Raw genomic sequence first — 144,179 nt, 5'->3', positions numbered from 1 at the left:
ATAGGTCGGCTGAAAAATAGATGGTTCTCACCGGAGAAGATTCAAGGTCGCTGGACATCATTCAAGGTAAAGGACATCATTCAAGGTCTAGGGATTTGAATTTCAAATTGATTTGGGGCTTTTTGAGGTATTAGGATTCTAGAGTGTTGATCTATGTGCGATGATGATTCTCGTACTTTGGCTGATTGTTTGGATATTGGATTCGCTGTGGTTTTTCTCTCGCTTCTGACCTCTGTTTGTCTAATTTTTGTAACTTGGAATACCATATTTTTGGCCGTGCTTTTAGGTTTGAGATTGAGATTGAATTATGATATTAAGTAATTCTATTGTGTACTTTGGCTGATGTCGCATACCATTCCGCACCTAATATGTTAATTTGTAGTAGTGTATATATTAAGTAGGCAATTATGGTCTTTTTCTTAGTATGTTGAGTTGTTTTATTGGTGTTAAATTCTGACCAAGATAATGTACCAAGATTGCATTTTTTTAAAGTGAAGGATTGTGCTTCTCTTCATTTCAGGTAAACAAGTAGTGGTTTATTCCATGGGGCTCAAAAATTTGGTAAATATTTCAGATCTCTTTGTTTGCCATAAATAGGTGTGCGATTACTGATTCTAGGGGCTTCGAATCGATACCGATATACGCAATTTGAGCATCTACATACATTAACTAACATGGTCGGTATAGAGAAGTGAATAAAAAATTCTGACGTATTTGACCATTTATGTATATTGGCTTTGTAGTTCTTTTTCATTTCTCTTTTTTAAGTATAGCTGAATCTTATAATTCCAAGGAAATAAAATGGAAAGCTAAATCGCTGATTTCGCGTAAGAAATCTGGATAGTCGAGCAACTGCAGTGATGGCTAGCATTCATGGTAGCATATTTACATATAATCATCACATGACTGATTTTGGATTAGAGTAGATATAAGTATTTACCTATCAACTCAGTTTCTAAACGGCCGCAGATATAAGGGTCTCATTTTCTCAGAGTAGATATAAGTATTAGCCTTGTCCAATTAAGTTGTAGGCAATATTTTCTCCAATAATAAAAGATTAAGGAAGTTGATTGCTAGTGCAGATTCACATCAAGTCATTGGGATGCCAGCTTTATCACCTACAATGGTAAGGAAACGATGCCTAGATACCATAATGGACATTTTGAGCTTTATTTTCTTTTGATTTAAATAAGCAAACGGGCTGCGAAACCTTGGCGTGTGGAGGCATAGTGAGTTACGCAGCGACAACACTGACTCGGCATTACAGGCTGGGGTTCTCACTGGAAAGTCTTGTCGATGGGCTGCTGATGAGCAACAAGGATAATGTGTGGGTGGAAGATGGTAAATGCTATCTTCTCCTTGTGTTTGAGGCAAAGGCTTTGGCACTGTCCGATTATTAGAAAAGACAGGTAAATGAAACTGTTATACTGTGTATAACTGATACAAATTAAAGTCATGATGATCAAACTTTATAAAATATGCAGATATCTCCATGAGCACATCACATATTTTGAGAGAAACGGAAAACTGGAAGCACTTGAAGCAATGAATGATAAGCTTCGTAAGCGCTTCAAGAATCCAAAGTTGTCCAATAGCAACTGCGCCAAAGTTTGCAAGCACGCCTCGATCGCTTAGTGTCGGGCTCTTGTGATCAGCCTTGGACAGATCGCTCGGGTCTCTTGAAGTAGTAAACAAGAACTTTGTTATCATTATATGATCTATTTCTTGTAATGATTTTGTAGTTTCATAGGTTTAAGTATAATTTTCATTGTAATTCATGACTTGGTATTTTTTTATGGCATTGGTTTAAGATTTGGGTATAAGATTGTATTTAATATTTTTTATTTGCTATATTAAATTATAAATAATTAAAATCGGTGGGATATTATATGTTGTTTTGTTGTATTTTTAATTTATAGACTCAATTAATTATAACTACTCTTTAAAGCTGTAGTGTTTATAGACTCTCTACTTGAACAACTACAGCTAAACAATGTAGTCTTCAACAAAAAAGACAGGAGTTATAGGCAAAGAGATAAGACTCTAGTGCAATAGATGACACAAAAACGCCGTAGTCTGTCTAATTAAATCAATTAAGACTACTTGTTAAAACTGTAGTGTTTTTTTCTTATGTAATTGAGTTATATATAACTACATCATAACGCTGTAGTATTTATAGATGAGACTAGTAAGACTACATCTATAAAATGTAGTTATATATTTTAACTACAGTCTTATAAAACAGATACACTACGGCCAAAAACTGGAGTCATAATCAAAGAGATAAGACTCCAGTGCAATAGATGACAGTCAGTAAACTGTAGTCGACTTAAAATGACTATGGCGTAGTTAAAGGCCAAATTTCTGGTAGTGAACCTCAGCCCGTCAGAGTCGATGGTGAGGCCGGAGACTCTTCGTCTAGGGCTGAGGCTACTGACCTTCGTGGTCTTCTTCCTCCTTTTCCTCAGGTATCAGTGACAGTTCTCCCTCACCCTGTTCCTTCCTTTGTTTCTAACCGAGAAAGCATGCATGTGGATGTTTCCTCTGAGCCTATCGGTTCTGAGAGGGAAACCATGAGCCCCACAGTAGAGGCCATGGTGACTCTAAGAAACTCTGGAGAAGGAAATGTCAAGAACACCTCCGTGGACAACCCTAGTTCTCCCAGATTCGCTGATAAATCTGATCCCCCTAATCCTCAAGCTCAGGAGACTGATGAAGTGGACAATCTCACTCTGGCTGAGATGACCAGAGAACTTAAGGGTCAAGGTTCTAGGTCGGATGAGGATGTTCTAGGAGAGAACCGCGGAGAGTTGATCTCCCGTGAAGACTTTGACCGAATCATGGATGAGGGTCTTCAACCAGACTCAAATGTGGTTCCCCCAGGAGACATGCCCAGAAAGAAGACTAAGAGGACCTCCAAGAAGGCTGCTGAGAAGTCCTCCATTGCAGAGAAAGTCAAGAAATCAGCTAGGAGGAAGAAGAGCAGAGTAGAGACCACTGAAGAGAATGCCATCAATCCTCAGGAAGAGATTGTGGTGGAGGATGTCAGAGACCATGTCACTAACATCGTCGAAGATGAAGAAACTGCGGAGGAAGCAAGGTCTCACGACAAGAAGAAGAAGTCATCTAGACAAGATGTTCCTGATGTTCCAATCACATGAATATCTTTTCACACCCTTGTGAGACCCGCACAACCTAACTTTCTAAACGCCATCTCCATATGATTCTCTCTCTCGCAAATAAATAAATGAAATTATATTTCTCTATCTCGTTTGAATTTATATAGAATTTCATTCCTCTCTCGTCTCAGATAAACGAGAAGATTTTCTCTATACTCCCTCGGTTCACATTTCAAGTGAGATTTCAAGATTTCAAAGGAAATAATATCAAGGAATTTCTCGAAGGAACGAGGAAATAATCGAGAATGAGAAATTAAGAATATTAAGGTCGATAAGGTTTTAGAATATTTTCACGAATGTAAGAAGGATTGTGAAAGTGAAAATATATTTTAACGACCTAGCTGATTTCAACGTGAAAGGAATCCGGAAGGAAATTAGTGAAGTAGATTCCTCGTTATATTTTTTTTTCGTCTCTCGAACGAATTATGGTCCAATGAGTTTATCAAGTGATTTAAATATATTAAGGTAATGAGAAATCTCGGAATGAGTAAAGGAATTATCGAGTTTATCTCGAATAATAAATTAATTCCGAGAAAATATTCCGGAAATTAATTTAAGAAAGACATTCTCAAGAATGAGAATTAATTCCGAGAAACCTTAAATATATTTTAATTAATCGAGAACGAATGAGAAAATTCTCGGTTCAAATCATATAGTTATAATCCGTTCGGTTATGGATTTAATTAAATAATTATAAGAAACGGACGTGGTTGTAACAATTTTTTTAGGGACCCATTTGAAAGAAAACAAGGAAAAAATGGGTCAAATTATAAAGGATAGGATAAGGTTGAGCTTGCCACGTCATCATTTACTAGAATCCTCTTCAATGTGATTTGTATCACTTGGCCGAGTGAGAGAATCGGCAACCAGGAAAAAAGAAAAGAAAGAAGAAGAAGAAGGATACCGAGCGGGAGAGAGAGAGAGAGATGGAGAGAGAGAGAGAGAGAGAGCCGAAAGAGAGACTGAGAAAGAGTGCGAGACGGAGTTGAGCTCGCGAAGAGAAAGCTCGGCCGACAGCCACCGAGACCGAGACCCGAAGTCACTGGACGCGCGCGCGGGCTGAGAAGGAGCGAGCGCCGCCGCGAGCACGCTGTGGCCGGCCGACCGGGAAGCGAGCGCCGGGAGAGAGAAGATACACCCCGGAGAGTCCAAATCCACGAAAAAATTGGGTAAGAAATCAAAACCCAAAATTAATTTCGTGATGTTAGGGTTTCATGAAATTGATTTAGGGGTTTTGCTTCTAAGCGTGGTTTGGTGATCTTGAGTTGTTTTTCCGGAGTGGTTGTTGCTTAATGATGATATTGATGTGATGAGTTTTGGATTTTTGTTGTTTTTTCTCATGAGTTTGATTTTGGCCGAATGGGTTTTTGTTCTAAATGCCTCTTGCTTGTGGCTGTGTAATGTTTTGAGATTCTGGTTTGAGGTGAATTTGTTTTGTTGATGTTGTTATATCGAGGCTGTGATGAATTTTAGAACGTTGACGAGTTTTGTTTTGGTTTAGTTTGGCCGTGTGTGTGTGGGTATTTGTATGTGTGTTTTCGGCTGAAAGTTCTGTTATGGGTTGTAAAATGGGTATCGTTGCTAAGCTTGGGTGATGCAATTCTGAGTCTCGGGGATGATGAGTTGACGGTTAGAATTGAAATGTGGATTTTGTGACAAGTTACTTGGTTTGTTGACAAATTTGGGAATTTTGTGACGAGTTGAGAATTGTGTTAGTTGTTCGCTTCGGGTTCTAAGTTTTCGAGTATTGAGTTGGATTTTGTGAATTGACTCGAGGTTCGTTTTCTGAATTTCACAGCTCAGTCACAGATCAGGTCGGGACGAGCGAGAACCGACAGAGTCGAAGGCAACGAAGCCGTAATTTGGAATTTTTGAGAAAAGAGTTATCGTAGTTAAAGCTCGATAAACTCGTGAGTTTTTTAAATCGCTTATAGCGTTTAAATACTCTTGGATTTGGTTATGTGATGTATTTTCTGTATTTAAATAAATAATTTATGATTATTTATTTAACGTTAAAGAAGTCAATTTAATTCGCTTTGGAAATTCTCGGTTTGTATGATTTTTCGGATTATGCGTTTAATTTATTTAAGACTCGATCAATGATTTGGATTTTATTTCGTACTTGTTCTTTGGTACGAATTTGTACGAGTCTTGAATAAGTTTAAATTCCGAAAAGCCGGGAAATAAGTGAATTAAATTCTCGAACCCCTGAATCGACTCGCAGTGAATCCTGATAACAAACGTTAAGCTTGATATCACCTCCTGAATCATTGACTAATGAGATTTCAATTTCGGGTTTTAGTTTCTCGACGCTTCGGAACGTGTTAGCGCTTCAGAACGTGTAGAGTCTCGGAAGCGTGTAAAGCAAGAAAACTCCGGAATTCACCAAGTTCTCCGACGAACTATTCCGGGTAAGTGGGATTTAAGTTTGAGGCGCCAAAAGGGGAATGGTGCCTAGTAGAATAATTGTTTATGTTTATTCGTTTAATCCTAAAACAAAGAGAAACCCTCAGTTAGACAAGATGACCGAATAAGGCTTCGGCCACTAACTAATAAGATAATAAAATGGTAGGGTTAAACGATTAGCAAGTTAAGAACCTTGAAGCCTTTAAAGCTATGTTAAGCTTCTGTAATAGGTTTTTAACCCTTTGTCCTGATGAGGAGGACAACAGGAGGAGGAAAGACGGTGTTCTACGGATTCAATCCCGAGAGAAACTGCTCTAGGAGAAGGTCCAGCCTCACAGCTGTCGACAACTCCTTCTAAAATACGTAAAGAGCCATACAATAAAACTAATAATGTTAATGATGGGCTTTATCCCGATAAGATCTCCTCCTGTAATAGGATAGGCAGGTAGGCTGTAGACAGCTCCTGTAAAACATAACGAACTCTTGTCGGCAATGTAGCGAGTGGCATTCCTGAAGGCCCTTTAATGGGAAGTCGATGGGTGGCTTCAGGTAAGTCGATGAGTGGCTTACCTGTCCTGAGGGAAATATGAACCCTGAACTAATCAGGGATTGGTGAGGGTTAGCTCCCCTCTACCATATGCGCGTCAAGGCCCTCCTACATGTGCTAGTGGATCCCAGACATTAAAACTTCGGCTTTCCGAGAGCTAGGCTCGAGTTTTCGGAATAGCTTACTCATCTCTCATGAGCGGCTGCGGACTGAAGTGTCGATTAGGCCCAGTCCACTAATGTAAGGCGCCGGGATGCGTGAGATGGATGAGATTCTGAGGGAACCGGAGAATGCCGGATTCCTGAATGAATGAATGAACTTCGATAAGAAATTGTTCGTGTTAGCCAGTTAGATATTTCCTTGATGCTGAATGATCGTTATTCTGCTGAATCTGCTACCTGCTGTTGTCATTTGCATTCGTCATCGGCATCTATTGTCTGTATTCATCATCTGCATTCGTGCATCTCATGTAGCACTAGGTTAGATATCCTGCTTACTGAGTCGGTGTGACTCACCCCACAATACCCCCTCCCTGTAGATGAAGGAAGCTCAGGCGAAGCGGAAGTGCTAGTCAATGTAGATCTCATGACGACCTGCGGCAAGGACGGATACATGTAGGAAAGACATGTAAGGTTTTATTTTCTTTAAAACCAGCTCGAACTCTGTTTCTAGTTCATTTGATATTAAGTAAGTATTTTATTAAAGTTTTGTAAAATGTAAACACGCGCTGAAGGCCTAGGCCGTGTTTACGAGTAGCGGTCATAAGTAGTTGTAAAGCATTTTAAAAAGAAAAGAAAAATTTTACCGTATTTTTCTACAAACTACTCATGACTTCAATGCTACTCTTTTCAAAAAATGTGGTTTATAAATGATGAATGAGTTGATAGTATATGAGTATAGGTAAAGGTCGCGGTCCGAGGGCGACGGGTGTCCTGCGGGTCGTGACAAAGTTTTTGGTATCAGAGCCCAGGTTTAGTCGTTTCTGTAGACTGTGAGATCTATCGGTTGACTGAGTATTTCGTTTACGGCTTGAGCATCTACAATATTAACCATGTTTTAAATGGTTATTCGGGGAGCTATGGGTCGACAAAACGTGATAGCGTAAGAAGGTCTTCTTGTTACGAATGAAGTGATCTCTTAGCTTGACCTTCCATATCTTCAGGACTAGTAATTGTGGTCTCGTACCCCTTCGTCTTTGATCGTCGGCTTATGAACAGATGGTCGCTTGGTTAGTTAGAGTACGGCGAAGTGTTCCTAAGGCTTCTAGATGAAGCAAGGAGCCCAAGTTCACGATAAGTGAACGCTGGACGCGAGTAATTCATCAACAAAGGAGGTACGCAATCATCCTTAAACCATCATCGTATGCTAGTGATCTATTTCCGTTTCATTAGACTCGTGCATGTAAATTGACGAGCATAGAGCTCTGTGGAGTCGTGATGGGCTTGAATAGGTCTTGGGCAGAGTATCCCAAATGATAAGTCAATGTGTTCTGCGATGTTTCACCCTGGATAAGAGGGAGCGCAAGGCAAGATGCCTAACCCATGATGCTGAGAATCAGTTATGAAGTGTGGAATGTGGATCGAGGAGTATCTCGAGAGCTGTTGAAGCAGTTTAACGTTTAAGTCTAGAGAGAGACATATGCCTACGTGGACTGTGAGCAGATCCTCGTAGAAGGGGTATCGGTTGATGCATGATGTTGCAGGCCTTTGTACTCATGAGTAGTACTGACGTACCCTGATATGCGATGACAAAGTAACTCCACTCCCCATTCCTAGTCACTCTTGGCTGATTGATGATCTCTTCTCCGAGTAAGAGGAACAAGATCTGGTGTAGAGCCCTTGACCAATGACGGAAGATCACTTTGAAGATGACATGATCGCCTAATGATTTTGGATGATAATATAAACAATTTTGAGTATATGGTTACTTAGTTAAGAAAAAGTCTTGACTAGCTGTGAACAGACTAGTCGATAGCCAAGGAACTTATGAAGGATCCTTGTGAGATAAATGGTTATGCTTGCCGAAGCGAGTTAAAGAGACCATCCTGCAGGATTGTACATACTCTGAGTGATGTGTAAGGGTATGTGTTATCGCTCCAATGTACCTGAGTATCACTTGGTGTGATTAAATCTAAAAAAAAAGGTTGAGGGAAGAGAACCGGTGGATGAGCGATTCTGGAAGCAGAGTCTTCAGCGTTTAATAGGAATCATGGATCCACGCAACGAAAAGATGTGAGATCCGCCAGCTAGTTCGATTATCTTCAGCTCTATTTTCAACTTACCAAGCAAGGGAAATCAACCATATGTATAAGTTGGTTATCACGTCGGTGAAGCAAGTAGAGGTAAGATCAGACTCTGGATCTACGCCATCATATTCCAGAGCATGGTGGAAAATGTTTGGCAATGAGACTTGGAGGTCTCAGTCTTTATTTCAGTTTCGGTAGTGGTGCTACCGCTTGCAAGATTCGACCAAGAAAGAATTATTTTGAACAACGTGTTGACCGTTGAGGCGAAAATTATTTTGGTTATAGGTCCCACCCAAGAAGTGGTAAGATACCTCAATACAGAAACGTGGAGCCTCTGTGGTACAAACGAACACTCAAAGAAGGGTGGTGTGAAGTTGAGCAATAAGGTATGTATCAGATGATTTTGACAATAGTCTACTCCATCAGCCAACAAAAAACAACAATCGATCGAAGTACCATTAGCTAAAAAATTCAAGGTGAAGATACCTTGACAACAATGAAGTGAATACAGGTTGGACATTGTGAGTTTCATTTCATATCTTTTGGATAAACCAATGTCCTTGTAACGTTTAAAGACCTGATGAACCACGTGTTTGAGGAATTCTTTGATAAACTTATGATCGTTCTTGTAGACAATATCGTCATATACTCGGAGACTAGAGCGGAGCATGAACAACATGTAAAGATTATTTTAATGGAACTGAAAGGAAATGACTCTATGTGAAACTCTCGAAGTGTGAGTCTTAACTTGCTGAGGTAATCGTTTTAGTAATGTCCTCATTGAAAGAATGATGGAATGAAGCAATTAAGGGAAATGGTCGTGTACCACGATAAGAATACGCGAGCAAGTTGGGACGAACATAGAGATGTGTGGACATTACCAGAAGGTAATGAGTGTCTAATGTCAACTCCATTTCTTGCTTTTCCTCTGAAGGATTAAGATCTTGATTATGATATTTTGTTGAGGCAAGGACATTGAATGGAGTTTGTGAACGTGTATATGGTTCCTTGCTGGACTATCACTTAGGAAGAGCAAGTAACGTAATTGTTTCCCTCCATTGAAAGTCTACATTAGTGACTACGAGTCCGTTTGGACAGATTCTCAATTCTGGGTAGAGATAGATGCAGTATATGCAGGGTTGATAACATGAAGAATTGTAAGTGTTAGTATTGCACTGACCCTCATCATGAAGATCAAGGAAGGGCATGATGCTGGTGTGCATCTGTTTGTTAAGAGGATTAACGCCCATGGTAAGAAAATGGGTAAGTTCCTGCTGAATGACGGGGTTCATGTACCTGCTGATGATAAAATCTGTAGCCAATCGCTACCAGGGACTTATGGAACTCCTTATTTTATCTTTCCAGGAATGGGAATGATGTCCTAAGACCCAGAAAATGGGTATATTGGTGGCTGAATACGAAGATAAATGTGGCAGTATGCGTCTAGAAGTCAGCAAGATAAGGCTGAATATCGAAAACCCATAGGGTTATGGTAACCCTGGACGTCCCACAAAGAAGGTGGGATGAGATCATGATGGATCTCATGTTGGGTTTCCCCAGGACGGTGATGCAGTCTGGGTAATTGTAGACGAATTGACAAAGAAATGCCACTTTCTTTCCATAGGAACCACCTATTCCGTTGATAAGTAAGCTGGATTTTATCTATCAACGAGGAAGTACGCCAGTATGGAGTTCATTTGCCTATCATTTCTGATCAAGATATTTGATTTGCTTAGAGGTTATGGAAAAATAATCATAAGCTATGTAAGTAAGCGTTAAGGACCTCTAAAAAAATTCGGGACAAAGAGCTCCCAAATGATTCACTAACGTATGAAGTGATGAAATTTGAGAAAAGGTAAGTTAAGTTGCGAGATGTATAGGATCCTTTGAGGTCCTGGAGCAGGTTGTAGCAGTGATTGTCTGCTAGTACTGCGTATGTAACCACTTTTATGTGCATGAAACTCTCAAGCTGAGGAAGCATGTAGAAATCTCTCCTGACCTTCTCTCGACCAAGAAGTAAATTTCTGAGAAAGGTGTGGAAGGAGGGTCGATAGTGGCAACTCTCGATAGAAAGAAAAGCTGTGAGAAGCAGAATCGTCCCCTTAGTAGGAGTGCAATGAGAATGGCACAAGTAAGAGAAAGCGATATGGGAACTTAGGAAGAAGTATCCGTCGTTTTCCTAAGTTTCGAGGACGAAACTTTTCTAAGGGGGTAGGGGTTGTGAGACCCGCACAACCTAACTTTCTAAACGCCGTCTCCATATGATTCTCTCTCTCGCAAATAAATAAATGAAATTATATTTCTCTATCTCGTTTGAATTTATATAGAATTTCATTCCTCTCTCGTCTCAGATAAACGAGAAGATTTTCTCTATACTCCCTCGGTTCACATTTCAAGTGAGATTTCAAGATTTCAAAGGAAATAATATCAAGGAATTTCTCGAAGGAACGAGGAAATAATCGAGAATGAGAAATTAAGAATATTAAGGTCGATAAGGTTTTAGAATATTTTCACGAATGTAAGAAGGATTGTGAAAGTGAAAATATATTTTAACGACCTAGCTGATTTCAACGTGAAAGGAATCCGGAAGGAAATTAGTGAAGTAGATTCCTCGTTATATTTTTTTTTCGTCTCTCGAACGAATTATGGTCCAATGAGTTTATCAAGTGATTTAAATATATTAAGGTAATGAGAAATCTCGGAATGAGTAAAGGAATTATCGAGTTTATCTCGAATAATAAATTAATTCCGAGAAAATATTCCGGAAATTAATTTAAGAAAGACATTCTCAAGAATGAGAATTAATTCCGAGAAACCTTAAATATATTTTAATTAATCGAGAACGAATGAGAAAATTCTCGGTTCAAATCATATAGTTATAATCCGTTCGGTTATGGATTTAATTAAATAATTATAAGAAACGGACGTGGTTGTAACAATTTTTTTAGGGACCCATTTGAAAGAAAACAAGGAAAAAATGGGTCAAATTATAAAGGATAGGATAAGGTTGAGCTTGCCACGTCATCATTTACTAGAATCCTCTTCAATGTGATTTGTATCACTTGGCCGAGTGAGAGAATCGGCAACCAGGAAAAAAGAAAAGAAAGAAGAAGAAGAAGGATACCGAGCGGGAGAGAGAGAGAGAGATGGAGAGAGAGAGAGAGAGAGAGCCGAAAGAGAGACTGAGAAAGAGTGCGAGACGGAGTTGAGCTCGCGAAGAGAAAGCTCGGCCGACAGCCACCGAGACCGAGACCCGAAGTCACTGGACGCGCGCGCGGGCTGAGAAGGAGCGAGCGCCGCCGCGAGCACGCTGTGGCCGGCCGACCGGGAAGCGAGCGCCGGGAGAGAGAAGATACACCCCGGAGAGTCCAAATCCACGAAAAAATTGGGTAAGAAATCAAAACCCAAAATTAATTTCGTGATGTTAGGGTTTCATGAAATTGATTTAGGGGTTTTGCTTCTAAGCGTGGTTTGGTGATCTTGAGTTGTTTTTCCGGAGTGGTTGTTGCTTAATGATGATATTGATGTGATGAGTTTTGGATTTTTGTTGTTTTTTCTCATGAGTTTGATTTTGGCCGAATGGGTTTTTGTTCTAAATGCCTCTTGCTTGTGGCTGTGTAATGTTTTGAGATTCTGGTTTGAGGTGAATTTGTTTTGTTGATGTTGTTATATCGAGGCTGTGATGAATTTTAGAACGTTGACGAGTTTTGTTTTGGTTTAGTTTGGCCGTGTGTGTGTGGGTATTTGTATGTGTGTTTTCGGCTGAAAGTTCTGTTATGGGTTGTAAAATGGGTATCGTTGCTAAGCTTGGGTGATGCAATTCTGAGTCTCGGGGATGATGAGTTGACGGTTAGAATTGAAATGTGGATTTTGTGACAAGTTACTTGGTTTGTTGACAAATTTGGGAATTTTGTGACGAGTTGAGAATTGTGTTAGTTGTTCGCTTCGGGTTCTAAGTTTTCGAGTATTGAGTTGGATTTTGTGAATTGACTCGAGGTTCGTTTTCTGAATTTCACAGCTCAGTCACAGATCAGGTCGGGACGAGCGAGAACCGACAGAGTCGAAGGCAACGAAGCCGTAATTTGGAATTTTCGAGAAAAGAGTTATCGTAGTTAAAGCTCGATAAACTCGTGAGTTTTTTAAATCGCTTATAGCGTTTAAATACTCTTGGATTTGGTTATGTGATGTATTTTCTGTATTTAAATAAATAATTTATGATTATTTATTTAACGTTAAAGAAGTCAATTTAATTCGCTTTGGAAATTCTCGGTTTGTATGATTTTTCGGATTATGCGTTTAATTTATTTAAGACTCGATCAATGATTTGGATTTTATTTCGTACTTGTTCTTTGGTACGAATTTGTACGAGTCTTGAATAAGTTTAAATTCCGAAAAGCCGGGAAATAAGTGAATTAAATTCTCGAACCCCTGAATCGACTCGCAGTGAATCCTGATAACAAACGTTAAGCTTGATATCACCTCCTGAATCATTGACTAATGAGATTTCAATTTCGGGTTTTAGTTTCTCGACGCTTCGGAACGTGTTAGCGCTTCAGAACGTGTAGAGTCTCGGAAGCGTGTAAAGCAAGAAAACTCCGGAATTCACCAAGTTCTCCGACGAACTATTCCGGGTAAGTGGGATTTAAGTTTGAGGCGCCAAAAGGGGAATGGTGCCTAGTAGAATAATTGTTTATGTTTATTCGTTTAATCCTAAAACAAAGAGAAACCCTCAGTTAGACAAGATGACCGAATAAGGCTTCGGCCACTAACTAATAAGATAATAAAATGGTAGGGTTAAACGATTAGCAAGTTAAGAACCTTGAAGCCTTTAAAGCTATGTTAAGCTTCTGTAATAGGTTTTTAACCCTTTGTCCTGATGAGGAGGACAACAGGAGGAGGAAAGACGGTGTTCTACGGATTCAATCCCGAGAGAAACTGCTCTAGGAGAAGGTCCAGCCTCACAGCTGTCGACAACTCCTTCTAAAATACGTAAAGAGCCATACAATAAAACTAATAATGTTAATGATGGGCTTTATCCCGATAAGATCTCCTCCTGTAATAGGATAGGCAGGTAGGCTGTAGACAGCTCCTGTAAAACATAACGAACTCTTGTCGGCAATGTAGCGAGTGGCATTCCTGAAGGCCCTTTAATGGGAAGTCGATGGGTGGCTTCAGGTAAGTCGATGAGTGGCTTACCTGTCCTGAGGGAAATATGAACCCTGAACTAATCAGGGATTGGTGAGGGTTAGCTCCCCTCTACCATATGCGCGTCAAGGCCCTCCTACATGTGCTAGTGGATCCCAGACATTAAAACTTCGGCTTTCCGAGAGCTAGGCTCGAGTTTTCGGAATAGCTTACTCATCTCTCATGAGCGGCTGCGGACTGAAGTGTCGATTGGGCCCAGTCCACTAATGTAAGGCGCCGGGATGCGTGAGATGGATGAGATTCTGAGGGAACCGGAGAATGCCGGATTCCTGAATGAATGAATGAACTTCGATAAGAAATTGTTCGTGTTAGCCAGTTAGATATTTCCTTGATGCTGAATGATCGTTATTCTGCTGAATCTGCTACCTGCTGTTGTCATTTGCATTCGTCATCGGCATCTATTGTCTGTATTCATCATCTGCATTCGTGCATCTCATGTAGCACTAGGTTAGATATCCTGCTTACTGAGTCGGTGTGACTCACCCCACAATACCCCCTCCCTGTAGATGAAGGAAGCTCAGGCGAAGCGGAAGTGCTAGTCAATGTAGATCTCATGACGACCTGCGGCAAGGACGGATACATGTAGGAAAGACATGTAAGGTTTTATTTTCTTTAAAACCAGCTCGAACTCTGTTTCTAGTTCATTTGATATTAAGTAAGTATTTTATTAAAGTTTTGTAAAATGTAAACACGCGCTGAAGGCCTAGGCCGTGTTTACGAGTAGCGGTCATAAGTAGTTGTAAAGCATTTTAAAAAGAAAAGAAAAATTTTACCGTATTTTTCTACAAACTACTCATGACTTCAATGCTACTCTTTTCAAAAAATGTGGTTTATAAATGATGAATGAGTTGATAGTATATGAGTATAGGTAAAGGTCGCGGTCCGAGGGCGACGGGTGTCCTGCGGGTCGTGACAACCCTTCAGAATGCCAGCCGATGGAAGTACGTCATTCTTCGGAGTATTGCTCCTGAACATGTGTTCTCTGATGAAGCCATGGAATGCGCTGATGTCATTGAACTTCTCAAGAGCACTGGGCTTCTCTCCACAGTGACCTCAGTGGGCTCCTACCACGCTCAGCTTGTGAGGGAGTTCATAGTCAATCTTCCTGATCAAGTCGATGATGCCACTTCTCCTCATTTTCAAAAGGTGGTGATCAAGAACAAAATCATTGACTTCTCTCCTCAGGTCATCCATGAGTTCATGGGTTCGAATGCTCCTACTTCTGAGGATCAAGTGCCTTCAAGAATTGAGCTGATTTCTGAACTCAGTAGAGGGAAAGACAAGAAAGGGTGGCCTGAGTCTGGGCTGTACCGTGCTTCTCTTCTCAGTTCTAAGTACTCTGTTCTTCACAAAATTGGAGTCAAGAACTGGATTCCTACTGCTCACTCCACAGATGTTTCTCTCGCTCTAGCTCAATTTCTCTTCATGATTGGCACAGGTCGTTCGGTTGACGTTGGGAAACTCTTCTACTCCCAAATCATCAAGCATGCTGGCTCTGAAGCTATAAAGCTTCATATCCCTTATCCTGCCATGATCACTGGGATCATTTTGCGTCAACAATCGGATATTCTATCACCATAAGAGATGAAAGCTTGCAGCTCGACTCCAGAGAAGATCTCCTTCAGCTACAAACTTTTTCAGAAGCATCATGTGGCAGACATCAAGAAGCCTCCCCAGTCCAGCCTACCTCACGCTCGCTTCAATGATGATGATGCTCTTGCTGTTCCTCCCATGTCAGCTGACGTTAGGAAACTGATGGCTCTTTCCCTTGTTGATGAGATCAAGCATCTGGAGACAGTGATTGCTACCTCTACTGAGCGCAAGATGGCCCTTGAAGATGCTCTAGTTCGTATTCTCCCAAGTACCTAAACTTTTTTTTCAAGATTTTTTTTTGCGTGGCTCAGATACTGTTTAGCTGTTTTTCTTCCTTTTTGTCTTTGCTTGGCAAAAAAGGGGACTCAAAATGTCACTTCTAAAACTTGGTTATTTGGTTATATGTCTGTAACTTATGAACCTCCCTCCTTCTATGTTGTGCTACTTTATGGATATTTTTTGTTGTCTCCACTGTCAGTCACTGTGACAAGAGTGATCTCACAGTTAGATGTTCTGTTGTGCTGTGGGTGTGGCGAGAGTGCACCTTGAAGGTTAGCATAGTTTTTCGTTTTTGAAGGAAGAGTTTTGCCTGCTCAAAGCCAAAGGGGGAGATTGTTGTTACAAGTAGTTGGCCCTTTGATTCAGGCTTGCTTATTGTCTCTCGTGGTGGTTTTAACATCTCAAAGAACATCTCTTGGTTAAAGTTGTCAGCTCTCGGTGAGGTCTTGCTGACAGCTTTATTTCTGGGCTCGCTGGATGCGTGCCATCTGACTCTGTCTTGGATCAGAGGACATTCGTTTTTGTTTGTCTCGTATATAAGACAATGCAAAACCCTAGGTAGGGTAACACACACTTTCACGCCGAAAAACCTGAGTGTGCCAAAAGGGTTTTTGTGTATTCCCCATTGGGTGAGTTGTGTTTTCCTGGGCGAAGAATGACACACGAATACACTGAGTGATTGTAAGGGTGAAAAGCGAGGGGAGCTCAAGTCTAGGGGGAGCCTAGACTAGCATCAAGCTACGGTTCACTGGGAGTTAGGAATAGTGAAAGGTTATCATTCATTGTATTCCGATTAAACTCTTTTTCCGTTAGTGAAGTTGCTCTTTTCCCCGGGATACTCATCCCTCTAGAGTAGGCTTTTAAGGCCGAACTGGGTTACCATTCTGTGTGTTCGTTTACTATTATTGTGTGGTGTCTTTACAAGTGTTACTACTGTCTGATACAACACCTTAGAAATAGTTTATACAGTAGATCTGGACTTTTAGTCTTTTCAGTTTAAGGTTAGAGATTTTCATGAAAAAAATTTGGTCATATTAAAAGTGTTTAAGTCGTTGAATTTCTGTGGTTTTTGAAGTTAAAAAACAAAGAAAAAACGATTCTCGGGATTCAGGAAAATTTTGAAAAGTTTCTGAAAATTTTTGGGTTTTCGTTGAAGATTTATTGACATTGATGTCAATAAATATGCATTTTTATTGACATTAATGTCAATAAGCCTTCAACGATTCTGGGAAATTCCTTTGAAGATTTATTGACATTGATGTCAATAAATATGCATTTTTATTGATATTAATGTCAATAAATCTTCAACAATTCTGAAAAATTCCTTTGAAGATTTATTGACATTGATGTCAATAAAAATGCATATTTATTGACATCAATGTCAATAAATCTTCAAAGAAATTTCCCGAATTTTGAAGATTATTGACATTCATGTCAATAAATTGACAAAAATTTCAATAAAACAATATAAACTATAAACAGTGTTGGTATGAAATATTTGAGCTGCTCAACCTGTGACCAAATAATGAACTTTTATATCCACTCGATAGATATTTATAATAAATCCGCAACAATGTATCACCATTATATTAGGCGTGTAAATTTTATGATTGTGGCTTTGTAAGTTGTAATCATGCTCATCGTCAATAGAGACACAGCAAAGAAGAACATAAAAAAAGGTCATCGGAATAACAAAAAAATAATCAAAAGCAAACAAGATAAAAAAACGCAGCCGCGAAAGAAAGAAGAACAAAAATATAGCAGCAAAAAAAAAATTCAATCTCAATGAAATGTAAAAAATATATCAATAGAAAAAAATATGAACTTTACCCACATTGAAACTAAGAAAATGGGTAAAATCAAATCAGTTCAAACTAAGGTGAAACAAAAAATCATGCCAAACGGAGAAGCCATTGAAGACAAAAATGGCAACAATGAGAAAAACATCACCGTCGGAAGGAGGAGATCAAGAGCTGATCCCAGGCCTCCCAAACGACGTCGCAGCGAGACATCTTACGATGTCATGATGCGCCCATTCCTATGGCCATTCCTTCAATACTTCTGGCTCTCGGGAGTCTCTTTGTATGATACTTGGCCAAAGTGTGACCCATTAGCCCATAATAGCTACAGAAATAGTAAGTAGCGGCTGTTGCTCAGTGTTAAAAAACAACCAACGTACGAGATCATGTATAGGTTCTTATCTATTGTTGAACCAGCATGAACAATAAAGACATATAAGACATACCGAGCTATGCCTCCTCCGACCACCGCTGTCGTGCCCTCGACCCTGGCCCACCTCAGCTCCTCCCACCTCGCCGTCGACGGCACCGGAACCCTCTTCGCCCATGCCCAACCAAAGGAGTCGAGAGCGACGGCGAGTTTCGAATCCCGCCAGGCGTGACAGAGCAACGAATGCTGGAGCTCGACGATCGTCTCCGTCGAGCTGGTTTCCGCTCGATTCGGAAGCCAAGCCGCACCGCTTCCTCGCTCCGTGTTGTGCGTTGACTCCAGCTTGTTGTGGTCGTCGTTGATAAGCTTCTTCAAGTAGTACCAGCTTTCTCCGGCGAGGATTTGAGTTTTGATTTTAGGGTTTGGCCACAGATTGAAGAACACACATCAAGAAGAAGATAGAATCGTTGTAGCAGAGAGAGAGAGAGAGAGAGAGAGAGAGAGAGAGAGAGAGAGAGAGAGAGAGAGAGAGAGAGAGAAAATGACAAATGAGTGAGAGAGTAAAAAAAAAAGGGTAAAAGAGTAAGTTAAACAAAATGAAAGTCATATATTTGGATTAATTTAGACATATTGGATTTTGGTCAAAAAATAGTGTGGATGTAATAGTTTAGGAATAATCCCTAAATTCAATAACAGTTTAGCGGATTCAAAACTAGTTAATCAAATTCAATAATAATTTACCAAATTTAATAACAGTTAATTAGATTTAATACTTCAAAGATGAGAATTTAATTTATAAATGCTGATAATTTTATAAATTACTTTATCCTAACATAGTAATACCGTCCAATTGAATTCTAAGTCCTGACCACCAAAAAAAAAAATCCTTTGAAAAGGTAAGACTTGATTAACAAAAACGATAGGAGAATAAACATTTGAAACTGTAAGACTTGATTAAAGAAGAAGCTAGAATGGAAACTTATATAATACTACTCCCATTCTTATATACAAGTCCGATTGAGAACTACATGCATATACGTCAAACAAAATACAAATGATAATGTACCACCATTTGTGTATATATCACCTCATCGAAGAGAGATTTTAAATATCCTTCAAATAACAGTTTACAAGAAATTAATTAAAAATAGTGGAAAACTTTAAATTTTCTAGTCAGGGAGTAATCAAATTCATGTTTTTTTTTTCAAATACATTTTAGTTAAGAATACCATGAACTAAAAATTACATTCTCTCCCCTACTCTTCTATATGGCCATTTACATGTGAAATCCTCGTACTTATATTGCTCGTCGATTACTACTCAGTTTATTTTAATTGATTTATTTTTGTTGGCTTATATACGCTTGGCGTCAACATCCGGCGGCAGGGCTCAAATTCGGTGTCGTGAAGCAAATTGAGACCGCATGAGTCCATGAGTGAAGGCCACTTAAACCTTTTTTTTTTTTTTTTTTATGAATATTGAAGTAGAAATAAACAATGTCTGATATGCAATATCTATTATTTAAATTATGACAGTGAGAATCACTTGCTTGTATTGCTTCCCCAATGCGTTTTTCGGCTCTGTCACAGCTTGCAAACAGTTTAACATAGAATTTTTTTTTTTTAAAAAAAGTAACACAATAACCGGGTGTGACAATTGTGTTGTGCTTTGTGGACCAGATATACTTTTTTTTTTTTTTTTTTTTTTTTTTAAGAAGGAACTCAATTAAAATATAAAGAGAAAAGAAAGCTTTTACTATGAAAAAGCAAGATACAAGCTGAAGGGCACTAGAAAGAGGAAATGGCGACACAAGTGTTCAAAGTTATCGGGTTTTTACACTTATGTATCCAAACTTTTTTATTCGCGGAATAAGTGTCCAAAGTCACTTCTCCGTTACACTGTTGGTGTTTTGGACGTTAAATGTAAACGGCGAGCCACATGTCTTCATCCTACAATGTCTGAGTTTATAAATGGGAGTAAATTACGGCACAAGTGCCCAAAGTTATCAGTTTTTTTTTTTGCAGGTCGAGCAGGACGACTTTTCGGAAGACCCGAACCACCACGAGTCCGGCGACGGCGGCACGGAAATCGAAGCCCCGTCGTTCTTCCCTCCTCTCATGGACTCATCGGCGGCGGACGCGAAAGGAGCCCAGCAATGGCAGAAGTGGGGTCCACGAGTTCCGCGAGACGCTGCGAATGTACGCGATCGCCCACCAGTTCGCGTTCCGATACAAGAAGAACCACAGCCACCGCGTGACGGTCAAGTGCAAATCGGAGGGTTGCCCGTGGAGAATCCACGCGTCGCATCTCTCAACGACTCAGCTAATCTGCATCAAGAAGATGAACCCGGTTCACACTTGCGAGGGCTCGTCCGTCACCAACGGCCACCAGGCCACGAGGAGCTGGGTGGCGAGCATCATCAAAGAGAAGCTCAAAGTGTCTCCAAACTACAAGCCCAAGGACATCGTGAGCGACATTAAGCAAGAATACGAGATTCAACTCAACTACTTCCAGCCTCGCCACGTTCACCACCAAGGATGACTCGAGCTTCCACCGCCTCTTCGTCTCGTTCCTCGCCACGTTCGCCACCAAGGACGACTCGAGCTTCCACCATCAAACGATTTTTTTTAAATAATAATAAATAAATAAAAAGTTTACTCTCATTTATAAAATCACAGCCTCCGATAAAGTCGTCTTGCTCGACCTGCAAAAAAAAAACGATAACTTTGGGCACTTGTGTCGCCACTTACTCTCATTTATAAACTCAGACATTGTAGGATGAAGACACGTGGCTCGCCGTTTACATTTAACGTCCAAAACACCAACAGTGTAACGGAGAAGTGACTTTGGACACTTATGCCGCGAAAAAAAAAGTTTGGATACATAAGTGTAAAAACCCGATAACTTTGGGCACTTGTGCCGCCATTTCCTCGCACTAGAAAAGGAAGCCAAAAACCTATTGCGGAAAAAAAGAAAAAATCCCAGAGGCTATCGAAACAGGGAGAGGCGTCGTCGAAGATACACTTGTTCTGGAGCTTCCAGATCATCGCCAAGCCGAAGAATTGCACTTTTGAAGGCACTTTAGCTTTCCAGATCAGGTCGACAAAAGGCCAAGCCGAAAGGAGGGAGAACAAAGACAAGCTTCATGTCATAGACTTCACCGAGAAGTCCTCCGAGTCGTCTAACCAAACCCGACGATCAACCATGCCGCTCCAAATCTTGATGTCTTCCAGCTTCGCCAAGAGAGCGGAAACCTCGTCGATTTCTCTCAAGGAAAGATTCCTATAGAGAGTTTAAGGTCCCAAAAAGCTCGATCGATCTCAGACGGGTCCGGGGAAGCAAGAAAAGCCGATCTTTTCGTTCTTCTCGGGATAAATCATCGCCAAGCCCTGAAACTTATCCTCGAGAGGACTGTCAAAAAGCCACGATTCCTTCCAAAAGCGAACGATCGAGCAATCGTGCACCTTCCAGCTCACCCGGAAATTGTATTGCTGAGCATCTGAAAATTGTATTGCTTGTTAGGCCCAATCTCCTGAACCGCCTCTGGAGTCTGCAGAAAAGCGATGAGCAGAGCAGCGCATTCCTCCAAAGCTTTCAGCCTCTTTCCCAATTCCATTGAGAGATCCCACCAAGTTGGTCGGAGAATCACATCGAGCATCACTGAGCAATCCCAAACAGAAGATCTGGCACAGGAGCCAAACCTCTGTATATCATTAACTAAATTACAGACCAAGAAATACTTCTTAAAGTGGTAGAAATCAGCTCAAATACTTGGAACATTTTAACAAGAATGGATCAAGAAATGAACTCACGTAAGCAAAAACCATCTGTGGCATAAAGCTCGTCTCAATTAACATGTGGGAGAGAGCGCTAAGCACTTAGCTATAGAGCGCCAATCGAATCTCTCGAGAAATTCCCGACATAAACAAAGGAAAGGTGCAAAATGTTTGAAATGGCATGCTTTAAATTGAGCGGATCAAAAAAACCACGACTGTAATCTGCATAGAGAATCAGAGATGAACACCCAAACCAGAAAATAGAATATGAAGAAAAAAGATGGGCTATTCCCTGCAGATGAACAGGATTTGACTGTCACCAAAGGAGAGACCATTGTGAAAACTACCGGGGAACTTTGAGACCGTTATGCATCAGTCGATCTCGCATCAAGAATAGGTCTCGAAGGTATTGCATTGTGATAACTAGATGACAAATTTAGAACCCTTAAGATGTCTTTCGATAGACATTCATACTGTAGCCCCGCAAAAGAGTGAAATCATAACATAAGACACCGACTTCTTAGCAGCACCCACCTCAAGTCAACATCGCGCAACCAAATTTTCATAAGACATTTGGGAAATTAAAAGTGCAGAAGAGTATTTCTTGAGAATGAATGACAATATTATACAATACATGACATTGGTCTAGACTATATTTTATTTTATCTAAGTTGAAGGCAAAGTTAAACATATCTTTTATTCCTATTAGACTTGCATTGACAAAGGGAAACTTGATAAACCAAGCATTTTGTGACACTACATTTGAAAATAAAGCCATGTTTTGGTACTTTTAGAAAAACCAAGCATTTTTACTTATGAAAAGTCATAAATACCCTTACCTTCCTTCTTCTTCCTTCAGCAAGAGTTAAATGAGTTCAAGAAAATCAAAATAAAAAGAGAGAGCAAAACCAACGGGATCCCATCCCAAATCCACGCACGGGGAGAAAGGACGAAGCCCGAACCAGAGCGTTGAACGGAAGAAACCCACGCGAAATCTCACCGCCCAAGCCAGCCACTTCATCGCGAGTCAGTCCAGCCCTCCTCGTCGCTACACAGAGCGCCCACGATACCCACGCCCTAATTCCTTTAAACTCAAATTTGTTGGGTCTTCTATGTAGTTAACCACTTGAGAGAAGAAAAATGGGTAAGTTTCGATCCCTAATTCGATGATATTTTGTAAGAGATTTGTTTGATTTGCTGAAAAAATGAGTTTGGGTTCGTCATTTGGGATCCTGGAAAAAGTTCGAATTCGTTGTCTGTAATTTCGAACTTTATAGCTGTTATTTCGATTGCATTTCGAACTTTTTAACTTGTACAGATTTGACTTCTAATGTATACTTTTTAACTTCTTAACATGTCCAAACGTTAATATATGTTGTTTATTTGATGGTACTTGGGTGAGTTTCATCCCGGGAAGCGCTACACAAGAGGAGAGGTATCCACCGGAGAAGTATCCACGGAGGAGGTCACCATCTCCACATGGTAATCTGTCTCAACTGTTAATTTCGTAGTTTTTAATTTTATATTGTTACTGGTTTCGGAGTTTTATGGCGTTTGTTATATATTGTTTCGAAGATTACTTATTAATTCTTGCTGTTTTGTGACTGAATTTTGGGCAGTGGTGAATGATGAATGTTTATTTTTTTAGTGTGACAAAGACGATGATGAAGAAGGGAAGGAAAGCACTGTGGCAGCCCCCGAGACGGCAAGCACCACGGGAGCGGCCGTGAAGGAAAGCACTGTGGCAGGCCCCGAGACGGCAAGCACTGTGGCAGCCCCCGTGACGGCAAGCACTGTGGCAGCCCCTGATGATGACGATGACGACTTCGTCAACCCTCCGGCGAAAAAAGACCCTTCAAAGTTGTTTGTGTTTTTTAATTATTTTATGTTGGATTGTGTAGTTTCGAAGAGAATGAGCAAGCAGCCCATAAAGTATGATGATTACACTTCGTTGAACACAACCAAACTGGAAACAATGAAAAAGGGGTGATGAAAATTGGATGAAAACAATGAAAAAGTTTGTACTGTTTTTGGAGACTAGTTTATTGGATGAAAATTGAGTTTGTAATGTTTAATGATAATTACTTTAGTAGTTTTGGAGACTAGTTTTTTGGATGAAAATTGGGTTTGTAATGTTTAATAATAATTACTTTGGTAGTTTTGGAGACTAGTTTTTTTTATGAAAATTGGGTTTGTAATGTTTAATGATAATTAGTTTGGTAGAACTGAAATGTCTGAAATAAAAAACATAAAATAACTTAAAAGTCTGAAATTCATTACATAAAAGAATTGAAATGTGTGAAATCAAAGACATAAAATAACTGAAATGTCTGAAATCCATTACATAAAAGAACTGAAATGTCTGAAATCAAAGACATAAAATAACTGAAAAATCTGAAATCCACGACATAAAATAACTGAAATGTCTGAAATCTAAGACATAAAATAACTGAAATGTCTGAAATCCATTACATAAAATACCTGGAAAGTATGAAATCCATTACATAAATAACTAAAAAGTCTTAAATTAATTACATAAAAGAAATGAAATGTCTGAAATCAAAGATAAAAAATAACTGAAAAATATGAAATCCATTACATAAAATATCTGGAAAGTATGAAATCCATTACATAAAAGAACTGAAATGTCTGAAATCAAAGACATAAAATAACTGAAATGTCTGAAATCCATTACATAAAAGAACTGAAATATCTGAAATCAAAGACATAAAATAACTGAAATGTCTGAAATCCATTACATAAAAGAACTGAAATGTCTGAAATCAAAGACATAAAATAACTGAAATGTCTGCCACAGTGCTTTCCTTCCCTTCTTCATCATCGTCTTCGTCACACTAAAAAAATAAACCTTCATCATTCACCACTGCCCAAAATTCATTCACAAAACACCAAGAATTAAGAAGTAATCTTCGAAACAATATATAACAAACACCATAAAACTCCGAAACCAGTAACAATATAAAATTAAAAATTACGAAATTAACAGTTGAGATAGATTACCATGTGGAGATGGTGACCTCCGCCGTGGATACTTCTCCGGTGGATACCTCTCCTCTTGTGCAACGCTTCCCAGGATGAAACTCACCCAAGTACCATCAAATAAACAACATATATTAACGTTTGGACCTGTTAAGAAGTTAAAAAGTATACATTAGAAGTCAAATCTGTACAAGTTAAAAAGTTTGAAATGCAATCAAAATAACAGCTATAAAGTTCGAAATTACAGACAACAAATTTGAACTTTTTCCAGGATCCCAAATGACGAACCCAAACTCATTTTTTCAGCAAATCAAACAAATCTCTTACAAAATATCATCGAATTAGGGATCGAAACTTACCCATTTTTCTTCTCTCAAGTGGTTAACTACATAGAAGGCCCAACAAATTTGAGTTTAAAGGAATTAGGGCGTGGGTATCGTGGGCGCTCTGTGTAGCGACGAGGAGGCTTGGACTGACTCGCGATGAAGTGGCTGACTTGGGCGCTGAGATTTCGCGTGGGTTTCTTCTGTTCAACGCTCTCGTTCGGGCTTCGTCCTTTCTCCCCGTGCGTGGATTTGGGATGGAATCCCGTTGGTTTTGCTCCCTCTTTTTATTTTGATTTTCTTGAACTCATTTAACTCTTGCTGAAGGAAGAAGAAGGAATGTCAGGGTATTTATGACTTTTTATAAGTAAAAATGCTTGGTTTTCCTAAGAGTACCAAAACATGGTTTTATTTTCGAATGTGGTATCACAAAATGCTTGGTTTATCAAGTTTCCCTTTGACAAGAAAGAATAACTCACCATTCTCCTCGAGCTTTGCAAGAACATCAGAGAAGTTCTCAATCAAACCCACGCAATCCATGCGAGAGATACAGCTTCCAATACTTAAAATTTCGTCTTTCTGAAACCCCAAGACCTTACAGCCAATCGAAAATAGACAAAACACCGGTAATGGTTTCCATATCACATATGGACAGAGAAAAAAAAACATTTCTAAATCGGTCTGCTTTTGTCACGGAATCTCCTATTCGCGATTGAGATGGTGCCTTAGGTCATCGTTCCGACCTGCCTATCTCGCGGTGTTAACGCGCCGAGGTTGGTGGAACCTGAATGAATCTCCGAAGTTCGCCACCTCTCCCTTGCCTCCTAGGCGGGCGAAGGCCGACCGTCAGTACGCATCGGTGTACGTTGTAGAGTGCGTGCGAGAGTCTTGGGAAGGTGGATTTTCGTGGGGACGTCTTACTGATATGCCCGAGCAGCACGGCGCGTGTTGGGTGCGCTCATGGTCGATGCCTCAAAGACTTGGGTCTGAGGCGTCTTGCTTTCGTCGTCGAAGACCACAACTCTCAACAAATGGTGGTTTTCGAAGAATCCACAAAATACCTCGAGTCGACAATTAGAGTACTTCATGGCCTTTTGCTCCGTTAGAGGATGAACAAGCCTTCGAGTCGACAATTAGAGGACTTCATGGCCTTTTGCTCCGTTGGAGGATGAACAAGCCTTCGAGTCAACAATTAGAGGACTTCATGGCCTTTTGGGTTTTTGCTACAAGGCGAACTAGGATTTGAAGTTCGAAGGGGAGGGAATCCATCGATCCTTGTTAATCGTGATTCTATCATTCGATTCTTTATTGTCGACCCCACATCAAACTCCTCCTACACAGACATATTTTCGAAGGGCATTAAAAATGTTGTCGTTATTGCATTGGCTCGTGTTGTGTTGATCAATCTCGTCCTAAAAGAGGCAATATTTGGCATTCAAAGTAAATGAGTAGTCGTAGCGTCTTAAATCAACAAATTAGGCTATATTTTTGCAACTCTTTCATTCCATTTTACTCACCATGATATGTTCCGCACATCTATTTTACGGCTCAGTGCCGTTTTAAATGTGCTTTACAAAAATCAACAATAAATAACCAAACTGGCTGCAGAATTCTTAGGCAATGCTATATTTTTCTCTGTTTTCTCTAGCCTTTTTGAACAAAAATCAAGTTTTTTTATCCAAATAATTTAAAAGTTCAGGCAAAATTTGAACCATTTCCAGACACCACTCATATCCATATAGTTTATTACCTATAACTTGAGTTAACACGAGAACTTAAATACCAAAATTTATTCATCCTGAAATGAGAGTTCAACACATAATACTCTCCAATTGCCATAACACAAGGATTGCTAATGAGGTTTGTTAGTTCCTTAAGGATTGATAAGAAGAAGGTTTGACTTTCCTATTGCCATTCTACTGTAAATAATACTCTTGAAGCATCTAATTTTTATACAGTAAACAAAATTCAAAACCAGCTATTATTACCTAAATCTTGACAACATATAGCTTTACCAATATGAGCAAATAAGCTAAATCAATGCAATACTTGAGAGCAGGAATCAAGTGTCTTTAGTCCACACACTATTAACGAACAAAAACCCTTTTACCAAACAAAATTGCATCGCTGTACTGTAGTATCAGAGAAAAGAAATTGATACTTAAATCGAAAAACTAAATAGTAACATGGAAGGGCAGATGAAAGAAAATTATTTATGCAGTAGCGGCACCTTTCCCCTTCTTCCTCTGAAGTTTCTTCATGTAGAACTCGAGCTCTTTGCCTTCAAGGATGTATCTGATTTCACAATTAATTAGAACCAAAAAAAATATATAAGAATACACTGTTTTGGTATAAAGAAAACTTAAAATTTTGGATAAGTTACCCATCAGCTCGTCCGCATTGGTCAGGGCGGGACGATATGCAAGCATAGAGTCTGCCGCTGCTGAACTGCTCTTCGATGTGAGCGTCGAGTTTTCGCTCTTCTTGCCTTTTCTCAATCTTTCTTACGACATGGCTACTCTTCTTCACTTCCTCGGTAAATGCCTCTCCCTCCTAATATACACACCATACATAAATCCCAAGTGAATAAGAAAGCTAATTCCACAATTTGTGGGATACGAAAACCCCCCGAGTAACTTAATCAAATGAGTAGTCATAGATTTGGATTAATTTAGACATATTGGATTTTGGTCCAAAACTAGTGTGTAGGTCATAGTTTAGGAATAATCCCAAAAAGATTTATTTCCAAAATTAACCGACATGATAAATATGCTAGTGAATTAGAGATTCCAAAAAATATATAAATAAAATTAATAATAATAATTAACGGTTCCTATATCAAGAAAATCATATTTTAATGATATCTTTTGTCAACAAATTTTAGTCTTGCGAAAATTTGTTGGCATAGAGCCAATTAACATATCCTTTTTGGTTAATTTTAAAAAAATCTACAATTTTATTAAGAGATTCGTTAACAACTAACCTGTTTATAAGGGGTAATTTAAAATTATAACCAATCTATTAACTTAATTAAAAGAATAGCCAAAGTGAAATCAGGTTATCAAAAATGCCCTCATCCCTACATAACCGTATCCATTTTGCCCAAATCTTCGATGGCCATCTTCGTGAAGGAAAGTTCACAGACACCATCGCTGGAGCTGAAATGACGATCCTCCTCCCATCACAAGCTTTTGTCCTCGTCCGCCGCGTCCAGACCCGGCTCTACCTTAAGGGTCCTAAAGCAATTGCTTTAGGCCCATAAGGGAAGAAAAGGCATACAAGGCAAAAAAAGGCCAACAAATCTGAAATGCTTCAAACACCAAATAAAGCTGACTTTTGGTCTTTTGTATTCATTAGGTTATTTTAACGTCTTGTCTTCCTTCTCATTAATAAAATAAAAGTTACATACGTCATGGTTGTAATTTTTTAAGTTATAGCTATAAATATAAAAATAATAAAATAGAACGGTTTCACCCTCTTGAGGAGTTAAAATACTTTCAGTATAATATTTACTCTGCCAAGTTTGGGCCTAATTTTAAAATTTTGCTTTAGGCCTATAAATATGCCGTGCCCGTTTCCCTCGTCTCCCCGCCGACGCTCGCTCCGACCGCCATCAGAACCTCCAGCAACAGAACGTAGCTTCGTCCTCGCTCAGTCCTCTGGTTACTTGGTCCCGATTTTCGCTGATCTCCTCCGCGAGACCGTCGCGATCTTCCGGAGCCACCTATTCATCTTCACGCTCTTCAATTGCATAATCGCCGCCGTCTACGCTCTCTCCGCCAGAATTCCTAGGTCGTCGATCGACGCCGCGCAGAAGCAGAGCGATTTGTACAACGAGTTCGTCACAAACAACCGGAAAATCTCCTCCCTCTCCGCCTTCTTCGCCACGCTCACCCACAACACCTTGTGGATCAGCCCCACCGCCCACTTCTCCACCACGTTCGAATCCGGCGCCGCCATGTCGACCCCGCTCTCGTACGCCCCCACGTACGGCACCGCCTCCTCCCATGCCCCGACCCACTCCACCACCTCCTTCTTCGCCCGCCCAAACATCAACCTCTCCGGGAACTCTACCTGACCGGACTCCCCCGCGCGCCTCTGCAGCTCCGACGCCGCCGCCAACCTCCGCATCACCGCCGATGGCACCATCTCGATGCCCAGCTCGCCGCCGCGGACCTCGCAGACGGAGAACAGGTCGGGGAGCTCCGGGACTAGCGACGACGCGAACCCGAGATTCCCGACGATTCCTTCCTTCCCACGGTTGGGAAAGTCAATTTTTGAGAAAGCTCGCCGGAGAGAAGAGAGCAAGAAGCGCAAGACCCACCACAGTAAATCAGAATGAAGCTTCTGGAGAAGATGGGTTACAAAATAATATTTTGTTTCGGAGATTAGATATTTTATTTTTCGAATGGTAAATAATATTTACTATCATATGCCTTGACTGTAAATATTATTTACCATGAAATATTAAGAGTTTGATTAATGTCTAACAACTTACATAGTTTTACTTGTATAAACTAGAGCGTTTATAATGATTAATGTCTATTTAATTCGTATGGATTAATTGTCAAGTTCTAGTTTAAAAAAAATTATTTACACCCATATTTAATATTATTCACTACTAGAGTAAATATTATTTATTACCAAAATTTCATATATTTACTACCAGTGTTGTCATAAATTTGTTGGTTAATACTATAAAATGTTATTTACTACTTGACTGTTAGTTAATTTACTGTGTTTATTACTCGCAGACGCTTAGATCTCTGGCGATCATGTGCGGCTCGTGCTCGACACGCTCGACTCAGTGTTTCACTCGGAATCCTATGCCGAGGTCGAGGAAGAAGCCAACAGTCGTTCTTGTTATGATTAATAAAATTTACTGTTGTTCTTGTTATTATTAATAAGATTTAATGTTGTCTTTGTTATGTTAAATAAGATTTATTATTGTTCTTGTTACGGAAAATAAGATTTACTGTTGTTCTTGTTACGGTAAATAAGATTTACTGTTGTTCTTGTTACGGTAAATAAGATTTACTGTTGTTCTTGTTACGATAAATATGGTTTACTATTGTTCTTGTTACGGTAAATAAAATTTACTTTTGGTCTTATTACGGTAAATAAGATTTACTTTTGTTTCTTGTTACGGTAAATAAAATTTACTTTTGTTCTTGTTACGGTAAATAATATTTACTGTTTTGTTGTTACGGTAAATAAGATTTACTTTTGTTCTTGTTACGGTAAATACAATTTACTTTTGTTCTTGTTACGGTAAATAATATTTACTGTTTTCTTGTTACGGTAAATAAGATTTACTATTGTTCTTGTTACGACAAATAAAATTTACAGTAGTTTTTGTTTTTGTTAATTAGATTTCCTAATTTTTTTTTGTTATGGATAATATTATTTACTATGATAGTTAATAATATTACCCTAAGGGTATTATTGAAATATTAAAATGTTGTCATGATAAATTGACTATTTTCCTAAATATGTTAATAATTGGACTATAATTTTAAAGTAGGGGTATTATTTTGGCTATTTCTTTAGTCGACCCATTAATTAATATATCCTAAATATCCAATTATATTAAAAGTATACGAATAAAATAAAGTACATAATCAGATTCAACACCAGTTAACCAGATCAAAATACCAAGATTTAGAACCATATTTAATAACCCTTCATCGTATTTAATAAGAGTCCATATATTCAATAATGGTTTACTAGATTCATTAACAGTTTACCATATTTAATAAGAGTTTAATAGATCAATATACCAACATTTGGAATCAGATTCATTAACAGTTCATTAAATTCAATAACAGTTTAGCAGATTCAAAACTTGTTAATCAGATATCAGTTAATCAAATTCAATAATAGTTTACCAAATTCAATAATAGTTAATTAGATTCAATACTTCAAAGACGAGATTTTTTTTTTTTATAAATGCTGATAATTTTATAAATTACTTTATCCTACCAAAGCAGTGACGGAGCCAGTATAGGCCCAGGGGGGCTTAAGCCCCCCCTCAATTTTTTTTTTGCACTTTTAGCCCATTTTCTCTTGAAAATTTATACTTTTGGCCCAATTTTTATAAATTTTTTACAATCAAGCCCCCCTGAATTTTTTTGTAAATTAGCCCCCCCTGATTAGCTTTTCTGACTCCGTCACTGTGCCAAAGTAATACCGTCCAATTGAATTCTAAGTCCTGACCACCAAAAAAAATTCCTTTGAAAAGGTAAGACTTGATTAACAAAAACGATAGGAGAATAAACATTTGAAAATGTAAGACTTGATTAAAGAAGAAGCTAATACAAGTCCGATCGAGAACTACATGCATATACGTCAAACAAAATACAAATGATAATGTACCACTATATGTGTATATATCACCTCATCGAAGAGAGATTTTAAATATCCTTCAAATAACAGTTTACAAGAAATTAATAAAAAGTAGTGGAAAACTTTAAATTTTCTAGTCAGGGAGTAATCAAATTCATGTTTTTTTTTTCCAATACATTTTTGTTAAGAATACCATGAACTAAAAATTACATTCTCTCCCCGACCTCTTCTATATGACCATTTACATGTGAAATTTTCGGACTTATATTGCTCGTCGATTACTAAGTTTATTTCAATTGATTTATTTTTGTTGGCTTATATATGCTTGGCGTCAACGTCTGGCGGCAGGGCTCAAATTCGGTGTCGTGAAGCAAATTGAGACCGCAGGAGTGAAGGCCACTTAAACCTTTTTTTATGAATATTGAAGTAGAAATAAACAATGTCTGATATGCAATATCTATTATTTAAACTTTAAAAACTAGTATTTTAAACTCCCATTTATAAATCGGCTATATGCTAACAAATCTCTTATTTAAATTATGACAGTGAGAATCACTTGCATCATTCATGCGGAAAAGTTTCTTGTATTGCTTCCCCAATGCGTTTTTCGGCTCTGTCACAACTTGCAAACAGTTTAACATAGAATTTTTTTTTAAAAAAAGTAACACAATAACGTGGTGTGACAATTGTGTTGTGCTTTATGGACCAGATATACTAGTACCCACCTAGACGAGCTGATCAATCTTCGGTCAGTGCTGAGAACCTGTCAAGAACGGGAAAGCGTCCGACCAATTCGGGTATTAAACCGTACGAGATCAGATCGCTACTTTCAACCTGGCACAAGACGACATAAAAGCCATGAGTTTTTTTTTTTTTTTAATGGGAAAAACTAGTGATCATGAAAAGATTACAAAAGAAGTTAACTTCTTTTGGTTTAGGGTTAAAGAGTTTACTTCTATGCACAAAGAAATGTCCCATTTGTGTCAATCTGCGATAGAAAACGTTAACTTCTGCAAAGTCAAATGTCCCCTTTGTGTCAATCTGCGATAGAAAACGTTAACTTCTGCAAAGTCTTGGTCTTGTTGTGGAAGGAAACTTTAACCCACTGAAGAACAAAGTTTGCGCACAATGATAAACTCATACAAAGGTCTAGAGGTTTATTATGACCACACATTAAACAACAAAAATGAGTACACAATTGGCTGCTAAATATCGTACCTGAATATAATCACCTCGGGGGTGCTTTCGTAAGACCGACTAAGAACGATTTTACTTGCGTAAATAATTAATGTCCAGTACCCAAACATCCATAAATGTCCTAAATAATTAAGTTTTGGCAATGAAAATTTCAATACCATCTAATAAAGATCCAGCAACAAACAAATACATGTGAATTCCTACTACTCAATTGAGGCTCCAAGTCCAAAATTCATAAGATCTCTATTAAGAATAAAATTATATTACCCAAGTCAAACCACATGCATAACATGCCCTAAGTAATGCCACAAAGAAAGACAACGCAATATACCAACATTTGGAATCAGATTCATTAACCGTTCATTAAATTCAATAACAGTTTAGCGAATTCAAAACTAGTTAATCAGATGTCGGTTAATCAAATTCAATAATAGTTTACCAATTTCAATAACAGTTAATTAGATTCAATACTTCAAAGACGAGATTTTTTTTTATAAATGCTTATAATTTTATAAATTACTTTATCCTAACAAAGTAATACCGTCCAATTGAATTCTAAGTCCTGACCACTAAAAAAAAAATCCTTTGAAAAGGTAAGACTTGATTAAAAAATTGAACTATGCTTATCCTACAAAAACGAAATTAATTACAAGTTTAACTATTTTTATCCTTACATGCTCTTCCCATTTCTTAATATAGAGAGCAAAAATCCAAATGAAAAGTCTAATTATTAGATTATTCGTATCTTACATTTTGGTGGAAATCCCTCAAACTATCTAACTTTTAAAGTTACTTCCAATAATAATATATTTGTAATTATTATAACGAGAATATTACATTTTATTCCGAAGATACCTATTTTAAGAGCTTTTCCTCGTTTTTCTTTTACTATTTTAGTTATGAACGGTGTCATATAAAATAGCGGTGAGATCACCTGAAAATTTACATATTTGAATGTTCGAGATATATATGCGATTACTAGTTTGATCTAGTGGTAATTTCACATATACTTCGACGGAGAAGTCTTGGATCCGAAGTTCTTGAGCTGCAAAAATGCATGTTAGATTTATTTTAAATTATGTAATTTTAGCCGATAATATCACATGCACTTTGCACTGTTAATATATTATTATATTATGTAATTTTGACAAAAACAATTCTAAAAAAAAATCGATATAGATAGGGAATCACATCTAAACATGCTATTTGTGAAATTTCCACAATATGGTAAAAAAAAAAAAAAAAAACACGAAGCGGAATCTGCATGCAATAGTGGTACCATTGGGTTGCCATGTGTGGTTATATGTTTTCGACAGATTTTCATTTCCCAAAATCGCACGGTATGGTGTTGTAAATTTTGTGATGATATGATGAGATGAGCGATTCAATACAAATCCAAAAACAGTACTGAAACTCCGATCACTCCGCTCGTCGTTTTCCCAGCTGTGACTGGAAAATAGAAATACGCGGCGACACACCGTTTTGCACGTCTTTTAATCCCCACCTCGAACTTCCCAATCTCCGCATCCAAACACCCTCTGTTCTCTCTCCTATAAAAAAACACCCTCTCTTCTTTCTTCTCTCCAAAACACATTTCCTCTCCCTCTCTCGCTGTCTCTCAGACACAATCGCATCAAATCCATGGCGTCCATAATTAGGTCAAAGTTGGCGATTCTCGCCGGAATTACCGAGGGCGGCCGATTGGTCGGAGGAAGATTGGAGAATTGTATTGCTTGTTAGGCCCCAGCTCCTGAACCGCCTCTGGAGTCTGCAGAAAAGCGATGGGCAGAGCAACGCATTCCTCCAAAGCTTTCAGCCTCTTTCCCAATTCCATTGAGAGATCCCACCAAGCTTTAAACTGAGCGGATCATAAAACCATGACTGTAATCTGCACAGAGAATCAGAGATGAACACCCAAACCAAAAAATAGAATACGAAGCAAAAAGATGGGCTATTCCCTGCAGATGAACATGATTTGACTGTCACCAAAGGAGAGACCATTGTGAAAACTTCTAGGGAACTTTGAGACCATTATGCATCAGTCGATCTCGCATCAAGAATAGGTGTCGAAGGTATTGCATTGTGATAACTAGATGAGAAAAATTAGAACCCTTAAGATGTCTCTCGATAGACATTCATACTGTAGCCCCGCAAAAGAGTGAAATCATAACATAAGACACCGACTTCTTAGCAGCACCTCAAGTCAACATCGGCAACCAAATTTTCATCAGACATTGGGAAATTAAAAGTGCAGAAGAATATTTCTTGAGAATGAATGACAATATTATACAATACAGGACATTGTTCTAGACTATATTTTATTTTATTTAAGTTGAAGGCAAAGTTAAACATAACTTTTATTTCTATTAGACTTGCATTGACCAATTTGACAAGAAAGAATAACTCACCATGTTCCTCCAGCTTTGCAAGAACATCAGAGAAGTTCTCAATCAAACCCACGCAATCCATGCGAGAGATACAGCTTCCAATGACTAAAATTTCGTCTTTCTGAAACCCCAAGACCTTACAAACAATCGAAAAATTCAAAACACCGGTAATGGTTTCCAAATCACGTATGGACGGAGAAAAAAAAACATTTCTAAATCGGCGAAGAAAAAGGACAAACCCTAGAACGTTGACTCGTAGATGATCACTGAGACTGACGAAGAGCTCAAACATCTGACTGAGATCGGTGACATTGCCATGGGAGAAGAGAAGCGTTAGCGACGCCGGAGAGTATCGCATGAAAACCACGACAACCTCATTCCCTCTCTTTGTTGCTATCCTCGGGAAATCGATCCACAATAATCAGAGACTATTAACGCTCACAAATACTCATAGAGAATAGATCCACTAAAATATTTCACAGAAAAAGGATATGAGTTACTAATGAACACAAAAGAGGTCATAGATACTTCAGGATATTAGATCAAACGTCACTAGATCAAGCGTCACTGTGACCATCATAAGCGGCCTCAGCTAGTGCATCGTAACGGTCCTTAAACGACACATCTATCCAAACCAAAGTCTGTCCAGATCGTATATCTTCTGCAAGTGTATAATGCTCCCACTGAGTGATCAACTCTCACTCATGTTCCACATATATGAATTTAGATAAGGCTTTCCCGGCGCATATCAGTCATCGCCCATGTTTTAGTTCACCGCCCGAACTCGGATGCCCAACATGCGACTCAGTTTAATACAGAGACTACGATATTATAAATGTTTGATAAATATTTGGATTAAGATACTATCGCTTTCAACTCATAAAGACGTTAAATGACAAACTTTATTTTATTAATTATTCCAGCATGAAGTTACAAATAATATATGAGCATTGTAGCGAAATAGCAAAAATGAAACTATGAAATTTGTTTTTAGCCTATGTTTCACAACTTTTAGGGAAATAGCCAACATGATTATGTGGCAATAATTAAGGTCTTATTTGCCCTTATTTATTAATAAATTCGTCATTTCCTCTCTCCTATTTTTTTCACACACTTTTTTTACATAAAAACTTCAAAAAACCATATCTATCTCATATGAACTCGAAATTGAATGATTCCAAATCCTACGGATTCGTGACGCCGATATCTTCAAAAATAGATCCATTGTGTTTGATGAAAAATAATGTTTAATACCATAGATGTAGAAAAATCTACCTTAAATATGGAAATAACGGAATTTTTTTGAAATTATAAAAAAAATGGAAATGTAAATATGATGCATTAACATAATTTTTCATCAAACACATTGGGTCTATTTTTGAAGATCTCGACGCCACGAATTTGTAGGATTTGAAATCACTCAATTTCGAGTTCATATGAGAAAGATACGAATTTTTGAAGTTTTGATGCAAAAAAAATTGTTTGAAAAAAAATAGGAGAGATAAAGTGACGAATTTATTAATAAATAAGGGCAAATTAGACCTTAATTATTGTCACATAAGCCATTTGATTATATCCCTAAAAATTGTCAAACATATGCTAGATCCCAAACCTAATGTTATAGGTGGCCTAGTTACTTAGAAAACTCATAATATATTCTCGTGGGCAAGAATTCCTAACAATACGATACACAAATATATTATATAATTTCGTGATTGTTGAGGAACTGAATCCAACATCAACACTTATGTTTGTTTATAACTATGATGTACAAATAATTTATACTCCCCTACTATGTTTTCAATTATTATAAACATGTAACTTTATAATTTTGCTAAATACGTACATTTGTTTATAATTATTATGCACAAATAACTTCTATTCCAGCAAACAAAAGACGTATGGGAATATATTTAAATAAACTTATTTTTGAAGTATAAACCAGTATTTCACTTAATCGGTCACACTTTTATATATTTTTTGAAAACACAAAATAATCAACTTATCAACCTATAATATATTACACAATTACTATATCATTATAAATTATATTCTCTAATAAAATATTTATGGATTTCTCCCATTTTGATTTATCAATTTCTTACCTCTTATATGTATAAATTTACTGCTCTTTATTATTGTACTTCAAATAAATTTTAAATTTTAATTCTAACTTACTATATATATTAAGTGAAAATATCATAATTTAAAGACATTTAAGTTTTCACTATATTAACATAGTAATAAATGGCCCCGCATGGCACAACAACTAGTTATGAAAGAAAGAGAGTGACGAAACAGTTATTTCCACTTTTGATCTATAAGCAGCCCAGCCGTTAAGATGGGCGATCCGTGCCTTATAAAAACAAGAGAAATTGCTTCATTTACCACTAATGTCATAACATTTTCATATTTTCCACCAAAAGATTAATTTGACCCAAAATGTCACCATCTATGTCAACATTGTTGATATCTATGTCAACAATGTTGACATCTAATAGTGAAGAACAAAAATAGATGTCAACATTGTTGACATAGATGGTGACATTTTGGGCCAAATAAATCTTTTGATAGAAAGTGAGAAAATGTTATGAAATTTGTGGCAAACGAGACAATTTATCTAAAAACAAAACCTTAACTCGATTCTTATCAGAATTTCACTACTTGAAAAAAAAATTCACTATTCGGCCGGGCCCACAGTCAGAGACCAAAGAAAACCATAATCGCTCGGTGAGTGACGAGAACAAACTCTGATTTGTATATATTTTATGTTTGAGCGATATCTTGAATTATGGTGTATCTGGTTTTTTTCCGACCGAACTTATTTATTTTGTGAATTCCGAATAAGATAAAAGGCATGGAAAGAGGCAAGAATAAAGAGTGGGGGCAGGGAGTCGTGGCGGCGAATGAGGCGATGGTCAGAGCCTTATCAGCTTTGAGCGAAACGGAGGTTGGTCTCCCCAAAATTCTGGCCGAAAACTTACTCAGGCAATTCACAAAGATTCTCAATAATCCACCACCGCAATCTGAAATTGATTCTGAACATGAATCCGATTTTGCTTCCGATTCCGATAGTGAGTGTGAGTCTGAATCTGAACTTGCACCTTTAACGCCAGCCTTTAAAGCTTTGAGTTTGGAGCCCAAACTATAAGCTAGCAAGCCATAGCTTCAACGCTATATACTATTTATTTGCTTTCTGTTTTTTCTATTTATATCAGTTGTATTTCACTGTTTCTACTTTTTATTGCTTTATGAACCTGCTACGCTTTTAATATAGTATTTGTATTGCCTTTTCTTTTCTTTCTTTTATTCTCTTCGTTAGAAGCTTTTGTTGTTCGGTAGTTAACTCAAAAAGTTTTTGTTTTTTATTTTCATTTTTGTTTTTGAGAAATTGAAAAAACTGAAAAAGTGTTTGGTACAGTTTTCATTTTTGTTTTTGAAAAAATGAAAAGAGAAGATGAGAAGGAGGAGAGAAGAGAAGAATTTTTTTTTTCCAAAAACACATTTTATTTGTTTTCAGTTTTCTTTACTCTTTTACAAAACAACTTGAAAATTTTTTAAATTTTTTTTCCCAAAAACACCGTACCAAACACATTTTCCAGTTTTGTTTCCTATTTTCACTTCTTGAAAAGTCAAAAACTCTTTTCAAGAGGATAACCAAACATAACCTTTAGCTTTCGTTTTTGTTTCCCATCGGAGCAGGTCGCAGATAGGGTGTTTCAATGTTTGTGTTTCTTGTTTAAAAAAAAAAACTAATATTCACAAATAACATCATAAACGTATTTTTTAGAACAGTAAATCAATTAACTATTAATTTCAATATGGCACCGTTTGCTTTTAAAAAAATTGCTTTAAAATTAATTTTTACGCTGACAGTTGGTAAACTGTTTCTTAAACAATTGTTGCTGTTAACAAAAGCTGATTTAGCGTTTGGTAAAATAATATATTATAATTAAAAGACTAAAATATACATGTATTAAAAATTAAATAGTAATTATTAATATGCTTATATATATGCATATATATATATGAACTATATTTACAAATTGGACAACAAAAATTTAATTTATTTTTAATATAATTTTTTTTAATTATTGACAAAAATTTAAACTACAAATTTACACTACTACAAATACAGTTTTCCGGTACGGATCACTTTTGGGTGCGACTATTCGCACCTAAAAGTCGCACCAAAAAGACTTTTAGGTGCGACTAGTCGGACCCAAAACTCAATTAAGCGCTGGAAAATTTTCGCGAATTTTTTTGAATTTGGGTGCGACTAGTCGCACCCAAAAGTGTGTTAAGACTATTGGGTGCGACTAGTCGCACCCAATACTTTCTCCAGAGTAATAGTCGCACCTAAATGCCCAAAAATTTTCGGTGGCCAAAACTTCCCCCGTTTTTTTACAAATGTCATTGGGTGCGACTTTGTCGCACTCGAAATCACTAACACAGGTCATTGGGTGCGACAAAGTCGCACCCAAATTCAAAACTCTGTATAAATTAAGCAGCAGCTCTCGGGTTTCATTCTCTCGCCAAAGACCCAAAAAAACTCCTGCGATTTCTCTCTCCGATTTCTCTCCTGCATTTGCTCCCACCCCCGTCGCCGCCACCACTCCGACCGCCACACTCTTCTCTCCTCCTTCTTCCTCTCTTCTACCTCGCGAGCTGTTGGCCGAACCCCTCCACCATCGCGTGCGCTCCAGTCGAGGAAGCAACACCTCCGTGAGCTCGCCGTGACCACCGCCCGAGAAAGAGACGCCGGGAAGGAGAGGTAACACGCCGAGGAGTCCAAAATTCACAAGAATCTCGGTAAGAAAATCAAACCCGAAATGGATTTTGAGATCTAGGGTTCTTGGTTTTAATTTTTGGGGGTTTTGAATCCTAGTTGAATTCAGTGAAATTGGTTAGTATTATATGTTGTTTGGACTCGATTGTTGATGTTTATAGCTCGAATTTGTGGATTGAACTCGAATTTCCTTGGTTTGGTAGTGTTTTGGCCGAAAATCTCATGAACTAGGGTTGGTTTTGGGGCTTTTGGAATTTCTGCGTGTGTGTCCGTGTATGTGTGTTTATGTGTATGTCTGACCGTGTGCGTGTATTAGTTTGTAATTTTTATGTGTATGCCTGACCGTGTGCGTGTATGTGTGTTTATGTGTATGCTTGACCGTGTGCGTGTATGTGTGTTTATGTGCATGCCTGTCCGATCGACCCCGACCACGAGCCGCTGTCCCTGTGGATTATGCTTAGGATTGAACTCGTGTTTGCTTGTTTTGCCTTTGGTTTCGTGTGATTAAGAGTTTTGATTTCTAATTTTTCTGTTTGGCCGAAAAATTGGAAAATGCAATTTGGGGTTTTCATGAGAAGCTTAAATCTCTGTCCGGGTTTTGTATTTTATTTGCTGAATTGGAGATTTAAATGTTTAGCTTAAGAATTCATGTTGATTATAGTTCAGGTTGCTTTAGGTCCGTGAAGTTAGAATTATGATATGTGATGAGTGTTTTGACTTCTTGGCCTTGTTTTGAATCTGAGTTTGAGTTAGTTTCGGATGTGAATAACTTAACAGAATAGATGTGTCCTAGGACGTTCTAGGATGAGATAAGAGTCGAGAAAATAAGTAACTTTAGCGCGAGGTAACCTGAACATGACTCTTGTGGTTGTTTGTCGTGTTTCCGAGGTTGAAACGCAGGTACGAGGCGACGACGAGACTGTTCCAGGAGGTCGCCGAAGAGCAGCGAGGTACGATGGAGCTATGTCCAACTTTGGTGACGTGGGCAGCGGCTCGACAAGGCACCGAGAGGCTGCGAAAGTGTGCAGCAACGACGAGGTTTAGAGCTGCGAAGTCTCGGAGTGTCGAGGCGGAGTACGCAGCGGTGGAGACTCGGTGGCGTGGCGTAGACTTGAGGCAGCGAGTCCTCGAGGCTAGGACCGTTAGCTAGAGTCTAACTATAATCATGTATAATTAGTTGAAAAAAAAAATGTAATTGTACAAAGTTAAACAAGTTGTGTAGTTTCGGGATTCACGTCGAGTGTTTCGGGTTAGCTTCGAGTTGTTGGTTAGAGATAAACCGAGAGCCGGTTTCCAATCATAGAATTCATATGAATAAAAAATAAAAATAAAAGTCTTAAAAAATAAACTATTTAGTTATTTGATTACAATTATAGAATTCATATGAATAAAAAATAAAATAAAAAATCTTAAAAAAATTATTGGGTGCGACTAGTCGCACCCAAAGACTTGGCGCGAAGGCCATTGGGTGCGACTAGTCGCACCCAAAGACTTGGCGCGAAGACCATTGGTCGAGTCGCACCCAATGGCCTTCCCGCGGACTTTTTCGCACATCTTTTCTGACTTATGGGTGCGAATATGGGTGCGAAAATCCGCACCTAAAAGTCGCACCTAAAAGTCATGACCATCGGGTGCGACTAGTCGCACCCATGACCTTTAGGTGCGAACTTTCGGGTGCGACTTTGTCGCACCTAAAGTCGCACCTAAAGGTATCATTGGGTGCGACTTTCGACCTTTAGGTGCGAAAAAAGTCGCACCCAATGCTGTTTTTTGTACTAGTGTTATCGTGTCTACATTTGTCCTTTTTTTTGGATTCTTCAATAACAATAAATAATTCATATATTTTGTCACAAAAAAAAAAAACAAAACAAAACAAAATCAAACTACGTTATAAAGTATAAGCAGCCAAAAAATGCATAATTTGACAAATAGTTAAATTAATTTTAAAAATGTTAACGCAATGCAATTTTCACTATGTTTTTTTTTATAACAAAAATATCTACCTTTATGTAGTACTGTAATTCTCTTAGTTCAGCAAGGTACAAAAGGTGTTTCTAATGTTGCTCAATCCATTTTATTTCTCATCTAAAAAACAAAGGCATAAGTTTTATCGGTTGAATTTCATCGTCAGATACTCAGGATGAGACATTTTTAGTCGAGAAGTGATAGTTGTAGGACAATTAATAATAATCTTACGAGTTTAGGGTAGCAAAATAGACATACACACGTTTTCAGGGGCCATTATTAAAATTTTTTATTTAAATATTTATTATTTCGATAGTCGACGAACCTTTTATCAAATTGGGTTTCTAAAAAAAACTGATCTCACCCACACAATATGATGACCCAAATAAACTACGGTGAGAGAGAGTAAGAAAAGTCAAACATGATGGTGGTCTATTAATTAACTAGGTAATAATTGTTACATTCATAGAGGGTAAATAAGTAATTGTATTTTTTTTAAGAATAGTTTTTTCTCAAATGCTAAGAATTGTAGCTTTTCAGACTTACGTTATAATCTCAAAAATGTTTTTTGCCATTTTTTTAAACAAAATTGCTCTTTCTAAGAGTAAAAAAAAGTGTTTTTGACTTTTTTGGACTTTTTTTTTCTTTCAAAAGGTCACAAATAGGACTTATAAATTTAAAATGAATTATGTAATTACAATTTTACCCTTACTTTTACTTTTTAATTACAATTCCTTATATTTCAATATTTCATTTAATATATTTTTTTTCCTTGAAACAATTTATATCAAATTAGTACATTGTCGTGTTAAAACATAAATTGAGGGGACCTACTCCAGTCGGAGACCTCAAATTTATCACTACAAATTTTTAAATAATACGTATTCATCCTCAATATTTAATATTATTATTATTATTGTTATTATTATAATAATAACAATAATAATTTAATAAACTATATCTACAAATTGGACAACAAAAATTTAATTTATTTTTCATATAAAGTTTTTTAATTATTGACAAAAATTTAAACTACAAATTTATCATGTCTACATTTATCCTTTCTCTTTGGATTCTTCAATAACAATAAATAATTCATATATTTCGTCACAAAATAAAAATAATAATAAAAAAAAACAAAATCAAACTACATTATAAAGTATAAGCAGCCAAAAAAATGCATAATTTGACAAATAGTTAAATTAATTTTAAAAAAGTTAACGCAGTACAATTTTCACTATGTTTTTTAATAACAAAAATATCTACCTTTATGTGTACTGTAATTCCCAAGTTCAGCAAGGTACAAAAGGTGTTTCTAATGTTGCTCAATCCATTTTTTTTCTCATCTAAAAATATAGGCATAGGTTTTATCAGTTGAATTTCATGGTCAGATACTCGGGAGGGGACATTTTTAGTCGAGAAGTGATAGTTGTAGGACAATTAATAATAATCTTAAGAGTTTAGGGTAACGAAATAGACATACGCACGTGGGGCTATTATTAAATTTGTTTATTTAAATATTCATTATTTCGATAGTCGACGAAACCTTCTTTCAAACCGGGTTTCTAAAAAAAACTGATCTCACCCACATAGTATGATGGCCCAAATAAACTACAGTGAGAGAGAGAGTAAGAAAAGTCAAACACGGTGGTGGTGTATTAATTACTTAGGTAATAATTGATACATTCATAGAGGGTAAATAAGTAATTGTATTTTTTGTAAGAATAGTCTTTCTCAAAAACTAAGAATTGTAGCTTTTCAGACTTATGTTATAATCTCAAAAGTGTTTTTGCCATTTTTTTAAAAAATTGTTTTACCAAACAGGAAAAAAGATATTAAGCTTTTATAAAAAAACAAAAACAAGTTTAATAAGTTGTACCAAACAAGCCCATTATTGTTTCTTGGAAGTTTGTTAACTGCTGTTAACCATAAAACAACTTGTTAAAAAATTAACGGCTTGTTTAATTTTGACCAAAACAAACGGTACAAATGCAATTTATCATCCGATTAATTTTAACTGGTCAAAATGCTTACGTTTGAATTTACGAGCAACTCGACAGTGTTTTGGCTTGGATTGCCACGTCTCCGCGTTTGGTACGAACCGAAGCACCACAGCGAGAAGTTGGCGATAGCATATGGGCTGTTGATGACGAGGCACGGTGAAACGATCCGGGGTTTCGAAGAACTTACGGGTTTACAAGGACTGCCACGTGGCGAGCAAAGCTGATCTCAGCCGCGAGATTGTTGTACGGGACCGGAACCGGTTTCAACACTTCAAATACACGATTTTATGTATGTGCTCGTAATTGTATAGAACGCAACATTACCATAAAACTGAATCCTCCAAAACGACAAGAATTCCTAGATTCTAATGCAACACATAAACGGATTCGACTTCCTCTTCTCCCTCTTGATCTCGGTCTCCTTGTGGGCGAGGATCGAGTTGACCGTGGTTGACTTTGGCGGCGAGTTCTTGTTGATGGGCTGAGAGGGCTCTCGAGGAGGCTCTTGAGCGGGGTGCATTGTTGCTGGTTATGGTGGTCACCCTAATTGGTGACCTTTGCGATGATCTCCTCGTTCTTCTTCCTTCCTTGAGACTCGTTCGGCCCGTTGGCCTTTGAAGGAAACCACCCAGCTTGCTTCGTCGCGCTTTGCCCTTTCGTCGGCTCTACCAGAGTCATGAAAGACGGAGCCTCGATCTCTTCCGGTTTCTCTGAGCTGCTATGCGGCGGCTCGCTTGCCGGTCTCGACTATGCCGAAATAGCAGCGCATCCAATTCGCTAAAAAAACATGGGGTTTATAGCTAAACAGCCACAGTTTGTCTAAAATTATTAAAATAATAAAATATTTGTGTGCAAGTTTTGAGTTTCTGAGTTTCAATAATTTTTTTGCCTCAAAAGAAAAATGTGGTTTGTCTAAAGCTAGTGATATTGCCAAGTTTTTGTTTGGATTTAAAATAATAATAATAATAATAATAATAAGGGAAAATAACACATTTATACCCTGTGTTTTAGTGAAATGTCGAGTTTAACCCTTGGTTTTCAAAAATGTCGAGTTCATACCCTCTGTTTAACTAAAATGACGAAATTATACCCTCTGTTTAACTAAAATGATGAAATTATACCCTGAAATAGACAGCACTGTCACGAATATTCTTTTTATTGAATTTTCATTGACGTTGACTATAATATGTATATATAAACACCAATTATCTATATTCATTCGCGCCATATATGTAATTTATTTAAAAACTAAAAAATAAACAACAGTCTCTTAATCGTGAAGAACACAGAAAGAGGCAAATGGGTAAACATCGATAGTTGATAGTCATCAAAATCGCATATTCGAACAGAGAATCCAGAATTTAGAGTTACAATTCGAACACGGAATGAACTCATTTCTTAGGAGGTATGAGTTTTATTATTTAATTTCAATTTAAGACTATTTTTATTTCAAAATTGAGAATTTGGAAGTTAGGGCACTGATTTAGATTTGATTTGGTTTTTCTTATATAAGAGTTAATATCAATGAAATGGAGATTTGTGACGCTGTTATTCATTTCAGGGTATAATTTCGTCATTTTAGTTAAACAGAGGGTATGAACTCGACATTTTTGAAAACCGAGGGTTAAACTCGACATTTCACTAAAACACATGGTATAAATGTGATATTTTCCCTAATAATAATAATGAAAAAATTACCCGATACGGATCCCCAGTTGTTTTCCAGGCTGTCGGTAGGGCTCCCAAATATCGACTACAGAGCCGCCGATTTGTTGTCGGTCACTTTTCCCGGGGAAAGATCCAGAACCGAAGACAGACGCCACGTTCTCGATTCTCTAGCAGGGAAACTTTCATCACAGGCGCCTTCGATCACATTGGCCTTCTTCTTTCATTGCTCTTATGCCTTTGCATGACTCATAATTCATAACAGCTTTTTCACTGTCATCCTCACCAAACAAGTGAGATTCGATATCCAAAGCACTCTCTGTATCGGCACCAGATGCAACAATTTTAGAATTGGTACCACTTGAGCTGTATCAGATTCTTTTTCCGCAACGTCGTTGGCTACGTCAGGCATCGTAAGATCATCACAAGTGCTTCCGATCGTGTTGGCCTTTTAAGAATCGCCCTTCTCAGTAACTGTCTCGGGAACCTCACAATCGCCTTCCATCGCTCCTATGCCTTTGCATGAGTCGGAGTTCACAGCTTTTCCATGATCACCCTCACCGGCTTTTCCCTTTGGACGAATATGGTGAACTTGGAGCATCCCTCTTGGGACCTTGAGATTGAGCATCCTAGAGTGTTACTCGATCTTTGACGCCTTGACGTGATCGCTCGAGGGTGTCCCATCAAGGGCACATGTGTATGTTCTCCCGACGCCTTGATGCGACTGCCTGAGGGTGTCCCACCGAAGGCGTGTGTGGGCGTGCACTAGAGAGTTCGACAACGTGTTAGTGCTCAATTTTGGATTACGTGTTGGAGAGAATCGGGTTTTCTATTTATAGGCAACCAAGGAGCATTGTAGGAGCCCTTTGGCCGAGTGAAGTTCACCCGGCCATCGACCGGGCGAAATCTCTTGGCCGAGTGAAGTTCACCCGGCCGGCCATTGGCCGGGTGAGGCTTGGCCGGCCATTGGTCGGGCGAAACCTCTTGGCCGAGTGAAGTTCACCGGCCTCGGCCGGCCATTGAACATGCGAAATATCTTGGCCGAGTGAAGTTCACCCGGCCATTGGCCGAGCGAAACCTCTTGGCCGAGTGAAGTTCGCTCTTGGCGGGAAGCACTCGTAAAACGTTGCAATTGCTTTGCCCTCGACGGTCCGGAACGGGCCGACTACAATCTAGTCATTTACAGAAATAAACGGTTAGAAAATATCGAAAATACCCTTATGTAACATAAATCGTGGAAACCAACTCCTAGCTAAAGTTACAGCCAGCCAAACATACAGAAAATAAACAAAAATTAACCTAAGAAAACTTGCAGCAAAAACTTATATTGTGTGCAAAATAAACGGAAATTAATTGTAATTAACCCAAGAAAACTTACCTTACATTATGGATTACTCAGATTTGAATGACCTTTTCAAATCAACTAATTGAACTATAAAAAAGTAAATAAATTATTATGGACTATTAAAAGTTGACGTGTAACTTTTTTTAAAAGGAAAAAGTTGTGTGTATTAAAACGTTGGCTACATGTTGATGTTAGCTGATTTTAATAAAGGATAATCTAGTAATTTGCTAAATAAAGAATAAAGCCATGTCATCATCCGTAGCTAGATTTGATTCTTAGGTGAAACATCACCTAGATTGCAATACCAACGTTTCAAGTGGTTTAGTCCAACTAATTTTCATTGTTTATATCAATCTAGTCAATGTTCTAAGGGTGCACATCATGCGGTTTAGATGGTTTCGAGAAATTTAGGTTGCTTGTTAAATTTTAAAAATAATTTTTTTCTTTTTATCCGCCTTCGTATTTAATAATTAGGCGGGTTAATAATCATACATATTGTTAATGAGATTAAAAAAGAGATATTGTACAAAATAGGCCACTTTAATCTATTACGTACAATTAAAGAATAGCCAACTTTTGCTAAGTTTTTAGTAAATTGCTATTTTAATTAAATAGACAGTTTTTTTAAATTAAATTTGTTATCATATCCTTTTCGTCATCGTCTTCTTCCCTACTTTGCAAACAAAACCACCATTGATGATCTATACTTTCTTTTTAAGCTTAATATCCAAAATTTCAAAATTAGGATTTACAAAAGAAATGAAAATTCCTGGAGATTTGACGAATTTCTTTGAGATTATGTTGATTTGCACTTCACTGAGACGAAAAGATAAAAAGTCGACGAAATTCCAGGGCTTGTCGTCCGCGTCGTGCTTGCCTTCTTCACTGGGATTCAACTCCGAAAATCCTTTTCTTTTTTTCTTTTTTTTTCTTTTTCTCCGACTTTCAGCGAATTCCCTGGAAAATTTGCAGCATTTATACTGCGACTGGAACGATAAATGAAGGCCGTTTGTGATCGAAAAGGCTTGTCGTTTCCACGAATTTCAAACGACAAAAAACGAGGAAACATACTTGGCTCTCGTCGGCCGTTGAGTCACCGGAAACGAATTTCCCGACAAAATTCCTAGAAATTCTCCGGCATTTAAATCCTTTGTTTTTAACAAACAAACAGCTAAGAATTCATGACAAACAAAACATTATGATCCAATATTATGTTTTTAAACAAACAACCAACTAATAATTCATCACTAACAAAAATTATTATTTCCATAAGCAATGTTTTTAAAAAAACAAGCAACTAATGAAACATCACTAACAAAAATTCTGATTTCCATAAGCAAGCAAAACACGTAACTATTCCATTGATTAACAAACTATCAAAATTTATATTTTTTTTAATAAACCACCAGAATCTTGCACGAAAACTAAAAAAACCAACAAACAATTGCTATTTTAAAAACTTAAAATCCACCATTTAGCAAACACTATGGAAACCAAACTAAATTAACAAACACAAATAACATCATTGATATTTATTAACAATACTGCAAATAATATTGATAGAAAATTAAAGATAAACGCAAGAAAAATAAAATTTAGAACATGAACCGGAAATGGAAAAACAAAAGGAAGTGGTCGACAAGGAAAATGTCGAGGCCCGTTAGACGGTTTCCTTGAAGCTTTTTATCGTCCTCCCACGGGTGCTGGATTTTGTGAGCGAAAGCCTCTCAGGATACAACGACTATTAAGACGAGCGATGTACCACAAGACTCGGCTTCGGAGAACTATAACTCGAGCATCATAAACTACCAACGGACTACAAAACAAGTAAAGGAAAAACAGTTTCTGCGAGAGGAAGAGAGGGTGCGTGCGTTTTGAGCTTTATCCGAATGAGAGATATATTACAAAACCGCCCAGCCTTAAAAGGCTTCTATTAACGCTCATAATGAGCTATTACAAAACGCTCTCAAAACCGCCCAACCTTAATGCACATGGTTACAAACCGTTGCCTTAATGCACACGGTTACACTAGCTTCAATGTTTAATTCTCAACATAACACAAGAGCTATTTGAGGAATTAAAACTTTCAGAAGTGAAATTTGCAATAAAAAGATAGGAATTATCCCAAAGGCCCAAAGCCCGAGCTTGGTCCGGCTCGGCAGCGGCGCCGTGCGCGTGTGCGCGCGAGGGGTTAAAAGATAACCCACCCACACTCTCCTCTCTTGCACTTACTTATCCACTAAAGAAAGAGGAGAATATATATACACTACACAACACACTTATCCAACCCACGTGAGACTCTTGCAATTCACTTCATTTACACATAACAAATATGTTCTTTAAGCATACTTTGAGCATCAATTTCTCATTCATTATAGTAATGATTTTGACAAATAAATAATCAATCTTATACCCGTCGCGACGAGAAATAAGAATACGCAAGAATTAACAAATTTCGACGAGTGGACTCCACTCAAATATTAGCCACAATCACTCATGTACTTGTTAATAAATTCTCTTTATCTACAATTCTTCCAACAATATTCTCTTTTTTTTTGTTCTTGTGTTACTAGGTTGCTCGACGAAAAAGAGAGAAGTGATCAAGCAGTCTAAACATTTGTTATTTAAAAGCCTATATCTCGTAATTCGGTATATATATATATATATATATATATATATATATATATATATATATATATATATATATATATATATATAGTCAAGGAATTCAAATTAAGAGAGGTTAATATGCGAAAAATAAAGTTGAGTGATGACTAATTTATAAATATTTGAGAGTAAATTAAAAAAAAAATTAAAAACTATGAAGAAAGTGCAATTTTTTTTAGGGGGACTATAGCACCCCTGAACACTAGGCATCGTGTGTGTGTGTATATATATATACACCATGTTTTTTTTTTTATTATAATGTCTTGGATTAAAAGAGTTGCGTTAGTTATTCTTTCCTAAATAATTGATCAATTAGATATCAATATCTTATTCCAAAAATATCTCAAATAAATTATTCTATTTTTTAACCTAAATTATAAACGTTTTTTATGTGAGAAATATGATGATTTTTTTATTTAAATAAAATTATAAAGGGTAGATTAGTCATCTTATCCATTCTTAATGAAGCTATTGGCTACTTATTTAAAAATAAGGAAACTATGACTATTTTATAATAGCCTAAACTTAAGAAACCTATTTTGCTTAATTCATAAACAAATAGGCCACATCAAACTTACTATTTTCATCATAACTAACGTTTAAAAATTATGAAAATAGTCATAATGATGAGTTGGCAATTGAATTAACATTTGCAAATGTCTAATATACCCTTAACACCAATATGTGAAGTTATTGCGTATTTAAATTATTATTATTATTGTTTGTTAATTGATTGCATGACTTATTCTCATTTTTATAGCAAGTACTTATGTCTAATTAGATTAAATTATTTTCAATTAAATTCTACGATTTTATGTTATTGTTAATAAGTTAATTACGATACATCGTTTGTCTTCATTATAATCTATAGGTTTTTTTTGCATCTAAGAAACGTTAATTATTGTTAATAGATTTGTGTTCATACTCTTCTTCATAATTTTCTTTCAAACTCGATTGTTTTTCAATTTAACTTTTTTTTTCTAGAAATTAAGGGAGGTGACCACGTTTTATTTATAAATTTTTGAAAATTAACAAATTTAAACGGGAAATTTAATGGGTAACGACAAAATCGAGTTTTTATCACACTAAAAAAATTGTCGTATCAACAAGACTATTTGACTAAAGCTTACGAAACATTGGCTAAATTGAAATTTTAACTTTTCAATTTGGTTATTTTCTAAAGCGCTTACAATTTAAAAATGAGATGAAAATATAGGATATTGTATATGTTAAATCGTGTGATTTTTAATGCAAGGTACAAAATTTCAAAAATTCACGTGGATATCGCATTTTTTTGTTTGCAGCGGGCCAATGAAAGACTGTTAGTCCCGTTTTTTTATTAGCACTAAGAACCGTCCGTGGTTCGATCTAGGGTCGGACCCTATGACCGCACGTAAGTTGGGTTTGGTGAAGTTCTTCTCTTCTTGTCGTGTTCGTGTTCTTCGGATCTTTGGGTCTCCGAGTCCTTGAGTTTTCGGGTGTTTGGATCTTCCGCATTCATCGCGTTCTTCGGATCTTTAAGTGTCCGGATCTTCAGATCTTCGAGTCGCTGGGTCTTTGGATCTTCCACGTTCTTCGTGTTCTTCGCCGGATCTTCGAAACCTTGCACCTTCACCTAACCTTAAGAAAATATAAATCTAGAGGGAAGCGGAGGGTTATCCCTCAGCGCATGCTCTGACGTTCAACATTAGTCGTGTTGTATTGTGTTCTTGGTGAACGATTTGTACTCGTCTCTATGTTTTCTAGAGAGAGAGATAGAGAGAAAGAGAGAGAGAGAGAGAGTTGTAATGTGATTTTTGTAGAGTTTTGACAAGTTGAGAAAAACTTACCTTGTGTTTAAATGAGTGGGGTATTTATAGGAGCCAATGGTTTGGTGAAAAGTACTTGGTTGAATGGTGGAGATGGCCTGGTGTTCTTGTCAAGTGAAGACGGCCGAGTGGTCTTGGCCGAGTGAAAGCGGCAAGGTGATCTTGGCCGGGTGAAGATGGTCGGGTGATCTTGGCCGAGTGAAGATGACTGTGTGATCTTGGCCGGGTGAAGATGGTCGGGTGATTTTGGCCGAGTGAAGACGATCGGGTGGTCTTGGCCGAACGAAGACGACTTGGTGGTCTTGGCCAAGTGAAGATGGCCGGGTGGTCTTCTTTTTTGGCCGGCCATATGGTCATTTTCTTTGACCATCCGGGTGGTTATTATCTCTAACCGACCGGTTGGTCATGTTTATGGTGTTGATTTGGAGTTTGGCACGTGAGTTTGCTTGTGGGCTTGGGCATTGTGTATTGGCTTGATATGTCATTTTTTGCTCTCGGGGTGTTATTTATACCATGTGAAAATAACAACATAACAAAAACTATCTTTCAGTTTGTCAGAATTTACAACTTTTAATCACTAAAATTGACCACACCTATTTCACTTGTTGAAGTTTATAGTTGGATTAATCTGCAACTATTTTTTATGACTTTTTCTTTTCCTTTCTTTTGCAATGCAAGTCTTGACAAAGTCTTGAAAGATGATAACCGTCGAGGTACTTAATGGACTTTTTTTTTTTTTTTTTTTTTTGTGTGTATAAATACTATGTTTACTTGTGATACTAAGGTGTTCGATTGGGACCGCAAATTGTTATGCAATTTTGGAATATGTTGGCAATGTTTGGCTTTTTTTTTTCATGTCAGCCACCCTTTGATTCAAAAAAAAAATTGTTAATTATTTTTTATTGTAGATTTACAAATTAGTTATGTTTTTCATTACACAAACTACCACACTCAGATCTTAACACAAGAGCTTTCAAAGCTTCGTCTTCTTCGTCATCCTAAATCAAGAATATCCCAAGGCATGCATCGATTTCGGAGTCTGTTACCACGTCTCTCAACAAAATGGTGGTTTTCAAAGAATCCATAAAATACCTTGAGTACTTCGAGGGACCATACCTTGTGTTATAGGTTCTTTGCTCCGCTAGAGGATGAACAAGCCTTCGAGTTGGCAATTAGAGGACTTCATGTGGGTGGTCCTTCATGTGGGTGGTGCTAGGGGGAATACCACGTCAACGGTGGATTGATGAAGTGGCAGAGTTAGGGGTAAGCAGTGATGTGGGGTGCTTTGGAGGGCTTCCCGCAGTGGATCGATCAGCTGACTAACGCCAAGCTCGCAGAGGAGTAGATGTGTCTCGAGTTGGTTTTTAAGGGGGGGGGGGGGGGGGAGATAAAATCAATGGAAACACTAATTTTCAAAGTCTCACGTTGCTTGGGCATGAGAAAATTTCGATTTGATACAGTTATAAAAGTAGAAAACCGTGAGCGAAATCCTCAGCAGATGGCCTTTGGCCCATTTAAAAAAAGACTTACTTTCGCTTCTTCCTCCGGCTCTTCTTCTAATATACCTCGGAGTACTGTATCAGACAAAAGAAGCACATACAAAATCAAAACTAAATTCATAATAAAAAGAAGACTACTTAAGCAGCTTTCCCATTCCTTGGAGCTTCTTATTAAAAAATATGTACTATTATAGTATTAATAAGGGTTCCTATTATATATCCTATTAATAATCTGAATTCCATTTTTTTAGCTCAATCTATATTTTAAATTTGAAATACATTAAAATCAATTTATATTTCAAAAATCACAAACATACAATCTTTGTTTAAAAACACATTATATGCGTTCATAATAATTTAGGCTTTGATTATTTTTTAGATAACTGTATTTATTGACAAACATATCAATATACATAATTTTATCAAAAAACTGGCTACGTAAGCCACCTAAACTATAGAAATTGTAAATTAGCCAACCTTTGGTAAATACTTTGTAAATAGTCAACTTGCATACGTGGCAGCTTATTAATTACATTTTTTACATGTTTGGTTGGATTAAATAAGTATTTTATTAATCTGTTAATAAGTTAATGAGTTTTGGTAAAAAAAAAAAAAAAATGTTCATAGTTTTAGTTTTGAAATTATCCCCCAAATTATCTTATGGAACCGTGGTACTCATAGATCATTGTACACAAACTGAAACAAGATTTTATTACAAAAAAGAATAGAATAACAAGACATTAATTACAAAACAAGGTTTTAAAGATTTTAGGGAAAATATCACATTTATACCATGTGTTTTAGTGAAATATCGAGTTTAACCCTCGGTTTTCAAAAATGTCGAGTTCATACCCTCTGTTTAACTAAAATGACGAAATTATACCCTGAAATGAATAACAGCGTCACAAATCTCCCTTTCATTGATATTAACTCTTATATAAGAAAAACCAAATCAAATCTAAATCAGTGCCCTAACTTCCAAATTCTCAATTTTGAAATAAAAATAGTCTTAAATTGAAATTAAATAATAAAACTCATACCTCCTAAGAAATGAGTTCATTCCGTGTTCGAATTGTAACTCTAAATTCTGGATTCTCTGTTCGAATATGCGATTTTGATGACTATCAACTATCGATGTTTACCCATTTGCCTCTTTCTGTGTTCTTCACGATTAAGAGACTGTTGTTTATTTTTTAGTTTTTAAATAAATTACATATATGGCGCGAATGAATAAAGATAATTGGTGTTTATATATACATATTATAGTCAACGTCAATGAAAATTCAATAAAAAGAATATCCGTGACAGTGCTGTCTATTTCAGGGTATAATTTCGTCATTTTAGTTAAACAGAGGGTATAATTTCGTCATTTTAGTTAAACAGAGGGTATGAACTCGACATTTTTGAAAACCAAGGGTTAAACTCGACATTTCACTAAAACACAGGGTATAAATGTGTTATTTTCCCAAGATTTTATCTCCGAATTAGTGCTCTTTGCTTCTTGACTCAATTTGGCCACAAACAATTAAAAGCTCCTTCGTTCATTTTCATCTTTCGGAAAACATTCTCAAAACAAGATAAAAATATGATAAATAGGTGTGACATACTCATCAGACATCTTTAGTTAGGTGTGATCAAGGTTCTAAATGTCATTTCCGATGTCCTTTCGAGTCTCATTACCTACTAAAATTTGACACGTCGACAAAGAATCGAACAGAAAAAATGTTGAAAAGGGCAAATGAAATGCCGATTCAATTGTCGTTTTCGATGGAATACCGACATACCGATAGAAAAACAAACGTAAATATTGTTTTTGAATATGTTAATCTTTTAATTTTCAAACTTAAGATTTATGGTAACTATAATTTATAATCCTCAATACATAATTGTTTTTACACCAATCTAATATCGAATATTTCAATACCCACTTCTTAATTTCAATCTCACATAACGCATTTATGTGATAATTTATATATATATATATATATATATATATATATATATATATATATATAATTTCTTAAATCTAGATTAGATTTTTAAGTTTTTATGTGATATATTTTTTTATAATGTTTTATAAAAAAAATTATTATTTTTTTGTATGTTAAGTTTATGAGAGTGTAATTTTTTTATTTACAAATTTTATATTAAACTTATACATAATGTAACAAAGTGAAAACGTAACTAAGTCGTGCATGTTGAGTATCCCACACAGGTGCCTTGGATTAGCATCTCTGTCTCACCTTCATTTTTAAGCTTAAAATGACACAAATAATAATAATAATAATAATAATAATAATAATAATAATAATAATAATAATAATAATAATAATAATAATAATAATAATAAAGACGATATTCAATGAAAAACAACGGTAACCAAAAAACGACGACTTTTGATGAAAAACAACACAAAACGAAAACAACGACTTTCGACAAAAACGACGACAAAACGAAACATTAGTACTTTGCCGACCATTTATGCTCTGGAAGCGATGTCGTCGTCGAATGCCGGCGAATTTCGTAGGCATTTAAAACATTGAGTGTGATAGGTAAGTAGTTACATCCAATTTATCAAAAAACGAAAAAAAAAAATAGAACCAAAATTAAAACTACTTTCGTTGGAATCGGTTATATGTAATACAGAATTTGGTTAGTTTTACTTGATTTAGTTAATTTGTTTGTGCTTTGTATATGTATCTGTATATGCACTATTTTTTTTAATGAACGCACTTAAAAACACAATATCTAATGATATTAAGATCACTAAAAACACACTTTTTTTTAAGTCAAACTCATTTAAAAATACATAAATTCTCTCTCTCTCTCTCTCTCTCTCTCTCTCTCTCTCTCTATATATATATATATATATATATATATATATATATATATATATATATATATGAGTTTCTTAAAGCAAAATGAATTTCTTCAACCCGCCTCAGAAATAACAGTGTTTCGACCTTCAAAAAGCCATCACGCGCCGTTGCACACGCTCAACACTGGAAACGAGGACTTAGTTCGCTCGGACATTGACATGAAATTTCATTGGGCCTATTTCCACGGTACACGAAAGTCGTTTTTTCCGTTTAAAATAACCAATTGTCGTCGTTTTTATTTTATACCAAAACTATAATCTCGCGCCATTTCAAACGAAGTGTATAAAATGGGTTTTCTTATTTTTTTTTTCAAATTCAGTTTTCCAAAGTTTCACTTCTAATTTCATTTTAAATGGGCACAAGATGCGTTACCAGCCAAATTACAAGGCCATTTGTTGAGGATTCCGCTCATGATTTTCTACTTTTATAAGTGTATCAAATCCATATTTTCTCATTCCTAAAGAGTGTGAGACTTTAAAAACTACCCTTGATTTTATCTCTTTATGTATGTAGTCTTCCCTCTTTAAAAACAAACTCGAGACACATTTTTGAGATTGGTGGCGATCCCATAGTACGCCAACCGCTCGCAACACTCCGTGCCTGAATGTTCAGTACATGAAAGAAGACCCGAGTTATTTCAATCTCGAAGCGAGATAAAATAAAAAAATGTGACCCTAGTTGCAAAAACCTAGAATAAAAGGGCAAGCTTTCCAGTTCCCGGTATTCTGCTTCAGCACAGGGTTTCCTTTTATGTCAACCGAGCCATCGCCAGTGTAAAGTCCGTCGCCTTCTTCGTCCTAAAAGTCAACGAATAAATATGGATTATATTGAGCGAAGTCGTTTTAGTTGTTTGGTTTATGTTTGTTAGGTAGCGTAGGAAGCAAGTTATTTGTTTGCTTAATTCTTTTTCCTGTCGTTTAACTTTCTTTGTGTAAACGACTTGTCGTTGTTTTACATAGAGTTAGTTAGTTTAGTTTACACTGTATATATTTCTTGTACTCTGCATTTTTGAATTCAATGAGAAAAGTTCAGTTTTCCTTTTCTTCTTCTTTTCTCTCTGATCTCTCACGAAGCTCATCGTAAAATGGTATCAGAGCTCATCGCTCCGACCAAGCTTTCCTTCGTCTGATCAGATCTTTGATTTTTCCTTTCTCCTTCGTCTCCTCCGACAATGGCTGAAGATCCAACGATCCATAGTTCGGCCACAGGAATTACCTCACGAAGGAATGCTAATGAAGAAACCCTAGATCCCTTTTTTCTTCATCATACAGACACCACAGGTCAGATTTTGGTCACCACAGCTCTCACTGGTGACAATTATCCCACCTGGCGAAGATCGATGAAGATCGCTTTGTCTGTCAAGAACAAATTCGGTTTCGTCGATGGATCTATCCCGAAGCCAAACGCCACTGATATGAATCGCCTCATTTCTTGGACAAGGAACAACGATATCATTATAGCGTGGATGCTTAACTCTGTCTCCAAAGAAATCTCATCGAGCGTCATCTACAACGATTCAGCGGCGGCGATCTGGAAAGATCTGGAGGAACGATTCCAACAGAGCAACGCGCCTAGGATCTTTGAACTGAGACGCGCCATCATGAATCTTGTGCAAGATCAGATGACTGTGGGAATGTACTTCACCAAATTGAAGATTCTCTGGGAAGAACTGGCCAATTTTAGGCCAGACTGTCCTTGCTCGTGCGGTGGATCGAAGGATCTCATCAATTTTGTGCAAGATGAGTATGTAATGAAATTCTTGATGGGGCTGAATGAGTCTTTTAACAACGTTCGTGGTCAAGTTCTCCTGATGGATCCAATGCCTTCAATCAATAAAGTCTTTGCCATGGCTGTCCAAGAGGAGAAACAAAGATCTCTGAGCAATGATGTCCTCGGAGGCCAAGACATCTCCAATTCAGCTGCAATGGCTGTGAAAGATGACCAGAAGAAATCCACTAACAAGAAAGACAAGCCAATTTGCACTCACTGCAAAATTCCTGGCCACACAGCTGACAAGTGCTACAAATTGCATGGATTTCCTCCTGGCTACAAATCAAGATTCAAGTCTAATGCCGCAGAAGGATCCACTGGTCTCAATGAGGTCGGCAACAATGGGGCGACTAGCACCATGAACAACCTATCAGCAGACCAGATACATCAGCTCATCAATGCACTCTCCAACCAGCTCATCATGCCAAAAGCACAGCCTGAAGGCACCAACAACATCAATATGACCACCATGAGTACAGGTTCTTATTGTTATCTTAACAGCACAGGTTGTACCGTTAAAATTCCTTTTTCTTGGATTCTTGATTCGGGAGCCTCTAGACACATATGTGCACATAAGAGTTTCTTCCATAATTTTAGGAATTTGCATAATTCCACTGTCACCTTACCTAATCATACTATCATCCCTGTTCATCATTTAGGTGATGTTAGGATTGCTAAAAATCTTGTGCTGAAAGATGTCCTTTATCTACCTGGTTTCAAATTTAATTTGCTTTCTGTCAGTGCTTTGACTCGAGATTCTCAGGTCACCATCACATTCTCAGATGACGAATTTGTGATACAGGATATCAAGTCCAAGATGAAGATTGGCAGGGGTAATATGATTCATGACCTATACGTGTTGGAAAAAGACAACAATGACTGCATCAACACAGTTACTTCTCAGACATGGCATCATAGATTAGGGCATCTCTCTTATAAGAGACTTGATCTTTTGAAAAACCAGTTACATTTCAATTCCACTAATAAGCTTGTTCCTTGTGATATCTGTCCTCTAGCTAAACAGAGACGTCTTCCATTTGTATCTCATAATCATTTAGCTAGTAAGACTTTTGACCTCATTCACTGTGATGTTTGGGGTCCTTACTCTGTGACATCACATTCTGGTTACAAGTATTTCTTGACTCTTGTGGATGATTGTAGCAGGTTTACTTGGATCTATCTCATGAGGAATAAAAATGATGTTCATCACATTATCCCTCGGTTTTGTTCCATGATAACTAACCAATTTTATACTACTATTAAACAATTTCGTTCTGATAATGCCAAGGAATTAGTGTTCTTTGATTTTTTTTTCCAAGGCAGGTATTGTACACCAATTCTCTTGTGTGGAAACACCATAGCAGAATTCCGTGGTGGAAAGAAAGCATCAGCATCTCCTCAATGTGGCAAGATCCTTATACTTTCAGTCACACATTCCTATTGAGTATTGGTCTGAATGTATTCTTACATCTGTTTATCTCATCAATAGAACTCCTACACCTTTGTTATCTAACCGATGTCCTTATGATATTCTGTTTGGCAAGCCTGTTGATTATGATTTCTTAAGAGTTTTTGGCTGCTTAGTTTTTGCCTCAACCTTGAAATCTCACAGAACCAAGTTCCAACCTAGAGCACGCAAGTGCATTTTCATAGGATATCCTGCAGGTGTTAAAGGGTACAAGTTGTTAGATTTATTGACTCGAGAAATTTTTCTTTCAAGGGATGCAGTGTTTCATGAACATATTTATCCTTTTCATAATCATATGCAAAGACAAGTGCAGGTTGATCCTTTTCCTGATTTGGTACTGCCTATACCATCCAACACCACACATATCCCATATATGGACTCCACTGACCAAGCAATATACTCAAGTCAACCACACACACAAGAGATGTCTTCTTGTCCAAGCCATGACTCTGAACATCCGGGCCCACCCTTGGAAGTGGAAGAACCAGTCACTGTTGTTAGAAGATCAGTAAGGCCTAGAGCTCCACCAACACACCTTAAGGACTATCACTGTAACTTGTCACAATCAACCACAGGTGTACTCTATCCATCTCCTCATCATCTATCTAAAGTTCTTTGTTATGATAATATTTCTACTGCCTATAAATCCTATGCACTATCTGTTTCTGATTATTTTGAACCTCAGTTTTATCATCAAGCTTGTAACTTCCCTCATTGGAAACAAGCTATGACTGAGGAATTAAGTGCTATGGAAGATAACAACACTTGGACTGTTGTTCCCTTACCCAAGGATAAGAAGGCAATAGGTTGTAGATGGATCTATACTAACAAATTTAATGCAGATGGGACTCTTGCCAGGCATAAAGCCAGATTAGTAGCCAAAGGCTACAATCAAAGACAGGGAGTTGACTTTATTGAAACTTTCTCTCCAGTCGCCAAACTGGTGACTGTTAAAGTTTTACTAGCCCTTGCTGCCTCTCAAAACTGGGCTTTAGCACAATTAGATATCAATAATGCTTTCCTAAATGGAGAGCTATTTGAAGAAGTGTATATGGATTTACCTATGGGTTATTCTTTTCAGGGGGAGCAGCAGTATCAGGGCAATAGTCAGCTTGCTGGAAAACCTGTCTGCAAATTGCATAAATCAATTTATGGGCTGAAGCAGGCATCCAGACAATGGAACATCACTTTCACAAATGCTATTGTAGCTGCTGGTTTTACTCAGTCCAAATCAGATTACTCTCTTTTTACTAGAGGACAATCTGAAACTTTTGTTGCTATTCTTCTCTATGTTGATGATATTGTAGTTGCTGGTCCTGACACTTCTGTTATTGACTCTGTCAAGACTTATTTACATTCCAAGTTCAAACTCAAGGATCTTGGCCCCTTGAAGTTTTTTTTAGGCATTGAAATTGCCAGGTCAAAGTCTGGGATTGTTATCAATCAAAGGCATTACACTCTTCAGTTACTTGAAGATTATGGTTTCCTGGATTCCAAGCCGGTCAAAACCCCAATGGCACCTCGACATACTTTGAATAACATTGATGGGGTTCTCTTAGATGATGTCAAACACTATAGAAGTCTCATAGGACGTCTTTTGTATTTGACCATTTCTCGCCCTGATATAACCTATGCAGTTCACTCATTGAGTCAATTCTTGCAGGCACCTCGTGATACACATCTCAGTGCGGTCCATCATCTTCTGCGCTATCTCAAAGGGTCTCCAGGACTTGGTTTGATGTTCCCGGCAGACTCACAGCCGCAATTGAAGGGGTTCTCTGATGCTGACTGGTCAACGTGTCCTGATACGAGACGGTCGGTGACTGGATACTGCATTTTTCTTGGAGGCGCTCTGGTTGCTTGGAAATCGAAGAAACAGCATACAGTTTCACGCTCCTCAGCTGAGGCTGAGTATCGAGCTTTAGCGGCTGCAGCAAGTGAAGTCTTGTGGTTGAAGCAACTTCTCCAAGATTTCAAAGTCCCAGAACAAGGTCCTTCGCTTTTGTTCTGCGACAACCAAGCCGCTGTACACATCGCTGCAAATCCCTCGTTTCATGAACGCACCAAGCACATCGAGGTGGATTTGTACTTTGTCAGGGATCACCTACAACTGGGTGATTTCAAACTCCTACCTGTTCGAACACACCATCAATTGGCCGACGCGTTTACAAAACCACTTCCAGCTCCGGCATTATCTTCAATCATGTCCAAGCTGTCCTTGAAGGATCTCTTTCATCCTTCTTCAAGTCCATCTTGAGGGGGAGTATTGAGCGAAGTCGTTTTAGTTGTTTGGTTTATGTTTGTTAGGTAGCGTAGGAAGCAAGTTATTTGTTTGCTTAATTCTTTTTCCTGTCGTTTAACTTTCTTTGTGTAAACGACTTGTCGTTGTTTTACATAGAGTTAGTTAGTTTAGTTTACACTGTATATATTTCTTGTACTCTGCATTTTTGAATTCAATGAGAAAAGTTCAGTTTTCCTTTTCTTCTTCTTTTCTCTCTGATCTCTCACGAAGCTCATCGTAAAAGATTAAGTACCATAGAAATGGGTTCAAGGTACACTTTCTTTTTCTGTTAAGGGTAATCATACAAGAACCAAGTATAAAGAGCAATTACTTAAGGATAAAGACAATCATCCTGATATAATCACACAGAATTTCAATTTAAAATCAGGGTATTATATTTGTCAAGTTATGAGCATCATTAAACAGAAGTTACCAGTGTTAGTTTTTTTATATCAGCTTGTTTTATTATTTTTAATTTTTTGAGCTATTTTGAAATCATTTTATCGTCTCGCTCCTTCTAAAGCCTCATTGCTCCAAGCGTATACAAATCAAAACTTGAAAACGAATCCATTTCATATACTAAACTAAAGTCAACACATGTACCCTCGTCCGCACGCACCTTCACCCCGACCTTCCAATAGTCCTCTGCGAGCTTGGCGTTAGTCAGCTGATCAATCCACTGCGAGAAGCCCGCAATAGGTCCCACAAAACTAGGCTCTCCAGCGTCGAATTCCACATGCAATGCATCACAAAGCACCCCACCTCACCGCTCTCCAAAACCTCCGCCTGGTTGCACCACACCATTATCACCCCTGACTCTGCCACTTCAGCAATCCACCGTTGATGTGGCATATCCCCTTGCACCAACCACACGAAGGACCGCCCTAATTCCACCAGTGCTCTTGCCACCTTATCCGTATGCTTCTCCGCCAAAATCGACAAACTCCCGAACGGCATGTTTTCCTCCGCACGTCCTCGCCGTTGAGATCTTCATCGTCTCTTCGCCGGCCGTTCCGCTTTGGCTCTTTCCGACCATCGAGGTACTCCTCGATAGAGATGTGTTCGGCTGCCTATGTCATGAGCTCCGTCATGATTGTCGGTCTCTTTCCTACGAGCGATTTCAGAAACTTACCCATCTTGAGCTTGTCGATGAGGGCGATGATCGGGTCGTTATTAGTATAATCGCCCACCTTGTTCGCCTCTTCCGTGAACTTGCTCAAGTATCATTGGAAGGACTCGCCACTCATCTGCTTGATTGACCACAAGTATAATTTCTCTCTTTTGTATCAGTGAGCTTGCGAAGCGGGTAATAAAATGTTCCTTCAACTCCTCGAATGATCCTATCATTTCCTTGGTTAACTTATGGTACCATTCGAAGGCCGGACATCTGAGCGTGAAGCAGAACGCCTGGCACATGGTTGTCGGGGTATGCCTCCTAATCTGCATAGTCGTCTGGTATTATATTAAGTGGAAGACGGGATCGTTGCTTTCGTCATAAATGAGGGTCGGGGGAAGCGGAGATTGCCTACGACTTCCTCTGTGAGCAAACGAGGGGCAAAGGGCAAGATCGTGCCTTCGATCATGCTCCGTATTGCAGGATTTGAATTTTGCATAGCTCGAAGCTCCCGGATCTCATCTTGCAGCCCCTGCACGATGTTCATCAACTCGGAGTTAGGGGTCGGCGGTATTGCCACTGGGTGTGGCGCGATCACACGCCATATGTCTTTAAAGCCTGGTCCTCCGATGCGCTCTCGTGAGGAAGCGGGTTTTCCAGGGACACCTCGACGTTGTTTACGGATTCTACGCCTCTAAGGGGAGATTGGCCTCGCGGAATCTCCTATTAGCGATTGAGATGCTACCTTAGGTCATCGTTCCGACCGTCAGTACGCATCGGTGTACGTTGCAGAGTGCGCGCGAGAGTCTTGGGAAGGTGGATTCTTGTGGGGACGTCTTACTGATATGTCCGAGCGGCACGGCGCGTGTTGGGTGTGCTCGCGGTCGACGCCTCAAAGACTTAGGTCCGAGGCATCTTGCTTTCGTCGTCGAAGACCACGACTCTCAACAAATGGTGGTTTTCGAAGAATCCACAAAATACCTCGAGTACTTTGAGGGACCATACTTTGTGCTATAGGTTATTTGCTCCGCTAGAGGATGAACAAGCCTTCGAGTCGACAATTAGAGGACTTCATGGCCTTTTGGGTTTATTGCTACAAGGCGAACTAGGATTTGAAGTTCAAAGGGCATTAAAAATGTAGTCGTTGCATTTGCGTTGATCAATCTCATCCTAAAAGAGGCAATATTAGGCATTAAAAGTAAATGAGTAGTCGTAGCGTCTTAAATCAACAAATTAGGCTATATTTTTGTAACTCTTTCACTCCATTTTACTCACCATGTCTATATTGCCAAAATAAAAATGTGTTCCACACATCTATTTTAGGCTCAGTGCCGGTTTAAATGTGCTTTAACAAAAACTATGAAACCGAGGAATCAACAATAAATAACCAAACTGGCTGCAGAATTCAAAGGCAATGCTATATTCTCCTTTGTTTTCTCTAGCCTTTCTGAACAAAAAAAGTTTTTTATCCAAATAATTTAAAAGTTGAGGCAAAATTTGAACCATTTCCAGAAACCACTCATATCCATATGGTTTATTACCTATAACTTGAGTTAACACGAGAACTTAAATACCAAAATTGATTCATCCTGAAATGAGAGTTCAACACATAAATTTATTTAATAAAAACCCCAGGTTTGTTAGTTCGTTAAGGATTGATAAGAGGAAGAAGGTTTGACTTTCCAATTGCCATTCTACCGTAAATAATACTCTTGAAGAGTCTAATTTTTCTACAGTAAACAAAATTCAAAACCAGCTATTATTACCTAAATCTTGACAACATATAGCTTTACCAATATGAGCAAATAAGCTAAATCAATGCAATACTTGAGAGCAAGAATAAAGTGTCTTTAGTCCGCACACTAGTAACGAACAAAAACCCCTTTAATTTGATAGCGACCAAACAAAATTACCTCGGTGTACAGTCGTATCAGAGAAAAGAAATTGATACTTGAATCGAAAAACTAAATTAGTAACATGGAAGGGCAGATGAAAGAAAATTATTTATGCAGTTGCGGCACCTTTCCCCTTCTTCCTCTGAAGTTTCTTAACGTAGAACTCGAGCTCTTTGCCTTCAAGGATGTACCTGATTTCGCAAGAGTTTAATTAGAACAAAAAAATATATAAGAATACACTGTTTTGGTATAAAGAAAAGTTAAAATTTTGGATAAGTTACCCATCAGCTCGACCGCATTGGCCAGGGCGGGACGATATGCAAGCATAGAGCCTGCCGCTGCTGAACTGCTCTTCAATGTGAGCGTCGAGTTTTAGCTCTTCTTGCCGTTTCTCAATCTTCCTAACGACATGGCTACTCTTCTTTACTTCCTCGGTAACTGCCTCTCCCTCCTAATATACACACCATACATAAATCTCAAGTGAATAAGAAAGCTAATTCCACGAAAACCCCGAGAGTAACTCAAGTTTTTGCAACTCAGTAATAAATTGCTCATACTTTAGTACTTAAACAAATTTTCTGCATTAATGCAATGACATAATAACTAAGTCTCTTGTTTTGACAATCTAAAAAAATTGCCTTTTCAAATAAATTCGAATTTAATTTAGATGGATTCATTATATTATACTACTCATCTAATTCCATATTTTGTTATATTACGAAAACCCCACACCATTTTTTACAATTCAGAAATAAATGACTCAGTACCTATTTTTTATTCAAGTTAGTTTTCTGTACTAATGTAACGACATTAGAACTTAATCTCTGTTTCTGACAACCATAAACAAATTTACCCTATGGATTTATTTAAACTATGATATTAGACGTTAAACTCAATTTTCAACAATTACATCTCTTTAAATAAAAAAAACCTGGTTGCTCCTCTTCAAATTCAAAATTCGACGATATCCGCCCCAAATAAACATGATATCCGCCACAACGAATCGAGAATCGAAGGGTTACCTCGGCGGTTTCCTTCTTGGCAGAGACGGTCTTCTTCTTCCTCCCGATATCGACACCGTAGTGTTGGAGATACCACTGCTTGAAAGGGGCAACATCGACTTGGACGATCGCACCTTTCACGAGGGTCTGAGTTCGGACGAGCTCGTTGTTGGAGGCGTTGTAGACAACGTCCAAGAGCCGAGTCTTGCGAGTCACAGCCTCGCTTCCCCACGAGAAGTTTCCAGTGTCCAGTCTCAGGGCTCTCCACTTCACATTCCCACCCCTCACTCGGATACGACGAACCGTCTTGTTGCTCGACAGCTTCGTGTTTCCCGACTGGCGTCCGAGCTCGTACCTATTCCCAATTATTTCAAAAAATAAAAAAATCATCAGAACTATGTTCACATAAAGAAGAAAACGAAAGGATTGCGAATTCATCCCCTTAAGATATATGAACACCATCAAATAAGCTCAAATCTCTTGCCATACGTTTAACTTATATCACTAATAACAAAATAATTCATTTGTATGAAATTGGAGAAGAAGGAAGGATCGTCCTTAGCCTAACAGCTATCAATCACTTCACGAAAATATTTCACTACTAGAGTTCAAATCATCGAATGCAAACTCGGCTCAAATCTCTTGTAATACGTTCGACATCTGGAAAATACTAATTGGAACTCAGTTTCCGACGAATCAATATGAAAAAAAGACTTACTTCCGCTTCTTTCGCCAGCTCTTTTTCTTGCCTCCGGTGGCACGACGCTTGTGCATAGAGTCACGAGAGATACCTGAAAACCCATTTTCAGAAGACAGAATTAAAACGCGACTAGCCACAAGAAATAGAGAATCGCCTTATTACCCATGGTTGCCGATGTGGGAAAAAGATGAGAGCTCGCGCTGATATTTCGTCAACCTAAACCTAAGATTATCGATTTCTTTTCTATAAAACCCTAGCCTCCAAATGGGCCGGGCTTCTTTGTACCGATCCTACTCCAAAAGTCCAACCGGATTTGGGCTTAAAGAAGTAAAGAGGTCGTTTGGTTTTGTTTTTTAAACTCGTTTCCTGTTTTTAAATTCTGTTTTCTAATTCTAATTTTTAAATTTAAAAAACAGATTTAGAATTTCGTTTCATAATATTTTAAATATTGTTTAGTTATGTTTTCCATTCAATTGTTTTAAAATATAAGAGAGATAAAATAGAAAACAATTTTTCATTGTTTTCTGCTTTCTAAACAAATTTCAAAGAAAACGAAAACATGATTCTAAATATGTTTTCTAAATTCATAAGCAAACATATTTTTTAAAACTGTTTTCTAGAATTTAGAATCAGAAAACAGAAAACAGGTTTGAAAAACATAACCAAACGCCCCCAAAATTTTAACTTTTTTTTTTCCTTCCCAAAATGCTCTTTATATATATACACATGTCAACAAATTTATAACTTAATGACATCTATGCCAATGTCAACAAATACATAATTTACTGATATCTATCAATAAAGTGTAAAAAAAAAATTACATAAATATATGGGACCTATTAATACATTAATACATGTTGTCTTAGTTATGTTTTTGGTTGATTTTGAAAAATTTCAATTTTACTAATATATTCCAAATATTTAATTCAATTCGAAAAATACATATTTAGTCATATAGATTTTTTTGAAAATTAAATAGTATTTTTGAATTGCAGCATTTTCAAAATAGTTCTCACTTCTTTAACACTTATCTTTGAGAGAGAGATAGCTTATATATATATATATATATATATATATATATATATATTATATATATATATATTATATATGGATTAATTTTACTTTTGCCCCCTGAACTTATAGATAAATCACATACTTTATCCCGCCTTTTGTTTTGTAACAATCATTACCTTCAACTTTATTAATTTTTTCAAAACTCATCCTTCCGTCAAATATTTAACAGATCTAACTAAAATATTGGGTAAAATCGTAAAAAAAAAGACATTTTTAATTTTTTTAACATTTAATATTAGCATTTACTCTCTCTCTCTCTCTCGTTTTAAGTAACATTGAAGTCGCTGTCACCGGGGGAGGGAAGGACGGAGAGCTGTCTGGCGAGGTCTTCGAGGAGAGGCGTCGGCTTTTTTGTCGGAGAGGTTGAGGTATTTTTTGTTGAGAGAGCCATAGAGTGGCCGCGAATCGGGATTCGGGGTCATCGGCTTCTCTCTGTGTGTGTGAGGCCATGCTCTGTTTTTTTTTTTTTTTTTTTTCGTTCTTTGATTTGGTCTCTGTTCTTGGATTCGCAGGCCAGCAAAATATGTATTCAAGGACGTGGACCTGAGCCACAACGAGAGCCATAGATTGGCCGCGAATCGGGATTCGGGGTCATCGGCTTCTCTGCGTGTGTGTGAGGCCATGCTCTGTTTTTTTTTTGTTCTTTGATTTGGTCTCTGAGCCAAAAAACTTATCTTCATTCTCTATTAAACGTAAATTTACCAATATACCCAGCAAAATACGTGCACTGAGCCAAAAAAACTTATCTTCATTCTCTATTAAACGCCCCTTAAAAAAAAAATTCCAAAACAAAATATTTCAGCAATGGAGATACCAAACTCAGATCACCATCATCATCATCATCAACATCAAAGAAGAATCATGAAAACCAACTTGCTATGCATTCCAAGCCTGAAAGGCAACAACAACAAAAGCTCATCATCGTCATTCTCTCACAGCAAGTCCAAGATCCTCGAGCGATTCCGTGAGGCTGTATTTCGCCTCATCTTCTTGTCCGCGCTCTCTTCGTCCACAAACCCCAACGACACACAGGTTTCAAAAGACGGTACGGCAAAAAAGGATTATTATTATGACATCATCAACGATCACCGCCGCAGCGAGGCCGTGGCGGATTGCGAGTTCATCAAGAAAAAAGTGGGCCCCGATGATCGCAGCTCCGTTGATTCCGTGTCCTCATCGGACGGTGGCGATGGTGATGAGGTTGCACCGGTGCAGCGATTTGTGCTATAATGAAAACGAAGATAATATATAGATATATATTAAGAAAATTAAGCTTAATTGTTTTTTTTTCCTTTCTTTCATTTGGTTTGTTTTTTGGATTCCAAAGTTCGAGGTATATGTATCCAGATACTGTAAATTCACAAAGGTGTTCTTGATTGTCTTATTTATTTATTTATATATTTTTCACTAAATTTGGCTTTTGTTGTTGCCTTTCAGCCAACGCCCAAAATTTAAGGGTATATTGGTAAATTTATGTTTAAACTCATTTATACAATGACACGTGTCAAATTCTGTTAGAAACATTAACGGAAGGATGAGTTTTGAAAAAGGTAAAAGAGTTGATGGTAATCGGTTGTTACGAAACAAAAAGCGGGACAAAGTCTGTGATTCGTCAAAAAGTTGAAGGGGCAAAAATGAAATTAATCCATTATATATATATATAGAGAGAGAGAGAGGGAGATAGAGAGATAGATACAGAGAGATTTGAAAAAAAATACAATATAAGTTTGAAATATATATAACAAAAAAACTCATGAGTGAGAGCGGTCAAATTTTTTAAAGGATATAGTAAGAGTAGTCAAGAACTCATAAAAACCACTTTTTAATCAATGCTATTATTACAAAATATAACCCAATTTCGACTTTCTTCTTCTTCTTCTTTTTTAAGGGTATCTTTGTTATCAGTAGGGATTGAACCCACAACTTATACATTGGAAGTAGTGTAAATTTAGCAACTACGCTATGCTAAGTACACGACTTTCTTGTTAGGCCTTTAGAAGTCTAGAAGATGTTTTTCCATGTAATTTACTTGTGCATTAACTCTAGCTAAACACACGTGTATAATTTGTAGTTTAATTTAAAATATGATCATTATTACTATCATATATTATTATTCATTCATCACATAAATTAATTAGTGTATACTGAACTATATTTAAAAATTAATCATAAATCTTAATGAAATCCATTAATTTTCCATAACAAGACATTTTGTTATATAGCGTATTGAACTTGCCATCCAAACTAGGTCGCAGGATGTGTAATATAATATCTATTATAAAATTATAAAGAACAAAAAAAATCACCGATCAACGTGTTATGTGTCAAAAACAAAAAATTTATCTGAGATTTTTTTTTTCGTATTTCCTTTGAGCACTGTAATTTCTTATTTTGAGATCATCCACACTTAATCGACAGTGACATTTTAAACCTTGATTGAGTGTTTGAAAAAATACTTATTAAAAACTTTGGTTTCCAAGCTTTCAAAATTTTTGTTATATTAAAAAAAATCACTTTTGAGCTAGTATTAAAAACAATTTCACCATCATTATTGTCTCATATGACTTGCCGTTTGTTGTTTGCATTCGTCATAATGGAAGAAAAATAAGGTTAATTGGGCATGACAAATTTTTTGTATATGAAAGAGCGAAAGCTATGGCATGGTGATTCGTCGTTGTCAAGGATGCGGCAAGCAACGTCAAGGTCATCGGTGTGCGTTGACATCGGTGTGGCAATGGTTGTTGTCAGTGGACATCGTCGTGTTCATTAGTTTGTCGGTGCCGAGACCAATTGTGCATAATGTTTTATTCTCTTTGGTGTTTTTGACGGTATCACATTTGATTGTTAGGATTTACCAACGTTTCTCGTGGGTGCTACTTCGGAGGCAACATATCTCTTATGATCACTTCATTCTCGTACACGCGGTAACTTATGTCTTATCTCTCATACTCTTCGCATAACTAGTCATACTAATGTTTTCATTTGATTATTTTATTCAATTTGCGTGGTGCTTATTTTGTATTAAATTGGAGATGATGGATTAGCTGCATTTCTGTATCATGTTATGAGTGTCATGTTAGATTTTTTTTATCAAAAAATTAGGAAAATAGCTTTTTTTCAATAATAAACGTATTTTCCGTTAAAATTGGGTAAAAAAAACCCATCAAAACAGTAGAATAACACCTTAGTACATGGAACACCGCCGAGAATCGAAGCATTACCTCGGCGGTTTCCTTCTTGGCAGAGGCGGCATTCTTCTTCCTCCCGATATCGACATCGTAGTGTTGGAGATACCACTGCTTGAAAGGGGCAACATCGACTCGGACGATCGCGCCTTTCACGAGGGTCTGAGTTCGGAAGAGCTCGTTGTTGGAGGCGTTGTAGACAACGTCCAAGAGCCGAGTCTTGCGAGTCACACCCTCGCTTCCCCACGAGAAGTTTCCAGTGTCCAGTCTCAGGGATCTCCACTTCACATTCCCTCCCATGACTCGGATACGACGAACCGTCTTGTTGCTCGACAGCTTCGTGTTTCGCGACTGGCGTCCAAGCTCGTACATGTTCGATTATTGCAGATATTTTGATTAGAACTACGCTTAACAGGAATACAAAAAAAGAAGAAAGAGGGATCAAATTACTTCCGCTTCTTTCGCCAGCTCTTCTTCTTGCCTCCTGTAGCACGGCGCTTGTGCATAGAGTCACGAGAGATACCCATGGTTGCCGAGAAAAAGAGTCTCCAAGTTTTATCTTCGACCGAGCAGAAGAGTGTTGATGTCGATTTTTGAATCGATCAACAATCACTAATGAATGAAATTATAAAATATTTTTAAGTGGGTTTAGAAAGACGTCGTATAAGAAACGATTTAATAATAAAGAGCTATAATAATGTTACGAATATTAATTAATTTTATTGATATAGAGAAGGTTACAAACGGGCGAGGTGACGAACTCAACAGGCCGAGCTCAATGCAATAAACGTAAGAATACAATATAGAATGTCGAAAACTGAGAAATAAGAGCTTGCGTGTGTGTGAAAATTGTCCTTTCCTCTTCTATTTATAGACGAGACGGAACCTTCTGGCCGAAGACACGTGTTCCCCGATCCACTCTCCTCGCCGAGGTCGTAGTCGTCCGAGATCCGGTCTTCGCGGCGTAGTCTCCTCTTTGACTGATCATTTCTATTAGGAAGACGTGGACGAACTGGAGTCTATCGAACCGGGAGGTGTTGCTGGACTTGGGCCGACCTGCGGAGAGCGAGTCAAGTCCAAAATTGATTTCGTGGGCCGCTTCTCAAATGGATCGTGGGCTTCAATCGGGCCTAAGCCCATCTGAAGCGATATTTTAATATTTGAGTTTTTAAACCCCCACAATTAGCCCCCAAATATTTTGAAAATATTACGAATATTTTGAAAATATTTAACGCGGCGAATTCGAATTGTTCCGAATAAAAAAGGGAAATCGAGGATTTGGGACCACGTGGCGTCACGCGAGAGCACGTCTTCTTTACACGTGGTGTGTTGTAACCGTATTTCGTAGGTTGAAGTCGAAGAGTCGGAGAATCTGTTATCTTTTGCAGATATCGAGGGAAATATCTTATAAGATTTTATTCGATTTGATTTCCGAAATCATTAGATTTTTTCGGGATTTCGGGTAATTATGAAACGTATAAATAAGCGGACCGAAGAGTCGCTTCTTTTCATTTATATTCTCATCATCCGCGATTAAAAAGGTAATTCTTCTTCTCAGACTTCTCGTTTTCTTTGACTTTGAGTTCTCTCTCTAAGTTCTTTAGCTTTCTTGTATTTCGGCTATTATCAACTGTCAGTTCGACTAGCGAATTCAAACGTATTCATAGATTTAAACACTTCGTCCATAGAACACATTAGAACTAGATGTCGAACTCAGGACTTCGTCCATCGGGGTCTCAACCCCTAGGGAACGAGGATATTTTATTACCCTCTGCTGTGACCTCGACTGACCTTAGAAGGATCCGTGAAAAATATCAGATCCCCCCAGAAATTAATATCCTTCTTCCTCCTCCTGGGGCTACAGCCGATACCGTAGTGGAGGGTTACTGCTGCGTATATGAGATCTGGCTAGAGAAATGTGGGCTGAGGTTTCCTATTCACCCTCTCCTGTTCGACTTCGCCCAGACTCTAGGTTTGACCCTTCCCTAAATGTGTCCAAACTTCGTCAGGATGGTAATGGGCCTGATAGTTGTGGCCTACGAGCTCACTTTGATGTATTTAGTCCGTCTTTGTGTGGTTAAGGCGAATTCGAAACACGATCCGAAGTGTTTCTACCTTTCGAAAGCCGCATGCAAGGGTGTGATCTCGGGTCTACCCTCGAATGGCAAATTTTGGGGGAGGCGATACTTTTACTTTGCCATGAATGAGCATTCACTCGGGGACCGAGCTCGTTCTTTCTCGTCAAAATGGGCGAGCTCACCGAGTATGCATAAGAATTTAGTTCGCCTGCATTTATATTCTGCAGTGAAATATATAATTATTTATTTATTTATATATATATATTTTGTAGAGAAAATCAAAGCGCCATCTCAGGGGGTCGAGTTCGCCGAGAAGTTGATGCTGCTGCAGTTGGGCGAAGTAGAGTGGTCGAGCTTCACCCCATTCAGGTTCATTTCGGCCAAAGTTTGGCATTTTCCACCAAAATTATCAGAGCACTTAGAGGAAGGTTAGTTTGATTTGTTCTCGTCCTTTTTCTCACGGTCAATTGTATACATCCTGTTTTGATCAAGTTTTTATTCTGTTAGTCGTAGGGGACAATAGGAATACCCCGATGAGTGCGCGCGAGGCGAGGAAGCAGAAGAAGGGAGGCGCTGCCTCGACTTCGACCCCGACCCCGGCTATCCCCGTCGACGATCCTGAGGTCGAAGTGACCGGAGTTCGTCTGGTGACTGAGATCCCGGTTGTTCTGGTGCCCTCTGACGAGGTACCCGAGACGGCCGAGGTCGCTCCGAAGGACGTTCAGGGAGCCGAAGTTCCCGAGGCCGAGGAAACTCAAGCCCCTGGAGTCGACGAAGACGTCCCCGAGGGAGCTGAGGGTCGAGCCCCCGAGAGGGACGAGATCGGGGGGGCGCCCAAGAAGAGGAAGATGCCAGCGAACCGGGTTCCTGATGGGGGAGCCCCCGGAGCGAAAAAGAAGAAGAAAAAGGGTCCGGGTCCCGACCTTGCTGGCAGGGACGATGAAGAGACCGCCCATGAGGTCCCTGCGACAACGTTGACTCGGGCGGAAAAGGGCAAAGCCGCCGCTGAAGGAAGCAAGTCTTCCTCGAAGTCGAGGTCTGGGGGCCGAGATGACTCCGCCCTGACCCGGAAGAAGAAACACGTCGTCAACTTTCACTTCGCTCGGGACCATCTGTTGTGCGACGACATTTACTCCTCGGCGGGGCTTCTTCGTCAGATGACGTGTTCCGGGATGGAGCTCCCAAAGGTCCCTGACCTCGCCGAGGCGGACTGATACAGGATGATGGCCTCGGCCATAATTGGGGTAAGTTTTTTTTATATAGCCGATATGTTATACTTGTGAAAAATGACTATTTTCTGTTACGCTCGAACTAATGAGAGGGGTTGGTTTCAGTTGTCCACCCAACTGAACCGAGGTGTTTTTCTCTATGAAAATCGCCTTCATGATGCCAAGGTCGAGCAGGAGAAGCTCGCCGAGGTTCAGAAGGGGACGGAATCTTTACAGGCCGAGCTCCAGGGGATGAACGACAAGATCGCCACCCTCCAGGACGATCTTCTGGCCAAGGATGCTCTCTTGGAGAGGTCGAACGGTAAGATTGAACGCCGTCGTGGCAAAGTTCAGTTCTTGTCTGTCGACATCGATGATAAGAAGGAAAAGATCAAGGAATGGGTGGCTCGTTCCAGCGGCTTCGAGAAGGAGAGGAACAAGCTGGCGGCCGATCTCGAGGCGCGAGATAAAGAACTGAAGGATGCTCTGGATGAGATCGCCCGGATGAAAAGGTCGGCGAAGGCGGAGCGAGATCGGGCAGTGCACGCGGCGAAGAAAGCGACCTCGCTCAAGTATCGCGAACAGATCCTCAAGCACCGTGCGCAGAAAGAGAAGATGGACGAGGCCGTCCTCATTCTCAAAAAGCTCGAACAATGCCGGGGGAACAAGGAACTGATCTCGGAGGCCTTGAAGGGCGAGATTTCGGACTGGGCGGCCGAGATGAAAGATACTGAGGATGACATTGCTCAGTACGAGGCCGACTACGCGGCCGTCGCCGTCCCTGAGGTCGAAGACATCCCGTTCACTCCATATGCCGACCGTTCCCCTGCTGATGTCTCTATGACCGAAGGCGAGGCCTCAGTCATCAACGAACATGGCTCGATGCTTGGCCGTTCTGACGAGGTTCTCAACTCTATCCCGGAGGGAAATGAAGAGGCGGCGGCGTTCACGCCTACTCCAGAGCGTCAAGATACCGAGGCCGAACCCCGCGACCAAGCTTGAGTCCTCAGCTTTTTTTTTTTGCTTATTTAATAAAATGTTTATTTTGTTTTTGGGGCCCGTGTTTTTGGGCGAAGTTTTTATTGGTTTTGATACAATCATAGGGGGCTTCGGTACCTCTATTTTATTTGAATTTATGTTATTATTTTATGCAATTTTGATTTTTAATTTTGCCAAGTTTTTTAGCTCGCCAAAATCAATTATGAATGCATGGGTGTTTATTCTTTTATTCAGTCCGTCCTGCCGATCTGAATATCATTATTTTGTTTGTTCCTGAGACAGCTCGGATTAGTATAATCTGTGAAGTCTTTTAGGTCACCTATATTTGGCCCAAAATGTTTCCCTTAAAAAGTTCAGATGATTTCGCTAAGTTATTTAGCTCGTCGTGGAACTAAAAGGTTTCCCTTAGGCTGAAGTTTGGAAATGGTTCGTCGTTCAAAATCTGTTTAGTTGTTCGGAATATTGCCGATCCGAAGCGTTTCCCTTTAGATTTGAAGCCGAAGTTCGTAATTACATTTTGTGAAAATTTCAAGTCTTTTAGATCTTCGGGGACGTAAAACGTTTCCCTTAACATTTCCGGACGAGATCGACCTTCGTGGGTACGATCTCTGATGACGCTGCGAGATGTCGGTTCTCGCCAGAGTCGAGGCGTTTGCACTGCTAGCCAAATCCGAGGTCGGGGTCATTAGCTGAGGTGCGAGCTCCGTGGCTTAAGAGGTAGGGGGACTGTGCCTTAGTAAGAGGCTGCCTACGTACCCTTTATGCAGGGATCAAGTCAGACGTAGTTCAATTTTTACTGGTTTTAACAGTAATATTTTTTGAGTTTCGAGACGTTCCATGATCTTAAAACCGGGATTCCGTTGAGTGTTTCAAGTTCATAAACGTCGGGATAGGTTACTCTGGTGACCCTATAGGGGCCTTCCCATTTTGCCCCGAGTTTTCCGGCGTTTGCCTCGGCAGTATTTTGAAAGATTTTTCGGAAGACCAAGTCCCCTACATCGAATCTTTTTGTGTTGACGTCTTTGTTGTAGAATCTAGCGATGGATTGCCTATATCGGGATAACCGTGATAGGGCTGAATCTCGCTTTTCCTCTACTAGGTCTAAGGCATCGCATAGAGCCTCGTCATTTTTTGGCTCATCCTCAGGTGCGTATTTTATCCTAAGGGTTTGCACCTGATGTTCGATTGGGATGACAGATTCGACTCCATGGACGAGGGAAAATGGAGTTTCCCCTGTCGACCTTCACGGGCTGGTTCGGTATGCCCACAGCACGCCTGGCAGTTCTTCTGCCCACCGCCCCTTCTTGGCATCGAGCCTTTTCCTTATGGAGTCGACTATGGTCTTATTTGTTGCTTCCGCGTGCCCATTTCCTTGAGGATATCATGATGTTGACATTCTTACCTCAATGTTGTTATGGAAGCAAAACTTTCTAAACTTTTTCTATATGAATTGTGATCCGTTGTCTGTTATGATCTCGTGGGGAGTTCCATGCTGACAGATTATATTTTTCCAGATGAATGCTGTGACGTTGACGTCTTTTATCAAGACGAAGGCGCCAGCTTCCACCCATTTAGAAAAATAATCTGTTAAGATTAACAGAAATCTTAACCCGCCAAGGGGCGACCGGCATTGGTCCCACAATGTCCATAGACCATTTCATGAATGAGTATGGCGCCGAGATAGATGAAAATTATTCCGCGGGTCTTTTTATGTTGGGGGCATGGCGTTGGCATTGATCGCAGCGGCGCGAGTGCGCCTCGCAGTCTGCCAGCATGGTCGGCCAAAAGTAGCCTTGCCTCTTTATTTTGATGGCGAGCGCTCGTCTGCCTGCGTGATTTCCGCATTCCCCTTCGTGTACGTCTTCCAGGATTCGTTTAGATTCCTCTGTCCCAACGAACTTGAGGTAGAGTCCTGCGAAGCTTCTTTTAAACAGGCTTCCATCTATGATGCAAAATCTCGCGCTTCTCAGCACGAGCTTGCGTTTTGCCATCTTATCGGATGGGACCGTATCAGTTATGATGTAATGTAGTATTTCATCTCTCCAATCCCTCCTTCTATTGTTATGACCGCGGCGATGGTCGTGGCAATAGAAGGTTGTTTGATTGTTTCGACTGGTATAACCCTCTTGAGGCCCGGATCCGAGGTAGATGCCAGGGCAGCCAATGCGTCGGCCGAAGTATTCTCGCCTCCAGGGATCCATGTCAGGGAGAATTCTTCGAAGTTTTTTGTTAGTTCTTTTACGACTTTTGGGTAGGCTTCCATTCGCTCATCCCTGGTCTCGTATTCCCCGGAGTATTGGTTTGCTACGAGTTGGGAGTCGTAGAAAGCTTCCACTTTCTTTGATCCAACTGCAGTGGCCAACCTAAGTCCGGCGATTAGTGCTTCGTACTCGGCTTTGTTGTTTGATGCGACGAAGTCGAGCCTGAATGACTGTTCTATAGTCTCACTGTGGGGGGAGGTTAGGTGTATTCCTACTCCAGCCCATTGCTTCGATGATGCCCCGTCCACTTTGAGTGTCCAGGTGCCTTCGACTTCGGTCACGGTGGGACTTTCCCTCGAGAGTTCGATGATGAAATCCGCTAAAACTTGCAATTTTGCGGATGTCTTCACTCGGCACTCGATGTCGTATTCGCTCAGCTCCACGGCCCACTTGGTTAACCTTCCTGATTGGTTAGGGCTATGTAGGAAACTTCTGAGCGGATGTGATGTCATTACTATTATGGTGTGAGATTGGAAATATGGTCGAAGTTTTCGCGCGGCGGAAACGACGGCCAAGGCCAGTTTTTCCATAATAGGGTATCGAGTTTCAGCATCGACTAATGACTTGCTTGTATAAAAGATCGGTCGTTGGTCCCATTGCTCTTCCCTGACGAGTACTCCACTAACTACCGCTTGAGATACTGCGACGTATAGATAGAGTGGCTCCCCCGCAACGGGTTTTGCCAGGATTGGGGGTGTCGATAGATACTCTTTCAATTTTTTGAACGCGTCTTCACATTTGTCGTCCCATTCAAGCTTCTTATTTCCTTTAAGGAGCCGATAGAAAGGGAGACATTTATCTGTTGACCGAGAGATGAAGCGATTGAGGGCAGCGATGCGTCCCATCAACCTTTGAACTTCACACCTATTACAGGGCGAAGGCATCTCTCGTAAGGCGTGTAATTGATCCGGGTTAGCCTCAATTCCTCGTTGGGTAACTAAATACCCCAGGAACTTACCGGATGATACTCCGAACGAACATTTGGTGGGATTGAGTTTCATGGCATATTTATTCAATACCTCGAAACATTCCTCCAAATGCCTTATGTGGTCGTTCTCCCTTAGGGATTTTACTAGCATATCGTCGATATACACTTCCATCGTCTTCCCTATCTTTTCCTTGAACATTTCGTTGACTAACCTTTGATAGGTGGCGCCAGCGTTCTTTAGTCCAAACGGCATGACCTTATAGCAATACGTGCCACGGTCGGTGATGAAAGCTGTTTTTTCTTGGTCATCCGGATGCATCAGGATTTGGTTATATCCTGAGAATGCGTCCATGAATGAGAGTACTTTATGCCCCGCGGTCGCTTCGACTAGCTGGTCGATGTGCGGCAACGGGAAGCTGTCTTTGGGGCATGCATTATTCAGATCGGTAAAATCGACGCATACCCTCCATTTCCCATTTTTTTTCTTTATGACGACAGTGTTTGCCAGCCAATCCGGGTATTTCACTTCGCGGATTGAATCTGCACTGAGCAGTCTTTCGACTTCGTCGTCGACTACCCGTGCCCTGTCGGGACCGAGCTTTCGTCTTTTTTGTTTTATTGGTTTAAAACTGGGATCGACGTTGAGTCGGTGAGACGTGACGTCGATGCTTATTCCTGGCATATCTTCGGTTGACCAAGCGAAGGTGGATTTGTTTCGTTTTAAGAAACAGATCAGTTCTCGCCTGATGCTACCTTTAAGCTTAGTTCCGATTCCTACACACTTGGAAGGGTCGGAGCCATCGAGCTGTACTTGGACCATTAATTCAGTGCTTGGCGCATCGAGGGAGTCGGGGTCCTCTAGTGTGAGAACGCTCTTGGCCGACTCCACGCTCATTAATTGCTATTGCTCTTCTTTAATTGTCTTGGCACAATGTTTGCGACTAGTGAGATAGTAACTGCGGGAGGTTGCCTGATTACCTCGGATCTCTCCTATTCCCTCAGGCGTAGGGAAACAAATACATTGATGAAAGGTTGAAGGCACAGCCCTCATCATATGTATCCATGGTCTTCCCAAGATAATGTTATAGGGGGAGAGACAGTCTAGTACTTGGAACTCTACTATTTTGTTGATTCCATGTGTTTTTACGGGCAACCTGATTGTTCCCAAGGATGGAGTAGTGGACCCATTGAAACCTGTTAAATGGGTTCGTTCTCTTTCAATCTCGTCTTCATCGATTCCCATCCTTGCCAGGGTATCCTTGAAAATAAGATCTACAGAGCTGCCTCCATCGATTAGAACTCTCGCAACCTCACAATTAGACACGTCGATCGTGATCACGAGTGCGTCGTCGTGTGGTTCGGTTGTCCCAATTGCTTCTTTTTCGGAGAACAAGATTTGAACATCTTGTTCTAGTCTGATTTTGGTTGTTTGGTTACTCAATTGTCTTTGATGTGTTTTGATGGAGTTAACCGTTTCGTTGCAAAACTTTGAGCCACCCATTATGAAGTCAACTCTGTGTTTTGCGACAGTCGGCGGGGAGTTTGGTTCCCCTTCCTCCTCGGGTCTCGCTCTCTTGGGGGAGGGGTTTCCCGTTCCCTTGTTGTTGCTATTGAAGATTTTCTTCTTCGGCGGGGGTCCTAGATCAACATCTTTCAGTTCCCCCTTCGCATATTTCTCGGCTAAAGCCTTACGCATGGTTTCGCAGTTAACCGTGTCGTGACCGTTAGCCTTGTGGAAACTGCAATACGCATTGGGGTCCCGTGTCCATTTCTTAGCCTGGGGGACTCCCTTCTTAATGTCATCGTTGACATTGAGCATATAATTAGGAGGGGCGTGTTGCTTTTTGGTGTGAGGTACGGCGTCGTGGGGATTAATCCTGCGAGGGTTATTCCCAGCGTTTACGGGCCTCACCCAAGTGTTGGAGGGTGGCTTCTTTTCGGCCGCGCGTTGCCTCTCGTAGGAAGCAAATTCTTCTTCGGCCTTTGCATAACTTGCGGCCATATGAATTGCATCCTCTAGTGTGAGGGGGCGGTTAACAGTCATCTCTAGTTTCAGCTTTGAATCGTGCCTTAACCCGTTCCTCAGAGAGGTTATGGCAGACTCGTGGCATACGTTAGAGATTTTCGAGAGTACGTCCTTGTAACGGATCATGAAATCCTTCAAAGATTCGTTCTCTCTCTGTTGGATCCCCCATAAGTCTGCTATGGTCAGGTCGTCCTCCACGAACATTGAATAATGTTTCAGGAATGCAACCAATAGCTTATCGAAACCATCAATGGAGTTTGGTTCGAGTTTGGAGAACCATTCCAAGGCGGGTCCGAACAAGCTCTCGGCGAATAGTTGGCAGTATCCTGCCTCTAATTCTCTCTCAGATAGCATAACCCGTCCCATGGCGACTCTGAAGGACAATATGAAAGCCTTCGGACTTGAGGTGCCGTTGTACCGTGGGAGGCGAACCTTTCCGGTATCTCCCAGTTGCACTTCAGTGATGTTTCTGGCGAAAGGAGTTCGCCTCGTTTCTTCTACGAGACGATCTATCTCGGGAGCCGAACTGGTCGCAGAATAAAATTCTGAACGAACAGCTCTCAACTCGACCGTTATAGATTCCTTGAACCTGTCTAGTTTGGTCATACTGGGTTCGCCATCGTGAAAGAGACGAGGTCCCGATTACGCCGGACTGACCGCGGTTACATTGGCCGGGCCCTGACGGGTCTGATTCACCCCGCCAAAACGCTGGGGAGTGAATGTTTGATAGATCGCTTGAGGGCGAGGTCCCGCATCAGTCGGGAAAGACTCGGACGGTGCTCCCCCGAGCGGAGGCGGATAAAGTCCGGAAGGATCGATCGTGACTTCTGTCGCGACCTCACCAGTAGTTCCCCCAAGCTGAAAGCTTGTGATGGGAGACTGGTCTGCTCCTCGGGCGACCTGTATCCCAGAGAAATCCAGACGGACTCCGGGAGGGATAGCTCGGCTTGTTTGCGCAACCGAGGTTGCTTGGCGAGCTGACTCAGAGGCGGTCATATCTCCGGATCCCACTTGAGGATCTGGGATGTTTCGAGGAGTCGAGAGAGTATCCAACCGGTCATTAAGAGCGCGGTTGGTCTCGGCTTGCTCATCTATTTTTTTGGTCAGCATATCCAGGATTGCCCTGATCCCCGAGGGGATCTCCTCTCCGGATTCGTAATGAGTCGGAGTGGAAGACATGATAAATTTTTTTATTACGAACTGTTCCTTCCGAGGTTAGTCTCTCTGAATATTCCCACAGACGGCGCCAAATTGTTGATGTCGATTTTCGGATCGATCAACAATCAATAATGAATGAAATTATAAAATATTTTTAAGTGGGTTTAGAAAGACGTCGTATAAGAAACGATTTAATAATAAAGAGCTATAATAATGTTACGAATATTAATTAATTTTATTGATATAGAGAAGGTTACAAACGGGCGAGGTGACGAACTCAACAGGCCGAGCTCAATGCAATAAACGTAAGAATACAATATAGAATGTCGAAAACTGAGAAATAAGAGCTTGCGTGTGTGTGAAAATTGTCCTTTCCTATTCTATTTATTGACGAGACGGAACCTTCTGGCCGAAGACACGTGTTCCCCGATCCAATCTCCTCGCCGAGGTCGTAGTCGTCCGAGATCAGGTCTTCGCGGCGTAGTCTCCTCTTTGACTGATCATTCTGATTAGGAAGACGTGGACGAACTGGAGTCTATCGAACCGGGAAGTGTTGCTGGACTTGGGCCGACCTGCGGAGAGCGAGTCAGGTCCAAAATTGATTTCGCGGGCCGCTTCTCAAATGGATCGTGGGCTTCAATCGGGCCTAAGCCCATCTGAAGCGATATTTTAATATTTGAGTTTTTATACCCCCACAAAGAGGCGAAGTTTTCTTTAGGCTTGAGCAATTATAAAACCTAGCCTACGTGTGGGCCGGGCTCATATATTGGGCCATTTGTACCGATGCAATTTCAACATTAGTAAAAACATTTATTTCCAAAATAAACCGATAAATATGCTAGTGAATTAGAGATTCCAAAAAAAAAAATAATAATAATTAACGGTTCGTATATCAAGAAAATCATATTTTAATGACATCTTTTGTCAACAAATTTTAGTCTTGTGAAAATTTGTTGGCATAGAGCAAACTAACATATTTTTTTTGGTTAATTTTGAAAAAAATCTACAACTTTATTTATATATCCTAAATATCCAATTCTATTAAAAATATACGAATAAAGTACATAATCAGTTTTAACAACAGTTAACCAGATCAATATACCAAGACAGCTATAAAGACGCTTTTTTTTTTAAGTCAAACTCATATGTAAATACATAAAATCTCTCTCTCTCTCTCTCTCTCTCTCTCTCTCTCTATATGTGTGTGTGTATATATATATATATATGAATTTCTTGAAACAAAATAAATTTCTTTAACCCGCCTCCGGAACAACATCGTTTCAACCTCCCAAAAGCCATCATGGACTCTCGTCTCTCTTCCCACCACGCGCCGTTGCACGCGCTCAGCAATGGAAACGAGGACTTCGTTCTCTTGGACTTGGGCTTGAAATTCATTGGGACTATTTTCACGATACACGAAAGTTGTTTTTATTCTTTTAAAACAACCAATTTTCGTCGTTTTTACTTTATACAAAAGAATATAATCTTGCGCCATTCCAAACGAAGTGTATAAAATGGGTATTCTTATTTTTGTCGAATTCAATTTTTCCAAAATTACACTACTAATTTCATTTTGAAAACCTAAACTCAACTCCAAATTTCCAGATCTCGCAGCCATGGCTTCTTCAACTTCAGCAACAACTTCAGCTTCCAATGCAGCTGTCAAGGAGTACTTGTCTCTTTAATCGTCGTCTGTCGAGCAGATCTCTTCTCTTCTCATTTGACACAATGCAAAACAATTTCTCTTTACGTAGTAGTTTTGCTCTTTCTTTGCATAGTAGTTTTGCTCTTTCAGGGATGATAGTGACGTGGTTCAACCAGGTGAAGGTTTTGGAGAACGGTGAGGTAGGATGCTTTGTGAGGAATTGTATGTGGAATTCGACGTTGGAGAGCCTGGTTGTGTGGGGTCTATGGTGGGCTTCATGCAACGGATCGATCAGCTAACTATGACAAGCTCGTAGACTATTGGAAGGTCTAAGTGAAGGTGCACGCGGACCAGGGGACGGTTGTTGCTTATGGGTACAAGATCAAGATGTGTCTTGAGTTGGTTTTTAAGGGGGGGAATACTACATATAAAAAGAGATAAAATCAAGGGAAACACTAGTTTTCAAAGTCCCACATTGCTTAGGGATGAGAAAATTTCGATTTGATACACTTATAAAAGTAGAAAACCATGAGTAAAATCCTCAGCATATGGCCTTTTAATTTGGTTTTTGGCTCTATTTAAAAAAAGACGCACTTTCGCTTCCCCACGAGAAGTTTCTCAGAGCTCTCCACTTCACATTCCCTCCTCTCACTCGGATACGACGAACCGTCTTGTTGCTCGACAGCTTCGTGTTTCCCGACTGGCGTCCAAGCTCGTACCTGTTCGATCATTGCAGATATTTTGATTAGAACTACGCTTAACAGGAATACAAAAAAAGTAGAAAGAGGGATCAAATTACTTCCGCTTCTTTCGCCAGCTCTTCTTCTTGCCTCATGTGGCACGACGCTTGTGCATAGAGTCACGAGAGATACCCATGGTTGCCGAGGAAAGGAGTCTCCAAGTTTTCTCTTCGACTGAGCAAAAAGAAGCGAAGTTTGAGTATAAAACCCTAGCCTACGTGTGGGCCGGGCTCATATATTGGGCCATTTGTACCAATGCAATTTCAGCATTAGTAAAAAGATTTATTTCCAAAATTAACCGATAGGATAAATATGCTAGTGAATTAGAGATTCCAGAAAATAAAAAAAAAATAATAATAATAATAATTAATTGTTCGTATATCAAGAAAATCATATTTTAATGACATCTTTTGTCAACAAATTTTAGTCTTGCGAAAATTTGTTGGCATAGAGCCTAACTAACATATTCTTTTTGGTTAATTTTGGAAAAAAATCTACAGTTTTATTAATATATCCTAAATATCCAATTCAATTATATACGAATAAAGTAAATAATCAGATTCAACAACAGTTAACCAGATCAATATACCAAGATTTATAACCAGATTTAATAACAGTTCATCGGATTTAATAACACTCTATATATTCAATAATGGTTTACTGCATTCATTAACAGTTTACCATATTCAATAAGAGTTTAATAGATCAATATACCAACATTTGGAATCAGATTCATTAACCATTCATTAAATTCAATAACAGTTTAGCGAATTCAAAACTAGTTAATCAGATAACGGTTAATCAAATTCAATAATAGTTTACCAATTTCAATAACAGTTAATTAGATTCAATACTTCAAAGACGAGATTTTTTTTTTTTATAAATGCTGATAATTTTATAAATTACTTCATCCTAACAAAGTAATACCGTCCAATTGAATTCTAAGTCCTGACCACCCAAAAAAAAATCCTTTGAAAAGGTAAGACTTGATTAACAAAAACGATAGGAGAATAAACATTTGAAAATGTAAGACTTGATTAAAGAAGAAGCTAGAATGGAAACTTATCTAATACCCATTCTTACATACAAGTCCGATCGAGAACTACATGCATATATGTCAAACAAAATACAAATGATAATGTACCACCATATGTGTATATATCACCTCATCGAAGAGAGATTTTAGATATCCTTCAAATAACAGTTTACAAGAAATTAATAAAAAAAATAGTGGAAAACTTTAAATTTTCTAGTCAGGGAGTAATCAAATTCATGTTTTTTTTTTTTTTCAAATTCATTTTAGTTAAGAATACCATGAACTAAAAATTACATTCTCTCCCCAACCTCTTCTATATGACCATTTACATGTGAAATCCTCGTACTTATATTGCTCGTCGATTACTACTCAGTTTATTTCAATTGATTTATTTTTGTTGGCTTATATACGCTTGGCGTCAACGTCCGGCGGCAGGGCTCAAATTCGGTGTCGTGAAGCAAATTGAGACCGCATGAGTGAAGGCCACTTCAACCTTTTTTTTTTTTTTTTTTTTTTTTTTTTATGAATATTGAAGTAGAAATAAACAATGTGTGATATGCAATATCTATTATTTAAATTATGGCAATTTGGACCGTACACGAGACACGGCACGGTTACGACACGGTGTAAATGGGTTTGGGTCGACCTTAAATGGATCTGGGTCCATCCGTGTCGAACACGATTAACACGATTAAATAACGGGTGAACACGACACGAACACGACAACCCATTGGGACCCAATTAGACACGAATATTAAATGGGTTGTTAATGGGTAAACACGATCAAGACCCATAATGACTCAAATGGATTGTGTTTGAACTTCTCTTTTGTATTAAAAATATTATGATGGTGGCTTAGTTGATTATATGAAGTATTTTTATTAATTACTTATTCTAACTAATTTGTTATTTAATTTGATTTAGAGAATTTCAATATTTTGAAGTAAACATATTTAAGGGCCTAAACTGATTTGCGTTTTCAAATGGGTTTAGTAGTCTAAATGGGTCTGTGGGTCTAAGTGGGTTCGTGGGTTACATGGTCCATTAAGACACGATTAATAAATGGGTCTTAGTGGGTTGGGTCTGGGTTTGGCAAAAAATAGTGGGTCGGGTTTGAGGTTTGCTCCTAGACACGATTAATAAATGGGTCGGGTCTGGATCTGTCAAAAAATACATGAAAACGAATAAGACACAGCAGGAACACGACACGTAACCCGAATTGTCACCCCTACACTGAGAATCACTTGCATCATTCATGCGGAAAAGTTTCTTGTATTGCTTCCCCAATGCATTTTTCGGCTCTGTCACAGCTTGCAAACAGTTTAACATAGAATTTTTTTTAAAAAAAAAGTAACACAATAACGTGGTGTGACAATTGTGTTGTGCTTTGTGGACCAGATATATTTTTTTTTAGAAGGAACTCAATTAAAATAAAAAGAGAAAGGAAAGCTTTTACTATGAAAAGGCACGATACAAGATAAAAGGCACTAGGCCAATCTCGATGTTGTCGCAAATTCCCTTTGGCATTTAAAAAACTGATAGGAAATGATTCTGAATAGCCGAGAGAACGCCCTTTACGAGAACCAGTTTCCCGTCTTTCAAGAGGAAACTCCGCTGCCACCCGGAAAGCCATTTGGAAATTTTGGCGCGGACCGGATCCCAAAAATCCTTAGCACGGGAAAGCGTCCACCTGGACGAGCTGATCAATCTTCGGTCAGTGCTGAGAACCTGACAAGAACGGGAAAACGTCCGACCAATTCGGGTATTAAACCGTACGAGATCAGATCGCTACTTTCAACCTGACACAAGACAACATAAAAGCCATGAGTTTTTTTTTTAATGGGAAAAACTAGTGATCATGAAAAGATTACAAAAGAAGTTAACTTCTTTTGGTTTAGGGTTAAAGAGTTTACTTCTATGCACAAAGAAATGTCCCCTTTGTGTCAATCTGCGATAGAAAACGTTAACTTCTTCAAAGTCAAATGTCCCCTTTGTGTCAATCTGCGATAGAAAACGTTAACTTCTGCAAAGTCTTGGTCTTGTTGTGGAAGGAAACTTTAACCCACTGAAGAACAAAGTTTGCGCACAATGATAAAATCATACAAAAGTCTATTGAAAACGACTGTTGTCTCTTTTAATTTTATGTCGTTTATTTTCCTTTTTGTCATTTTTGACTTAAGTCGGTTTGTTTTGACTTGAGTCTGACGTGGAGCGTTTCCTAGTTTGTTATATATGTGTAATCACGCCCAATGATTGGGTTAACTGAGTTTTATGAAAAACGTCAAGTCATTGATGACTGATGTGAGGTTTATTCATTCTTTTCTTCATCCTCGTTTTTCTCTCCCAGAACTCTGTTCCTTTTCCTTTGTTGCTCGATATACAGTTTGAATCTCAATCGATTCTTGAAGCCTTTCTCAGAGCTTCAATTGTAATATGGTATCAGAGTTCAGTTCCGCTCCTTCTTGATCGATTGTTCCTCTGAGAATCTTCTTCTTGTCGTCTCTTGTGTCATGCCTCCTAGCCAATCTTCAGAGCCATGGCGGAACAAGAGAACAACAAATTGCTTGCGGAAATTGCATCAAAGGAGGCCACGATCTCAAGATCGCCGATCGATGATCAAACGAGTCCTTATTATCTTCACTACTCCGACAATCCAGGTGCTATTATCGTCACTCAGCTTCTTGATGGAGACAACTATCCATCATGGAGCAGATCTATGTTAATGGCTTTGTCTGTGAAGAACAAAGTCGCGTTCATCGACGGCTCTATCACAAAGCCATCGTCGGAAAATTCCGTTCTTCTCAACTCCTGGATGCGCAACAACAACATTGTCACGTCGTGGATCTTCAATTCGGTCTCTAAAGAGATTGCTTCAAGCATCCAATTCGGCGACTCTGCAACAGCCATATGGAACGATCTCAAGGAGAGGTTCCAGCAGAGCAATGGCGCCAGGATTTTTCAGCTCCGACGGCAAATTGCGAATCTTCGCCAAGAAGGCCTGTCTGTGGCTGCCTACTTCACCAAACTGAAGGTGCTTTGGGAAGAACTCCATAATTTCAGGCCTATCTGCACTTGTAAGTGCGTTTGTGGTGGATCTCATGAATTGACGAAATTTGTCAACAATGAGTACGTCATGGCCTTTCTCATGCGCCTGAATGACGCTTTTAGCACCATCAGAAGCCAGATCATCATCATGGATCCTATTCCACCTGTCAACAAGGTATTTGCCATGATCACTCAAGATGAGAAGCAAAGATCCATCAATGATGGTGAAAGATCAGTGGATTTTGCAAGCAATCTTGCAATGGCGGTCAGCGATGAAGGAACTGCCAAGAAGACCTCCAAGAAAGATATCCTCCTGGATACACTCCTCGTTTCAAGAGTCAAGCCAATGCTGCTGAGGTCAATCCTGTGGAATCTTTGTCTAACGCACAACTTCACCAAATGATTGAGCATCTCTCGGCAAAGCTTACCTCTACCACTCAGGCCAACCCATCCAGTGTCAATCTCACCTCTTTCAATACAGGTTTTTTTTTGTTTAATTGAAACTTTTAATGCTGTTCCTTGTTTCACTAGGCAGTGGATCCTAGATTCAGGAGCTTCAAGGCATATTTGCAACACAAGATCCATGTTCATTTGCCTAAAACCCCTGACAAAGTCAAGTATCACCTTACCTAATTATACTAGTATTCATGTTCACTACTTTGGGGATGTTAGAATTAACTCCACCTTGATCATGCATGATGTTCTTTATGTACCTAACTTTAAGTTCAATTTAGTATCTGTGAGTGCAGTTACTAAGGACTTAAAGTGTGAAGTTACTTTGACCTATATTGGCTTTGTGATTCAGGACATGTACATGAAGAGGATGATTGGCAGGGGTAAATGCATTGGCGACCTATATGTACTTAGCACAGAAGCTGAAGAGACTCAGGTGAATGCCTCAATCAACTCCATTTCATCTAGCACATGGCATGCGTGCTTAGGGCACTTGTCTCATGAGAGACTGGAAAGCTTGAAGACGGTTCTGAAACTCAATAGTGTTGATAAGAGTACCCCTTGTCTTATTTGTCCTCTGGCTAAACAAAGAAGACTGACTTTTCCTAATTCTAGTATTGTAAGTGAGTCTATTCTTGACCTTATACATTGTGATGTATGGGGCCCTTTTCATACTGTTTCCAGGTCTGGTCATAGATATTTCTTGACCATTGTTGATGATCATAGTCGTTTTACATGGGTTTATTTGATGAGACAAAAGTCTTATGTCCTTCAAATCATTCCAACCTTTTGTAACATGGTTGAGAACCATTTTTCAAAACAAATTAAACGTTTTAGATCTGATAATGCAAAGGAATTACTTTTTGTGGATTTGTTTGCAAGCAAAGGGATTGTGCATGAATTCTCTTGTGTTGATACACCACAACAAAACTCTGTTGTGGAACGCAAGCATCAACACTTGCTCAATGTAGCCAGGTCTTTGTTCTTTCAGTCCCATGTCACTGCAGATTTTTGGAGTGATTGTGTACTCACTGCCGCCTACATAATCAACAGGACCCCAACAAAGGTTCTAGGTATCTCTCCCTTTGAATCCTTATTCAACAAACCTGTAAATTATGATCATCTCAGAAGTTTTGGTTGCCTTGTTTTTGCCTCCACCCTGAAAGCAAATAGAAGCAAGTTTGACCCTGGAGCTAAGAGATGCATGTTTATAGGCTACTCTAATGGAATCAAGGGTTATAGACTATATGACTTGGATACTAAAGATGTTTTCATATCTAGGGATGTTGATTTTCATGAAAATGTTTATCCTTTTGAGAGGATAAATCAAGAAACTAATTGTGACCCTTATGTCACAACTGATCATCATAACTATAATGAAGTACTGCCAAATACTTCAAGTAATCTCCTAACACCTGACATGGGAAAAGAATCTCATAGTCCTACTAGTATCCATATACCTGAGGTGAATGCAGGTGATGATGAACAGGTAGAACATGACATTGAAGAGCCTCATTCAGCTGAGGAAGGTGAACTTGCAGTTAGGAGATCAACTAGAAGCAGACACAAACCTTCCTATTTGAAGGATTTTCATTGTGATGTGGCGGTTGCAACAGGAATCCCTAGAGCTGATGATGATCAACACCACAAGTCTCATCACCGATTGGCAGCTGTGATTAGCTATGAAGGACTGTCAGACACTTACAGGGCATTTGTACTGGCTGTTTCCATGGAAAGTGAGCCAGAGTACTACCATCAAGCAGCCAAGCATGAGCATTGGAGAAGTGCTATGAAGGAAGAGTTAAATGCCATGAAGGCGAATGAGACTTGGTCCATAGTTCCCTTACCAGAAGGGAAAAGAACTATAGGATGCAGGTGGTTATATGAGAACAAGTTCAATGCTGAAGGTGTCTTGGCCAGAAGGAAAGCCAGATTAGTGGCAAAAGGCTACACTCAACAGGAGGGACTGGATTACTTTGATACTTTTTCACCAGTGGCAAAGTTGGTGTCTGTGAAGCTACTATTAGCCCTTGTTGCGTCCAAGAATTGGCATTTAGTACAGTTAGATGTGGATAATGCTTTCCTTAATGGAAGCCTCAGTGAAGAAGTTTTCATGGACATCCCTTTGGGATACAACTTGCTGCAAGATGAAGAGTTAGCCAATCCCAGTGAAAGCCATACTAGGATGGTGTGCAAGCTGCACAAATCTATATACGGTTTGAAACAAGCATCAAGGCAGTGGAATATCAAATTTACTGAGGTTCTTGAAGGACTTGGTTTCAAACAGTCAAAAGCTGACTATTCTCTCTTCACCACCGAGGTTGATGAAAGTTTTGTGGCAATTATCCTCTATGTTGATGACATCATAGTGGCAGGACCTAGCATGGTTCATAATGAACTTGTGAAGGCCAAACTGATGAAGGTGTTTAAGATGAAGGACTTGGGAGTGCTGAAATTCTTTTTGGGTCTTGAGATAGCTAGAGCTAAGTCAGGTATCACAGTATCTTTGAGGCAGTATGCCTTGCAGATACTCTCTGACTATGGTTTCTTGGACAGCAAGCCAGCAAAAACACCCATGGATCCCAGGTCTTCACTAAGCAGAGATCAGGGAAATCTGATTGAAGATCCTACTGTGTACAGAAGGCTGGCCGGCAGGCTCTTGTATCTGACCATTACAAGGCCTGACATAACCTTTTCGGTGCATCAACTGAGTCAGTTCATATCTGCACCAAGGTCTACACACCTCTCCGCTGCTCATCATCTCCTGAGATACATCAAAGCTCAGCCAGGTTTAGGCCTTTTCTACTCAGCATCCTCGGCTCCACGACTCACAGGTTTTTCAGATGCTGATTGGGCCACCTGTCCTGATACAAGGAGATCTATTACCGGGTTTTGTGTGTTTTTAGGAGATAGCCTTATCTCCTGGAAGTCGGAGAAGCAAACAACGGTGAGCAGATCGTCTGCGGAAGCGGAGTATAGAGCTATGGCAGTATGCACAAGCGAGTTGCTTTGGTTAAAACAGCTACTTGTTGACCTGAGAATCCAGGAAAGCAACACTGCAGCTTTGTTCTGCGACAACCAGTCAGCTATTCAAATTGCTTCGAATCCGGCTTTTCATGAGCGTACAAAGCATATCGAAATTGACTTGCAACTTGTTTCTTGATCATATTCGAGAAGGTGATTTGAAGTTGCTCCCTGTCAAGTCGTCGGGACAGATTGCTGATGCTCTAACTAAGCCTTTGGCGTCTCCTTTATTGCGAGTACTCATGTCCAAGATGGAGCTGCGAAACATCTTTGCTCCAACTTGAGGGGGCGTATTGAAAACGACTGTTGTCTCTTTTAATTTTATGTCGTTTATTTTCCTTTTTGTCGTTTTTGACTTAAGTCGGTTTGTTTTGACTTGAGTATGACGTGGAGCGTTTCCTAGTTTGTTATATATGTGTAATCACGCCCAATGATTGGGTTAACTGAGTTTTATGAAAAACGTCAAGTCATTGATGACTGATGTGAGGTTTATTCATTCTTTTCTTCATCCTCGTTTTTCTCTCCCAGAACTCTGTTCCTTTTCCTTTGTTGCTCGATATACAGTTTGAATCTCAATCGATTCTTGAAGCCTTTCTCAGAGCTTCAATTGTAATAAAGTCTAGAGGTTTATTATGACCACACATTAAACAACAAAAATGAGTACACAATTGGCTGCTAAATATCGTACCTGAATATAATCACCTCGGGGGGGTGCTTTCGTAAGACCGACTAAGAACGATTTTACTTGCGTAAATAATTATTGTCCAGTACCCAAACATCCATAAATGTCCTAAATAATTAAGTTTTGGCAATGAAAAATTCAATACCATCTAATAAAGATCCAGCAACAAACAAATACATGTGAATTCCTACTACTCAATTGAGGCTCCAAGTCCAAAATTCATAAGATCTCTATTAAGAATAAAATTATATTACCCAAGTCAAACCACATGCATAACATGCCCTAAGTAATGCCACAAAGAAAGACAACGCAATGCCAATATTTCTCTAATAACCGGACACTGAACTGTTGCGCTAACATATGATAAATCCACAAAAAAAAAAAAAAAAAAAAGAGCAAAAAAAAAAAAAAAAATCGAGACAAAAGGTTACCTGATATACCTCCAAAGCTTTCAGCCTCTTTCCCAATTCCATTGAGAGATCCCACCAAGCTTTAAATACTTGAACATTTTAACAAGAATGGATCAAGAAATGAACTCACGTAAGCATAAACCATCTGTGGCATAAAGCTCGTCCCAATTAACATGTGGGAGAGAGTGCTAAGCACTTAGCAATAGAGCGCCAATCGAATCTCTCGAGAAATTCCCGACATAAACAAAGGAAAGGTGCAAAATGTTTGAAAATCGCATGCTTTAAACTGAGCGGATCAAAAAACCATGATTGTAATCTGCACAGGGAACTAGAGATGAACACCCAAACCAAAAAATAGAATACCAAGCATAAAGATGGGCTATTCCCTGCAGATGAACAGGATTTGGCTGTCACCAAAGGAGAGACCATAGTGAAAACTACCGGGGAACTTTGAGACCGTTATGCGTCGATCTCGCATCAAGAATAGGTCTCGAAGGTATTACATTGTGGTAACTAGATGACAAAATTAGAACCCTTAAGATGGCTCTCGATAAACATTCATACTGTAGCTCCGCAAAAGAGTGAAATCATAACACAAGACACCGACTTCTTAGCAGCACCTCAAGTCAACATTGTGCAACCAAATTTTCATCAGACATTGGGAAATTAAAAGTGCAGAAGAATATTTCTTGAGAATGAATGACAATATTATACAATACATGACATTGGTCTAGACTATATTTTATTTTATTTAAGTTGAAGGCGAAGTTAAACATATCTTTTATTTCTATTAGACTTGCATTGACCAATTTGACAAGAAAGAATAACTCACCATGTTCCTCCAGCTTTGCAAGAACATCAGAGAAGTTCTCAATCAAACCCACGCAATCCATGCGAGAGATACAGCTTCCAATACTTAAAATTTCGTCTTTCTGAAACCCCAAGACCTTACAGCCAATCGAAAAAAGACAAAACACCGGTAATGGTTTCCATATCACGTATGGACAGAAAAAAAAACATTTCTAAATCGGCCTGCTTTCGTCACGGAATCTCCTATTCGCGATTGAGATGGTGCCTTAAGTCATCGTTCCGACCTGCCTGTCTCGCGGTGTTAACGCGCCGGGGTTAGTGGAACCTGAGTGAATCTCCCCTGTCCGCCATCTCTTCCTTGCCTCCTAGGCGGGCGAAGGCCGACCGACAGTATGCATCGGTGTACGTTGCAGAATGCGCACGAGAGTCTTGCGAAGGTGGATTCCGAGCATATGTTGCCTGAAATACTACTGGGAGTCCCCGATTCAGAGCATGGCGGTCGGTAGTAAGCTCGCCGGAGTACTCGTCGCCGTCGTCGTACACAATATTGGTAGACTTCAAAATTCATGGCCAGCAAGATTGTGCCACAGATTTAGTGTCATACAGCTACTCCGACACTTTCATGTTTCTCTCTCAAACTTCAAGTCCGCTTAGTTCGTTCTTCATCTTCGTATTTCTTCATCATGTAATTGGGACCTTCTCGTGGGGACGTCTTACTGGTATGTCCGAGCGGCACGGCACGTGTTGGGCGCGCTCGCGGTCGACGCCTCAAAGACTCGGGTCCGAGGCGTCTTGCTTTCGTCGTCGAAGACCACGACTCTCAACAAATGGTGGTTTTCGAAGAATCCACAAAATACCTTGAGTACTTTGAGGGACCATACTTTGTGCTAGAGGTTATTTGCTCCGTTAGAGGATGAACAATCCTTCGAGTCGACAATTAGAGGACTTCATGGCCTTTTGGGTTTATTGCTACAAGGCGATCTGGGATTTGAAGTTCGAAGGGGAGGGAATCCATCGATCCTCGTGAATCGTGATTCTATCATTCAATTCTTCATTGTCGACCCCACATCAGGGCATTAAAAATGTAGTCGTTATTGCATTGGCTCGTGTTGCATTGATCAATCTCATCCTAAGAGGCAATATTTGGCATTAAAAGTAAATGAGTAGTCGTAGCGTCTTAAATCAACAAATTACGCTATATTTATGCAACTCTTTCATTCCATTTTACTCACCATGATATGTTCCGCACATCTATTTTACGGTTCAGTGCCGTTTTAAATGTGCTTTACAAAAATCAACAATAAATAACCAAACTGGCTGCAGAATTCAAAGGCGATGCTATATTTTTCTTTGTTTTCTCTAGCCTTTCTGAACAAAAATCAAGTTTTTTTATCCAAATAATAAAGTTCAGGCAAAATCTGAACCATTTCCAGAAACCACTCATACCCATATAGTTTATTACCTATAACTTGAGTTAACACGAGAACTTAAATACCAAAATTTATTCATCCTGAAATGAGAGTTCAACACATAATACTCTCCAATTGCCATAACACAAGGATTGCTAATGAGGTTTGTTAGTTCGTTAAGGATTGATATGAAGAAGGTTTGACTTTCCAATTGCCATTCTACTGTAAATAATACTCTTGAAGCATCTAATTTTTCTACTGTAAACAAAATTCAAAACCAGCTATTATTACCTAAATCTTGACAACATATAGCTTTACCAATATGAGCAAATAAGCTAAATCAATGCAATACTTGAGAGCAAGAATAAAGTGTCTTTAGTCCGCACACTAGTAACGAACAAAAACCCCTTTAATTTGATAGCGACCAAACAAAACTACCTAGGTGTACTGTAGTATCAGAGAAAAGAAATTGATACTTAAATCGAAAAAACTAAATTAGTAACATGGAAGGGCAGATAAAAGAAAATTATTTATGCAGTTGCGGCACCTTTCCCCTTCTTCCTCTGAAGTTTCTTAACGTAGAACTCGAGCTCTTTGCCTTCAAGGATATACCTGATTTCGCAAGAGTTTAATTAGAACAAAAAAAAATATATAAGAATACACTGTTTTGGTATAAAGAAAATTTAAAATTTTGGATATGTTACCCATCAGCTCGGCCGCATTGGCCAGGGCGGGACGATATGCAAGCATAGAGCCTGCCGCTGCTGAACTGCTCTTCAATGTGAGCGTCGAGTTTTCGCTCTTCTTGCCGTTTCTCAATCTTCCTAACGACATGGCTACTCTTCTTTACTTCCTCGGTAACTGCCTCTCCCTCCTAATATACACACCATACATAAATTCCACAATTTGATGGGATACGAAAACCCCAAAAGTAACTCTAGTTTTTGCAACTCAGTAATAATTTGCTCATACTTTAGTACTTAATCAAATTTTTCTGTATTCCTGCAATGGCATAACAACTAAGTCTCTTGTTTTGACAATCTAAAAAAATTGCCTTTTCAAATTAATTCGAATTTAATTTAGATGGAATCATTATATTATATTACTCATCCCAAATGAATACGAAAGCTAATTCCACATTTTGTTATATTACGAAAACCCCAAACCATTTTTTACAATTCAGAAATAAATGACTCAGTACCTATTTTTTATTCAAGTTAGTTTTCTGTATTAATGTAATGACATTAGAACTTAATCTCTGTTTCTGACAACCATAAGCAATTTTACCCTTTAGATTTAAACTATGATATCAGAACTTAACCTCAATTTTCGACAATTACATCTCTTTAAATAAAAAAAAAACCTGGTTGCTCCTCTTCAAATTCAGAATTCGACGATATCCGCCCCAAATAAAAATGAACACAAGCGAATCGAGAATCGAAGGGTTACCTCGGCGGTTTCCTTCTTGGCAGAGGCGGTCTTCTTCTTTCTCCCGATATCGACACCGTAGTGTTGGAGATACCACTGCTTGAAAGGGGCAACATCGACTTGGACGATCGCACCTTTCACGAGCGTCTGAGTTCGGACGAGCTCGTTGTTGGAGGCGTTGTAGACAACGTCCAAGAGCCGAGTCTTGCGAGTCACAGCCTCGCTTCCCCACGAGAAGTTTCCAGTGTCCAGTCTCAGGGCTCTCCACTTCACATTCCCACCCCTCACTCGGATACGACGAACCGTCTTAGTTACATAAATATATGGGACCTATTAATACATTAATACATGTTGTCTTAGTTATGTTTTTGGTTGATTTTGAAAAATTTCAATTTTACTAATATATTCCAAATATTTAATTCAATTCGAAAAATACATATTTAGTCATATAGATTTTTTTGAAAATTAAATAGTATTTTTGAATTGCAGCATTTTCAAAATAGTTCTCACTTCTTTAACACTTATCTTTGAGAGAGAGATAGCTTATATATATATATATTATATATGGATTAATTTTACTTTTGCACCCTGAACTTATAGATAAATCACATACTTTATCCCGCCTTTTGTTTTGTAACAATCATTACCTTCAACTTTATTAATTTTTTCAAAACTCATCCTTCCGTCAAATATTTAACAGATCTAACTAAAATATTGGGTAAAATCGTAAAAAAAAAAAGACATTTTTAATTTTTTTAACATTTAATATTAGCATTTACACTCTCTCTCTCTCTCTCTCGTTTTAAGTAACATTGAAGTCGCTGTCACCGGGGGAGGGAAGGACGGAGAGCTGTCTGGCGAGGTCTTCGAGGAGAGGCGTCGGCTTTTTTGTCGGAGAGGTTGAGGTATTTTTTGTTGAGAGAGCCATAGAGTGGCCGCGAATCGGGATTCGGGGTCATCGGCTTCTCTGTGTGTGTGTGAGGCCATGCTCTGTTTTTTTTTTTTTTTTTTGTTCTTTGATTTGGTCTCTGTTCTTGGATTCGCAGGCCAGCAAAATATGTATTCGAGGACGTGGACCTGAGCCACAACGAGAGCCATAGATTGGCCGCGAATCGGGATTCGGGGTCATCGGCTTCTCTGCGTGTGTGTGACGCCATGCTCTGTTTTTTTTTTTGTTCTTTGATTTGGTCTCTGAGCCAAAAAACTTATCTTCATTCTCTATTAAACGTAAATTTACCAATATACCCAGCAAAATACGTGCACTGAGCCAAAAAAACTTATCTTTATTCTCTATTAAACGCCCCTTAAAAAAAAAATTCCAAAACAAAATATTTCAGCAATGGAGATACCAAACTCAGATCACCACCATCATCATCATCATCATCATCATCATCATCATCATCATCATCATCATCATCAACATCAAAGAAGAATCATGAAAACCAACTTGCTATGCATTCCAAGCCTGAAAGGCAACAACAACAAAAGCTCATCATCGTCATTCTCTCACAGCAAGTCCAAGATCCTCGAGCGATTCCGTGAGGCTGTATTTCGCCTCATCTTCTTGTCCGCGCTCTCTTCGTCCACAAACCCCAACGACACACAGGTTTCAAAAGACGGTACGGCAAAAAAGGATTATTATTATGACATCATCAACGATCACCGCCGCAGCGAGGCCGTGGCGGATTGCATCGAGTTCATCAAGAAAAAAGTGGGCCCCGATGATCGCAGCTCCGTTGATTCCGTGTCCTCATCGGACGGTGGCGATGGTGATGAGGTTGCACCGGTGCAGCGATTTGTGCTATAATGAAAACGAAGATAATATATAGATATATATTAAGAAAATTAAGCTTAATTGTTTTTTTTTTCCTTTCTTTCATTTGGTTTGTTTTTTGGATTCCAAAGTTCGAGGTATATGTATCCAGATACTGTAAATTCACAAAGGTGTTCTTGATTGTCTTATTTATTTATTTATATATTTTTCACTAAATTTGGCTTTTGTTGTTGCCTTTCAGCCAACGCCCAAAATTTAAGGGTATATTGGTAAATTTATGTTTAAACTCATTTATACAATGACACGTGTTAAATTCTGTTAGAAACATTAACGGAAGGATGAGTTTTGAAAAAGGTAAAAGAGTTGATGGTAATCGGTTGTTACGAAACAAAAAGCGGGACAAAGTCTGTGATTCGTCAAAAAGTTGAAGGGGCAAAAATGAAATTAATCCATTATATATATATATATATAGAGAGAGAGGGAGATAGAGAGATAGATACAGAGAGATTTGAAAAAAAATACAATATAAGTTTGAAATATATATAACAAAAAAACTCATGAGTGAGAGCGGTCAAATTTTTTAAAGGATATAGTAAGAGTAGTCAAGAACTCATAAAAACCACTTTTTAATCAATGCTATTATTACAAAATATAACCCAATTTCGACTTTCTTCTTCTTCTTTTTTAAGGGTATCTTTGTTATCAATAGGGATTGAACCCACAACTTATACATTGGAAGTAGTGTAAATTTAGCAACTACGCTATGCTAAGTACACGACTTTCTTGTTAGGCCTTTAGAAGTCTAGAAGATGTTTTTCCATGTAATTTACTTGTGCATTAACTCTAGCTAAACACACGTGTATAATTTGTAGTTTAATTTAAAATATGATCATTATTACTATCATATATTATTATTCATTCATCACATAAATTAATTAGTGTATACTGAACTATATTTAAAAATTAATCATAAATCTTAATGAAATCCATTAATTTTCCATAACAAGACATTTTGTTATATAGCGTATTGAACTTGCCATCCAAACTAGGTCGCAGGATGTGTAATATAATATCTATTATAAAATTATAAAGAACAAAAAAAATCACCGATCAACGTGTTATGTGTCAAAAACAAAAAATTTATCTGAGATTTTTTTTTTCGTATTTCCTTTGAGCACTGTAATTTCTTATTTTGAGATCATCCACACTTAATCGACAGTGACATTTTAAACCTTGATTGAGTGTTTGAAAAAATACTTATTAAAAACTTTGGTTTCCAAGCTTTCAAAATTTTTGTTATATTAAAAAAAATCACTTTTGAGCTAGTATTAAAAACAATTTCACCATCATTATTGTCTCATATGACTTGCCGTTTGTTGTTTGCATTCGTCATAATGGAAGAAAAATAAGGTTAATTGGGCATGACAAATTTTTTGTATATGAAAGAGCGAAAGCAATGGCATGGTGATTCGTCGTTGTCAAGGATGCGGCAAGCAACGTCAAGGTCATCGGTGTGCGCTGACATCGGTGTGGCAATGGTTGTTGTCAGTGGACATCGTCGTGTTCATTAGTTTGTCGGTGCCGAGACCAATTGTGCATAATGTTTTATTCTCTTTGGTGTTTTTGACGGTATCACATTTGATTGTTAGGATTTACCAACGTTTCTCGTGGGTGCTACTTCGGAGGCAACATATCTCTTATGATCACTTCATTCTCGTACACGCGGTAACTTATGTCTTATCTCTCATACTCTTCGCATAACTAGTCATACTAATGTTTTCATTTGATTATTTTATTCAATTTGCGTGGTGCTTATTTTGTATTAAATTGGAGATGATGGATTAGCTGCATTTCTGTATCATGTTATGAGTGTCATGTTAGATTTTTTTTATCAAAAAATTAGGAAAATAGCTTTTTTTCAATAATAAACGTATTTTCAGTTAAAATTGGGTAAAAAAAACCCATCAAAACAGTAGAATAACACCTTAGTACATGGAACACCGCCGAGAATCGAAGCATTACCTCGGCGGTTTCCTTCTTGGCAGAGGCGGTCTTCTTCTTCCTCCCGATATCGACATCGTAGTGTTGGAGATACCACTGCTTGAAAGGGGCAACATCGACTCGGACGATCGCGCCTTTCACGAGGGTCTGAGTTCGGAAGAGCTCGTTGTTGGAGGCGTTGTAGACAACGTCCAAGAGCCGAGTCTTGCGAGTCACACCCTCGCTTCCCCACGAGAAGTTTCCAGTGTCCAGTCTCAGGGATCTCCACTTCACATTCCCTCCCATGACTCGGATACGACGAACCGTCTTGTTGCTCGACAGCTTCGTGTTTCGCGACTGGCGTCCAAGCTCGTACATGTTCGATTATTGCAGATATTTTGATTAGAACTACGCTTAACAGGAATACAAAAAAAGAAGAAAGAGGGATCAAATTACTTCCGCTTCTTTCGTCAGCTCTTCTTCTTGCCTCCTGTAGCACGGCGCTTGTGCATAGAGTCACGAGAGATACCCATGGTTGCCGAGAAAAAGAGTCTCCAAGTTTTATCTTCGACCGAGCAGAAGAGTGTTGATGTCGATTTTTGAATCGATCAACAATCACTAATGAATGAAATTATAAAATATTTTTAAGTGGGTTTAGAAAGACGTCGTATAAGAAACGATTTAATAATAAAGAGCTATAATAATGTTACGAATATTAATTAATTTTATTGATATAGAGAAGGTTACAAACGGGCGAGGTGACGAACTCAACAGGCCGAGCTCAATGCAATAAACGTAAGAATACAATATAGAATGTCGAAAACTGAGAAATAAGAGCTTGCGTGTGTGTGAAAATTGTCCTTTCCTCTTCTATTTATAGACGAGACGGAACCTTCTGGCCGAAGACACGTGTTCCCCGATCCACTCTCCTCGCCGAGGTCGTAGTCGTCCGAGATCCGGTCTTCGCGGCGTAGTCTCCTCTTTGACTGATCATTTCTATTAGGAAGACGTGGACGAACTGGAGTCTATCGAACCGGGAGGTGTTGCTGGACTTGGGCCGACCTGCGGAGAGCGAGTCAGGTCCAAAATTGATTTCGTGGGCCGCTTCTCAAATGGATCGTGGGCTTCAATCGGGCCTAAGCCCATCTGAAGCGATATTTTAATATTTGAGTTTTTAAACCCCCACAATTAGCCCCCAAATATTTTGAAAATATTACGAATATTTTGAAAATATTTAACGCGGGGAATTCGAATTGTTCCGAATAAAAAAGGGAAATCGAGGATTTGGGACCACGTGGCGTCACGCGAGAGCACGTCTTTTTTACACGTGGTGTGTTGTAACCGTATTTCGTAGGTTGAAGTCGAAGAGTCGGAGAATCTGTTATCTTTTGCAGATATCGAGGGAAATATCTTATAAGATTTTATTCGATTTGATTTCCGAAATCATTAGATTTTTTCGGGATTTCGGGTAATTATGAAACGTATAAATAAGCGGACCGAAGAGTCGCTTCTTTTCATTTATATTCTCATCATCCGCGGTTAAAAAGGTAATTCTTCTTCTCAGACTTCTCGTTTTCTTTGACTTTGAGTTCTCTCTCTAAGTTCTTTAGCTTTCTTGTATTTCGGCTATTATCAACTGTCAGTTCGACTAGCGAATTCAAACGTATTCATAGATTTAAACACTTCGTCCATAGAACACATTAGAACTAGATGTCGAACTCAGGACTTCGTCCATCGGGGTCTCAACCCCTAGGGAACGAGGATATTTTATTACCCTCTGCTGTGACCTCGACTGACCTTAGAAGGATCCGTGAAAAATATCAGATCCCCCCAGAAATTAATATCCTTCTTCCTCCTCCTGGGGCTACAGCCGATACCGTAGTGGAGGGTTACTGCTGCGTATATGAGATCTGGCTAGAGAAATGTGGGCTGAGGTTTCCTATTCACCCTCTCCTGTTCGACTTCGCCCAGACTCTAGGTTTGACCCTTCCCTAAATGTGTCCAAACTTCGTCAGGATGGTAATGGGCCTGATAGTTGTGGCCTACGAGCTCACTTTGATGTATTTAGTCCGTCTTTGTGTGGTTAAGGCGAATTCGAAACACGATCCGAAGTGTTTCTACCTTTCGAAAGCCGCATGCAAGGGTGTGATCTCGGGTCTACCCTCGAATGACAAATTTTGGGGGAGGCGATACTTTTACTTTGCCATGAATGAGCATTCACTCGGGGACCGAGCTCGTTCTTTCTCGTCAAAATGGGCGAGCTCACCGAGTATGCATAAGAATTTAGTTCGCCTGCATTTATATTCTGCAGTGAAATATATAATTATTTATTTATTTATATATATATATTTTGTAGAGAAAATCAAAGCGCCATCTCAGGGGGTCGAGTTCGCCGAGAAGTTGATGCTGCTGCAGTTGGGCGAAGTAGAGTGGTCGAGCTTCACCCCATTCAGGTTCATTTCGGCCAAAGTTTGGCATTTTCCACCAAAATTATCAGAGCACTTAGAGGAAGGTTAGTTTGATTTGTTCTCGTCCTTTTTCTCACGGTCAATTGTATACATCCTGTTTTGATCAAGTTTTTATTCTGTTAGTCGTAGGGGACAATAGGAATACCCCGATGAGTGCGCGCGAGGCGAGGAAGCAGAAGAAGGGAGGCGCTGCCTCGACTTCGACCCCGACCCCGGCTATCCCCGTCGACGATCCTGAGGTCGAAGTGACCGGAGTTCGTCTGGTGACTGAGATCCCGGTTGTTCTGGTGCCCTCTGACGAGGTACCCGAGACGGCCGAGGTCGCTCCGAAGGACGTTCAGGGAGCCGAAGTTCCCGAGGCCGAGGAAACTCAAGCCCCTGGAGTCGACGAAGACGTCCCCGAGGGAGCTGAGGGTCGAGCCCCCGAGAGGGACGAGATCGGGGGGGCGCCCAAGAAGAGGAAGATGCCAGCGAACCGGGTTCCTGATGGGGGAGCCCCCGGAGCGAAAAAGAAGAAGAAAAAGGGTCCGGGTCCCGACCTTGCTGGCAGGGACGATGAAGAGACCGCCCATGAGGTCCCTGCGACAACGTTGACTCGGGCGGAAAAGGGCAAAGCCGCCGCTGAAGGAAGCAAGTCTTCCTCGAAGTCGAGGTCTGGGGGCCGAGATGACTCCGCCCTGACCCGGAAGAAGAAACACGTCGTCAACTTTCACTTCGCTCGGGACCATCTGTTGTGCGACGACATTTACTCCTCGGCGGGGCTTCTTCGTCAGATGACGTGTTCCGGGATGGAGCTCCCAAAGGTCCCTGACCTCGCCGAGGCGGACTGATACAGGATGATGGCCTCGGCCATAATTGGGGTAAGTTTTTTTTATATAGCCGATATGTTATACTTGTGAAAAATGACTATTTTCTGTTACGCTCGAACTAATGAGAGGGGTTGGTTTCAGTTGTCCACCCAACTGAACCGAGGTGTTTTTCTCTATGAAAATCGCCTTCATGATGCCAAGGTCGAGCAGGAGAAGCTCGCCGAGGTTCAGAAGGGGACGGAATCTTTACAGGCCGAGCTCCAGGGGATGAACGACAAGATCGCCACCCTCCAGGACGATCTTCTGGCCAAGGATGCTCTCTTGGAGAGGTCGAACGGTAAGATTGAACGCCGTCGTGGCAAAGTTCAGTTCTTGTCTGTCGACATCGATGATAAGAAGGAAAAGATCAAGGAATGGGTGGCTCGTTCCAGCGGCTTCGAGAAGGAGAGGAACAAGCTGGCGGCCGATCTCGAGGCGCGAGATAAAGAACTGAAGGATGCTCTGGATGAGATCGCCCGGATGAAAAGGTCGGCGAAGGCGGAGCGAGATCGGGCAGTGCACGCGGCGAAGAAAGCGACCTCGCTCAAGTATCGCGAACAGATCCTCAAGCACCGTGCGCAGAAAGAGAAGATGGACGAGGCCGTCCTCATTCTCAAAAAGCTCGAACAATGCCGGGGGAACAAGGAACTGATCTCGGAGGCCTTGAAGGGCGAGATTTCGGACTGGGCGGCCGAGATGAAAGATACTGAGGATGACATTGCTCAGTACGAGGCCGACTACGCGGCCGTCGCCGTCCCTGAGGTCGAAGACATCCCGTTCACTCCATATGCCGACCGTTCCCCTGCTGATGTCTCTATGACCGAAGGCGAGGCCTCAGTCATCAACGAACATGGCTCGATGCTTGGCCGTTCTGACGAGGTTCTCAACTCTATCCCGGAGGGAAATGAAGAGGCGGCGGCGTTCACGCCTACTCCAGAGCGTCAAGATACCGAGGCCGAACCCCGCGACCAAGCTTGAGTCCTCAGCTTTTTTTTTTTGCTTATTTAATAAAATGTTTATTTTGTTTTTGGGGCCCGTGTTTTTGGGCGAAGTTTTTATTGGTTTTGATACAATCATAGGGGGCTTCGGTACCTCTATTTTATTTGAATTTATGTTATTATTTTATGCAATTTTGATTTTTAATTTTGCCAAGTTTTTTAGCTCGCCAAAATCAATTATGAATGCATGGGTGTTTATTCTTTTATTCAGTCCGTCCTGCCGATCTGAATATCATTATTTTGTTTGTTCCTGAGACAGCTCGGATTAGTATAATCTGTGAAGTCTTTTAGGTCACCTATATTTGGCCCAAAATGTTTCCCTTAAAAAGTTCAGATGATTTCGCTAAGTTATTTAGCTCGTCGTGGAACTAAAAGGTTTCCCTTAGGCTGAAGTTTGGAAATGGTTCGTCGTTCAAAATCTGTTTAGTTGTTCGGAATATTGCCGATCCGAAGCGTTTCCCTTTAGATTTGAAGCCGAAGTTCGTAATTACATTTTGTGAAAATTTCAAGTCTTTTAGATCTTCGGGGACGTAAAACGTTTCCCTTAACATTTCCGGACGAGATCGACCTTCGTGGGTACGATCTCTGATGACGCTGCGAGATGTCGGTTCTCGCCAGAGTCGAGGCGTTTGCACTGCTAGCCAAATCCGAGGTCGGGGTCATTAGCTGAGGTGCGAGCTCCGTGGCTTAAGAGGTAGGGGGACTGTGCCTTAGTAAGAGGCTGCCTACGTACCCTTTATGCAGGGATCAAGTCAGACGTAGTTCAATTTTTACTGGTTTTAACAGTAATATTTTTTGAGTTTCGAGACGTTCCATGATCTTAAAACCGGGATTCCGTTGAGTGTTTCAAGTTCATAAACGTCGGGATAGGTTACTCTGGTGACCCTATAGGGGCCTTCCCATTTTGCCCCGAGTTTTCCGGCGTTTGCCTCGGCAGTATTTTGAAAGATTTTTCGGAAGACCAAGTCCCCTACATCGAATCTTTTTGTGTTGACGTCTTTGTTGTAGAATCTAGCGATGGATTGCCTATATCGGGATAACCGTGATAGGGCTGAATCTCGCTTTTCCTCTACTAGGTCTAAGGCATCGCATAGAGCCTCGTCATTTTTTGGCTCATCCTCAGGTGCGTATTTTATCCTAAGGGTTTGCACCTGATGTTCGATTGGGATGACATATTCGACTCCATGGACGAGGGAAAATGGAGTTTCCCCTGTCGACCTTCACGGGCTGGTTCGGTATGCCCACAGCACGCCTGGCAGTTCTTCTGCCCACCGCCCCTTCTTGGCATCGAGCCTTTTCCTTATGGAGTCGACTATGGTCTTATTTGTTGCTTCCGCGTGCCCATTTCCTTGAGGATATCATGGTGTTGACATTCTTACCTCAATGTTGTTATGGAAGCAAAACTTTCTAAACTTTTTCTATATGAATTGTGATCCGTTGTCTGTTATGATCTCGTGGGGAGTTCCATGCTGACAGATTATATTTTTCCAGATGAATGCTGTGACGTTGACGTCTTTTATCAAGACGAAGGCGCCAGCTTCCACCCATTTAGAAAAATAATCTGTTAAGATTAACAGAAATCTTAACCCGCCAGGGGCGACCGGCATTGGTCCCACAATGTCCATAGACCATTTCATGAATGAGTATGGCGCCGAGATAGATGAAAATTATTCCGCGGGTCTTTTTATGTTGGGGGCATGGCGTTGGCATTGATCGCAGCGGCGCGAGTGCGCCTCGCAGTCTGCCAGCATGGTCGGCCAAAAGTAGCCTTGCCTCTTTATTTTGATGGCGAGCGCTCGTCTGCCTGCGTGATTTCCGCATTCCCCTTCGTGTACGTCTTCCAGGATTCGTTTAGATTCCTCTGTCCCAACGAACTTGAGGTAGAGTCCTGCGAAGCTTCTTTTAAACAGGCTTCCATCTATGATGCAAAATCTCGCGCTTCTCAGCACGAGCTTGCGTTTTGCCATCTTATCGGATGGGACCGTATCAGTTATGATGTAATGTAGTATTTCATCTCTCCAATCCCTCCTTCTATTGTTATGACCGCGGCGATGGTCGTGGCAATAGAAGGTTGTTTGATTGTTTCGACTGGTATAACCCTCTTGAGGCCCGGATCCGAGGTAGATGCCAGGGCAGCCAATGCGTCGGCCGAAGTATTCTCGCCTCCAGGGATCCATGTCAGGGAGAATTCTTCGAAGTTTTTTGTTAGTTCTTTTACGACTTTTGGGTAGGCTTCCATTCGCTCATCCCTGGTCTCGTATTCCCCGGAGTATTGGTTTGCTACGAGTTGGGAGTCGTAGAAAGCTTCCACTTTCTTTGATCCAACTGCAGTGGCCAACCTAAGTCCGGCGATTAGTGCTTCGTACTCGGCTTTGTTGTTTGATGCGACGAAGTCGAGCCTGAATGACTGTTCTATAGTCTCACTGTGGGGGGAGGTTAGGTGTATTCCTACTCCAGCCCATTGCTTCGATGATGCCCCGTCCACTTTGAGTGTCCAGGTGCCTTCGACTTCGGTCACGGTGGGACTTTCCCTCGAGAGTTCGATGATGAAATCCGCTAAAACTTGCAATTTTGCGGATGTCTTCACTCGGCACTCGATGTCGTATTCGCTCAGCTCCACGGCCCACTTGGTTAACCTTCCTGATTGATTAGGGCTATGTAGGAAACTTCTGAGCGGATGTGATGTCATTACTATTATGGTGTGAGATTGGAAATATGGTCGAAGTTTTCGCGCGGCGGAAACGACGGCCAAGGCCAGTTTTTCCATAATAGGGTATCGAGTTTCAGCATCGACTAATGACTTGCTTGTATAAAAGATCGGTCGTTGGTCCCATTGCTCTTCCCTGACGAGTACTCCACTAACTACCGCTTGAGATACTGCGACGTATAGATAGAGTGGCTCCCCCGCAACGGGTTTTGCCAGGATTGGGGGTGTCGATAGATACTCTTTCAATTTTTTGAACGCGTCTTCACATTTGTCGTCCCATTCAAGCTTCTTATTTCCTTTAAGGAGCCGATAGAAAGGGAGACATTTATCTGTTGACCGAGAGATGAAGCGATTGAGGGCAGCGATGCGTCCCATCAACCTTTGAACTTCACACCTATTACAGGGCGAAGGCATCTCTCGTAAGGCGTGTAATTGATCCGGGTTAGCCTCAATTCCTCGTTGGGTAACTAAATACCCCAGGAACTTACCGGATGATACTCCGAACGAACATTTGGTGGGATTGAGTTTCATGGCATATTTATTCAATACCTCGAAACATTCCTCCAAATGCCTTATGTGGTCGTTCTCCCTTAGGGATTTTACTAGCATATCGTCGATATACACTTCCATCGTCTTCCCTATCTTTTCCTTGAACATTTCGTTGACTAACCTTTGATAGGTGGCGCCAGCGTTCTTTAGTCCAAACGGCATGACCTTATAGCAATACGTGCCACGGTCGGTGATGAAAGCTGTTTTTTCTTGGTCATCCGGATGCATCAGGATTTGGTTATATCCTGAGAATGCGTCCATGAATGAGAGTACTTTATGCCCCGCGGTCGCTTCGACTAGCTGGTCGATGTGCGGCAACGGGAAGCTGTCTTTGGGGCATGCATTATTCAGATCGGTAAAATCGACGCATACCCTCCATTTCCCATTTTTTTTCTTTATGACGACAGTGTTTGCCAGCCAATCCGGGTATTTCACTTCGCGGATTGAATCTGCACTGAGCAGTCTTTCGACTTCGTCGTCGACTACCCGTGCCCTGTCGGGACCGAGCTTTCGTCTTTTTTGTTTTATTGGTTTAAAACTGGGATCGACGTTGAGTCGGTGAGACGTGACGTCGATGCTTATTCCTGGCATATCTTCGGTTGACCAAGCGAAGGTGGATTTGTTTCGTTTTAAGAAACAGATCAGTTCTCGCCTGATGCTACCTTTAAGCTTAGTTCCGATTCCTACACACTTGGAAGGGTCGGAGCCATCGAGCTGTACTTGGACCATTAATTCAGTGCTTGGCGCATCGAGGGAGTCGGGGTCCTCTAGTGTGAGAACGCTCTTGGCCGACTCCACGCTCATTAATTGCTATTGCTCTTCTTTAATTGTCTTGGCACAATGTTTGCGACTAGTGAGATAGTAACTGCGGGAGGTTGCCTGATTACCTCGGATCTCTCCTATTCCCTCAGGCGTAGGGAAACAAATACATTGATGAAAGGTTGAAGGCACAGCCCTCATCATATGTATCCATGGTCTTCCCAAGATAATGTTATAGGGGGAGAGACAGTCTAGTACTTGGAACTCTACTATTTTGTTGATTCCATGTGTTTTTACGGGCAACCTGATTGTTCCCAAGGATGGAGTAGTGGACCCATTGAAACCTGTTAAATGGGTTCGTTCTCTTTCAATCTCGTCTTCATCGATTCCCATCCTTGCCAGGGTATCCTTGAAAATAAGATCTACAGAGCTGCCTCCATCGATTAGAACTCTCGCAACCTCACAATTAGACACGTCGATCGTGATCACGAGTGCGTCGTCGTGTGGTTCGGTTGTCCCAATTGCTTCTTTTTCGGAGAACAAGATTTGAACATCTTGTTCTAGTCTGATTTTGGTTGTTTGGTTACTCAATTGTCTTTGATGTGTTTTGATGGAGTTAACCGTTTCGTTGCAAAACTTTGAGCCACCCATTATGAAGTCAACTCTGTGTTTTGCGACAGTCGGCGGGGAGTTTGGTTCCCCTTCCTCCTCGGGTCTCGCTCTCTTGGGGGAGGGGTTGCCCGTTCCCTTGTTGTTGCTATTGAAGATTTTCTTCTTCGGCGGGGGTCCTAGATCAACATCTTTCAGTTCCCCCTTCGCATATTTCTCGGCTAAAGCCTTACGCATGGTTTCGCAGTTAACCGTGTCGTGACCGTTAGCCTTGTGCAAACTGCAATACGCATTGGGGTCCCGTGTCCATTTCTTAGCCTGGGGGACTCCCTTCTTAATGTCATCGTTGACATTGAGCATATAATTAGGAGGGGCGTGTTGCTTTTTGGTGTGAGGTACGGCGTCGTGGGGATTAATCCTGCGAGGGTTATTCCCAGCGCTTACGGGCCTCACCCAAGTGTTGGAGGGTGGCTTCTTTTCGGCCACGCGTTGCCTCTCGTAGGAAGCAAATTCTTCTTCGGCCTTTGCATAACTTGCGGCCATATGAATTGCATCCTCTAGTGTGAGGGGGCGGTTAACAGTCATCTCTAGTTTCAGCTTTGAATCGTGCCTTAACCCGTTCCTCAGAGAGGTTATGGCAGACTCGTGGCATACGTTAGAGATTTTCGAGAGTACGTCCTTGTAACGGATCATGAAATCCTTCAAAGATTCGTTCTCTCTCTGTTGGATCCCCCATAAGTCTGCTATGGTCAGGTCGTCCTCCACGAACATTGAATAATGTTTCAGGAATGCAACCAATAGCTTATCGAAACCATCAATGGAGTTTGGTTCGAGTTTGGAGAACCATTCCAAGGCGGGTCCGAACAAGCTCTCGGCGAATAGTTGGCAGTATCCTGCCTCTAATTCTCTCTCAGATAGCATAACCCGTCCCATGGCGACTCTGAAGGACAATATGAAAGCCTTCGGACTTGAGGTGCCGTTGTACCGTGGGAGGCGAACCTTTCCGGTATCTCCCAGTTGCACTTCAGTGATGTTTCTGGCGAAAGGAGTTCGCCTCGTTTCTTCTACGAGACGATCTATCTCGGGAGCCGAACTGGTCGCAGAATAAAATTCTGAACGAACAGCTCTCAACTCGACCGTTATAGATTCCTTGAACCTGTCTAGTTTGGTCATACTGGGTTCGCCATCGTGAAAGAGACGAGGTCCCGATTACGTCGGACTGACCGCGGTTACATTGGCCGGGCCCTGACGGGTCTGATTCACCCCGCCAAAACGCTGGGGAGTGAATGTTTGATAGATCGCTTGAGGGCGAGGTCCCGCATCAGTCGGGAAAGACTCGGACGGTGCTCCCCCGAGCGGAGGCGGATAAAGTCCGGAAGGATCGATCGTGACTTCTGTCGCGACCTCACCAGTAGTTCCCCCAAGCTGAAAGCTTGTGATGGGAGACTGGTCTGCTCCTCGGGCGACCTGTATCCTAGAGAAATCCAGACGGACTCCGGGAGGGATAGCTCGGCTTGTTTGCGCAACCGAGGTTGCTTGGCGAGCTGACTCAGAGGCGGTCATATCTCCGGATCCCACTTGAGGATCTGGGATGTTTCGAGGAGTCGAGAGAGTATCCAACCGGTCATTAAGAGCGCGGTTGGTCTCGGCTTGCTCATCTATTTTTTTGGTCAGCATATCCAGGATTGCCCTGATCCCCGAGGGGATCTCCTCTCCGGATTCGTAATGAGTCGGAGTGGAAGACATGATAAATTTTTTTATTACGAACTGTTCCTTCCGAGGTTAGTCTCTCTGAATCTTCCCACAGACGGCGCCAAATTGTTGATGTCGATTTTCGGATCGATCAACAATCACTAATGAATGAAATTATAAAATATTTTTAAGTGGGTTTAGAAAGACGTCGTATAAGAAACGATTTAATAATAAAGAGCTATAATAATGTTACGAATATTAATTAATTTTATTGATATAGAGAAGGTTACAAACGGGCGAGGTGACGAACTCAACAGGCCGAGCTCAATGCAATAAACGTAAGAATACAATATAGAATGTCGAAAACTGAGAAATAAGAGCTTGCGTGTGTGTGAAAATTGTCCTTTCCTATTCTATTTATTGACGAGACGGAACCTTCTGGCCGAAGACACGTGTTCCCTGATCCAATCTCCTCGCCGAGGTCGTAGTCGTCCGAGATCAGGTCTTCGCGGCGTAGTCTCCTCTTTGACTGATCATTCTGATTAGGAAGACGTGGACGAACTGGAGTCTATCGAACCGGGAAGTGTTGCTGGACTTGGGCCGACCTGCGGAGAGCGAGTCAGGTCCAAAATTGATTTCGCGGGCCGCTTCTCAAATGGATCGTGGGCTTCAATCGGGCCTAAGCCCATCTGAAGCGATATTTTAATATTTGAGTTTTTATACCCCCACAAAGAGGCGAAGTTTTCTTTAGGCTTGAGCAATTATAAAACCTAGCCTACGTGTGGGCCGGGCTCATATATTGGGCCATTTGTACCGATGCAATTTCAACATTAGTAAAAACATTTATTTCCAAAATAAACCGATAAATATGCTAGTGAATTAGAGATTCCAAAAAAAAAATAATAATAATTAACGGTTCGTATATCAAGAAAATCATATTTTAATGACATCTTTTGTCAACAAATTTTAGTCTTGTGAAAATTTGTTGGCATAGAGCAAACTAACATATTTTTTTTGGTTAATTTTGAAAAAAATCTACAACTTTATTTATATATCCTAAATATCCAATTCTATTAAAAATATACGAATAAAGTACATAATCAGTTTTAACAACAGTTAACCAGATCAATATACCAAGACAGCTATAAAGACGCTTTTTTTTTAAGTCAAACTCATATGTAAATACATAAAATCTCTCTCTCTCTCTCTCTCTCTCTCTCTCTCTCTCTCTATATATGTGTGTGTGTGTATATATATATATATATGAATTTCTTGAAACAAAATAAATTTCTTTAACCCGCCTCCGGAACAACATCGTTTCAACCTCCCAAAAGCCATCATGGACTCTCGTCTCTCTTCCCACCACGCGCCGTTGCACGCGCTCAGCAATGGAAACGAGGACTTCGTTCTCTTGGACTTGGGCTTGAAATTCATTGGGACTATTTTCACGATACACGAAAGTTGTTTTTATTCTTTTAAAACAACCAATTTTCGTCGTTTTTACTTTATACAAAAGAATATAATCTTGCGCCATTCCAAACGAAGTGTATAAAATGGGTATTCTTATTTTTGTCGAATTCAATTTTTCCAAAATTACACTACTAATTTCATTTTGAAAACCTAAACTCAACTCCAAATTTCCAGATCTCGCAGCCATGGCTTCTTCAACTTCAGCAACAACTTCAGCTTCCAATGCAGCTGTCAAGGAGTACTTGTCTCTTTAATCGTCGTCTGTCGAGCAGATCTCTTCTCTTCTCATTTGACACAATGCAAAACAATTTCTCTTTACGTAGTAGTTTTGCTCTTTCTTTGCATAGTAGTTTTGCTCTTTCAGGGATGATAGTGACGTGGTTCAACCAGGTGAAGGTTTTGGAGAACGGTGAGGTAGGATGCTTTGTGAGGAATTGTATGTGGAATTCGACGTTGGAGAGCCTGGTTGTGTGGGGTCTATGGTGGGCTTCATGCAACGGATCGATCAGCTAACTATGACAAGCTCGTAGACTATTGGAAGGTCTAAGTGAAGGTGCACGCGGACCAGGGGACGGTTGTTGCTTATGGGTACAAGATCAAGATGTGTCTTGAGTTGGTTTTTAAGGGGGGGAATACTACATATAAAAAGAGATAAAATCAAGGGAAACACTAGTTTTCAAAGTCCCACATTGCTTAGGGATGAGAAAATTTCGATTTGATACACTTATAAAAGTAGAAAACCATGAGTAAAATCCTCAGCATATGGCCTTTTAATTTGGTTTTTGGCTCTATTTAAAAAAAGACGCACTTTCGCTTCCCCACGAGAAGTTTCTCAGAGCTCTCCACTTCACATTCCCTCCTCTCACTCGGATACGACGAACCGTCTTGTTGCTCGACAGCTTCGTGTTTCCCGACTGGCGTCCAAGCTCGTACCTGTTCGATCATTGCAGATATTTTGATTAGAACTACGCTTAACAGGAATACAAAAAAAGTAGAAAGAGGGATCAAATTACTTCCGCTTCTTTCGCCAGCTCTTCTTCTTGCCTCATGTGGCACGACGCTTGTGCATAGAGTCACGAGAGATACCCATGGTTGCCGAGGAAAGGAGTCTCCAAGTTTTCTCTTCGACTGAGCAAAAAGAAGCGAAGTTTGAGTATAAAACCCTAGCCTACGTGTGGGCCGGGCTCATATATTGGGCCATTTGTACCAATGCAATTTCAGCATTAGTAAAAAGATTTATTTCCAAAATTAACCGATAGGATAAATATGCTAGTGAATTAGAGATTCCAGAAAATAAAAAAAAAATAATAATAATAATAATTAATTGTTCGTATATCAAGAAAATCATATTTTAATGACATCTTTTGTCAACAAATTTTAGTCTTGCGAAAATTTGTTGGCATAGAGCCTAACTAACATATTCTTTTTGGTTAATTTTGGAAAAAAATCTACAGTTTTATTAATATATCCTAAATATCCAATTCAATTATATACGAATAAAGTAAATAATCAGATTCAACAACAGTTAACCAGATCAATATACCAAGATTTATAACCAGATTTAATAACAGTTCATCGGATTTAATAACACTCTATATATTCAATAATGGTTTACTGCATTCATTAACAGTTTACCATATTCAATAAGAGTTTAATAGATCAATATACCAACATTTGGAATCAGATTCATTAACCATTCATTAAATTCAATAACAGTTTAGCGAATTCAAAACTAGTTAATCAGATAACGGTTAATCAAATTCAATAATAGTTTACCAATTTCAATAACAGTTAATTAGATTCAATACTTCAAAGACGAGATTTTTTTTTTTTTATAAATGCTGATAATTTTATAAATTACTTCATCCTAACAAAGTAATACCGTCCAATTGAATTCTAAGTCCTGACCACCCAAAAAAAAATCCTTTGAAAAGGTAAGACTTGATTAACAAAAACGATAGGAGAATAAACATTTGAAAATGTAAGACTTGATTAAAGAAGAAGCTAGAATGGAAACTTATCTAATACCCATTCTTACATACAAGTCCGATCGAGAACTACATGCATATATGTCAAACAAAATACAAATGATAATGTACCACCATATGTGTATATATCACCTCATCGAAGAGAGATTTTAGATATCCTTCAAATAACAGTTTACAAGAAATTAATAAAAAAAATAGTGGAAAACTTTAAATTTTCTAGTCAGGGAGTAATCAAATTCATGTTTTTTTTTTTTTTTCAAATTCATTTTAGTTAAGAATACCATGAACTAAAAATTACATTCTCTCCCCAACCTCTTCTATATGACCATTTACATGTGAAATCCTCGTACTTATATTGCTCGTCGATTACTACTCAGTTTATTTCAATTGATTTATTTTTGTTGGCTTATATACGCTTGGCGTCAACGTCCGGCGGCAGGGCTCAAATTCGGTGTCGTGAAGCAAATTGAGACCGCATGAGTGAAGGCCACTTCAACCTTTTTTTTTTTTTTTTTTTTTTTTTATGAATATTGAAGTAGAAATAAACAATGTGTGATATGCAATATCTATTATTTAAATTATGGCAATTTGGACCGTACACGAGACACGGCACGGTTACGACACGGTGTAAATGGGTTTGGGTCGACCTTAAATGGATCTGGGTCCATCCGTGTCGAACACGATTAACACGATTAAATAACGGGTGAACACGACACGAACACGACAACCCATTGGGACCCAATTAGACACGAATATTAAATGGGTTGTTAATGGGTAAACACGATCAAGACCCATAATGACTCAAATGGATTGTGTTTGAACTTCTCTTTTGTATTAAAAATATTATGATGGTGGCTTAGTTGATTATATGAAGTATTTTTATTAATTACTTATTCTAACTAATTTGTTATTTAATTTGATTTAGAGAATTTCAATATTTTGAAGTAAACATATTTAAGGGCCTAAACTGATTTGCGTTTTCAAATGGGTTTAGTAGTCTAAATGGGTCTGTGGGTCTAAGTGGGTTCGTGGGTTACATGGTCCATTAAGACACGATTAATAAATGGGTCTTAGTGGGTTGGGTCTGGGTTTGGCAAAAAATAGTGGGTCGGGTTTGAGGTTTGCTCCTAGACACGATTAATAAATGGGTCGGGTCTGGATCTGTCAAAAAATACATGAAAACGAATAAGACACAGCAGGAACACGACACGTAACCCGAATTGTCACCCCTACACTGAGAATCACTTGCATCATTCATGCGGAAAAGTTTCTTGTATTGCTTCCCCAATGCATTTTTCGGCTCTGTCACAGCTTGCAAACAGTTTAACATAGAATTTTTTTAAAAAAAAAAGTAACACAATAACGTGGTGTGACAATTGTGTTGTGCTTTGTGGACCAGATATACTTTTTTTTAGAAGGAACTCAATTAAAATAAAAAGAGAAAGGAAAGCTTTTACTATGAAAAGGCACGATACAAGATAAAAGGCACTAGGCCAATCTCGCAAATTCCCTTTGGCATTTAAAAAACTGATAGGAAATGATTCTGAATAGCCGAGAGAACGCCCTTTACGAGAACCAGTTTCCCGTCTTTCAAGAGGAAACTCCGCTGCCACCCGGAAAGCCATTTGGAAATTTTGGCGCGGACCGGATCCCAAAAATCCTTAGCATGGGAAAGCGTCCACCTGGACGAGCTGATCAATCTTCGGTCAGTGCTGAGAACCTGACAAGAACGGGAAAACGTCCGACCAATTCGGGTATTAAACCGTACGAGATCAGATCGCTACTTTCAACCTGACACAAGACAACATAAAAGCCATGAGTTTTTTTTTTAATGGGAAAAACTAGTGATCATGAAAAGATTACAAAAGAAGTTAACTTCTTTTGGTTTAGGGTTAAAGAGTTTACTTCTATGCACAAAGAAATGTCCCCTTTGTGTCAATCTGCGATAGAAAACGTTAACTTCTGCAAAGTCTTGGTCTTGTTGTGGAAGGAAACTTTAACCCACTGAAGAACAAAGTTTGCGCACAATGATAAAATCATACAAAAGTCTATTGAAAACGACTGTTGTCTCTTTTAATTTTATGTCGTTTATTTTCCTTTTTGTCATTTTTGACTTAAGTCGGTTTGTTTTGACTTGAGTCTGACGTGGAGCGTTTCCTAGTTTGTTATATATGTGTAATCACGCCCAATGATTGGGTTAACTGAGTTTTATGAAAAACGTCAAGTCATTGATGACTGATGTGAGGTTTATTCATTCTTTTCTTCATCCTCGTTTTTCTCTCCCAGAACTCTGTTCCTTTTCCTTTGTTGCTCGATATACAGTTTGAATCTCAATCGATTCTTGAAGCCTTTCTCAGAGCTTCAATTGTAATATGGTATCAGAGTTCAGTTCCGCTCCTTCTTGATCGATTGTTCCTCTGAGAATCTTCTTCTTGTCGTCTCTTGTGTCATGCCTCCTAGCCAATCTTCAGAGCCATGGCGGAACAAGAGAACAACAAATTGCTTGCGGAAATTGCATCAAAGGAGGCCACGATCTCAAGATCGCCGATCGATGATCAAACGAGTCCTTATTATCTTCACTACTCCGACAATCCAGGTGCTATTATCGTCACTCAGCTTCTTGATGGAGACAACTATCCATCATGGAGCAGATCTATGTTAATGGCTTTGTCTGTGAAGAACAAAGTCGCGTTCATCGACGGCTCTATCACAAAGCCATCGTCGGAAAATTCCGTTCTTCTCAACTCCTGGATGCGCAACAACAACATTGTCACGTCGTGGATCTTCAATTCGGTCTCTAAAGAGATTGCTTCAAGCATCCAATTCGGCGACTCTGCAACAGCCATATGGAACGATCTCAAGGAGAGGTTCCAGCAGAGCAATGGCGCCAGGATTTTTCAGCTCCGACGGCAAATTGCGAATCTTCGCCAAGAAGGCCTGTCTGTGGCTGCCTACTTCACCAAACTGAAGGTGCTTTGGGAAGAACTCCATAATTTCAGGCCTATCTGCACTTGTAAGTGCGTTTGTGGTGGATCTCATGAATTGACGAAATTTGTCAACAATGAGTACGTCATGGCCTTTCTCATGCGCCTGAATGACGCTTTTAGCACCATCAGAAGCCAGATCATCATCATGGATCCTATTCCACCTGTCAACAAGGTATTTGCCATGATCACTCAAGATGAGAAGCAAAGATCCATCAATGATGGTGAAAGATCAGTGGATTTTGCAAGCAATCTTGCAATGGCGGTCAGCGATGAAGGAACTGCCAAGAAGACCTCCAAGAAAGATATCCTCCTGGATACACTCCTCGTTTCAAGAGTCAAGCCAATGCTGCTGAGGTCAATCCTGTGGAATCTTTGTCTAACGCACAACTTCACCAAATGATTGAGCATCTCTCGGCAAAGCTTACCTCTACCACTCAGGCCAACCCATCCAGTGTCAATCTCACCTCTTTCAATACAGGTTTTTTTTTTGTTTAATTGAAACTTTTAATGTTGTTCCTTGTTTCACTAGGCAGTGGATCCTAGATTCAGGAGCTTCAAGGCATATTTGCAACACAAGATCCATGTTCATTTGCCTAAAACCCCTGACAAAGTCAAGTATCACCTTACCTAATTATACTAGTATTCATGTTCACTACTTTGGGGATGTTAGAATTAACTCCACCTTGATCATGCATGATGTTCTTTATGTACCTAACTTTAAGTTCAATTTAGTATCTGTGAGTGCAGTTACTAAGGACTTAAAGTGTGAAGTTACTTTGACCTATATTGGCTTTGTGATTCAGGACATGTACATGAAGAGGATGATTGGCAGGGGTAAATGCATTGGCGACCTATATGTACTTAGCACAGAAGCTGAAGAGACTCAGGTGAATGCCTCAATCAACTCCATTTCATCTAGCACATGGCATGCGTGCTTAGGGCACTTGTCTCATGAGAGACTGGAAAGCTTGAAGACGGTTCTGAAACTCAATAGTGTTGATAAGAGTACCCCTTGTCTTATTTGTCCTCTGGCTAAACAAAGAAGACTGACTTTTCCTAATTCTAGTATTGTAAGTGAGTCTATTCTTGACCTTATACATTGTGATGTATGGGGCCCTTTTCATACTGTTTCCAGGTCTGGTCATAGATATTTCTTGACCATTGTTGATGATCATAGTCGTTTTACATGGGTTTATTTGATGAGACAAAAGTCTTATGTCCTTCAAATCATTCCAACCTTTTGTAACATGGTTGAGTACCATTTTTCAAAACAAATTAAACGTTTTAGATCTGATAATGCAAAGGAATTACTTTTTGTGGATTTGTTTGCAAGCAAAGGGATTGTGCATGAATTCTCTTGTGTTGATACACCACAACAAAACTCTGTTGTGGAACGCAAGCATCAACACTTGCTCAATGTAGCCAGGTCTTTGTTCTTTCAGTCCCATGTCACTGCAGATTTTTGGAGTGATTGTGTACTCACTGCCGCCTACATAATCAACAGGACCCCAACAAAGGTTCTAGGTATCTCTCCCTTTGAATCCTTATTCAACAAACCTGTAAATTATGATCATCTCAGAAGTTTTGGTTGCCTTGTTTTTGCCTCCACCCTGAAAGCAAATAGAAGCAAGTTTGACCCTGGAGCTAAGAGATGCATGTTTATAGGCTACTCTAATGGAATCAAGGGTTATAGACTATATGACTTGGATACTAAAGATGTTTTCATATCTAGGGATGTTGATTTTCATGAAAATGTTTATCCTTTTGAGAGGATAAATCAAGAAACTAATTGTGACCCTTATGTCACAACTGATCATCATAACTATAATGAAGTACTGCCAAATACTTCAAGTAATCTCCTAACACCTGACATGGGAAAAGAATCTCATAGTCCTACTAGTATCCATATACCTGAGGTGAATGCAGGTGATGATGAACAGGTAGAACATGACATTGAATAGCCTCATTCAGCTGAGGAAGGTGAACTTGCAGTTAGGAGATCAACTAGAAGCAGACACAAACCTTCCTATTTGAAGGATTTTCATTGTGATGTGGCGGTTGCAACAGGAATCCCTAGAGCTGATGATGATCAACACCACAAGTCTCATCACCAGTTGGCAGCTGTGATTAGCTATGAAGGACTGTCAGACACTTACAGGGCATTTGTACTGGCTGTTTCCATGGAAAGTGAGCCAGAGTACTACCATCAAGCAGCCAAGCATGAGCATTGGAGAAGTGCTATGAAGGAAGAGTTAAATGCCATGAAGGCGAATGAGACTTGGTCCATAGTTCCCTTACCAGAAGGGAAAAGAACTATAGGATGCATGTGGTTATATGAGAACAAGTTCAATGCTGAAGGTGTCTTGGCCAGAAGGAAAGCCAGATTAGTGGCAAAAGGCTACACTCAACAGGAGGGACTGGATTACTTTGATACTTTTTCACCAGTGGCAAAGTTGGTGTCTGTGAAGCTACTATTAGCCCTTGTTGCGTCCAAGAATTGGCATTTAGTACAGTTAGATGTGGATAATGCTTTCCTTAATGGAAGCCTCAGTGAAGAAGTTTTCATGGACATCCCTTTGGGATACAACTTGCTGCAAGATGAAGAGTTAGCCAATCCCAGTGAAAGCCATACTAGGATGGTGTGCAAGCTGCACAAATCTATATACGGTTTGAAACAAGCATCAAGGCAGTGGAATATCAAATTTACTGAGGTTCTTGAAGGACTTGGTTTCAAACAGTCAAAAGCTGACTATTCTCTCTTCACCACCGAGGTTGATGAAAGTTTTGTGGCAATTATCCTCTATGTTGATGACATCATAGTGGCAGGACCTAGCATGGTTCATAATGAACTTGTGAAGGCCAAACTGATGAAGGTGTTTAAGATGAAGGACTTGGGAGTGCTGAAATTCTTTTTGGGTCTTGAGATAGCTAGAGCTAAGTCAGGTATCACAGTATCTTTGAGGCAGTATGCCTTGCAGATACTCTCTGACTATGGTTTCTTGGACAGCAAGCCAGCAAAAACACCCATGGATCCCAGGTCTTCACTAAGCAGAGATCAGGGAAATCTGATTGAAGATCCTACTGTGTACAGAAGGCTGGCCGGCAGGCTCTTGTATCTGACCATTACAAGGCCTGACATAACCTTTTCGGTGCATCAACTGAGTCAGTTCATATCTGCACCAAGGTCTACACACCTCTCCGCTGCTCATCATCTCCTGAGATACATCAAAGCTCAGCCAGGTTTAGGCCTTTTCTACTCAGCATCCTCGGCTCCACGACTCACAGGTTTTTCAGATGCTGATTGGGCCACCTGTCCTGATACAAGGAGATCTATTACCGGGTTTTGTGTGTTTTTAGGAGATAGCCTTATCTCCTGGAAGTCGGAGAAGCAAACAACGGTGAGCAGATCGTCTGCGGAAGCGGAGTATAGAGCTATGGCAGTATGCACAAGCGAGTTGCTTTGGTTAAAACAGCTACTTGTTGACCTGAGAATCCAGGAAAGCAACACTGCAGCTTTGTTCTGCGACAACCAGTCAGCTATTCAAATTGCTTCGAATCCGGCTTTTCATGAGCGTACAAAGCATATCGAAATTGACTTGCAACTTGTTTCTTGATCATATTCGAGAAGGTGATTTGAAGTTGCTCCCTGTCAAGTCGTCGGGACAGATTGCTGATGCTCTAACTAAGCCTTTGGCGTCTCCTTTATTGCGAGTACTCATGTCCAAGATGGAGCTGCGAAACATCTTTGCTCCAACTTGAGAGGGCGTATTGTAAACGACTGTTGTCTCTTTTAATTTTATGTCGTTTATTTTCCTTTTTGTCGTTTTTTACTTAAGTCGGTTTGTTTTGACTTGAGTATGACGTGGAGCGTTTCCTAGTTTGTTATATATGTGTAATCACGCCCAATGATTGGGTTAACTGAGTTTTATGAAAAATGTCAAGTCATTGATGACTGATGTGAGGTTTATTCATTCTTTTCTTCATCCTCGTTTTTCTCTCCCAGAACTCTGTTCCTTTTCCTTTGTTGCTCGATATACAGTTTGAATCTCAATCGATTCTTGAAGCCTTTCTCGGAGCTTCAATTGTAATAAAGTCTAGAGGTTTATTATGACCACACATTAAACAACAAAAATGAGTACACAATTGGCAATATCGTACCTGAATATAATCACCTCGGGGGGGTGCTTTCGTAAGACCGACTAAGAACGATTTTACTTGCGTAAATAATTATTGTCCAGTACCCAAACATCCATAAATGTCCTAAATAATTAAGTTTTGGCAATGAAAAATTCAATACCATCTAATAAAGATCCAGCAACAAACAAATACATGTGAATTCCTACTACTCAATTGAGGCTCCAAGTCCAAAATTCATAAGATCTCTATTAAGAATAAAATTATATTACCCAAGTCAAACCACATGCATAACATGCCCTAAGTAATGCCACAAAGAAAGACAACGCAATGCCAATATTTCTCTAATAACCGGACACTGAACTGTTGCGCTAACATATGATAAATCCACAACAAAAAAAAAAAAAAAAAAAAAAAAAGAGCAAAAAAAAAAAAAAAAAAGAGCAAAAAAAAAAAAAAAAAATCGAGACAAAAGGTTACCTGATATACCTCCAAAGCTTTCAGCCTCTTTCCCAATTCCATTGAGAGATCCCACCAAGCTTTAAATACTTGAACATTTTAACAAGAATGGATCAAGAAATGAACTCACGTAAGCATAAACCATCTGTGGCATAAAGCTCGTCCCAATTAACATGTGGGAGAGAGTGCTAAGCACTTAGCAATAGAGCGCCAATCGAATCTCTCGAGAAATTCCCGACATAAACAAAGGAAAGGTGCAAAATGTTTGAAAATCGCATGCTTTAAACTGAGCGGATCAAAAAACCATGATTGTAATCTGCACAGGGAACTAGAGATGAACACCCAAACCAAAAAATAGAATACCAAGCATAAAGATGGGCTATTCCCTGCAGATGAACAGGATTTGGCTGTCACCAAAGGAGAGACCATAGTGAAAACTACCGGGGAACTTTGAGACCGTTATGCGTCGATCTCGCATCAAGAATAGGTCTCGAAGGTATTACATTGTGGTAACTAGATGACAAAATTAGAACCCTTAAGATGGCTCTCGATAAACATTCATACTGTAGCTCCGCAAAAGAGTGAAATCATAACACAAGACACCGACTTCTTAGCAGCACCTCAAGTCAACATTGTGCAACCAAATTTTCATCAGACATTGGGAAATTAAAAGTGCAGAAGAATATTTCTTGAGAATGAATGACAATATTATACAATACATGACATTGGTCTAGACTATATTTTATTTTATTTAAGTTGAAGGCGAAGTTAAACATATCTTTTATTTCTATTAGACTTGCATTGACCAATTTGACAAGAAAGAATAACTCACCATGTTCCTCCAGCTTTGCAAGAACATCAGAGAAGTTCTCAATCAAACCCACGCAATCCATGCGAGAGATACAGCTTCCAATACTTAAAATTTCGTCTTTCTGAAACCCCAAGACCTTACAGCCAATCGAAAAAAGACAAAACACCGGTAATGGTTTCCATATCACGTATGGACAGAAAAAAAAACATTTCTAAATCGGCCTGCTTTCGTCACGGAATCTCCTATTCGCGATTGAGATGGTGCCTTAAGTCATCGTTCCGACCTGCCTGTCTCGCGGTGTTAACGCGCCGGGGTTAGTGGAACCTGAGTGAATCTCCCCTGTCCGCCATCTCTTCCTTGCCTCCTAGGCGGGCGAAGGCCGACCGACAGTATGCATCGGTGTACGTTGCAGAATGCGCACGAGAGTCTTGCGAAGGTGGATTCCGAGCATATGTTGCCTGAAATACTACTGGGAGTCCCCGATTCAGAGCATGGCGGTCGGTAGTAAGCTCGCCGGAGTACTCGTCGCCGTCGTCGTACACAATATTGGTAGACTTCAAAATTCATGGCCAGCAAGATTGTGCCACAGATTTAGTGTCATACAGCTACTCCGACACTTTCATGTTTCTCTCTCAAACTTCAAGTCCGCTTAGTTCGTTCTTCATCTTCGTATTTCTTCATCATGTAATTGGGACCTTCTCGTGGGGACGTCTTACTGGTATGTCCGAGCGGCACGGCACGTGTTGGGCGCGCTCGCGGTCGACGCCTCAAAGACTCGGGTCCGAGGCGTCTTGCTTTCGTCGTCGAAGACCACGACTCTCAACAAATGGTGGTTTTCGAAGAATCCACAAAATACCTTGAGTACTTTGAGGGACCATACTTTGTGCTAGAGGTTATTTGCTCCGTTAGAGGATGAACAATCCTTCGAGTCGACAATTAGAGGACTTCATGGCCTTTTGGGTTTATTGCTACAAGGCGATCTGGGATTTGAAGTTCGAAGGGGAGGGAATCCATCGATCCTCGTGAATCGTGATTCTATCATTCAATTCTTCATTGTCGACCCCACATCAGGGCATTAAAAATGTAGTCGTTATTGCATTGGCTCGTGTTGCATTGATCAATCTCATCCTAAGAGGCAATATTTGGCATTAAAAGTAAATGAGTAGTCGTAGCGTCTTAAATCAACAAATTACGCTATATTTATGCAACTCTTTCATTCCATTTTACTCACCATGATATGTTCCGCACATCTATTTTACGGTTCAGTGCCGTTTTAAATGTGCTTTACAAAAATCAACAATAAATAACCAAACTGGCTGCAGAATTCAAAGGCGATGCTATATTTTTCTTTGTTTTCTCTAGCCTTTCTGAACAAAAATCAAGTTTTTTTATCCAAATAATAAAGTTCAGGCAAAATCTGAACCATTTCCAGAAACCACTCATACCCATATAGTTTATTACCTATAACTTGAGTTAACACGAGAACTTAAATACCAAAATTTATTCATCCTGAAATGAGAGTTCAACACATAATACTCTCCAATTGCCATAACACAAGGATTGCTAATGAGGTTTGTTAGTTCGTTAAGGATTGATATGAAGAAGGTTTGACTTTCCAATTGCCATTCTACTGTAAATAATACTCTTGAAGCATCTAATTTTTCTACTGTAAACAAAATTCAAAACCAGCTATTATTACCTAAATCTTGACAACATATAGCTTTACCAATATGAGCAAATAAGCTAAATCAATGCAATACTTGAGAGCAAGAATAAAGTGTCTTTAGTCCGCACACTAGTAACGAACAAAAACCCCTTTAATTTGATAGCGACCAAACAAAACTACCTAGGTGTACTGTAGTATCAGAGAAAAGAAATTGATACTTAAATCGAAAAAACTAAATTAGTAACATGGAAGGGCAGATAAAAGAAAATTATTTATGCAGTTGCGGCACCTTTCCCCTTCTTCCTCTGAAGTTTCTTAACGTAGAACTCGAGCTCTTTGCCTTCAAGGATATACCTGATTTCGCAAGAGTTTAATTAGAACAAAAAAAAATATATAAGAATACACTGTTTTGGTATAAAGAAAATTTAAAATTTTGGATATGTTACCCATCAGCTCGGCCGCATTGGCCAGGGCGGGACGATATGCAAGCATAGAGCCTGCCGCTGCTGAACTGCTCTTCAATGTGAGCGTCGAGTTTTCGCTCTTCTTGCCGTTTCTCAATCTTCCTAACGACATGGCTACTCTTCTTTACTTCCTCGGTAACTGCCTCTCCCTCCTAATATACACACCATACATAAATTCCACAATTTGATGGGATACGAAAACCCCAAAAGTAACTCTAGTTTTTGCAACTCAGTAATAATTTGCTCATACTTTAGTACTTAATCAAATTTTTCTGTATTCCTGCAATGGCATAACAACTAAGTCTCTTGTTTTGACAATCTAAAAAAATTGCCTTTTCAAATTAATTCGAATTTAATTTAGATGGAATCATTATATTATATTACTCATCCCAAATGAATACGAAAGCTAATTCCACATTTTGTTATATTACGAAAACCCCAAACCATTTTTTACAATTCAGAAATAAATGACTCAGTACCTATTTTTTATTCAAGTTAGTTTTCTGTATTAATGTAATGACATTAGAACTTAATCTCTGTTTCTGACAACCATAAGCAATTTTACCCTTTAGATTTAAACTATGATATCAGAACTTAACCTCAATTTTCGACAATTACATCTCTTTAAATAAAAAAAAAACCTGGTTGCTCCTCTTCAAATTCAGAATTCGACGATATCCGCCCCAAATAAAAATGAACACAAGCGAATCGAGAATCGAAGGGTTACCTCGGCGGTTTCCTTCTTGGCAGAGGCGGTCTTCTTCTTTCTCCCGATATCGACACCGTAGTGTTGGAGATACCACTGCTTGAAAGGGGCAACATCGACTTGGACGATCGCACCTTTCACGAGCGTCTGAGTTCGGACGAGCTCGTTGTTGGAGGCGTTGTAGACAACGTCCAAGAGCCGAGTCTTGCGAGTCACAGCCTCGCTTCCCCACGAGAAGTTTCCAGTGTCCAGTCTCAGGGCTCTCCACTTCACATTCCCACCCCTCACTCGGATACGACGAACCGTCTTGTTGCTCGACAGCTTCGTGTTTCCCGACTGGCGTCCGAGCTCGTACCTATTCCCAATTATTTCAAAAAATAAAAAAATCATCAGAACTATGTTCACATAAAGAAGAAAACGAAAGGATTGCGAATTCATCCCCTTAAGATATATGAACACCATCAAATAAGCTCAAATCTCTTGCCATACGTTTAACTTATATCACTAATAACAATAATTCATTTGTATGAAATTGGAGAAGAAGGAAGGATCGTCCTTAGCCTAACAGCTATCAATCAGAGTTCAAATCATCGAATGCAAACTCGGCTCAAATCTCTTGTAATACGTTCGACAACTTATATCACTAATACCGATCATTAATTTTTCGTACTACTTGGAACTCAGTTTCCGACGAATCAGGGTAAATTTATATGAAAAAAAAGACTTACTTCCGCTTCTTTCGCCAGCTCTTTTTCTTGCCTCCGGTGGCACGACGCTTGTGCATAGAGTCACGAGAGATACCTGAAAACCCATTTTCAGAAGACAGAATTAAAACGCGACTAGCCACAAGAACTGAAGCGTAAGAAAGGTCGATAGCGAATCGCCTTATTACCCATGGTTGCCGATGTGGGAAAAAGATGAGAGCTCGCGCAGATCTTTCGTCAACCTAAACCTAAGGTTATCGATTTATTTTCTATAAAACCCTAGCCTCCATATGAGCCGGGCTTCTTTGTACCGATCCTACTCCAAAGTCCAACCGGATTTGGGCTTAAAGAAGTAAAATTTTAACCTTTTTTTTCCTTCCCAAAATGCTCTTTATATATACACATGTCAACAAATTTATAACTTAATGACATCTATGTCAATGTCAACAAATACATAATTTAATGATATCTATCAATAAAAGTGTAAAAAAAAAAAATACATAAATATATGGGACCTATTAATACATGTTGTCTTAGTTATGTTTTTGGTTGATTTTGAAAAATTTTCAATTTTACTAATATATTCCAAATATTTAATTCAATTCGAAAAATACATATTTATATTTTTTTTAAAATTAAATAATATTTTTGAAGTGCATCAGTTTCAAAATAGTTCTCACTTCTTTAACACTTATCTTTGAGAGAGAGATAGCTTATATAGAGAGAAAGAGATATAGATAGAGGGAGATAGAGAGATAGATAGAGAGAGATTTGAAAAAAATACTATATATAACAAAAAAACTCATGAGTGAGAGCGGTCAAATTTTTTTAAAGGATAGAGTAAGAGTAGTCAAGAACTCATAAAAACCACTTTTTAATCAATGCTATTATTACAAAATATAATCCAATCTCGACTTTCTTCTTCTTCCTTTTTAAGGGTATCTTTGTTATCAGTAGGGATTGAACCCACAACTTATACATTGGAAGTAGTGTAAATTTAGCAATTACGCTATGCTAAGTACACGACTTTCTTCTTAGGCGTGTAGAAGTCTAGAAGATGTTTTTCCATGTAATTTACTTGTGCATTAACTCTAGCTTAACACACGTGTATAATTTGTAGTTTAATTTAAAATATGATCATTATTACTATTATATATTATTATTCATTCATCACATAAATTAATTAGTGTATACTTAACTATATTTAAAAATTAATCATAAATCATAATGAAATCCATTAATTTTCCATAACAAGACATTTTGTTATATAGCGTATTGAACTTGCCATCCAAACTAGGTTGTTGGATGTGTAATATAATATCTATTATAAAATTATAAAGAATAAAAAAATCACCGATCAACGTGTTATGTGTCAAAAACAAAAAATTTATCTGAGATTTTTTTTTTCACTTTTCCTTTGAGCACTGTAATTTCTTATTTTGAGACCATCCACACTTAATCGACAGTGACATTTTAAACCTTGATTGAGTGTTTGAAAAAATAATTATTAAAAACTTTGGTTTCCAAGCTTTCAAAATTTTTGTTATATTAAAAAAAATCACTTTTGAGCTAGTATTAAAAACAATTTCACCATCATTATTGTCTCATATGACTTGCTGTTTGTTGTTTGCATTCGTCATAATGGATGAAAAATAAGCTTAATTAGGCATGGCAAATTTTTTGTATATGAAAGAGTGAAAGCAATGGCATGGTGATTCGTCGTTGTCAAGGATGCGGCAAGCAACGTCAAGGTCATCGGTGTGCGTTGACATCGGTGTGGCAATGGTTGTTGTCAGTGGACATCGTCATGTTCATTGGTTTGTCAGTGTCGAGACCAAATGTGCATAATGTTTTATTCTCTTTGGTGTTTTTGACGGTATCACATTTGATTGTTAGGATTTACCAACGTTTCTCGTGGGTGCTACTTCGGAGGCATCATATCTCTTATAATCACTTCATTCTCGTACACGCGGTAACTTATGTCTTATCTCTCATACTCTTCGCATAACTAGTCATACTAATGTTTTCATTATTTGATTATTTTATTCAATTTGCGTGGTGCTTATTTTGTATTAAATTGGAGATGATGGATTAGCTGCATTTCTCTATCATGTTATGGGTGTCATGTTAGATTTTTTTTTTATCAAAAGATTAGGAAAATAGCTTTTTTTTAATAAACGTATTTTCCGTTAAAATTGGGTAAAAAAAACCCATCAAAATAGGAGAATAACACCTTAAAACATGAAACACCGCCGAGAATCAAAGCATTACCTCGGCGGTTTCCTTCTTGGCAGTGGCGGTCTTCTTCTTCCTCCCGATATCGACACCGTAGTGTTGGAAATACCACTTCTTGAAAGGGGCAACATCGACTCGGACGATCGCCCCTTTCACGAGGGTCTGAGTTAGGACGAGCTCGTTGTTGGAGGCATTGTTGACAACGTCCAACAGACGGGTCTTGCGAGTCACAGCCTAGCTTCCCCACGAGAAGTTTCCAGTGTCCAGTGTCAGGGCTCTCAACTTCACATTCCCTCCTCTCACTCGGATACGACGAACCGTCTTGTTGCTCGACAACTTCGTGTTTCCCGACTGGCGTCCAAGCTCGTACATGTTCGATTATTGCAGATATTTTGATTAGAACTACACTTAACAAGAATACAAAAATCAGAAGCGAAAAAAAGAAGAAAGAGGGATCAAATTACTTCCGCTTCTTTCGCCAGCTCTTATTCTTGCCTCTTGTGGCACGACGCTTGTGCATAGAGTCACGAGAGATACCCATGGTTGCCGAGAAAAAGAGTCTCAAAGTTTTCTCTTCGACCGAGCAGAAGAGGCGAAGTTTTTTTTAGGCTTGAGCTATTATAAAACCTAGCCTACGTGTGGGCCGGGCTCATATATTGGGCCATTTGTACTGATGCAATTTCAGCATTAGTAAAAAGATTTATTTCCAAAATTAACCGATAAATATGCTAGTGAATTAGAGATTCCAAAAAAAAAATTAATAATAATAATTAACGGTTCGTATATCAAGAAAATCATATTGTAATGACATCTTTTGTCAACAAATTTTAGTCTTGCGAAAATTTGTTGGCATAGAGCCAACTAACATATTCTTTTTGGTTAATTTTGAAAAAAAATCTACAACTTTATTTATATATCCTAAATATCAAATTCTATTAAAAATATACGAATAAAGTACATAATCAGATTTAGCAACAGTTAACTAGATCAATATACCAAGACCACTATAAAGACGCTTTTTTTTAAGTCAAACTCATAAGTAAATACATAAAATCTCTCTCTCTATATATGTGTGTGCATATATATATATATATATATATATATATATATATATATATATGAATTTCTTGAAACAAAATAAATTTCTTCAACCCGCCTCAGAACAACATCGTTTCAACCTCCCAAAACCATCATGGACTCTCGTCTCTCTTCCCACCACGCGCCGTTGCACGCGCTCAGCAATGGAAACGAGGACTTCGTTCTCTTGGACTTGGGCTTGAAATTCATTGGGCTTATTGATAGGTGCGTTAATCACGCGTAAAACCCCTATTTTCCGAACCAAAAACCGACGAGTCCTCAAGTAATTTAATGGTTTTTAGTAGGATTTTGAGTAATTTCATGTTTAGATGAGCAATAGAGCGTCTACAATCAATTTCGTGGAAAAAGGATGGGATTTGGAGACAAAACGGTCGAAATAGAGTCAAAAAGCACAAGCAAGAAAATTGGCGACAACCGCGCGCCGCGCGATGACAGACTCCGAGACCGCGCGCCGCGCCTCGTCAATAGCGCGCCGCGCATCCTGGGAACGCAATCATGAAATCATCCAGAGTCTTACGCGCGCAGCGCGCATAACCTGGATTTGGAGCCGCGCGCCGCGCAAGGACGACCGCGCGCCGCGCGCTCTTCGGGTTTTGACGAACTTACTTTCCGTTTTTGATGTTTTTGAGCGAATCAACCCATTCCAAAGGCCCAATATGCTCCGAAAATCACCTCTTGACCTATATATTGGACTCTAAGCTCTAAAAACATAAGCTTCCTTTTTGTTTTAGTTTCTATTTTATTGTTTGGTTGTTCTTGAGAGCTCTTGAAAGAGGAAACGGCGTTCTTCAACGGAATTGACAACCCGACGAGTTCTCCTTCTCCGAATTCAATCGTTTTTCTTTCTTCCCTTTCTTTTATTTATTTCATTGCTTTAAATTATTGTTGAACATCAATTTTATTTAATATGAATTCTGTTTTGGTTTCAATCTTTATTTTAGTGCTTTTAATTATTCTTTTGTGTTTAGCGTTGATTATGAATTCCATTAGAGGCTAAGTTTCTTATGGGGTTGCGATGTAGCCGGGATTGATAAGGGTTAGGGGGTTCATTAGGGTTAGATAATTATTGTTTGCTTCATTATTATGGATTGCTTGATATGAATCGTTCATTATGCGTTCTTATGCTTGATCACCATTAGAACTGTTATCTAGGATTGTTTAGCTACTCGAGAGAGAGTAAATAATCGTGCTTTTGTTCATGTCTTCATAGTTGATCCTATGTTTTAAACTCTAGGCAATTTATGTAATCGTTTGAGCTCTTGTTTCATTGCGTGTGATTATTTTAATAGGATTAGATGCCGAGAGGATAATAATCCGTCAATTACATAGGTTTGCTAGAACACTCGAGAGAGGCTAGTGAATAATTTTGATAGATTGAGATTAGCATCCATAGGAGTAGATTTTGTTGTTCGAGCCCGAAACCCCCGACCTAGTTAGTTCCGGTGAAATCGTGACCCCTACCTTCTCTTCTTGCAAAACTCATATTTAACGTTCTGCTTTGGTTTTATTATTTCTTTTGTTACAACCATCTTCTCAACTTTACTTGGAATTAATTAGAATCAAGTTTTAGTAATTCGCTAGAGTAACTAGTCTCTGTGGGTACGATACTCGAATTTACATACTATATTACTTGGGCGACACACGTACGCTTGCGTGCGCGAGAAATATCGCAACAAGTTTTTGGCGCCGTTGCCGGGGATTAGTTTACAATAGCGATTGAATTTACTTGCTCTTGCTATTTAATTTCTTTATTTTTGTTTTCTAACTTTTCGTGTCACTTTCTTGCTTTTGAAGGTGTATGCGAAAAGACGGGTCATCTGCTCTCGTTCCAATAAACTCCGAGATCGAAAAATTTTACAGGAAAAATCGAAAAGAATCAAAGGAACGAGCAATGGAAGAGAACAGGAACAATGCCGAGGAGCCCAAGACCCTATTCCAATACGGGCTACCGCCGACAGATGCTACACAATCGGCCATTGTTCTGCCGGTTCTTGCGGGTAACCAGAATTTCGAGATCAAGACCGGCATAATTCACATGGTCCAAGCGAATCAATTCTCTGGAACACCTGCCGAAGACCCGCAAGACCATTTGACGAACTTCGTCGAGATCTCAAACACGTTCAAGCTCCACAACGTGTCCGACGAAGCCATTCGCCTCCGCCTCTTCCCGTTTTCACTACGGGACCGAGCCAAGACGTGGCTAAACTCCCTCCCGCCGGGTTCCATCACCTCGTGGGCCGACTTGCGCATCAAATTCATCTCAAAGTTCTTCCCGTTCGAGAAGATGCACAAGAGACGCAACGAGATCCATTCGTTCGCCCAATACGACGGGGAGTCACTGTTTGAAGCATGGGGGCGCTTCAAAGAGCTGCAGCGAAAGTGCCCCAATCACGGCATCCAAGGGTGGATGATGGTGCAAATCTTCTACGGCGGCCTTTCTCCTTCATCGCGCACTCTCGTCAACACCGCCGCGGGAGGGTCGTTCTTCCAAAAGATCGAGGATGAAGCTCATGCCATCCTCGAGGAGCTCGCGTACAACAACGACCAATGTCCTTCCGAGCGAAGGATTCAGAAGCGCGAGCCGGTCACGCCCGAGATGGAAATGATAAAAGCCCTCGCAGCACAGGTGGCCGACCTCACCAAAACGCTCCACGGGCAGCAAGCTACAGTTCATGCCATCCAAGCCCCTACTCCCGAGCCGTGCTTCTGGTGTGCCGGCCCTCATTCTAGCGATGAGTGTGCGCAAGGGAACAAGGACCAACAAGCAAGCTTCATCAACAATCGGCCGCCCTACAATCAAGGCCCAATGAACACCTATCAGAATGGAGGATGGCGCGGTCCCCAGAATAACACGCCGATGCAACCCGCACCGAAAGCTCAACCTCGACCGCCTCAGAATCAGCCCCGACCATCGCCATATCAAGCCCCACCATTTCGAGCCTACAAGAACGAGACCAATCTGGAGGAGCTCGTAGCGAATCTGGCCACGTCGACGACTGCCTTCGTGAATACCACCACCGACTTCATGCATGAAACGAAGACAGCCCTCTCGAACCAATCGGCACAGATCTGAAACCTCGAGACGCAGGTGGGGCAGCTCGCCAACGCCATTCACACCCGACCCCAAGGCACACTTCCAAGCGCCCCCGAAGTGAATCCAAGGGAGCACTGCAATGCCATTTCTCTTCAACACGTTGCAGCCACCAAGAGCCCGAAGAAAGAAGAAGAAGAAGCTGCCCCGGTCACCAAAGCTCTTAAGCCGCACCCGCCGGTCCATACATATGAGCCGCCACTTCCGTTCCCGCAAAGGCTCACGGTGGCACTTTCCGCTGAGAGTAGTGCGCTTCTAAAACAAGAGCTCCCGCCAAAATTAGAAGATCCGGGCAAGTTCACATTGCCGTGCACCATTGGAGACATCTTCATCGAGAACGCGTTGTGCGATCTTGGTTCGGGCATCAACCTTATGCCGTCGGCCGTCTTCACCAAACTCGGGGTGGGTGAACTAAAGCCCACGCGCACCACTCTCCAACTGGCGGATCGGACCGTAAGGCACCCGCGCGGTTTCGTGGAAGACCTCCTCGTGAAAGTTGGAAAATTCACTTTTCCGGCCGATTTCTACGTCATCGACATGAACGAGGATCGCGATATCCCCATTCTTTTTGGGAGGGCTTTCTTAGCCACTTGTGGTGTTCGCATAGACGTGCAAAGAGGGGAGCTAAAGACGCGCGTGAAGAACGAGGAAGAGACGTTCGGGATCTGTAAAACCCGAAAGCGCAAGTAGGAAAAAGAAGAGATCTACGTCATCGAGACGTACGAAGTCGCCACTTCACCACCCACACCTCCGCCACGTGCTCCCCCGAAAAAATCAACAAAAAATGCGAGCAAGGAAGCAAAGCCGAAATCTCCATTCAAACCATGGCGAGGACGTTGGCCGGAACCATTCAAAGAGGTATGGAGGAAGAAAGAGCGCGTGGAAGAAGATCCACCGCCGCCCGAGCGCGGCGGCGACGAGTAGGGGAGTTATACCACCCCCGCGAGGTAAGTTCTCTGTCTCCCGTGTTTTTATGGATCTACATTGAGGACAATGTAGCGATTGAGTTTGGGGGGGTGAACTACTTTGTGGGGGATTTCTGTTAGATTAGGTTGTTTTTTTATTTAATTTTTATTTTCTTAATTTGTTTGGCGATTGCTTATAAGTGATAGTATTAAAGTGTTTTCTGTCGTTACTTGCCAATGATACCATGTATTTTCAAAGAAATCCGAGTTTGAGTCAATTTTAAATTTTTTTGTGCTTCATTGTGATTGACTAGTGGTTTGAGTAACGCAATCTCGGTTGATTTTTCCTATTTATGCACACACGTCCGTCCCGGGGTTTGAGTAGTCTCTTAGAGGTTCGATCACATCTTTAAATGTCTTTTAGCTCACGAACACTAAGAACCGCTCTAGCCCTCTTCGAGGCGAAATGACCTGACACGAACCGAGGAAAAGTGATTTAGGCCTTCATTTTGTTAGCCACTCCAAGCCAAAAAGCCGTCCCGTAACATCCCCTTGAGCACCCTTTTCAGAAAAAGCCGAACGATTGATCCTTTCTCGATATTTAGTCAGAAAAAGCCTAGCGAATCATGTTTGAAATCCCACAAAGAACCCCGTTAACTTAGCGACTCTTGAGTGAATTCTTTCGATTTTGTGACATGATTTTTACTAGTCTCTACGTGTTTCATAGTTCATTAGACACCACGCCGGTGATTGTTCGTGTTTGTTTTCATTGTTTTGTATCAAAAGGAAAAAAAAAAAGAGAAAAAAAATCGAAAAAAAGAGAAGAAGAAAAAAAAAGAAAAAGCTACAAAAAAAAAAGTGTTTAAGTTATGCGATTGATTTATTTATTTGTATTAGTTTTTGGCGTGATGTTATGTGACATTAGTTTTAGAGACTAGACGTTGCATAGTCAAAGTTTGGGGGGGAAGCATTGGGAAGTAAATGCTTAGAAAAAGAAAATTCTCGAAAGGTGAAATTTGTGCCTTGAACGTGGGAATGTTGTCAATGGTGCCCACAAGAAGAGTTGTAGTCTTTATTTTGAACATTTGATGTAATAAAGTCTCATGAAGACTCTTGCTTGTAATTGCCTATTCATTCATTAATAAAGTTGAAACGTTCATTCAATCTTCCTTGTCTGAAGCTTTATGATAAAACCATAGTCTTTTAGTCCATAAACAAACTTAACAACTTGCGAAGAGACAAATGTAGATTTGCATGAACAAACTCTTCGTAGTTTGCTTAAAACGATATATTCGCAATCTTAGGGTCAAAGGACTATTGACCTCAGTATGATTGTTAGAAGAATCTATGATGTCTGGTTATGAGGCATTGAGAGTTGGGAACTCTATAGTTCTTCTAGGTATCTTCCGAAGGTACTGAATTGACCAGTGCACTTCTAGAGACAAGATAAGAACAAACCATTTAACCTCTTATGTCTCGAAGTCACTATGTATGAATTGCATCATGCTTACCTTAATCCTGAAATGAGACATGTCATTTCACACCTTAGTATTCTCATTTGAGAAAGTCAGAGTTCGGACTCACTATGTCATTCCGAACAGGGCCTATTGGTGAAGTACTAAGTTGTGAGTATGTCATGAGTAACTTTGTGAAGTTCTCATAGATATGGAATTCATGTACAAGATTGCTGAAATGCAATGTATGTCACCTCATGCTTTGTTCCTTGGAGTGTGAAAAAATGAACTGGCCAGTGTCCAAATTGAGTCCTGACTCTTTTGGATGAAACAATGTGACTTGTTAGCTCCTCGTCAATACATTGTTTCTAACTTATTCACAAGCGACAAAGGAGTTGAGGAAATAACAGCTAGAAGGGTTTTAGTAAATCCCGACTAGTTGATGACATTCATGAAGGGTAAACATAGATAATATTCAGTGGATCCACTCATCATAATTAGGTCGAATTCTTGAGTAGAAAATAAATTCATTTGAACCGAGAGATTTTCAGTGTCAGCTCTTTAGTGGAGTCAGTTGGCATTAAGCTAAACTTGGAAAAGGTTTGTGAACTTTTTAGTCCAAGTGTTTAGCTAAAGCTTTGTTCATTTGGGTCCATGAGGTCACTGTCACGAATCACATCGATAGGAATAGTTAAACTGGAAGCTAAGTCAAAACAAGAACGAAAATAGTGAAAAGGTATTTTTGTCTTTTGAGACAAACGATGAAATGAATGTCAATAAATTTTTGACAAGGTCATTTTATGACATGTTTCACTCGGCCATGACTTGATCATTGGGCCTTGTGAATTAATTTCATTTCATGAGAATTTTATTTGAAAATTCTAAATGGGCCTTTTCTTATGTTGTCATGAACAAGTGAAGAAAATTCTAGAAGGCTTTCTAGCATGATGTTGGGCGCCCATAATACCCAAGGAAAGAGAGTTTATTTTGTGCATAAAATGTATTTAGATACTTGTCAAAAGAAAAAGAGGAAACAAATTTGCATGTAGATGCACTAAGGGAATCGGCCAAGAGAGAGACAAGGCAAGGCATGGAACAAAATAGGAAACTATTCCAAGACTTAATGAAGTCTATTTTGGCCGAGCTTCTCAAGGAAAAGAAAGAGGAAATTGGCTCATTTTATAGAAGAGGAAACTACCTTATTGAAGGTGAGACCTCTCCTATAAATAGGAGCCTCATTCTTCTCATTTTCAATCATCCAAGTTTAAGAGATTTGAGAGAAACTTTGGCCGAAAATCCTCTCTCTCTCTCTCTAGTTTATTTTCGATTATTTCTTGTCTTGGCACCTAGGTCCTCACTCGACCTAGTGTTTAGCTCTGCGACTTCGAGACTCGTTCTCAAGTCGTAGTGTTTAAAAGTGCTCACTCACTGATTCCTTCTTTTTCGAGTGATTTAGTGATAGAAACTTTCGTGGTTGCTCGAGGTGCCGAGGAAAGAAAGAGAGACGTGCTGCGAGGGGAGACAAGCGTTGCAACTTTCCAAAAGCTTCTACAAGGTTCAAGCTTCAAGAAAGGTTAGTAACTTTAATAGCTCATATTAGTTTTTATTTACATGTACATGCTCTTGTCTAGGTTAGTAAAAACTAGTTTTACTTAAAAAGAAAATTTTTAAAATTCCGCCGCTTAACGAAGCGTTAAACTTTTTCTTAAACCCTAGATCGATTCCAACAGGGAATGGGTGAGCAAGAAATATCATGTGAAAGTTGGTGAGTTGGTGAGATTGAGTCGCTAGGTTGACGTTTTAGCCACATTTTGACCATATCCTACCGTTGACCCTAGCCTAACATTACACGCCGACAAAGCCCTATTGATTTCCTTGGTAAGTGTCTTGCATTAGTGGAGAGTGAGCGGCGAAAAGCATTATGGTGTTCGAATTTCATTCATCTCATTATTATTTGAGCATTCTACATTAGAAGATGTGAACGAACATATTGAGTTGACCTCTCTTTCTTTCGGGACATATTTCACACACGGGGAATTTTGATCGAGAATGTGTTGCAAAAGGCCATTTAGTCAATCTAATTATTTTTGGTTTCATATGATGATTGACTTGGATTCGGAAATTTTTGTAGGTTGAGGCATGTGACTAACACTTGATATTGTTGCTAACTTTGTAATCGCCATTCGTTTTTAGTGTAACTTCTTTGGTGTGTTTATTTTACTGTTTAGTCTTTTGTGTCGCTTGAGGACAAGCAACGGTTTAAGTTTGGGGGGATTTGATAGGTACGTTAATCACGCGTAAAACTCCTATTTCCCGAACCAAAAACCGACGAGTCCTCAAGTAATTTAATGGTTTTTAGTAGGATTTTGAGTAATTTCAGGTTTAGATGAGCAATAGAGCGTCTACAATCAATTTCGTGGAAAAAGGATGGGATTTGGAGACAAAACGGTCAAAATAGAATCAAAAAGCACAAGCAAGAAAATTGGCGACAACCGCGCGCCGCGCACCCTCCCTCGCGCGCCGCGCGATGACAGACTTCGAGACCGCGCGCCGCGCCTCGTCAATAGCGCGCCGCGCATCCTGGGAACGCAATCATGAAATCATCCAGAGTCTTACGCGCGCAGCGCGCATAACCTGGATTTGGAGCCGCGCGCCGCGCAAGGACGACCGCGCGCCGCGCGCTCTTCGGGTTTTGACGAACTTACTTTCCGTTTTTGATGTTTTTGAGCGAATCAACCCATTCCAAAGGCCCAATATGCTCCGAAAATCACCCCTTGACCTATATATTAGACTCTAAGCTCTAAAAACATAAGCTTCCTTTTTGTTTTAGTTTCTATTTTATTGTTTGGTTGTTCTTGAGAGCTCTTGAAAGAGGAAACGGCGTTCTTCAACGGAATTGACAACCCAACGAGTTCTCCTTCTCCGAATTCAATCGTTTTTCTTTCTTCCCTTTCTTTTATTTATTTCATTGCTTTAAATTATTGTTGAACATCAATTTTATTTAATATGAATTCTGTTTTGGTTTCAATCTTTATTTTAGTGCTTTTAATTATTCTTTTGTGTTTAGCGTTGATTATGAATTCCATTAGAGGCTAAGTTTCTTATGGGGTTGCGATGTAGCCGGGATTGATAAGGGTTAGGGGGTTCATTAGGGTTAGATAATTATTGTTTGCTTCATTATTATGGATTGCTTGATATGAATCGTTCATTATGCGTTCTTATGCTTGATCACCATTAGAACTGTTATCTAGGATTGTTTAGCTACTCGAGAGAGAGTAAATAATCGTGCTTTTGTTCATGTCTTCATAGTTGATCCTAGGTTTTAAACTCTAGGCAATTTATGTAATCGTTTGAGCTCTTGTTTCATTGCGTGTGATTGTTTTAATAGGATTAGATGCCGAGAGGATAATAATCCGTCAATTACATAGGTTTGCTAGAACACTCGAGAGAGGCTAGTGAATAATTTTGATAGAGTGAGATTAGCATCCATAGGAGTAGATTTTGTTGTTCGAGCCCGAAACCCCCGACCTAGTAAGTTCCGGTGAAATCGTGACCCCTACCTTCTCTTCTTGCAAAACTCATATTTAACGTTCTGCTTTGGTTTTATTATTTCTTTTGTTACAACCATCTTCTCAACTTTACTTGGAATTAATTAGCATCAAGTTTTAGTAATTCGCTAGAGTAACTAGTCTCTGTGGGTACGATACTCGAATTTACATACTATATTACTTGGGCGACACACGTACGCTTGTGTGCGCGAGAAATATCGCAACACTTATTTTCATGATACACGAATGTTGTTTTTATTCTTTTAAAACAACCAATTGTCGTCGTTTTTATCCTATACAAAAAAAATTTAAGCTTGCGCAATTCCAAACGAAGTGGTATAAAATGGGTATTCTTATTTTTTTTCAAATTCAGTTTTCCAAAATTACACTACTAATTTCATTTTGGAAACCTAAACTCAACTCCAAATTTCCAGATCTCGCAGCCATGGCTTCTTCAACTTCAGCAACAACTTCAGCTTCCAATGCAGCAGTCAAGGAGTACTTTTCTCTTTAATCGCCGTATGTCGAGCAGATCTCTTCTCTTCTCATTTGACACAATGCAAAACAATTTCTCTTTACGTAGTAGTTTTGCTCTTTGTTTTGCTCTTTCTTTGCAAAGTAGTTTTGCTCTTTCAGGGATGATAGTGGCGTGGTTCAACCAGGTGAAGGTTTTGGAGAACGGTGAGGTAGGATGCTTTGTGAGGAATTGTATGTGGAATTCGACTTTGGAGAGCCTGGTTGTGTGGGGTCTATGGTGGGCTTCATGCAACGGATCGATCAGCTGACTATGCCAAGCTCGTAGACTATTGGAAGGTCTAAGTGAAGGTGCATGCGGACCAGGGGACGGTTGTTGCTTATGGGTACAAGATCAAGATGTGTCTTGAGTTGGTTTTTAAGGGGGGAATACTATATATAAAAAGAGATAAAATCAAGGGAAACACTAGTTTTCAAAGTCCCACATTGCTTAGGGATGAGAAAATTTCGATTTGATACACTTATAAAAGTAGAAAACCATGAGTAAAATCCTCAGTAGATGGCCTTTTAATTTGGTTTTTGGCTCTATTTAAAAAAAGACACACTTTCGCTTCTTGCTCTAGCTCTTCTTCTAAGTTCATGACATGAATGAAGACTATCTAAGCAGTTGCGGCGCCTTAACCCTTCTTCCTCCGGAGCTTCTTCACGTAGAACTCGAGCTCCTTGCCTTCCAAGAGGTACCTGATTTTGTAAGAGTTCAATTAGAACACAAATAAAGGACTAAAAAGAAACCCATTGTTCGGGTAGTAGAAGAAATTTGGGAATTTGATGATTCACCCATCAACTCGGCCGCATTGGTCGGGGCGGGGCGAGATGCAAGCATAGAGGCATTACCTCGGCGGTTTCCTTCTTGGCACGAGAGATACCTGAACGCAGAATCGAATAGCCATTGAAATCGACGAAGCTACGAAAACAGAAACAAAGAGAAGGGAGATAATCGACTAGACTTTGGGCCGGGCTCGTGGGCCATTATTTTTCAGTCCTAGCTTATGGGAGAAAATTACCAAAATAACGTTTTTTAAGTGTAATATTTTCAAAAGAGTGGCCTTTTTAAATCTTTTAAAAATAATGTTTTTTTAAACCGTGAACAAGTTATTTTCGTATAAATAGAAATGTAAATAATAAATAAATATGTTAACATAAAAATAGTTTAAACATTAAGAAAAAACAAAAACCAAAAGTAATTACCATACTTATGATTATGAAGTAATTACCATACTTAGGTGGAAAGCACCTTAAGTTGCTTTTGGATTAGAAATAATTTAGGCCCACCACGCGCCGTTGCACGCGCTCAGCAATGGTAACGAGGAATTCGTTGATAGGTGCGTTAATCACGCGTAAAATTCCTATTTCCCGAACCAAAAACCGACGAGTCCTCAAGTATTTTAATGGTTTTAGTAGGTTTTTGAGTAGTTTCAGGTTCAGAGGAGTAATAGAGCGTCTACAATCAATTTCATGGAAAGAGGACGGTATTTGGAGACAAAACGATCGAAATAGAGTCAAAAAGCACAAGCAAGAAAACTGGCGACTACGCGCGCCGCGCACCCTCCATCGCGCGCCGCGCGATGACAGGATTCGAGACCGCGCGCCGCGCATCAACGACAGCGCGCCGCGCATACGGGAACGCAAATCATGAAAATACACAGAATCTTATGCGCGCTGCGCGCATAACCTGGATTTCATACCGCGCGCCGCGCAAAGACGACCGAGCGCCGCGCCCTCCTTCGGGTTTTGACGGACTTACTTTCCGTTTTTGATGTTTTTCGGCGAATTAAACCATTCCAAAGGCCCAATATGCTCCGAAAATCACCCCTTGACCTATTTATGAGACTCTAAGCTCTTAAAAACACAACTCCCCTTTTGTTTTAGTTTCTAATTTCTTGTTTGGTTGTTCTTGAGAGCTTTTGAAAGAGGAAAAAATGCGTTCTTCAACGGAATTGACAACCCGACGAGTTCTCCTTCTCCGAATTCATTCGTTCTTCTTTCTTCTCCCCTTTTATTTGTTTTATTGCTCTAAATTATTGTTGAACATCAATTTTATTTAATATGAATTCTGTTTTGGTTTCAATCTTTATTTTAGTGCTTTTAATTATTCTGTTATGTTTAGCGTTGATCATGAACACCATTAGAGGCTAAGTTTCTTATGGGGTTGCGATGTAGCCGGGATTGATAATGGATGGGGGGTTCGTTAGGGTTAGATAATTATTGTTTGCTTCATTATTATGGATTGCATTATGTGAATTGTGCCTTATGCTTTCTAGTGCTTGATCACCATTAGAACTGTTATCTAGGATTGTTTAGCTACTCGAGAGAGAGTAAATAATCGTGCTTTTGTTCATGTCATCATAGTTGATCCTAGGTTAGAAAATCTAGGCAATTTATGTAATCGTTTGAACTCTTGTTTCATTGCGTGTGATTGTTTTAATAGGATTAGATGCCGAGAGGATAATAATCTGTAAATTGCATAGGTTTGCTAGAACACTCGAGAGAGGCTAGTGAATAAATTTGATAGAGTGAGATTAGCATCCATAGGAGCAGATTTTGTTGTTCGAGCCCGAAACCCCCGTCCTAGTTAGTTCCGGTGAAATCGTGACCCCTACCTTCTCTTCTTGCAAAACTCGTATTTAACTCTCTGCTTTAGTTTTATTATTGCTTTTGTTACAACCATCTTCTTAATCTTACTTGGAATTAATTAGCATCAAGTTTTAGAAAATCGCTAGAGTAACTAGTCTCTGTGGGATCGATATCCGTTACTTACGTAACACTATTATTTGTTCGATACGTCCGCTTGCGTGCTAGTTATAAAAATATCGCAACATTCGTTCTCTTGGACTTGGGCTTGAAATTCATTGGGCCTATTTTCACGGTACACGAAATTCGTTTTTGTTCTTTTAAACAACCAATTGTTGTCGTTTTTATTTTATACAAAAAAAAAATATAATCTTGCGCCATTCCAAACGAAGTGTATAAAATGGGTATTCTTATTTTTTTCGAATTCAGTTTTCCAAACCTACACTACTAATTTCATTTTGAAAACCTAAACTCAACTTCAGATTTCCAGATCTCCCACCCATGGCTTCTTCAGCTTCAGCAACAACTTCAGCTTCCAATGCAGCAGTCCAAGAGTACTCGTCTCTTAAATCGCCGTCTGTCGAGCAAATGTCTTCTCTTCTCTTTTGACACAATGCAAAACAATTTTTCTTTGCGTAGTAGTTTGCTCTTCTTTGCAGAGTAGTTTTGCTCTTTCAGGGATGATAGTGGCGTGGTGCGACCAGGTGGAGGTTTTGGAGAACGGTGAGGTAGGATGCTTTGTGAGGAATTGCATGTGGAATTCGACGCAGAAGAGCCTGGTTGTGTGGGGTCTATGGTGGGCTTCATGCAATGGATCGATCAGCTGACTACGCCAAGCTCGTAGACTATTGGAAGGTCTAAGTGAAGGTGCACACGGACAAGGGGACTGTTGTTGCTTATGGGAACAAGATCAAGATGTGTCTCGAGTTGGTTTTTAAGGGGGGAATACTACATACAAAAAGAGATAAAATCAAGGGAAACACTAGTTTTCAAAGTCCTACGTTGCTTAGGGATGAGAAAATTTCGATTTGATACACTTATAAAGGTAGAAAACTGTGAGTGAAATCCTCAGCAGATGGCCTTTTAATTTGGCCTTTGGCTCCATTTAAAAAAAGACACATTTTCGCTTCTTGCTCTAGCTCTTCTTCTAATATACCACAAAAAAACATTGTTAGAGAATCAACCGACACATACCCATGATTTCCGAGAAAAAGAACCGCTAGAGCTCAACAACCGCGCGGTCTTCAAGCTTTTTCTCTTCGGAGCAAAAAATAAAAAAGTTTCATACGGTCGAGAGATTATGTAACCCTATCTTACGTGCCAAAATTGCCTCGAGAGATTATCTAACCCAAGCTTACAGGCCGGGCTCATATATTGGGCCTTTTTGTAACCATCCTACTTCAACATTAGTAAAAGTGATTTTTTTTTTCCAAAATTACCCAAAAGGATAGATATGGTAGTGAATTAGAGATTAAAAAAAATTGATAGTGGGTTTTATAAATGTATATAAAATTAAGGTTATCTAATTAAGGTTCTCTATTTGAAACATACAAAAATCATAATTATTTTAGAAAAACAATAAAAAAAATTAATTGAATATAAAACTTGTTATAGGAAAAAATAAAAATATTTGAAACATGAAATTAAAATTGTTGGATAAAATTTCAACTAATATACATGACTTATCTAACAGTGAAATGAAAATATATGATATCGTATGTAACATGTTGTAAAAAATGTGATTTTGGTAATTTAGTGCAAGGTATGAAAAATTTATACTTCGCCGGCCGTTTATGCTCTGGTAGTGACGTTTAGTTACATCCAATTTACCAAAAAAATGAAAAAATAGAACCAAATTAAAACTGTCTTCGTTAGAATCAGTTATATGTTATACATAATCTGGTTCGTTTTACTTGATTTAGTTAATTTGTTTGTGCTTTGTATATGTATATGCACAATTTTTTTAAATGAATATGCAGTTAAAAGCTATTTAATGATATTAAGATCAACACGCTTTTTTAAAGTCAAACTCATCTGCAAATACATAAAATCTCTCTCATATATATATATATATATATATATATATATATATATATATGTAAATTTCTTGAAGCAAAATTTCTTCAACCCGCCTCAGGAACGGCAGCGTTTCAGCCTCCCAAAAGCCATCATGGACTCTCGTCTCTCTTCCCACCACGCGCCGTTGCACGCGCTCAGCAATGGAAACGAGGACTTCGTTCTCTTGGACTTGGGCTTGAAATTCATTGGGCCTATTTTCACGATACACGAAAGTTGTTTTATTCTTTTAAACCAACCAATTGTCGTCATTTTTATCCTATACAAAAAAATTTAAGCTTGCGCAATTCCAAACGAAGTGGTATAAAATGGGTATTCTTATTTTTTTCAAATTCAGTTTTCCAAAATTACACTACTAATTTCATTTTGGAAACCTAAACTCAACTCCAAATTTCCAGATCTCGCAGCCATGGCTTCTTCAACTTCAGCAACAACTTCAGCTTCCAATGCAGCAGTCAAGGAGTACTTGTCTCTTTAATCGCCGTATGTCGAGCAGATCTCTTCTCTTCTCATTTGACACAATGCACAACAATTTCTCTTTACGTAGTAGTTTTGCTCTTTGTTTTGCTCTTTCTTTGCAGAGTAGTTTTGCTCTTTCAGGGATGATAGTGGCGTGGTGCAACCAGGTGAAGGTTTTGGAGAACGGTGAGGTAGGATGCTTTGTGAGGAATTGTATGTGGAATTCGACGTTGGAGAGCCTGGTTGTGTGGGGTCTATGGTGGGCTTCATGCAACGGATCGATCAGCTGACTATGCCAAGCTCGTAGACTATTGGAAGGTCTAAGTGAAGGTGCACGCGGACCAGGGGACGGTTGTTGCTTATGGGTACAAGATCAAGATGTGTCTTGAGTTGGTTTTTAAGGGGGGAATACTACATATAAAAAGAGATAAAATCAAGGGAAACACTAGTTTTCAAAGTCCCACATTGCTTAGGGATGAGAAAATTTCGATTTGATACACTTATAAAAGTAGAAAACCATGAGTAAAATCCTCAGTAGATGGCCTTTTAATTTGGTTTTTGGCTCTATTTAAAAAAAAGACACACTTTCGCTTCTTGCTCTAGCTCTTCTTCTAAGTTCATGACATGAAGGAAGACTATCTAAGCAGTTGCGGCGCCTTTACCCTTCTTCCTCCGGAGCTTCTTCACGTAGAACTCGAGCTCCTTGCCTTCCAAGATGTACCTGATTTTGTAAGAGTTCAATTAGAACACAAATAAAGGACTAAAAAGAAACCCATTGTTCAGGTAGTAGAAGAAATTTGGGAATTTGATGATTCACCCATCAACTCGGCCGCATTGGTCGGGGCGGGGCGAGATGCAAGCATAGAGGCATTACCTCGGCGGTTTCCTTCTTGGCACGAGAGATACCTGAACGCAGAATCGAATAGCCATTGAAATCGACGAAGCTACGAGAACAGAAACAAAGAGAAGGGAGATAATCGACTAGACTTACCCATGGTTGCTGATGTACCAGAGCTCTCTAGCGGCGAAAGTATGTTTCTCGTGGTTTTGATTTCGGCATATAAAACCTAGCAATCACTTTGGGCTGGGCTCGTGGGCCATTATTTTTCAGTCCTAGCTTATGGGAGAAAATTACCAAAATAACGTTTTTTAAGTGTAATATTTTCAAAAGAGTGGCCTTTTTAAATCTCTTAAAAATAATGTTTTTTTTTAAACCGTGAACAAGTTATTTTCGTATAAATAGAAATGTAAATAATAAATAAAAATGTTAACATAAAAATAGTTTAAACATTAAGAAAAAACAAAAACCAAAAGTAATTACCATACTTATGATTAT

At 39.5% G+C, this 144,179-nt stretch overlaps 7 protein-coding genes, 1 long non-coding RNA gene and 1 pseudogene across 10 annotated transcripts; all 9 read right to left on the bottom strand.

Moving 5' to 3' along the window:
* Window positions 1–63,692: 63,692 nt before the first annotated feature.
* Window positions 63,693–70,313, bottom strand: LOC149394255 (small ribosomal subunit protein eS8-like). 2 transcript variants are annotated; one of them, XM_089617099.1, is made up of 5 exons: window positions 65,663–65,711; window positions 65,519–65,591; window positions 64,822–65,155; window positions 64,081–64,250; window positions 63,693–63,990 (listed from the first exon to the last, which is right to left on the bottom strand). In XM_089617099.1, the coding sequence occupies exons 1-5, from the start codon at window positions 65,664–65,666 to the stop codon at window positions 63,909–63,911; spliced, it is 663 nt and encodes a 220-aa protein (XP_089473225.1). In that variant the 5' UTR covers window positions 65,667–65,711; the 3' UTR covers window positions 63,693–63,908. The 2 variants fall into 2 exon arrangements, with proteins under 2 accessions (XP_089473225.1, XP_089473226.1); XM_089617100.1 differs by lacking the exons at window positions 65,519–65,591; window positions 65,663–65,711 and adding an exon at window positions 70,210–70,313.
* A 5,745-nt stretch (window positions 70,314–76,058) lies between these two features.
* LOC149394254 (uncharacterized) lies at window positions 76,059–76,757 on the bottom strand. The gene has a single exon (XM_089618303.1). It carries the CDS (start codon window positions 76,755–76,757, stop codon window positions 76,059–76,061), a length of 699 nt encoding a protein of 232 aa, XP_089474429.1.
* A 1,377-nt stretch (window positions 76,758–78,134) lies between these two features.
* On the bottom strand, window positions 78,135–79,865 carry LOC149394253 (uncharacterized). Its single transcript, XM_089618302.1, has one exon. It carries the CDS (start codon window positions 79,863–79,865, stop codon window positions 78,135–78,137), a length of 1,731 nt encoding a protein of 576 aa, XP_089474428.1.
* A 14,129-nt stretch (window positions 79,866–93,994) lies between these two features.
* On the bottom strand, window positions 93,995–96,027 carry LOC149394252 (small ribosomal subunit protein eS8-like). The gene is made up of 4 exons (XM_089618301.1): window positions 95,911–96,027; window positions 95,121–95,429; window positions 94,376–94,545; window positions 93,995–94,283 (listed from the first exon to the last, which is right to left on the bottom strand). The coding sequence occupies exons 1-4, from the start codon at window positions 96,025–96,027 to the stop codon at window positions 94,202–94,204; spliced, it is 678 nt and encodes a 225-aa protein (XP_089474427.1). The 3' UTR covers window positions 93,995–94,201.
* A 2,687-nt stretch (window positions 96,028–98,714) lies between these two features.
* On the bottom strand, window positions 98,715–99,231 carry LOC149394251 (small ribosomal subunit protein eS8 pseudogene; annotated as a pseudogene).
* Window positions 99,232–105,157: 5,926 nt separating this feature from the next.
* Window positions 105,158–105,856, bottom strand: LOC149394250 (uncharacterized). The gene has a single exon (XM_089618300.1). It carries the CDS (start codon window positions 105,854–105,856, stop codon window positions 105,158–105,160), a length of 699 nt encoding a protein of 232 aa, XP_089474426.1.
* A 1,377-nt stretch (window positions 105,857–107,233) lies between these two features.
* On the bottom strand, window positions 107,234–108,964 carry LOC149394249 (uncharacterized). The gene has a single exon (XM_089618299.1). It carries the CDS (start codon window positions 108,962–108,964, stop codon window positions 107,234–107,236), a length of 1,731 nt encoding a protein of 576 aa, XP_089474425.1.
* Window positions 108,965–114,844: 5,880 nt separating this feature from the next.
* LOC149394248 (uncharacterized) lies at window positions 114,845–120,601 on the bottom strand. Its single transcript, XR_016299644.1, has 3 exons — window positions 120,543–120,601; window positions 120,087–120,188; window positions 114,845–114,945 (listed from the first exon to the last, which is right to left on the bottom strand). It is a non-coding gene; the product is annotated as an uncharacterized LOC149394248 (long non-coding RNA).
* Window positions 120,602–123,063: 2,462 nt separating this feature from the next.
* On the bottom strand, window positions 123,064–143,868 carry LOC149394247 (small ribosomal subunit protein eS8). Of its 2 annotated transcripts, none has more exons than XM_089617207.1 (5): window positions 143,835–143,868; window positions 124,897–124,969; window positions 124,190–124,523; window positions 123,445–123,614; window positions 123,064–123,352 (listed from the first exon to the last, which is right to left on the bottom strand). In XM_089617207.1, exons 1-5 carry the CDS (start codon window positions 143,836–143,838, stop codon window positions 123,271–123,273), a joined length of 663 nt encoding a protein of 220 aa, XP_089473333.1. In that variant the 5' UTR covers window positions 143,839–143,868; the 3' UTR covers window positions 123,064–123,270. The 2 variants fall into 2 exon arrangements, with proteins under 2 accessions (XP_089473333.1, XP_089473334.1); XM_089617208.1 differs by lacking the exon at window positions 143,835–143,868 and adding an exon at window positions 125,061–125,163.
* Window positions 143,869–144,179: the final 311 nt, after the last annotated feature.

Source organism: Urtica dioica, chromosome 6 (genome assembly GCF_054948205.1).
Source record: "Urtica dioica subsp. dioica isolate 48M chromosome 6, U.dioica_male_clone48M_v1_H2, whole genome shotgun sequence".
In the NCBI taxonomy this organism is placed as follows: domain Eukaryota; kingdom Viridiplantae; phylum Streptophyta; class Magnoliopsida; order Rosales; family Urticaceae; genus Urtica; species Urtica dioica.
The sequence above is the reverse complement of the archived record's forward strand: the minus strand, read 5'-3'. Positions and strand labels throughout refer to the sequence as shown.

Coding starts and splice junctions, on each gene's coding strand:
- LOC149394255 (XM_089617100.1), bottom strand. CDS start 70,286: ATGGGTATCTCTCGTGACTCTATGCACAAGCGCCGTGCTACAGGAGGC. Junction 64,251..64,821: donor CCAAGAAGGAAACCGCCGAG/GTAACCCTTCGA, acceptor TGTGTATATTAG/GAGGGAGAGGCAGTTACCGA. Junction 63,991..64,080: donor CAATGCGGTCGAGCTGATGG/GTAACTTATCCA, acceptor TTGCGAAATCAG/GTACATCCTTGAAGGCAAAG.
- LOC149394254 (XM_089618303.1), bottom strand. CDS start 76,757: ATGACATCACATCCGCTCAGAAGTTTCCTACATAGCCCTAACCAATCA.
- LOC149394253 (XM_089618302.1), bottom strand. CDS start 79,865: ATGACCAAACTAGACAGGTTCAAGGAATCTATAACGGTCGAGTTGAGA.
- LOC149394252 (XM_089618301.1), bottom strand. CDS start 96,027: ATGGCTCTCTCAACAAAAAATACCTCAACCTCTCCGACAAAAAAGCCG. Junction 95,430..95,910: donor CCGGTGACAGCGACTTCAAT/GTTACTTAAAAC, acceptor ATGTATTAATAG/GTCCCATATATTTATGTAAC. Junction 94,284..94,375: donor CAATGCGGCCGAGCTGATGG/GTAACATATCCA, acceptor TTGCGAAATCAG/GTATATCCTTGAAGGCAAAG.
- LOC149394250 (XM_089618300.1), bottom strand. CDS start 105,856: ATGACATCACATCCGCTCAGAAGTTTCCTACATAGCCCTAATCAATCA.
- LOC149394249 (XM_089618299.1), bottom strand. CDS start 108,964: ATGACCAAACTAGACAGGTTCAAGGAATCTATAACGGTCGAGTTGAGA.
- LOC149394247 (XM_089617207.1), bottom strand. Junction 124,524..124,896: donor AGCTGGCGAAAGAAGCGGAA/GTAAGTCTTTTT, acceptor AATTGGGAATAG/GTACGAGCTCGGACGCCAGT. Junction 123,353..123,444: donor CAATGCGGCCGAGCTGATGG/GTAACATATCCA, acceptor TTGCGAAATCAG/GTATATCCTTGAAGGCAAAG.